Source organism: Eleutherodactylus coqui, chromosome 8 (assembly GCF_035609145.1).
Source record: "Eleutherodactylus coqui strain aEleCoq1 chromosome 8, aEleCoq1.hap1, whole genome shotgun sequence".
NCBI classification, from domain to species: Eukaryota; Metazoa; Chordata; class Amphibia; order Anura; family Eleutherodactylidae; genus Eleutherodactylus; species Eleutherodactylus coqui.
The window spans coordinates 133304895-133416552 of record NC_089844.1 but is presented as its reverse complement, the minus strand read 5'-3'; the positions used below and the strand labels follow the sequence as shown (position 1 = coordinate 133416552).

At 42.8% G+C, this 111658-nt stretch overlaps 1 protein-coding gene across 2 annotated transcripts; it reads right to left on the bottom strand.

Annotated features, from left to right (window-relative positions):
* Nucleotides 1-13179: 13179 nt before the first annotated feature.
* SCNN1B (sodium channel epithelial 1 subunit beta) lies at nt 13180-61780 on the bottom strand. Of its 2 annotated transcripts, none has more exons than XM_066576416.1 (13): nt 61541-61780; nt 44610-44929; nt 44223-44523; nt 39171-39361; nt 36394-36500; nt 25420-25583; nt 23929-24036; nt 19367-19484; nt 18735-18810; nt 18503-18560; nt 17921-17982; nt 16344-16419; nt 13180-15758 (listed from the first exon to the last, which is right to left on the bottom strand). In XM_066576416.1, exons 1-13 carry the CDS (start codon nt 61553-61555, stop codon nt 15408-15410), a joined length of 1947 nt encoding a protein of 648 aa, XP_066432513.1. In that variant the 5' UTR covers nt 61556-61780; the 3' UTR covers nt 13180-15407. The 2 variants fall into 2 exon arrangements, with proteins under 2 accessions (XP_066432513.1, XP_066432512.1); XM_066576415.1 differs by lacking the exon at nt 61541-61780 and adding an exon at nt 47336-47463.
* Between the last annotated feature and the right edge of the window lie 49878 nt (nt 61781-111658).

The following is a 111658-nucleotide window of genomic DNA, read 5'->3' as shown; positions in this document are numbered from 1 at the left end:
GTCGTTATCCAATGGATAACGGCGATCGCGGAAAAGTGAAAAAAAGTGTAAAAAAAAAAAGAAACGTTTCACCTCCCCTCATGGATCGGATCCATGAGGGGAGGTGAAAATACTCACCTCAGGTCCGCCGATGTCCTCCGGCCGGTGTCGGGACCCCCGCTGGCTTCTGCGATGTGCCGATGTGGCGCGCATGCGCAGAGGGCCGGCGAGCCCGGCAAATTCAAAATCTCCCTGCACCCGGCTGTCACAGATGGCCGAGTGCAGGGAGATATGACTGGGGACCGCTGTATGCGGTTTCCAGTCATATGATCACCGTTATCCATCGGAAAACGGTGATCATATAAAGTTAAAAAGTAAAAAAAAAAATTAAAAAAAGTTAAAAAAAAGTTTAAAAAGTTAAAGTTTCATCTCCCCTTACGGATCGTATCCGTAAGGGGGAATGAAATTACGTACCCAAGGTCCCGGATTTGTTCCCTGATGGGATGTTGATCCGCGGACCTTACCCCAGCTTCGGAGCATGCGCCCGTCAGCATGATGGCGGACGCATGCGCAAAAGTGAAAGATTCCCCAAGAGATGTAAAATCTCCCTGCTGCTGGCTACCAAAGGTAGCCAAGAGCCTGGAGATGTCACGGGGAGCCGCGGTATGCGGTTACTGGTCACGTGATCGCCGTTACCCAATGCATAATGGCGATCACGTAAAAGTTCTTTAAAAAGTGGCAGTTTCATCTCTCCTCACCGATGCGATCGGTGGGGGGAGATGAAACATCTTCTCGGAGGCTTTCGCATTTGAATCCAGATGCGATTATCCTCCATGGACCCTTCCGGCTTCTGCGCATGCGCCCGCCGGCAAAATGCCAGACACATTCGCAGGAGCCAGGGAGCAGTGACCGGCAGTGACCGGCGGTCTCGCTGAGCGGTCCCTGGTCACATGATAAAGTAGCGATATAACATTAGGCCGGTCACACATGACCAGAGAGGAATTACGGGTTCTGCATGCGCTTGATCAGCGGTAATCCACGGATCAATCACATGCATTGGATCACACAATTCCCCCCAATTAGCGGGTCGGAATTACGGAATCCACTCGCAGAAACAGAACACAGCATGTTATATTTTACCGCGGATATCCGCGACCTAGAGCCCATTGTGCTCTAAGACGGCGGATATACCCGCAGCCCATGTGCAAATACATTGTGTATGAGCTGCGGGTACCCAGGTCATCGCTAAGCGACGGCGCGGGAAATGCAAACAAAAAAAAAAGTACTGCGCATGACCGCCTGTGTGAATAGGCAGTTATGCGCAGTACATTACGCGGCCGTACGCAGGGTCACAGCTGGGCTCACAGCTGGAATCCCCAGCGGGCCTCCACAAGCGGATTCCACCTACGGCTACGTGAGCCCGGTGTTATTCAGACCGCTACCTGTAATCCGTAATTTACAAGAAGCCCCGGGACCGCTCGCCTTTATGCAGTTCCAGGAGCAGCTTGTTGAGCGCCTTCTCTGTGAGACCGCCGCACCGCAGCAAGATTACAAAGCCTCACAGAGGGCCACTTTTTACACCCCATCCCCACCGCTGAGGTCACGAAATACCCCCAAAAATACATGAGAGGAGGGGGGGGAAACCCGGTTTTCTTGCCCCATGTGCCCAACCCAACCAGCCTCTGTAATTACCCCTGTCTTCGGACATAAAACGCAGTTTATATTATTACCTTTATCTAATATTTAGGGAATGCCAAAAAATGGGGATGGCGGGGGGGGGGGGGGGATTATTTTTAGGAAGTCAATTTTTTTTCCGTATAAGTGGGCAATGGGACCTGGAATTTATTCAGTTCTGCCCTGAAATCCAGCGGGCATTCCCTCCATTATGGGCCTAGCCATGTGTCCTGTAAGTAGATTAGGGCCACAATGGGTATGTTTCTGAACACAGGTCAAACGGGGGTATCCATTTTGGGGTGAACGTCTTCATTCCTATGTACACTGTACAAAAAAAACAGTTTTTAAATTGACAAAATTGCCAAAAAAATGAAAATCGTAATTTTTTCCTTTTGCTTTGCTTAGATTCATTCAAATACTGTGGGGTCAAAATACGCAGTACACCCCTAGATGAATTTGTTAAGGGGTCTAGTTTTCAAAATGGGGTCATTTGTGGGGGTTCTCTATCGTTTTGGCCGCTCAATGGCTCTACAAGTGGGCAATGGGGACTGGAATTTATTCCGTTGTACCCTGAAATCCAACGGGTGCTCCTTCCATTATGGGCCTAGCCATGTTTCCTTTAAGTAGATTAGGGCCACAAGGGGTATGTTTCTGAACACAGGACAAATGGGGGTATCCATTTTGGGGTGAACGTCTTCATTCCTATGTACACTGTACAAAAAAAAACTGTTTTTAAATTGACACAATTGCCAAAAAAATGAAAATCATAATTTTTTCCTTCTGCTTGGCTTAGATTCATTCAAAAACTGTGAAGTCAAAAAAGTCATCGTACCCCTAGATAAATTCGTTAAGGGGTCTACTTTTCAAAATGGGTCACTTGTGGGGGTTCTCCATCGTTTTGGTCACTCAATGGCTCTACAAGTGGGCAATGGGGACTAAATCTCCTTCAAGCAAAATTTCTGTTCTGAAAGCCACTGGTTGCTCCTTTCATTTTGGGCCCCATTGTGCATACAGACGTAATACTAGGGCCACAATGGGTATGTTTCTGAGCACGGGACAAACAGGGGTATCCATTTTGGGGTGCAAGTCTTCATTCAGATATGTGCGGTACAAAAAAAACTGCTTTTGAAATGACAGAATTACCCAAAAAATGAAAATCGTAATTTTTTTCCTTCGGCTTGGCTTAGATTCATTCAAAAACTGTGAAGTCAAAAAAGTAATCGTACCCCTAGATAAATTCGTTAAGGGGTCTACTTTTCCAAATGGGGTCACTTGTGGGGGTTCTCCATCGTTTTGGTCACTCAAGGGCTCTATAAGTGTTCAATAGGGCCTAAATCTCCTTCAAGCAAAATTTCTGTTCCGAAAGCCACCGGTTGCTCCTTTCATTTTGGGCCCCATTGTGCATCCAGACGTAAGATTAGGGCCACAATGGCTATGTTTCTGTGCACGGGACAAACAGGGGTATCCATTCTGGGGTGCAAATCCTCATTTTCATGTGTACTATAGAAAAAAGTCCTGTCTTTATAATGACATATTTGCAAAAATATGAAATTTTAGTTTTTCTCTTCTAAATTGCATTGACTCCTAAAAAAAACTGTGGGGTTAAAATACTAATGACACCCCTCAGTGAATACCTTAAAGGGTGTAGTTTTTAAAATGGGGTCACTTGTGGGGGTATCTATCATTTTGACTTCTATGAGCATTTCCAATCTTGGTTTGGTGTAGGAAAACAAAGTGTTCCTCAAAATGCTGAAAAGTAATGTTAAATTTGTACGTCTCCTAAATGGTTAAAAAAAATGAACGTTTTTCCAATGTGCGCCAAAAATAAAGTAAACGGATGGAAATATATATCTTAACAAAAATTTCTATATTATGTTTGCACATATTTCAGATATTGCAGTTGGAAATGTGAAAAAATGACGATTTTTTTCAAAATTTTCCCAATTTTGGCGCTTTTAATAAATAAACACAAATTCGATCGGTCTTTTTTTCCGCCTAGATGAAGTACAACATGTGGCGAAAAAACAATGTCAGAATCGCTTGGATATGCAAAACCTTTCTGGTGTTTTTCCATGCTAAAGTGACACGTGTCAGATTTGCAAAATTTGGCCTGGACATTAAGGCGCAAACCGGCTTGGTCACTAAGGGGTTAAAGAGCAACTGCACTCTTTACGAACAAAAAAGTTTTGATCAGTGGGGGTCCTACTGCTGAGACCCCCAATGATCGCTACAATTAGGGGTCTGCAGTGCTCAGTCGAGCACCGTTTCATTGTCTTCATTGTTTGCCAGCTCCTTTTGGTCACTCCTACAGATCTATAGACCTCTATGCATCCTCCTTCAGCTGCTGAGAGGGGCTGGCAAGCAATGAAGACAGCCCAAGGGAAACTGCACTCGGTTGTGCACTAAACCCCCTCATTCTAGCAATTAGCAGGGGTATTGGCAGCAGGACCCGCACTGATCAAAACTTTTGACATTTCTCTCCATATGTCCATATGCCCCATTATGCTAGGTTCTCATGATCGATTTCCCCAAACCTAAAGGTACCTCTACATGGGACAATTGTCAGATGCATAAGCGCCTGACTATCGCTCCTGTACTTTACATAGGAGCGATAGTTGTTCAAGTGAGTGGAGGCATAGCGGGATGTGATCTTTCGGGTGGTCGCCTCTCTTCACAGTAAACAGGAGTTGCTCAAACATTACAGCGGCTCCCATTAACACAGACAGATAGTCGCTGGGTTTTTAGTTCTGCTCAAAACCAAGTGGCTCTTACAGTGACTATTTGTCACTCGGTGCCCTGTCGGTGGCTACATGTACACTGGATGATTATCGCCCAAATTAGCGGTTTCCAGCAATAACTTGGGTGATTAATCACAGTGTGTAAAAGGTACCTTAGTAGAGAATAGCCTTAGGGTGTATGAGTGTTGTAGTGGGGTTTCTCTCCATTGGGACCCGCTTCCAGTAGCAAGAGTGGAGCATCACTGCAAAGAGCAGCTCTGGAGGACTTGATGCAAGGACTCAGTCGCTGCAGGGTAAATGTAGGCATACAGGAGTAACAATGTATCAAGAAGTGGTCATTAAGTCTGCTGTACAACAGACTGCCTTTTCTTGTTTCACAGTCTTGTTGTAGGTCACTTCAACAAGGACAACGGGAAAAGTGGTAAAGTGTTTTATGTTACCTGTTTCCATAGGGAGAGGGACTTGGAGGAGACATTATGCAGCAGAGGAAGGATGAAAGATGTCCATTAAATGTAGCAAATAACCAGTCCTGACGAAGGGTTTATGAAGTGTACAGTAAGGTAATGGAGGTTTCTGTATTATTTATGGTAACTTGCTCTTCCAGTGCTTTTAACTAAATAGGAGCAACTTTTTAGCAAGGGTTAAACTTTAACCACTGTATGTAAGTCCTAGCTCCAGATCATGCTAAGCAAAAACGGAGGCATGAGATTTTGTTATAAAGACACTGTTAGATATTTTTCTTTACCTTTTACAAGCGGGTTAGAATATACCAATGAATCAGACAGCCGTACTAATGAATAAACTGAGAGAGAAGTGCGGGTGTCCCAGAGAAGGTCCACAGAATTTCTTAAAGGGGTTTTCTTACAATTTAATATTAATTACCTCTCTGCAGAATTGGTTATAAACATCTGGGGCCCCACGGCTGGTCACTAGAATGGGGGTTCTTAGCTCCCATTTCTTAAATGAGTTTTTCAGGCACTTTTTACTGTTGACCTATCCTCAGAATAGGTCATCAATAAGTGATTGGCTGTTTGGGCACCCGCTGTCATCCGTAAACACACAGTGGTACGTAGCGGAAACTGATGGCTCCAACCCCTGTGTACTGGCTGGTGCTGGTAATTACAGGCTCAGCTCTTATTGATTTTAATAGTTTAACCCTTTCCAATCCACTGTCTGACGTCTTAAGACATTATGATTTAAGGCTGTACAGCTCCGATGTTGGAAAATGTCCGTCTGCATTCTCTTACTGTATATTGCCAGCCTCTCTGCTGTCGGAGCCTATCCAACGTGTCACTTCATGCAGTACTGGCTTTAGCCAGCATATAGCGCCATTGTATAACAGCAGAAAAAGCGTAAGCACCCTAGGAAAATATGGATACAATTTGGATTGGAAAGGGTTAAGACCCTACACGTTGTTCTTACTGGTCAGCACAGCACACGTGGGCATCACTGGCCAATCAAAGCAGGCGTAGTGTCTTAGACTAATGATGCATACGAATACGTAGTATGCACTAGGTTGTCAGAGAAGTGGTATGGCCCTCTTTTTTCATCACATAATTTGTATTAATGCTTTTTTTTTTAACATACAAGAAAAAGAGAAACAAGCAACCCCCCCCCTCCTCCTCAAGACTTCTCTTTAACATAAGTTGCACCACAGTAACCAACATCTAGCCATATGAACAAAGTATCCTTGAATTTCTGTATTGTTTCTTAACATCTATCGGTTTCTGCATTGATATAAGCCAGTTAATTTAACCAATTTATTCTTTAACAGTGGGATGATCTTGTAACCACTGTGGCAAGTTGGGAGCACTTGGCTACTGGATCGCTCTCTTTGCCTTTCAGCAGGAATGGACACCACGTGCATATAGGCTCCAGAGAGGAATTTCTTTAAAGCTGGCGCCTGCCAACATTTATTTCAGATTATAGAAACACTTGTACAACATACAATGCTCAGGGTTCACAACCCACAGGGACTCCCTCACTATTTCCCACACTGGGCATCTAGAGAGCATCCTCCTCTATCAGACTGGGGTGACGGACCCATAATAGTCCACATGAACCTCAGGCTCCAAATGCCTGATGGCTGCTCCTACCGCCTCTCACTCTGGCTTTCAGCCAGCTTCTACCTGAGTGTGGCAGGAACTGATAATTTTATCACACTTCCTGCTACACCCACAGGTGTTCTCTCTAATTCCTCACCCCAGAATACCTGTCCACAGCCCCCTACAAGCCATTCTGTGTACTACCCTTCTACACCACTTAGAGGGCGATGAGTATTAGAGCCATATATATTTATATGATCACAACCATATTCACAGAATGCGAGACAGGTAAATCATCCACATACCCAAGGAAACATAGGTGTTGGTGCAATATTAACATAAAATACATAGTTGAGAACATCTATCATTTCCAACCAAAAGTGTCCTAGCCGGCGCAGGACCACAACATGTAAGGTAGATGTGGCTGATCTACTTCACACCTATTACAGAGGGAAGATTCACACAGCCCAATATCATGCAAACCTTTTGGCATCCTATTGCTCCTGTGTAGCAAGTATAACTGTGACAATCTATGGGCTTCACTAAATGACAATTTTGGGACATTTGCTAAAATGTCTTGCCATTGTCCCTCTTCAATGGGCCCCAGATATCTTTCCCTTTTTGTGTCAGACATTTTTCCTGTTTGTGAGATAGCAAGTAGCAATAATGCTTTGAAATAAGACCCCTAGAACTTCCGGCTACATCCAGCATACCATTAATTGGGCTATTAGTTATCTGTAGGACTGTTTCTTCTCTTCACGACAGCTCTGCATTCAAAGCATGCTGTAATTACAAATACTTATAAAACTGACTATTTGGCTAGGTATATTCAGTACTGGGTACAGAGAAACCTGTTCCCCTGCACCACTAAGGTGGGATAAGCAGCGAATACCTTTCAGTTTCCAACCAGTAAATCCCTCCAGGCTGGCTCGCTCAGGAAACCGGACAGTGTCCTAGATTGGCGTAGACTATGTGCACCCAAGACAACCTTGTTACCTCTCACCTTCCTCCTCACTCTATGTATCATATATAGTGTAGGTGTTTGTTTTTAAGGCCTCAAATAAGTTATCAACATGCAGATAAAAGCGCACCAGATCCTTATTGCGCTTTGGATTGGGCAGATGTTAGATGGTGCTCCTTCAAGCCTGTCCGTATCCAAGACTTCCAGGAGAGCTGCTAGGAGATATACCCCCACTATGATTGTGAGCATAAGCAGCAATCCAAGTACTAAAAGTTCCTGGCATAAAGAGCGTTGAGACTTTTTTTTCTTTTTGGAAAGCGATAAAGGGAGAGCCAAAATGTATTTTGACCAACGCCACCCATAGGAACTCTCATTCTATACTGTCAAAGGCTGGATGCAGCCAAATACTATGCTCTGGCCTTCATTATCCACTGGTAATTGTAGATTAGGTTATAGTAGTCTGAAATTAATCCCCGGGGATTTATAGCCCTGTTAGGGCTTTTACCCACTAGCGTTTTTTTTAATGCTGCGATATTGCTGTGTTTTTTTTCAATGGGACTTTCTAATGTTAAAATCGCATCGCACAAAAATCGCAAAAGCACAAACTTGAGATTTTTGTGAGATGCGATTTTAACATTAGAAAGTCCCATTGAAAAAAAACGCAGCGATATGGCAGCATTAAAAAAAACGCTGGGGGGTTGAAACCCTTACATGGGACAACAGTCGGGAAAAGGACTGCATGAGCGCTGACGTCATGCTAAGGTCATTAGGGCTCGTGCAGACCGTTTACACAGACCACCGCTGCGTTGCGGGCTTCTCGCTCAGCGCTTCACCTTCTATGTGAAGTGGGAAGCATTTACTATAGACGAGAAGCCCACCATCCAGCAATGGTTTTTATGCTGACTGAAAATTAAAGGAGATGTCCCGCGCCGAAACGGTTTTTTTTTTTTTTAAACCCCCCCCCCGTTCGGCGCGAGACAACCCCGATGCAGGGGTTAAAAAAACCACCCGCACAGCGCTTACCTGAATCCCGGCGGTCCGGCGTCTTCATACTCACCTGCTGAAGATGGCCGCCGGGATCCTCTGTCTTCATGGACCGCAGGGCTTCTGTGCAGTCCATTGCCGATTCCAGCCTCCTGATTGGCTGGAATCGGCACGTGACGGGGCGGAGCTACACGGAGCTACACGGAGCCCCATAGAGAAGAGGAGAAGACCCGGACTGCGCAAGCGCGGCTAATTTGGCCATCGGAGGGCGAAAATTAGTCGGCACCATGGAGACGAGGACGCCAGCAACGGAGCAGGTAAGTATAAAACTTTTTATAACTTCTGTATGGCTCATAATTAATGCACAATGTACATTACAAAGTGCATTATTATGGCCATGCAGAAGTGTATAGACCCACTTGCTGCCTCGGGACAACCCCTTTAATTAATTTTTTTTTTGCACTGCACGATTATCGCTCAAATTAGCTCTCGGCCATCATTACAGTTGGGCACTCCATGATTATTGCTTAAATTAGTTCGTTTGAGCGATCGTCCCGTGTAAATGGCCCATTAGCCGGCATAAATTCGGACTGATCAGAATTACTAATTGACTTAATAACCATAGATAGGTGAGCAAAGCCATGGATAGAATCTTAGTATCAAATGGAAGCAATTAACAGGTCCTGTCTTGGTTTTGGTATAAACTCAGATCTCTCCTCTCCAGGGCCACTTGAAAAACTTGCAGGAGTTCAGATAACAAAAGATCTCAATACTTTTTATATATTTCACCTGGCAGACCACCCAATCCCCAAGCCTTATTATTGGGAGGCTCTGCTACAGCCTCTGACCGCTCATCTAATGTTAACAGAGAATCAAGGAATTCTCTCTCTTTTTGTGACAAAGTTGGCAAATCATTGTTTCTAAATAGGCCATTATATGATCCGCAGGGAACAACACTCTGGAGCGGTAGAGGTCTTTATAAAAATTCTTAAAAGAATCTAGAATCTTCACAGTATCCGTTATTAACTCTCCTGTAAAGGATCGCAATGATGTAACATAGGAGGAGTCCATCTGCGAATTGGCAATCACAGCAAGCATATGCCCCGCTCATTCCCTCTCATAGTAAAACTGTCTCCGAAAGAATCTATTTTCAGCCATTGTACGGCGATGCTCCTGCAGTGCTTTTGGTCTATACCATTTCGCTTTACATACGTCTACCCACAGGATGAATGTTTCCCAGGTTGGCTGCACCCGGTACCCTATGCATATACCTTTCTTGCTAATTCACCATCCAGATACCCCCAGAGAGTTACTTTAAGTTTGATATGAACAGCGGTCAAATTAAGTGGCATGGGCTGGCACAGATTGTTCTTGGCTGTCTGCATCAGTCCCATAGACTTTGAATGGAGCGGCACCGTGCATGCTCAGCTACTGCACTATTTAAACTCTTCAATGTGTTGTGCAGTGAGGAGGAAGGGGGCTCAGGCTTCTGTTCCAGTGATCCACATGGGTCCCAACAGTGATACCTTCAGCGATCAGACATTAAACACCTATTCCGTAGACAGGTGATAAATATCAATAGTGGAAAACCACTTTAATACTTTCTACAAAGATGGAAACAACGATGGGGACAAAAATCCCACAGTCAGCATACTTAAAGGGGCTGTCTGGGATTTAAAAAAAAAAAAAAAGTCGATTCATTTTTTGATTTTTTTTCTCCAGAGACTGTGTCACTCTTGCCCATAGGCTGTCTGGTATTGGTTCTGCCCTGTTTACTTGAGTTAAGTTGTGCTGCTATACAAGACACAGCCTATGGACCAGCGTGGCGCTAATTTTTTTGGGAAAAAAAAAAGGTAGATTCCCACTGATCCTACGTATTTAATGCTCACGTATTCATTGCTGAGGGTTGAATCACTGGAACCTCCATGATTACTAAAATGAAGGCAGCGATGGTAATAATGCATAGTTACCCTTATGGATACTGTTGCACTATGGCCTGCTAGACCTGGTACTGCAGCTCGGCTTCATTAGGGTATTGTGGCAGCTCTGTGCACCATGTCTGGTGAGGAGCAGCAGAGAGGGTCAGGGTGCATTGTGTGTGGGGGCCCCAGCTTTGGACCCCCAAGTGATCTATAAGTTAAGTGAAATCCTAGAACAACATATATTTCCATAGCAGAGGAAGGGATGCGGGTGAACAGTAGAAAGGCTACAAAATATGAACAGACCCAGCACCACAGTATTAAATGCAGGGATTTTCTGTTGCATAGCTTTAGGTGAAGGCTGAGTGAAACACTAGTAAAATTCAGCATGTGGTGTAACATTAGCGGAATGTGGAAATCACCGTGTAATTTATGATTCACACCTTTTACTGCCCATAAAAGTGAATTTGGTGGTTGTTACAATTTTAAGTGCTTTCATTTTTTATTCACGCCTCCATCATTTTCAATAATGGCTGCTGCTGGAAGTTCTACTAGCAAGTATTACAACTTCATTGCACAAACTAGGCTCATCTACCTAACGACCCCCAAGATCTGGCCCAGACAGCGGTGGTCAATATGACACATAATGTAGGCTGCATATGTCACTTCTGACTACATCAAAGGGCCACAGATCACAAAAAGCCTAGACTTCCACCGGATTGTTAAAGCAGTTCTCCTCTTAAGACCCCCCTCCCTCAACGATTAACTGTTATATGTTGGAAAAACTATCTGTAGGTGTTAAATTTTCCCCCAGCACCCCCAGAGGGGAAATTATCTATTACGCAGGGGCGATTCACGGTGATAGGTTGTCTCTGTAATGCAGGACAGGTCCTCCAGAGTGAAAGACGCTTTTTGTAACTGCTCTTCCCCCGAGACAAGGATCTTGAACAAAGACCCCCTTCCATTAACTGATTTACTAATATATGAAAATTGGTTCTGTAAACTAGAAGTTGCATTTAACCTGAGAAGAGCACTGCAGAGATGGGATGTACATCGGGTACATGGGAGCTGGCTGCCATCGTTAGAGTTGGGCACCACCGACCTGGGAAGAGCTACCATAAGGGTCTCAGAATCACCATTTTATTCGTGTCTTTATTACACAGAACTTTCTCTCCTAAAGACATTTCTCAGTAGGTCATGTGTACGCCTTACACCAATAGTCCCAGGGCAGGTGACTCATTTTATTATATACCATTCAGTAGAATAGCTATGTCATTTCCTGTATGACAAATGCTTTGAAATTACAAGAGGTATTCAGTTGCTAGTCGGTACAAACAAGTGTAAATTGAGTCTTCTACCAGGTATCGGATGGTCTGTGCTCTCCACCCATCTATCTCATAAGGCTTCGGGACAGAACTTGTTTTTTCTTTCTAGTTGGTATATCCTAAGAGGCCTTCTCTGCATGCTGTCCTCCACATCTTCGGCTAGGTGGTGAGGGTTTGTTTTGTGAAGTTCTCCGACAGGAACCCTTTTGTTCTTGTTTGCATCTGGGTCTTAGATGTCTTCCTTGTCCTGGAACAATGCTCTATGGATAGAGGAATCACACTACTCTATCTTGACATCAGATGGACATCCAGTACCTGGGTGTGGAGGAGCCTTTTGTCTGAGTGTGTTGTGCCAACAGGTAAGTACGGCGGAGGTTCTGTTATGGTCTGGGGATGTATTACGTGGCATGGTCTCGGTCCGTTGGTTGTAGTGACAAGAACCATGAACACAGACAATAGACAATAATGTGCTGCCAACAATATGGTAATACTCTGGGAATGGTCAGCCAGACTTCCAACAGGACAGCGTGCCTCATCACAAATCCAACGCTGTTTTACATTGGTTTAACAACATGGATGTTCTACGATTGGACTGGCCTGCACAGAGTGCCGACCTAAATCCTACTGAACATCTTTGGGATGAACTAGAACTTTGGGTCAGGAAATATGAACAGCCTCTGTCTTCCTTGAGAGAACAAGCCGGATGTTTGCAGGGTGAATGGAGGGAAATACCAGCTGAGATGTATCAGACATTAGTAGAAAGTATGCCACAGAAAATATTCAATGTCATTAGGGCCAAATGTTGCACCTTTTTACAACAGGGTGTGCACCTACACATTTGCACTGATTGTCCAATGTCAGGCTATGTAGGGATACCCCTCAATTACGGTAGTAATATTCAGTTGTCAATTTATTCATACATTTCCAGGAGGGATAACAGAGCGAATGGAAAACACAGAATTTTAAAGGGGGTTACCATGTAAAATACTATTGCTAACCTATCCTCAGGATAGGTCATCAATAGTTGATCAGCCTGGGACCGTTGCTCGGAACCGAGACCGATCAGCTGACGATGCTGCAAATACACTGAGGTAGAAGCAGAAGCCGCTGCTCCGACCCCTATATAGTGGACAATGCTTGTAACTACAGGTACCGCTCCTACTGATTGGCTGTGCCTACATTAACAAGTGCCAGCCACTACACAGCGGTCAAAGTAGCAGCGTCTTCTCCGGCCCAGTTTATTTGCAACGCTGTCAGCTGATTGATCAGGGTCCTGGGTGGTGTGAGGATAGGTCATCAATAGTATTTTCCCCTTTAAGAAAAAAGTCTCTAGAATTATTATTTCATGGGGAAAACAAGTATTTAGTAAAATAGACATATCAGGAGAACTGATGGGTTGTATCTGATTAGAAAGCCTTTACTGCTTTCTTACAGACACAGCCCCACTCTTGGCCATGGGTTGTGTCTGGTATTACAGATGAGCCTCATTCAATTCAATACTGTAGTTTTACAATTAAGCAAGTTTTGCCCTCTCAAAAAATTCTGTTGAGTCAGTTATGAGGATGCATTGGATGATTGCTTTAATCTTCTGCAGCATACATACTTATACAGTTAGAATCCTTTAAAAGGATTCCGTCACCAGGTTCATGAAGTTTGACTCAGAGTTGAGCTCAGAGTCACAGAGGCGGGCCAGTCCTGGCTCTGCCCACCCACAGCATGCAGAGTGACAGCTCTCTCCCCATGCACAAAAGGGAGAGGTGGCACCACCCACCTTTGTGTCTCAGAGCTCAGCTCTGAGTTAAATGTCATGAACCAGGTGACAGAATCCCTTTAACCCGGCTTTAATAGAATTTCAGTTCTTTTAATTAAGGACTTTTGAATATAAAAAAAGAATACATTTACACAAGCTGTCCAAAAACTAGACATCAAACTGACACCCCTTATAAATGTACCCCAATGTATCTACTTTTTCAAGAAAACTAAGTGAAGCCTTTGGTATTTTGGAATTGCCAAATCTGAGTCCTGACCTTAACCCTATGGAGATGCCATTGCGTGACCTGAAGAGGATTGTGCACAAGACATCTCAGAAATACTGATGAACTGAAACATTTGCTGTTAGGAATGGTTCAAAATTCCTTCTCAGCATTTTGCAAATCTCACTTTCGGCTACAGGAAATATTTGGTAAAGGTGATTGCTGCTAAAGGGGGAATCTGCGGATTACTAAATTTAAGGGTCTACTTACTGTTCCTCTCTGCACTGTGATTGTTTGCTCAGTGTGCTCAATGAAAACCGTGAACGATTCAACTGTTTGCTTGTTATTAGTTAGATTATGTTTGTCTATGATTGTGCCTTAGATAACAATCAGATCACATTTTATTAGTAATCAACGCAGAATTTCAAAGAATTTTTTTACTTTTTCTTGGAAATGTACCCTCAAGCAAGGGGTGAGCTTTAGTAAATGCTGGATTATCACATATTCTGGATTATCAAATGGGTCATATAAAAAGTCTATAAAATGTACTTGTAAAAGTCGAAACGCTCCAGAAAGACAGCTTAAAATAAAATAGGAATATAATATATGCGGCTATCATTGTTCATGTCCTCGGAGGAGTCTTATAATTGCCTATTTCTTCTCAGTCTTCTGCTTCGGCTATTTTTGACCTTTCGGATTGTGGTGAAGCTCTGACCCAGAAATAAGAGCCAAATCATTAGAATTTCTGGACTGTCAGATGCATTTGCTTTCCCTGTCAATGCTGTGCTTTATAAACTGTATGTTGAAGACTGTACGCATTTCTCTATTATACAGCAAGGGTGGACCTACGACTAAAGGGTTTGAATAGAATTTAAAAAACATTAGTGTTTTTTGAGTGTGGTATTGCCATTCAGCTCCATTCACTTCAATCTCGCTGAGCTGCAACACTAATCACAATTTGTGGACAGGTGTGAAGCTCGTTTGGGTAGAATACAGCAATATATTTCTAATGCTACGGAATCCCTTTAAACTTATCTAGCACACAATTTGGCTGCTGCTGCTATGAGTAAGAACCTGGCGAAAAAATCCTTAAAGGGCATGGGCCAAGTTATAAAGTTATTCCCTATCCACAGGATAGAGGATAACTTTATGACAGGTGGGGGTCCAACTGCTGGGACCCTCACTGATTCCGAGAATGGGGGCCTGGTCGGTCTCCTAATGAATGGATTGAAAGCACTGGAGCTTACCGAGTTCAAGTGCTTCGGCAATCTCCGGCGCTCTCACTTAAGTGAATGTAGTGGCGGAGCACCTGAGAAACCTCTGCTCCATTCCCTCGGGGACCAACCGGACCCCTGTTCTCGGGATCAGTGAGGGTCCCTGACGGTCATGGCTTGGTCTTTTATTTAAATAGGCATAATATAATACCGGGAAGGATGCTGCTGGATAAATATATCTATGGACTAAACAGCTGAGGCTTGTTGGGGGGTTTCAGGAGTTGAACCAGCATTGATGAGCTGCTTGCTAGGCTGTGCGATTTTAGAAAAGGAGTTGTCTTGATGAAACAACTCCTTTAAAGGGATTGTGCGAAGTTATAAAGTTATCTTCTATCCAAGCCGAGAGCATCAGGAAGAGAAAACAACCAAAAAGTTAGGCGACAGCAGGAAGTTTCTAGGAATCTTAATAATCTGCTCCTTCATACTACATAATAACCTCTGTCACTAGTAGACTTCGTGAAGGTGATGATTAGAGGAGCAGCAGATTGATTAGTAGTGTGTAGGTATTAGGCGTAATCAAAGATCAAAAAAGTCCTTATTCCTCATCACTAGATATGACTTCAATTGCATCATCCATCTGTCGCACCCGTAGAGAGTCATATTTCGGAGGTGGGGTGCCTGGTATGGGCATATCCAATCGGTCTATATGTTCATGATGGAAGGCAGGGTTGCTGTATGCTTCCACAAGTTCAGACACAGTGGGTGGTGGGCTGGAAAATTCGGGCTGTCGTTTCTTCTCTTTTCTCAATTTGTTCCAGGCAAGAAGCTTGAGTATCGTAATCCAAATGCAGTCTATAATGATTTCTCCAAACTCAATGATGCATAAGACTGAGCCTCCCATCCAGAATCCAAACTGACCACCCAAGTTTGACAGCAGCCATACCACCTACAGAACAAAAAGTAACATGAATAGCTTATTTCTTCCATTTTTTATTTGCTTGAGATTGTCTGTATCTTAAAGGAGTTGTCTCAGGATGACGATCCCTGTCCCTATGCCCATATGGAGATCTAAGAGGACGGACCCGATGCCCCTCCATGCTACGTTACATTTGCAAGGAAATGATTTAATTGAGAGTAAGGGCCACCAGGTCTATGAAGAACATCACCCATCCCATCAGCACAGGGAGTTTTTTTGCAGTAGCTACTGTATGTAGGTGTTACAGGGAGTCAACTGGCAAAAGAACTAATGAGACCGATTTTGCATAGCATCAGGCAATACATTTTTATAGACTGTGATGTTTGCAGAGTGATTATCAAGTAATAAAGTAATAAAATGGTGTTGAGCATCTAAGACCTGTCTCCACTGTAGAGCAAAATCAATGCTGCCTTAATGCCAAGTGATAGTCTGGCAACCTTGACACAAAATGCTCATTTCATAGGAATATCATCCTCCCTGCCTTTTTATACCCACTAGTCTATAATTATACCCTCATGGCCAAGACCCAGCCCTTCCCCAGTATTCAGCACTCACATTAGTGGTTGCAGACTCTGAAATGCTGCGGTAATTGAATTCCTGGAAGTAGATGCTCAGTCTTATGATTCCATTTCTGAAGAAGAAGATAAAAGAATTAACATTTACAATGTCTTCTTGAGGGTAGCATTGACTGTGCCCGATCCGAGCAAACTGGTAGTAATAAGAACTGAAGCTCCCAAGTGAATACGATGGAAGCTTTTCCCCATGTTCCCAGTGGTGGAGCCAAAAAATGGGAACTATGATCTTACTAATTACTGGGGATGATGAGTCATCTCACTGAACACACTGGAATATGAATAATGGGTTTAGCCACATATCTGTCATTAGAAGAACATTGGTGGGAGTCAATGAACTGAGGCCTCCTGAGATGTAAACCTATGGCCACCAAACAATGGATGAGCTGGAGGACAATGAACTAATATGGGAAAATGCCTTAAAGAGGAGAACATTGACAACAAGATGGGGTGCCATTCTTTCTCAGAGTCATCTCTGTTGACATATGAATTTATGGAAATATTGGCAAGGTTTTCAGTACTCGAAATGGGTCTTAGAGGAGGATGCTTCAATGTTTCTGAGGCCCAGGAAATTAAACATGCAACATTTCAGAGAAGTATAAATGGGGCATAATAACTATTTGTCCAGTATAATTAGGCTGTCCATCCAAAGCACAAGGGCATTTGGTTCAGCAATAGGCACAGAGATATGTCATGCTCATTTAGAACTTAAGCTATTCTGGACTAAGGGCAAGTCAGAAGAAGGTTTAGGCCAAAAGACGCAGTGTGAGGATAGGGATGAGGGTGACTTCAGATGCCGTCAACCTGGACCTCAACGTCCTCACATCGATGCACGCTCACTGACATTTCGACGCTGGACATTGACAGTGACACATTCCCGCTGTGTGTGGGCAGATTATTTCATTTACAGCTAGGGAAAGCCAGGATCACTCTAGGTTCCTGACATGGAGCTTCTCTCATCAGGGTGATCACTCTGCTTATGGCCGCCTGCACACGGGCGGAAATCCCGCGGCGGGATTTCCCGCGGGATTTCCGCCACTGAAAGTTTGCATAGGAGTGCATTACAATAAACACTCCTATGCAGACGGCCGCGGTTTGGCCGCGCGAAATCTCGCGCGGCAAACAAACCGCGACATGTCCTATTTTTGTGCGGGGCATGCACTCACCCGGCCGCCGGCTCCGGTCTGCACATGCGCCGGCTGCGCCGCAGCCGGCACATGAAAGAGCTGGGGCCGCCAGGCGCGGGAGAGTACGCGCTCGTCCCTGCAGGCTCTCGGGTCGGGTCCCGCGGCGAGAATTCTCACTGCCGGATCCGACCCGCTCGTCTGCAGGCGGCCTATAGGCAGGGTTTCCTCAAATTAGTATGTTATTGTCATTTTGTCTTAATTTACTGTTGTCTTCTTAATAAACAGTTTGTGCTATTCATGTTTGTACTTTGTGTGTATATTAGTCCTTTAAGGACATTACATTTATGCCTGTGTAGGCCACATAGGATAAGCCCTGCACGGACATAACACTAAGAGCATGAACTCGGCTATATAATGGCAGACATTAACCAACCTGTTCACAATTATCTTCTCACTGCCTTCTTTTTCATAGGAAAGAACATGATAAATCCAATCCTGAAATAAGAATATTAAAAAAAAATCAACTATTGTAAGTGTATTGAATCCTGGAAGTCCCACATAATGGCTTCTTTGAGGGCTGGAGGTATAAAACTCAGGATAGGTCATCATTATTAGATAGATGGGGATCTGACTCCTCTCCATTGATCATTTGATTGAAGGGGCCACAGTGTACAGGTGAGAAATGTGGCCTCTTCATTGTTTACCACGCACAGCTCCATACATTTTGTAGTGGCTGTGTCTGGTACTGCAGCTCAGTTCTATTCACTGTGCCTGGTAAACTGCAGATTAGTAGGGGTGCCAGGAGCCATATCCCCATCTATCTGATATTAATAATCTATCTCAATATTAAAGTCCTGGAAAACCCCATTAATAGGTGATCAGGAAGAGTAATTACTAGCAGAACACATCTCTTTTACTATTCATACAAGGGCAGAAACATGGTCAAGTGCATTCATAACTAGGGGTATCCATGAACTTGGAACCAGAAGTCAGCATTTCATCTGGGTGTACTTACCTCTGCAGCAGCAGATGGCCAGTCAGCCATGGAGATCATCATTTTATAGTTGCTGTCACTGTAATAATAGCACAATAGCATTAGACGCTAGTATATATATATATATATATATATATATATATATATATATATATATATATATATATATATAGTCTATTCACTGAAGATTAATATAAAGATCTCACCACTTGTGTATAAGGATGAAAGTACGGGGAAAACTATCATTACTTACTTGCATGGCTGCTGACAAAGGTTAATACACTTTTCTCTCTCAGTCACAGAGTCTTTCATCTGATAGTAGCAGGATACTACAAACAGAGAGCTGAATTAATTAGTGTGCCTTTATGTTCTGCTCAGCAGTATCGTTATCCAGGGTGCAGGGATAGCAGTAGCACCCAGACCCTGGTGCCTGGGGGGGCCCAAAGGTCACTTTACCAAAGGGAAGATACCAGTATTATAAATGGCACATGGTAGTTCAGGGCTTGATACAGATTCCACATTGGGGCCCAAGAGCTACAAGTTACATTTTTGGCCCTGCCCACATCTCAGCCAATCAGCAGACACCAGCCGGACCAAATTTTATGCCCTTCACGTATGGATGGCAAAGAGGCAGAACTAGAGCAAGGATTCAGCTGTGAACCTCTGCTGCAGATGAAACTGTCTCTCAGCAGTGCCAGCTTACACAATCCAGCACCTGGGGCACATACCCAACACCTCCCTTTAGTTATACCTCCAGGGTGATGCACAGTGCTGGCCACAGGTGCGTGGAGTATAAATATCCCACAGTGCCATCTAAATAGCAATAACCCCAATGACTGAGGTGGCAAGAATGGCACAGCATTCCCTTTTGTGGGTTTTACTTACCCCAGTCTGAATTGTCCTTGTTGTTGCAGTAATGGGCCCCATCCGGTAGTGGATACAAGTAGTGGGCACACTTACATTGTGCCACCATCCCCTCCTGGAAACACGAGCGCAGGCAAGACTGGCGAGGACAAGATAAGTGCATATACATAAACACATGTAATACAAGTGTATAAACCCTTCTTGCTTATGTGACTACCAGTTAATTGACCCCAAATAGGAGAGAGGAGGACTCAAATGTAAGTGGCAGACAATTATGTATGGAAAAAGTTACTGTATAATTTTCATACACTTATATATTGGGGCACAATATGGACATATATACAAGTGAGAATGGGAAGTTGCATATTTTTCAGGCTCCATTGCCTTCTATGGGGAATAATTTGAGACGGACTGGTTGCTGTGGATAGACTGTCAAACACTGTAGCCTACTACATGTTCTAATCAGCATTTGATGAAACATTATACAACTTTCTATTATGCTTTGTGACTCAGTAACTGGAAGGGTTCTTCCAAGGAAATACTATTGATGACATATCTCGGGTCACCAATGGTTGATCAGCTGGGGTCACCGTTCGGGAACCCGGCTAATCAGCTGATCAGGCACCTACTGTCAGTGCCGCAATACACTGGGGTTGGAATGAAAGCTGTTGGTCTGACCTCCATGTAGAAGTCCACTCTTGTAAGTACAGGCACAGCTCCCATTGATTTTAATAAGAGCTGCACATGCAATTACAAGCGACGACCACTACACCAGGTCGGCGGAGCAGCTTCCCCTTCGACTCCTGTGTCCCAAGCAGTGGACCCTAGCCGATCAACTATTGATGATATATCTTTAGGACAGGTCATCAATAGTATTTCCCTGGACAACTCCTTTAAACATTTTTCATATCTCTGCTTGCAGTCAGTAAATAGGAACATTCTGTTTTGCATTCAAAGACTTATAACATCTCCTATCCTAGCCCAGCCTATAGGGCTAAAGGCTTGTTTCAGTATTTTCACATAGGGTGTAAATGCTGCAGAAAATGGTGTGGTTTTGGTTTTGGCATTTCACCTTTTGCTATGCAAGCAATAGACATGCTGTGGATTTAAAATCCACATCAGAAGTTCCATGCCAAATATGTGCAAATTGTTTCTGCAGCGTGTGGATTAGATTTGTTTAAATCTCATCCACTATACTGATACTGTAAATGCTGCAGAATTTCCACATGGAAGCTTTTAGGCCCAATGTCCATTGGCGGATTTGAATCCTCAGTTCAAGCCGCCCATGGGGAAACATGGGCGTCCGCAACTGAATTAAAACATGCAGATTTGATTTGTGGACCTTTGGGTGCGGAAATCAAATCGTAGCATGCTCCATTTCAGTGTGGTTCCCACATGGACGGCTTCCATTGAAGTCAATGGAAGCCATCCGATCCGCAGCCCATCCGCAATTGACATTGCAGACGGGCTGCGGATTCCGCGGGCAAGCAGGAGTTTGAAAAAAACCCCAAAACTTTACTGCACACAAGCGTCGAAGCGTTTGCACACATTCGCAGTAGAGAAAAAAGAAGAACCGGATGGGTAAGTAGAGTCCTCGGCCACGGGCAGGGTCAGATTCTGCTGCGGGCTCCCACATGCGAAATCCGACCCACCCATGGACATGAGCCCTTAAGCTCCATGGGAACATACACTGTAATACCAGCAGCTATGTGAGCAGAGCTAGGCCAGGAGCTGTTTTCAACCTTTGAATATAAATAAGAATGTTTCTATTCCCTGCCAGCAATCAGAAATCTTGAAAATAGTGAAGAACTAAAACACAAAAGTTATAGAACATTCATGATGAAAAATATAAGCATTATGTACAAATGATTGGCCAATCTTCTTAAAGCATAACATATGGTAGAGCGAATATTTGGTGCCTTCCCTAGCACCGAGCACTGGAGTCAGATGCCCACCTCCTACTCCTCCTCTACATATCAGGACATTATTAACCTTCCCATGTTAAACTGTTGAGCCCCCGTTCTGTGCATCCCACTGCGCCTCCTCTTAGTATCACTACAGTACAATACTTTGACTAGAATAATTGACTGATCACAGTGTTAAGAGCCAATTGCATGGGACAATTATTGCGCAAAATTCATTCAAACGCACTAAAATCATTATGTCTTAATGCAAAAACATCATTCACTATTTGTTTACTTTCCATTATGGCTCACTTTCAACAAGCATAAAAATCATTGCTGGATCGCTGACTTCTCACTGCGTGTAAACGCTCCCTGCTCAGTGCTTCACATAGGCAGCGATAGTCCGCAGTGACCTGCCTGTCTAAATGCTCTGCACAAGTGCTAACAACTAGCGGTGACGTCACTCGCTCATGCTGACAGTCATCCCGTGTAAACCCACCAGAACACGGTCGTGCTCAAACATTTGACGCTGCCCATTGCCCGGCTGGAACTATTTTTTTTGCTGGAGAAGTGCAGTGGAGTTTCTATGACAAGGACTTCTGTGTTTTACTACTTTTAATTAAGCTGTTGCGGCTATGAAGAGTTTGCCAAAACACTAGTTCTTTATGATTATCTACTCCCAGCATTGTCATCAGACTTCATTGGTATTTGGCGAGCTTGATATAGTAAATTACTTGCATGCCAAAGAGACAACACATGCATGGGGAAAAGAAAAACCTGTTGATGTAAAGTAGATTTTCTTCTAAAACTTAATTGATGCTGAATGATCTTATTCAGTGTGAGAAATACACGGTATATAAAGAACTGTTTTATTCATATCTCGGAGACCAACCTCCGTCTGGCTGTAAGGCAACTGGCTGCAGCAGGAGCCCTTCCCCACTGCTCTGACCCTATTAGAAGACTAAGCTCCACCCCTCATTTCCTACCATAGCCTTTTATGGCATATCAGATCTCTCTCTCCGCCCCGCTACACCCCGCCTCCCCCCGAGCCTGATCGGACATGAATGCAGTTACTCGAGAAGAGCGATGCTCACTTGAGTAACTGCCTTATCCGAGCGTGCTCGCTCATCTCTAGTAGTCACCATACTAGCATTTTTTCTTGAAAAATACCCCTTTAAGCCACACACTATGTATCTACTATCCACCTTACCCAGACTATAATTTGGTGGCAGGGCGTCCCTTCTTCGACTGCATCAGTCACCTGCTGTACATGATTTCGAACTTCCCTCCTAACATTTTGATAAACTGAGGAATTAGTGGGGACTCTCAATATTCACTGCCCGGTTGATGGGTAAATGGCAACCACATGGACTGCATTTTAGGGGCTCAGATAGTGGTTACTTATATGTTTTTAACCCTGTAAGGACTTTTTCAGATACCAATTGTTAGAACACACATGCACTGACAGGGATCGTCCGGTTTAGAAAATAATTTCAAATAATCTAATAGGGGATTCGTAATAGAATACAGTCCTCCTTTCCGGACCCTTGTCTATTAGTCAGAGGCGACAGCTACAGAGGACGTATCTCGTATGGAAGGCATATTCAGCCACTGATTTCAATAGGAAAAGTGTAATTCTTTATTTTCTCTTCGGGGGCACTGCAGGGAAATTGAACACTTACTGCTGGGTTAATATACAGATCACATCGGATCGCAAAGAATCACTGCAGCAGCATGTAACTCTGTGATTAGCTTATTGTTTCAGCTCGACCCTTTGAGCATAAAGAGACTATCCAAAGTGCAGAGCCACTTATAACTTCTGCATCTTTGTGAAATCACAGCCGTTTCTTGAAATGTGGACTGATTCTCTTTGGCATCAATGCTATGGAAGGTATGTAAACTCCATTGTAACTCCGGAGATTAATTGCTATTTGCTTGTAAGGTACATTTAATATTCCGCAGAAAAGACTTTCAAGTATTTTATACAGTACACTGCAAAATTTTTGGGCTGCCCAAAACTGCTGTGTGCCAGTCCTATTTCATGCTAATGATTTCTGCTGAACACCAATCAGGCATGAATGCCAGTTGTCCTGAACACTGAACCATTTGTGTGTTTCTCAAGTAACATTATACTATGACTCTTAAGGACATCTGATTACATAACAGGATACGTCTATCTAACTCTATCTATGTGGAATTTAGTATGACTAGGTAGCTATTAAAATCTAAAAACTTTCAAAGGCGGTGTAAGAGTTTAGAAAAAGGTATCTACATTATTTTTCTATATACAGCACCACTCTTATCTATAGGCTGTGTCTGGTATTACAACTCAGCCACTTGAGTGCTGCTTGGCTGCAATACCTGTCACAGCCTATGAATAGGAGTAGCAATGTTTCTGGGGGGAAAAACTGAAGGAAAATAAAGGCGGTTTGATCCCAACTAATGAATTCTGGTGTTTGATTGATGTACATTAGAAATATGACAGACGGAATCTGATTAGTTGCTATACACATCTTCTCCATAGTTTTTGCAATGGACTTTAGACCAAGGACCATTTTCTTAAAGAAGCTGTCCAAGGTCCCTTACAACTCTACCATTCTATAAGAACACTAGAAGGAGCAATTTAGGATCCAAAATATCCAACTGTATACTTATTTACATTACAACTTCTGTCTTTACCTGGATTGAGTATGAACTGTTATATTTTTTATAGAGATTTGCCACCGGAATATCAGAGCCATCCATTGTACATGTGGAGTACGGAGCCTCTAGGTGCTGTGTCTGGTCCTGAAAGAAGAATATAGGTGGAGAACATATGGGAGTTATACAACATGTCCAGGGTAATATGCAATAACAGTGTCACTTTATACACCCATGAATCACCACTAAGCCACCAGGGACTATATGAGCCAATAGATTATCAGGGATCATAAAAACCACTGGGCCATCGGGATATTTACAAAACTCCACAATAAAAGTGATTTTATAAATGACTTGAGCATTGAATGTTGTACAGTAAGACACTAGACTACCAGGTAATGTAATAAACCACTATGTCACTAACGACTATATGAGCCACTGGATTACCAGGGATTTATGAAAAAAAATATTAGACCATCAGGAAGCTTTCTGAACCTTTAGAACACCAGGAATATGAGCATTACACATTTTATAAGACACTAGACCATTTGGGAAGTTTACAAACCACTAGGTTCCCTTTTTGAGTTCCTAGAATTTTAAGAACTACCAAGAATGTTACAAATACACTAGAATTTTAGGGCTTTTATAAGCCACTAGAAAATTAAAAGTTTTTCTAAGACACTAGCCCACCAGGAAACGTAGTCTATCAGGGAAAGTTACAACTCCCATATAAGGATTTTGCAGATTCCTCATTGGAAGGTTGAAGAAAACAAGGAATGACTGTCGTTTGTCAAGGCAAATAGTCAATATAATTCACTTCTCTGCCTCCACCACAGAACATTAAAGGATGTGAAAACTGCTCTAAGGGCATGTAACATGAGCCTTTTGATTACATAAATCTTAAAACCAAAAAAAACCCCAAAAACTAGAATTTTGGGGCTTTTATAAACCACTAGAAAATGTGACGTTTTTCTAAGACACTAGACCACCAGGGATTTTATACATTCCTAGTTTACCAGGGAACGATGCAACTCGCGGATAAAGATTTTGCTGATGCCTCATTGGAAGGCTGAAGACATCAAGGAATGCCTGTCCCTGTCAAGGCACAAGGAAACACACTTTTGTGCCTCAAGGCCAGATCCTTAAAGGATGTGACCACCCCTCTAAAGCCATGTGAGGTGTGAAGGATTCGAACATTCCGAATAAACTTTACTGTATTACAGTATTGTATAAATCTGAGTAGCTGATTATTCCGATCCTTCAGTGGCTGTAAATAAAAATTCATTGCTGAATCTTAGCACACCACCGCCCCTCTCCACCTCCCTGGGAGGTTGAGAACTTAAAAGTCAACAAATAAGATAACATCCACTTTAAGTAAAGAACATTGTTATAACAACAGCCATAAACATGTTAGAAAAAAAACTATTATGAGACTGCCATGGATTGGATTAACCCAGTTTTAACCAAACCAGAAGTTGGTTGGCGTCCAATCAGATAACATTGTTCTGTGTAATTTTCCCATCCACATACCACAGCAACAGCTACGGAGGTCTCTGTCCCAGGCATGGCATAAATCCCCAGGTCCTTAATAAATGGGAAGCTCCTCTGCTGGTGGAGAATAAATCTGGCAGCGGCTGTGGTTTGGAGAAACGGAATGTATTCCTCCTGTTCAATATCAAGAACCATCTTCAGACCTGTAAGGGAAATAAGAGGATCACACACTAATACCGTTAGGTCATGTCTTACTGGTGCAAGTTCGAGAACATTATCTAAAGCTGGTGTCAAGGAAGGGATTACGAGAGATAGATGGGTCTGGTCTGAGCCTCCAATGGGTATTTCTATCCCAACCATTTATAGTCTATCCACCTTATGGACTGTTACCTATTGTAGAAATGGGGGCCCTATGACCCTTGTTTTCTGACTCAAGCCTTGGCCCTTTTTGTGACTCACAAAGGCTTCAATGGGAAGTGAGGTGCTCTGAACATCGACTACTGATATGATTTGGCAGGTGTGGGTCACAGAACTCTGATTTTCCCCAAAAGGTGAGGGTCCCAGAGTTGAGACCCTACCTAACAGATATTTCTATCATATCTGGTTAATATGCCACAAATGTCTTTGGAGGGGTATTCCCATCTTGGAGTTTCATAGCCGAGAGGGGAAGCTGCTGCTATGTAATTACTGGCCTCTCTGCCGGTAACTACAATAAAAGCCGAGCGTTTCCGTAGCTCCCATTGAAGTGAATTGCAGCTCCGGAGACAGCGTAGCACACTGTGCTATGCCACTATGCCATTTCCTTAGTTCTCATTCACAGCTGCGCAAATAGCGCTGCGCTGAAGTGCTTTGCTGTTTCTGACAGATTGTCTAAAACATAGGGCCAGGTTTTCCTATCTGGGCCATAAAAAAAAAAAAAAAAAAAAAAAAAAAAAAAAAAAATCGAGGAGGAAATACCTCTTTGAGGCACAAAATGGGGCAGCTGCACCCAACTTTAGTAGTTACTTGCTTGGCACCAGCAATATCTTATGTTATGGGTTATAGGTCTTGTGCACATGGCCACACAATACGACTACCAAAATAATTCTATGTGCCTCTGGTTTAATACAGGATACAGAGAGAGAAAGGATAGAGGTAGACAGGGGTAAATAATATATTTAGGATCTCCATTTACATCACATTTATATGCCACTTTCTGATTTCTGCTGGTGCTCTGTTAAGCTCTCAGGCTGACCAGTAGACATACATACATGCCTAACTTCTGCTGATTGCACCAAACTACAATGCTCTGCAGGATCTCAGATAAGCTATTAGGAATATACAGTATTGATGAACTCCAGCCAGCAGCAATCAGCAGAAGTTTGAGCGCAGCTCTAGATGTGCCTGAGAAAGTTGTCAAGATGTAACTGCTGTAAAATCAGTAGAAGCTAAGTAAATCATTTGCAATGTTACTCAATATAGATTTAACTTGTAACATTATGTTCAACAATAAGACACGTGAAATCATTTTAGGCCAAAGAGATTTTTCCACAAGTGGTAAACAAGTTTTTGAAAGGAACACATTTAATTTGAAAACTGAACTCATTAAAGTGAAATAAGTTGATTAAAGTCTTGGCACTGCTGCCATAAGCGTCCTATTCAGGTGGTATGATGATGATCTCAGCATAAGATAAGGTAAACTCAAGTAAACTCAAAGTTGAATAACCTTTCTATTTTCTTCATTCATTCATGTTCACACGGAGCCGTGTTGGCATGAGTTTCTTATTCTAGATGTCAAAACGGGAATTTTATCATGAAAAAGAAGGCAAATTCTTCTGACTTTAAGATTTAGTCATGGTTCGGAAATAAAAGAAAGAGGTTTGGAAAATTGCACTAAAACCACACAATGTCTACACAGCCTTAGGGCTTATTCACAGGAGTGTATATTGGCCGCCATTTTCACGGCCAGCCAATATACGCTACCATCTGAGCTGTCTATCCCCTTCCCTCCCCCTCGCCGGCTCTCTGCCTCTCTCCTCCCCTCCGGCTGTTTGCAATGGGATGGGGGTGGAGCTAAATTCCTGCCCCCTCCCCGCCCCTTGTCAGCAGCCAGCAATGGGAGGGGTGGAGCTTAGCCCAGCCCCCTCCCATTGCAAACAGCCAGCGGGGAGGAGAGAGGCAGAGAGACGGTGAGAGGGAGAGGGATAGACAACTCAGCAGCCGATATATGCTCCTGTAAATAAGCCCTTACGGACACTTTCACACATTCGCTTTTTATCGTCATTGTCGCAGCGTTTCAAATGCCGCGTTAAGCGTGGTACAATGCTCCCAGTGGGGCCTTGCAGACCTGAGCTTGAACACAGCACTTTCGAATGCCGCAATTTTCGAGCGCTGTCTGCTCTATTTAGACGCCTATTTAAAACACACCTCATTACCTATCACAATGGTGGGGTCCTTAAAAAAACGCTATCAAACACAGTAACCTGTATTAGAAAACGCCAGTATAAACAGCGGTAAAACACTGCGATCAAATTCGCAGTGTTTTACCAACGGTGTGTTTGAGAGTGGCCTAACAACACATTTCACATTAGTACCCTATTTGATTGTACGGGGGCAATCACATAACAATAGCATGTTAACCCCTTCATGACCTATTTCCACTTTCAAAAAATCTAAACTTTTTTAATTTTTCAGGTGAGGTATCGACATAAGGGCTTGTGTTTTGAGGGACGATTTGTATTTTTCAATGGCAGCATTTAAAGTATCACATAATGTATTGGGAAGGATACATAAAAAATTTGTAAGACAAGCAAAATGGTGGAAAAACACAACTGCGCCATTTATTAGGGAGGGGGAATTTTTATAGTGTTCATGGTGCAGTAAAAATGACAAGTTGTCTATATTCTGTGGGTCACTAAATTTACCACATTTACATAGCTTTTCTATATAGTAATACTTAAAAAAAAATTAAATACCTTTAGTCTTAAAAAAAGATTTGCTTTCTGCCGCTATATTTTGACCCCAATAACTTTTTATTTTTATGAGAGCTCGATTTTTGCGGGGCAACCTATAGTTTGCATTGGTACTAGAGATGAGCGAGCGTACTCGGAAAAGCACTACTCGCTCGAGTAATTTGCTTTATCCGAGTATCGCTGTGCTCGTCCCTGAAGATTCGGGTGCCGGCACGGAGCGGGGAGCTGCAGGGGAGAGCGGGGAGGAACGGAGGGGAGATCTTTCTCTCCCTCTCTCCCGCCCGCTCTCCCCTGCTCCCCGCTGCGACTCACCTGTCAGCCGCAGCGGCACCCGAATCTTCAGGGACGAGCACAGCGATACTCGGATAAAGCAAGTTACTCGAGCGAGTAGTGCTTTTCCGAGTACGCTCGCTCATCTCTAATTGGTACCAATTTAATGAACAGAAGGCTTTTTGATCATTTTTTTTTCCAATTTTTTCTTGGAGACGGATTGACCAAAAAAGCCTGTTATTGCGTAGGTTTTTTTTCTTTGATGGAGTTAACCATGCAGTATTTAGACCTTTATGGATGTAGCGATACCAATTTTTAGATTTTTTTTTTTAAAGACCGGGAAAGGTTGTTTTTTTATTATAAAAATCTCTTTTTACTTATTTTTTATGAGTCCACATAGGGAACTTGAACTTGTGATTGTCTCATCGCTTATGCAGTATATTGCAGTGCTATGTATTTTTACAGGGTGCTTATTAAAGTAATGCCACAGCCAGACGGCACCCCTACAATCTTATACTGAGGGAGCCATTGGGTATACATATAAATCCCGATCGATCAATATGAAGATGTGGCTAGTTCTTACCCTATCAAGCACAAACATGAAGGTAATTACACATTACTGCAGCAAGAAAAAAAGACATTACATTGTATAAACTGTAAATACAAGCGCTACAGTCTGAAATTATATAAACAACTACTGAAACTAGTTACTGCATACGGCTAGAACATCTTTTATATCCTTCCAAGAATGTATTATTATCATTTCTTTTAAAGCGCCATTAAATCCAGGGCGCTGTACATATGAAAACGGTTTATAAGGAACCTGTCAGGTTTATAATGATGCTCAGGCTGCTTGCACTACAGTATAGTGACAGGCATGCTGATTTCAGCTGTCTGTCACTTACACCAATTGCTTAAAGGGATCATCCCATGTCTAGCTGTTTTGTTGCAGGAGGCAGATAGCTCTGTACATTGTGCAGTAGTGGCCCAGGTTGGTACTGCAGGCTGAGTCCCATTCTCTTCAGTAGGACTCAGCCTACAGAACCCACGCGGGCCACTGCACAATGTACGGAGCTGTCTGCTTCCTGCAACAAAACAGCTAGAAGTAGGACAACCCCTTTAAAGTTCAAAAATTAGTAGAAAACTGTGGAGATAAGCTGGTGCAGTTCATTAATATTCATATATTCACTGCTCATCCCACCTCCCCTGCCGATGTTGGATCTCTGTCTTACTGTGCATATGGAATACATGAATGAATATATGAATAATAAGGAACTGTGCCAGACTTACTTTCGCAGCCTGCTGCAAACTTTGAAATGTAAGTTTTCTAAAACTCCTAAAGCTATGAGTATAAGGGCCAGACAACTGAAATCAGAGTACATGTGTCTATATGGTAGTTCCCACATCCCAGGGACCATTAGGGACATGACAGGTTCCCTTTAGGTACATTATATAAGATAGAACCAAGTACAAAATACATGAACTAAATGAGTGACAGACTGGTATAGAAGGATAAAGGGTGAGAAGACCCTGCCAGTGAGGGCTTACAATCTACAATGGAATGGGGGAGATGACAGTAGTAAAGAAGAAACAAATTACCCAGGATGTCCAGTATTTAGAGAACATCACCATCCTGCCCCACTACCACCACTGCTTATTTAGGCATTGCAAGCCATTATTGGGCATTGTATGACTGGGGACACTATATAGCGGTACTGCTTGGGCAGTGTATTACACTGGGGCATTATTTTGACGACACAAAGCTAGGAGGAATAGCTAACACTAGAGAGAGAGAGAGTATTCAAAAAGATCTAAAAAAGCTTGAACAGTGGACAGCGACTAACAGAATGGTATTTAACAAGGAGAAATGCAAAGTCCTACATCTGGGCAAGAAAAATAAAAAAAACACATACAGAATGGGAGGAATTGGGCTAAGCAGCAGCACATGTGAAAAAGACTTGGGCATACCAATAGATCATAGATTGAACATGAGTCAACAATGTGATGCAGCAGCCAAAAATGCAAACACAATTTTGGGATGTATTAAGAGAAGCATAGAGTCTAGATCACGTGAGGTCATTATCCCCCTCTACTCTTCCTTGGACAGATCTCATCAGGAATACTGTGTCCAGTTCTGGGCACTCCACTTTAAAAAAACATCAACAAACTGGAGCAAGTTCAGAGGAGAGTTACCAAGGCGGTGAGCGGTCTGCAAATCATGTCCTATGAGGAACGGTTAAAGGATCTGGGAATGTTTAGCTTGAGAGGAGATTTAATAGCGGTCTACAAATATCTGAAGGGCTGTCACGGTGCTGAGAGACCAGCCCTATTCTCATTTGCACAAGGAAAGACTGGAAGCAATGGGATGAAACTGAAAGGTAGGAGGCACAGATTAGATATTAGAAAAAACTTTCTGACAGTGAGGGTGATCAATGAGTGCAACAGGTTGCCATGGTAGGTGGCGAGTTCTCCTGCAATTGATGTCTTCAAACAAAAGCTGGACAGACATCTGTCTGGGATGATTTAGTGAATTGTGCATCGAGCAGGGGGTTGGACCAGATGACCCTGGAGGTCCCTTCCAACTCTACTCTTCTATGATTTAGCACTATCATTTGGTGAGTGCATGACACTTTCATTTGAACAGTATATAGTTTTGTGAATTAGGCATTATAGTGCATTATTATATGGGTTCTCTACTTCACTATTATGTGTCCTCTTAATGGTTTTTCTAATTGGCCAATTTATGGTAGTGTTATTTGAGCACCGTATTGAACTGTTACTGTGGCCACTGTATGGCTTATTACTATGGTATTTTATGGCATTATTATTAGAGTACTACTGTATAGCAGTTTTATGAGGTTAATATACAGTACTGTGCAATAATTTTAGGCAGGTGTGATAAAAATGCTGCAAAGTAAGAATGTTTTGAAAAAATAGAAGTGTTAATAGTTTATTTTTGTCAATTAACAAAATGCAATGTGACAGAACAAAAAAGAAATGGAAATCAAATCAACATTTTGTGTGTGTGCCTTCAAAACAGCATCAGTTCTTCTAGGTACATTTGTACACAGTCCCAGATTTTGTAGGATTATAGTCGGGTATACAATTAATCAATTATACCAAACAGATGATACTGATCATTTTCATATGTAGGTTGAAATACAGTCATTAACTGAAACAGAAACAGCTGTGCAGGAGGCTGAAAACTGGGAGAGAAACAGCCAAACTCTGCTAAAAAGGCGAGGTTGTGGAAGACAGTTTCATGTCACAGGCCATACACCATTGCAAGACTGAGCACAGCAACAAGACACAATGTAGTTATACTGCATCAGTAAGGTCCTCTTCAGGGAAAGTTTTCAAAGCAGACTGGGATTTCAAGATGTGCTGTTCAAGCTCTTTTGAAGAAGCATAAAGAAACAGGCAACACTGAGGACTATAGACTTTCCTTTGAATTGGAAGATGTCCAGCAGTGCCATCAGCTCAGAACTGGCAGAAATCGGTGGACCCAGGTATGCCCATCTACTGTTCTAGGATGCCTGGCCTGAAATGGTCTTCATAGAAGCCCTGATCTCACCATTATCCAGTCTGTCTAAAATTACATGAAGATACAAAAGGATTTGAGCAAGAAGCTCTGTGCTTAGTTCTCCAAGATGTCTGGAACAACCTCCCTGCCGAGTTCCTTCAAAAACTATGTGCAAGTGGACCTAGAAGATTCCATGCTGTCTTGCAGGCAAAGGGCGGTCACAGCAAATATTGATTTGATTTACATTTCTCTTTTGTTCATTCACTTTGCATTTTGTTGACAAAAATAAACTGTCAACACTGTTTTTGAAAGCGTTCTTACTTTGCAGCATTTTTTCCACGCCTGCCCAAAACTTTTGCACAAAAAATTACACTCTACTTGCTGAGTAACAGAAGTAGACACAGGAGAGTCTATTTGTGGAGCTGTAAACAGTCAGAACATTGATGTATTCTGGGCAGCAGCACCGAACACAGGAGCCGAGAAGAGATAAAGACTCCTTTACTGGACAACTATTTCTGGATGCCATTCAGATCACATATTTCATTTCCATTTTGTATTTTAACACATTAAAAAGAACTTTTAGTTGTGATTTGTTTCATTTTTAATGCTTGTATAGATTAATACAACTCTGTGTAGAGGCGTTACTTAAAGGGTATTCCAGCGAAGTGAAAGTCATATGCTCCATAAATTGAGAACATGTCATTTTGCAATATATATATAACTTGTTTGGCTTTACCTGTGCTCTCCCCACCCTGCTTAGGTCTTTATTAGTATCCAATGGTTATGACCTGTAGGCCCCGCTGTTTTACTGGTCGGGCATGCTCAGTGCCTTCAAATTCTGTAATGACGACACAGTTTATAGAACTGTGAATAAGCACTCATCAGTGACTGGCAATGGAGCATTAGGGTTGATGTCGTTATTTGCACTCTCTGATGGCCATTTTAAATGACAATGTGGAAATGTGAAGCTGGCTGGAAAGCAGCAATAGCGCAAGTTGGTAAAAAAGGGGGCTGGAGTTCAGTTTGACAATTTAGATGGACGCTTGGAATAAGGGCAGTAAGAGAAATGTGAGGAAAATTTTGAAAATACCCTTTTAAAGCTCTCGAGCCCTAATGCAAATTCAGTAACAGTGCCCGCCTCTACCATATGTCAAGTAGAATACTGTAAAGAGTTATATATATATATATATATATACACACACACACACACACATCATATATATTGCTGGGCTTTATATATGCTCTTGTTAGAACCCTCAGAGTTGTCACATGGCTGTGTTTTCTACTATAACTTTGCTGCTGTGGATTAACAGAGAGTGAGAAGCCCATTGATTGGCTGGTGGGTGCTGGTATAAAAGGCAGGTGCTGTTCCTGGCCTGTGGGATGACGCTGCATTTTTTTGCTGCTCTGCCTCCCCGCTCCGGTACTGTGACAGAGCTCTAAGGGCCCCCGCACACCTGTGAGCGGTACCTTGCAGCCGACATTCATGTAAGCGTTCGTTGGATTGTTTCCAACAAAAACATACATCCCGTGTATAAGACGCGGTGCGATTTTTGAGAAAAATACCTGTCAAAGCAAACGCATCCTATACACGGAAAAAAGGGTACTTTAGAGGAGACTCCTATTTTCAACCAGCATCTGTGGAGCTATTTACCCTTAGCCGGAGTAAACTATTTATTAACCCTTTCCAATCTACTGTCTGACATTTTTCAACATTCTGATTGAGGCCTGTTTAGCTCCGATGTCTGATGACGTCCGGCAGGGTATTCTTACTGCATATTGCCGGCCGCTCTGTTGTCGGGGGCCTCTCTGGCATGTCACATACTGCAGTACTGGCTCTAGCCAGCAGATGGTGCCATTGTAAAAAAGACAGAAAGAGAAAGCCTCCTAGGAAACCCTGAATCCAAAATTGGATTGCAAAAGGTTAACTGTGATACTTCTACATTGCGTGCACAATATTAAGAACATCCTATTTGTAGGGTACAAACGGAGTTACAGCATTTATCGATTGTTAGTTAACTGTTTTAATTCTATACAAATAATACTGTTTTATGTTATTGCCATATTATTCTTTATCATACATTTGGTGAAGCATTTGTTTATTCAACTGAAATGTTGTAAAAAACCTTCCATAAATTGCTTCATATTCCACATCTTTTACAATACTGGTATCTTCTTATGTGACAGAGGATTATTTTAGCTACACTCCTGACTCTGGTGAAAGTGTTGACAGTGTAAATCAATTATGTGTGAAGTGCTTTGTGTAAAACATTTCTACATATACCCTGCTCATTGGTATAGGGTTGACCCCAACGTAAGGCAATTGAGTCCCATGTGTACATACGATTCCCTACATCACACCCCAAAATGAATACAGACCTCCTAAATAAATACAGATCCCAGACCAGATCTTGACCTCTCCTCGTTTCTGCAGCTTGAAGTTGTCTTTACGTCTGGAAGGCAGGACTGAGAACATCCACATGCCAGGGCTGATATCAGAGGACATTGTCTATGAGGGTTCCAGGAGTGAAGAAGACTACAAGAACGAGGAAAGTCAAGTATTTGGTGCCTGGATGCATTACTAATGGCTGCTGTACTGTTCTTATTTCTTCAGGATAGTGATGTTTTGTGAGACTATGAAAGGAACTCAACTCCTTGAAAGCAGGCAAGGTCACATCTAAGCAGGTAAGGTCACATATAAGTAGGACCTGTCCTGGTCTGGTTTTTCATCTTCTAGATTTAAAAAAAAAAAAATGTCCGGCAGTATGGCAACTATAGAGTACAGCAAAGAAGTATTTGCATCTCCAAGACTTGTATCTATCATATGTAAAGCTTTCTTCCTTTTATCTGGACTCACTATTGATAAACAGCATTAAGCTATGAGGAGAAACATACGGAGAGGGAGATGTTTGGTGGTAAGCTGCTTTAACCATCTCTCCCGCCCATTACTGACCTACTACTAACTTATTATGTAAAATTATTCCAGGACAAATTAATTACTTATAATTAAGTCTGCCCATGGCCAATTGTTTGTCCCTGAAATCATTTTTACCAACACCCATGCTCCAAGCTGTTTTGCCTCATCTCGTGTCATCATGGACACTGCCATTAAACCAAAATATAATAACAATCACAGCCTAAAATACACGTGCCTGTCACTAAGAAGGCCGTCATATCTTAGTGAAACATCTTCCATTTTCAAATTAATTCATTATTTTCTGAACGTAGATTTTTTAATTCTATTATCTGTACATGACCACAGGGGCTTCCATTTTCACTGAGCTGCAGTTAAAGGGGTCTACCAGGCAAATCCCATTGATAATCTGCTCTTAGGATAGGTCAATAGTAGTTGATTACAGAAGACCCGCCACTCATGATTCACAGCAATCAGCTGATCGTCTCGTTGCTGTCAGTGCAGCCGGGCAGGCTGTTATCATTGGGATTGGAGACGGAAGTGTCACACCGCACTTCACTCCCACTGAAATCAATGGCATCGCTGCCTCTTGTTCCGTATCGGACTGCAATGTTGGAGGTGGAAGTGCCAGACGTGTAATAACTTACTGTACAGTTGCAATACCAGAACCAAAACCAAGCTTCCTAGATAGATACGGTATCAGAACAAAGCTTTCTGCATAGATACAGTAACAGAACTAAGTTTACCACCTAGTGACAGTAACAGAACGAAGCTTACTACATAATTATTGTTACAGAAATGAGCTTAATACACAGATATAAGGACAGAACAGAGCTTACCACACAGATGCAGTACTAGAACCATGCTCACTATATAGATACGATTCCAGAACCGAATTTACTGCATAGATATGGTACCAGATCTGAAACTAGCACATAGCTATGGTACCTGAGGTTGTTGCATAGATACAGTACCAAATACAAACTGTACTCAATGAATAGATACTTCTGAAGTGTTGGGGGAAAAAAAGGGTGCATTCCTAGGAAATTGCATGCGGTCCTCACTGTTGTGCTGCATTTATCAAAAGGAATATAGTGTGTTGACAAAGACTGTGAAGACTGCATGAGGTTACAGCCATCTGAGGCAGATCTGTTGCGAATTAGGGGAAAATCCACAGCTGGCACTTCTAATGACATGAATGAAGCGGCTGTGCGCATGCTCAACCTCCCCCTTTCTAAGAACTGGTGTTGGCCCAGAGGTCAGACGCCCACCCATCAAAATTATATCCCCATCCCATAGCAGAGAGATAAGTTTCTCTCTTGGCACAACTCCTTTAAGTTACCAGTCACACATACCGAATTCTGGTCCTGGGTTAGTAGAAAACTTTAGCTCCTGACCTTCTTGGCCCCAGTTGAAGATATAGCAGTTTCCATAGTCCTGATGGTAAATATGGGTGAAATTTCTGCAAGAGAAAAGGCTCGTATTACTTCATACCCAACGATTTACAATCTACTATTTTAATTTAATTAAAAACCTACCTGTCATCAAGTAGACTTTGTAGCAAAGTTTACCCCCTGCTAGCAGCAGAGAAATGGTAAACTCATGTTCATGACTCTACTCATTGTAATCATTCTATATGTCTCACCCAGTAGAGGGTGAAATATGTTTAGTGCATAAGCAACCAGGCCTTAATACAAAATCTGTAGCATGGCCCCAACCTACCAAGTGCCATTTATAATACTGGTGTCTTTTCATGTGACCGAGAGGTCTTTGGCCCTTTAGACACCAGGACCAGGGTGTGACTGCCACTTCTGCACCCCCCCTATATCAATGAGCATTGTCTAATCATGGAAAATATGTTAATAGGGTAAAAACATTACAATATGGTGTGTAGGAAGAGGGACTTGTCATCACTCGGGCAAACCTGGCCAAGGAAGGACATTTCAAGATAAAACTACTTCCATCAAATCCTACTAAGCCTACAAAAATTCCTTATTGCCCACTGATTGAGCTAATGCTATAGTGTAGTCAAGGTTTCCTATGAAAGTTATCTTATAGTTCTACCAATATCATTCCATAATGGGAATCATTCCTTTGGACCCTAAGGCTGTTTTCATGGAGATAAAGTTAATAGGATCTGAAAACTTTTCAGTAGATCAGATGGTTTTCAGATCTGAAGACTTTAGCAATTTATACAGCCTGGGAACTCATGAATATGGCAATGCTGTGGACATAAACCACAAACAAAAAGCTTGCCAAGAATCTTCCTGCTATTACAAATGACAGCTTTGAAGGTTGCAGTGGAAAAGGGGTTCCCTGTGAACAGCATTTTGGACATGGGTGACATGTCCTATATGCTACCATATGGTGCACTGCGAGGAACCATACTGTCAATACATATAAAATGCCTCATGGGATGGAGCGCATCATTATTTTTGTTTGCTTAGATATTAATACAGAATTCTAGAGAAAAAAAATTTCCATGGCTATGCAAGTAGTTCACAAAAAAGGTTTTGGGGACTCTATCATGAATTTATAATACCCAAATAATATGATGAAAGATATAATACCTAAGACAACTGAGCGCTGACTTTGAGTAGTCAGTGTCTCCAGAATACATGCTACGAACCTGTTAACCTTTTGCAATCCAATTTTGGATTCAGAGTTTCCTAGGGGGCTTTCTCTTTCTGCCATTATATAATTGCGCCATCTGCTGGCTAGAGCCAGTACTGCTGTATGGGACATGCTGGAGAGACCCCCGACAACAGAACGGCCAGTAATATACAGTAAGAATACCCTGCCGGATGTCGTCCAACATCAGAGCTGTACAGCCTTCAATCAGAATGTCTTTAGACGTCAGACAGTGGATTGGAAAGGGTTAATACACCCCCAACTTTTGGCCACTGAAAACCTCAGTGTCCCAGATGGTTTTCTACTACATTTTTTCTTCATACCGGTTAGGCCTAGACTAGCAACAAACAAGTATTTATATAAGTCCAAGTATGTGACATGAGCCTATGGAGCTCAGCTGAATGGCTGAGATGGTTTCAGATGACTTTTCCCTACTTTACCAGGCAATTAAAATATTAGCTGTATCAATAAAGATGGTACCTTGGCACCTTCTAGGACACTACTTGCCTTGGCACCTCTTATAACACTTGTAGTACGCAGTATACGCTTGTTCTGTGAATGAATAGACTGAGTAATATATTTTGTGATCTGCTTTTGAAGTAATCTGTCTCTCTCCTTCTTTCTATGACATTGTACTTAGTGAACAAAAGCGATTTCTATATATATTTTTTTATGATGCTTCAATGAGCTTGCACCAAACAAAGAGCGCATCGATAGATTTGAGGGAACAATATATGTTGTTAGCAAGAATAATTCATGTAATTTTAGTACATATACTTGTATGTCATTTCCTGCTCTCAAATCTCATATATCTAAAGACCCTTTTACACAAATTGTTTGCCCGACCATCAGCCGAACTGAATATGTATGTGAGGAGCCAAAGAACGAGCAAACGCTGATAGGATCCTTTATGTAGGGATACAAATGCTTGCTCGTTGGCGTCACATGTCCCGATGTAAATGGAGAGATGTGCCCCAATGAATGCAATCTGTATAGAGACAAACAATCGTACTAACAATCATTCATCACCATACTAGTAATCCTCTGCCTCATATGACGAGTGGCAGTGACAAGGGTCAATCGACATGTTAAATTGTTCATCGGCAATAAACGAGCAGAGAATTGGTCGATGTAAAAGGGATTGTCCAGGGAGCCTAAATACTGACATGGACCCACGGTGTTGGAACCTCCACTTCCAGCCCAGTAACTACCCCAGGTCACATGGCATGGCCCCTCTCTCTGTGCCCGTTACATCTGGGGCTGGAGATTCAGCTCATTATAATAATAATGCCTGCCCCTTTTGTCTCTACATTGGAAGGAACAGAGAAGGGGGTTGGCTTAGTTATTAAAATGAGCCAAACATCCAGCCCCCTTGATGATGTATTAGTCACATAGAGAGATGTAGATATTATAAGCTGCTATCACTGCCACCAAGGTCAATACATCCACCAAAACCAACCCTCACTTTGGGTCTTTACTTTTGTGAATGTCATTAATTTACCTGTAACTGCAGGTTTCCCCTCCGAACATGCAGGTGAGGATCATGTCTTCTGCCTGGTAGCCCATTTCAATCTTCTCTTGTAGGCCTATTTGTGAGAAGATATTGGAAGACTGCAGGATATACCATTCCCGTATAGCTTGAATGCCACTGGTAAAGTTCCTGTATTCACATTGCGTCCCACCATTGGAGCACTGTAGAAGAAGTTAATGTATTGTTTGCATAGTAGGAGATATTACATGAAAGGTACTAATTCTCCTTGTGGAGATCCAACTCATCTTTAGAGCAAAGCTCTCTGGGAAAAAATATGCAGAATAGCTCTCCCCCAGTAGCAAGAAAACTCTCTCTAGTACCTCCTGGCTTCTCTGTAAATCAGTGTCTGACCCCTTAAAAGAGTTGTCTAGGAATTGAACACAATGGCCACTGTCTGTGTAGCCTTTAAGAAACCGGTACTAGGACGGATTTAATCTATTTCTAGAGGGGTAGGGTAAAGAGCCTAAAGAAACACTTTCTGTCCCAGTTGGACTGAATGGTAAGCCGAATATGAACGAACCGTCCATTGTTCACTATGGAAGCAAAAATAAAGTGCATTGCACTCGCATATTAATGCAACTGTCATGCAAGTGTGATGCGATTTTCTATTTTTACAATGGGAATGACATGCAATTTTCACACGAGTCCAGCGCAGCAATGTTTCTTGCAAAAACACATTGCAGTTGCATAAAAATCGTGGGTTTACAAGTGTGATATTGGTCCAAGCTTCTCCAATATTACACTCATCTATGTAAATGCACCCTTAAAGGAAAGGACAGTGTGACGTTAAGTTTCTTCCCCAATCTGCAGCTCTGGCCCTATCCACTTCTCTTCTGGTCTAGGGATGAATTCAACCCATTTTAGGATGCGTTTCTTACAGCCTACATGGACAGTGACCATTTTGTGCAATTCCTGGATCACCCCTTTAATAATTTGGGTAATTTAAGTAAATGAGGCTGAGTTGCAATACCCGATGCAACCACTGACCTAGAGTGGCACTGTTCCTAGAAAAAAAGCAAACATTTTTTCTAGTCTTGTTTAATGTTTGTTCAGAAGCAGTAGGTATTATGATAGCAATCTGAGCATCTAACGGGAAATTCCACTTTTGTACACTACATGATGTAGAGTTATGATTAGCTAGAATAAGCTATTCACAGGACCAGGGGAATGAAAATGACTGCTGGTACCTGTTTAAATTGAGTAGTGCAGGTGTTTTTCAGGTTGCTTTCCACTTTAATGGTCAGTGCTGGTGACGAATACTATTTGGGTAGGTTCACACGGCAGAGTTCATCGCAGAAAAATTCTACATGAATTCCGCCTCTAAAATCTTCGTCTTTTTGACAATATTTTTTGGTCGAATCTATGTGCAGAATTCAACCATGGAAATTCATATTTCTATGCTTTTCCGCATCAAGAAGTGACATGTCACTTCTTTTTAGTTTCCACATCAGTTCCGCTTTGAAATTCCGCTGAAAGGGCAAATTCCTCAAATTGTCACATCAAGAAGTCTGTACAGCTCCGATGTTATAAGACGTCCGTCGGGGTTCTCTTACTGTATATTGCCAGCCTCTCTGCTGTCGGAGCCTATCCAATGTGTCACCTCATGCAGTACTGGCTTTAGCCAGCATATAGCGCCGTTGTATAACGGCAAAAAAAGAGTAAGCCCCCTAGGAAAACCAGGATACAAATTGGATTGGAAAGGGTTAAAATGGTACAAAATCTAGAATCAGTAATAGAAATCTCAGACTTCTATACCAACACAAGTCACATATCCAACAATCGTCAGTAGGGGGATCCTAATGGGGATAGGGCCTTACTGTGTGACACAGCAACTCTGTATAAAAGTAACAGGCATAAAATATCTGGCTAGAACCTCCCAGGAACTGATACAGAATGGATACTTTGTATCTTGATGTTCTTATGTTCCAATTATTTGTTTACTGCCTTCTTTTAGCCGTCCGCCAACGGAGTTTTAGGCCTCCTTCCCACGAACGGATTTCCGCCGCGTAATTCGCGGCGAAAAAATCCGCTGCGTTGCCCGCAGCTATTAGGTTCTATTGAACCTAATAGCACAATGCTCACGATGCGTAATTCCACCGCGGAATTACGCACCGCGATTTCTCCCGTCCTCACCCGCAGCATGCTCTATTTTCTGCGGGTGAGGACGGGCTGTACGCACTGACGGCTTCCATTGCAGTCAATGGAAGCCGTCCGTTCACGCTATCTCCCGCTGTAACCAGCGGGAGATAGCGTGAAAAAACGCTTTCCCGCCCACCGCCGCGCGTCATATGACGCCATATGACGCGGCCGGCCGCGTCACGTGACACGGCCGGCCGTGCACGTGACACGGCCGGTGACGCGGCGGCGGTGGGCGGTGACGGGCGGTGACGCGGCGGCGGTGGGCGGGGAAGCGATTTCACGCTATCTCCCGCAGGTAAGTATAGGGGCTCTGGGGGGCGCCGTGACGGGCTTCGCAGCGGAATATTACGCGGCGGAGCCCGTCACGCTCGTGGGAAGGAGGCCTTACAAGGATTAAGCAAATCTGATGACTGACATGCTCGTGTCATGTGTAGTAGCTTGTCTGTCTTCACGGGGACACTTACATGGTGTAGGAGCAAGGGGCATTGGTACATCTACCTTTTACCTCATTTATTTACCAGTACAGATAGATAGATCTATTCTGTATTATGCAAGACAAGTAATGTAATGTCTGTACACAGTGACTCCACCAGCAGAATAGTGAGTACAGCTCTGAAGTATAATACAGGATGTAAGTCAGTATCAGTACAGGAAAAGTAATGTATGTACACAGTGACTCCACCAGCAGAATAGTGAGTGCAGCTCTGGAGTATAATACAGGATGGAACTCAGGATCAGTGCAGGTTATGTAATGTCTGTACACAGTGACTCCACCAGCAGAATAGTGAGTGCAGCTCTGGAGTATAATACAGGATGTAACTCAGGGGCAGTACATGTAATGTATGTACACAGTGACTCCACCAGCAGAATAGTGAGTGCAGCTCTGGAGTATAATACAGGATGTAACTCAGGATCAGTACAGGATAAGTAATGTATGTACACAGTGACTCCACCAGCAGAATAGTGAGTGCAGCTCTGGAGTATAATACAAGATATAACTCAGGATCAGTACAGGATAAGTAATGTATGTATACAGTGACTCCACCAGCAGAATAGTGAGTACAGCTCTGGAGTATAATACAGGATGTAAGTCAGTATCAGTACAGGAAAAGTAATGTATGTACACAGTGACTCCACCAGCAGAATAGTGAGTGCAGCTCTGGAGTATAATACAGGATGGAACTCAGGATCAGTGCAGGTTATGTAATGTCTGTACACAGTGACTCCACCAGCAGAATAGTGAGTGCAGCTCTGGAGTATAATACAGAATGTAACTCAGGGGCAGTACATGTAATGTATGTACACAGTGACTCCACCAGCAGAATAGTGAGTGCAGCTCTGGAGTATAATACAGGATGTAACTCAGGATCAGTACAGGATAAGTAATGTATGTACACAGTGACTCCACCAGCAGAATAGTGAGTGCAGCTCTGGAGTATAATACAAGATATAACTCAGGATCAGTACAGGATAAGTAATGTATGTACACAGTGACTCCACCAGCAGAATAGTGAGTGCAACTCTGGAGTATAATACAGGATGTAACTCAGGATCAGTACAGGATAAGTAATGTATGTACACCGTGACTCCACCAGCAGAATAGTGAGCGCAGCTCTGGAGTATAATGCAGGATGTAACTCAGGATCAGTACAGGATAAGTAATGTATGTACACAGTGACTCCACCAGCAGAATAGTCAGTGCAGCTCTGGAGTATAATGCAGGATGTAACTCAGGATCAGTACAGGATAAGTAATGTATGTACAAAGTGACTCCACCAGCAGAATAGTGAGTGCAGCTCTGAAGTATAATACAGGATGTAACTCAGGATCAGTACAGGATAAGTAATGTATGTACACAGTGACTCCACCAGCAGAATAGTGAGTGCAGCTCTGGAGTATAATACAGGATGTGACTCAGGGGCAGTACATGTAATGTATGTACACAGTGACTCCACCAGCAGAATAGTGAGTGCAGCTCTGGAGTATAATACAGGATGTAACTCAGGATCAGTGCAGGTTATGTAATGTTTGTACACAGTGACTCCACCAGCAGAATAGTAAGTACAGCTCTGGAGTATAATACAGGATGTAACTCAGGATCAGTACAGGATAAGTAATGTATGTACACAGTGACTCCACCAGCAGAAAAGTGAGTACAGCTCTGGAGTATAATACAAGATATAACTCAGGATCAGTACAGGATAAGTAATGTATGTACACAGTGACTCCATCAGCAGAATAGTGAGTGCAGCTCTGGGGTATAATACAGGATGTAACTTGGGATCAGTACAGGATAAGTAATGTATGTACACAGTGACTCCACCAGCAGAATAGTGAGTGCAGCTCTGGAGTATAATACAGGATGTGACTCAGGATAAGTACAGGATAAGTAATGTAATGTATGTACACAGTGACTCCACCAGCAAAAAGTAATGTAATTGCTCACTCAGACCAGGCACAAGTGAAGGTTTACAAGCACAATTATATGAGAAAATGTTTTATAACATCACATCGTGTTTCAGACAAGTGCAACCATTTACCAATTTATGGTGACAACAGTAGCAAAGGCTGAGGTCACCCCATGCTTTTTTTTTTACCTCTCACATTTACAACATTGTGGCTGGGACATCTTGTTGACTATAGTGACCTGTTTATATGACTTTTATAATGTTGCTTTCAAGAATTGAAATGTCTAAAGGACTTTTGTGGATTTGTGCCTATAAAGGGTGTATCTAGCAACAGCAACCCCTCTAAGCAGTGCGCTCTGGAAATGGTTAAAATGACATTCGAGATCAATGAGATCAATGAAGTTATCATGTAGAATTAACAAGCATGGACTGTTACTATGTGGAAACCATACTGTAACCTATATCAAACACTTACCATTTGAATGGCTACTTTGAATCTCTCAGCATAGTTTGTTTCATTGTCATTGCTCATATTACCCCGAGAATAATCTGTGGTGCTATCAAAGATGTTATAAACCAATGGATTTTCAGGGTCATTTTCGTCAATGACAACCAGTGGCATGTTATTCCACAAGCTTGGGTCGATGGTCACGTTTTGGCTTATGTTTGCTGGGTTCAATCCACTAGTGTCTGTTTGGGAGGAAAACTGTATCCGGTCCAAAGCTGTGGCAACCAGCTCATCCAAATCCTGCAGGTACGGCTTAACACGTGAGTATCTAAAATTATGGGGAGTATATCAGGCAAACCTGTTACTATTACAGATCCAATAGATGTGACCAAATATATGATTCATTATACTCACTTGAAAGGATTGGAATTGCAGACGGTCACAGCCGGAAATACCATGGCGTTGAAGCCTATGGAGAGAGACACACTAACCCCATAGGAAAGATACGTTTGTATGACTATGCCCCACTGCCAAAGGACAAGGCAAACAAAGAATAGGGTCAAGATGAACCACATGATCCTCTTTTTAGGTCCCTCAGAGATGATTCGCTTTGGTCCATGAGTATTGGTGTTATCACAGAACCAGACCAGTAGCTCTTTATAGGTGTAACCTGGACCCTTCTGCATCCGATGTAAGGCCTTTGTGCAATACCGCTTAAAATCCTTCATCTTGACCTGCAAGGAGACCAAATATTGATATTTTTAATACATTTTGTTTAAATGACTTTCTTAGAGTAGTATACAAATATATGTTATACACTATAGGGCAGATTTACTAAACCCGTCTAATAACACAAATTTAGGCTAGCGGCACACGGCACAGATTTGATTTGCTGTATCCGCCATCAACACCTGCGTGGACAATCCGCAGCATTCTACATGGATTACAAAAATGAGCGGACATTGATTGCGATTTCCGCTTGCGGAAATTAAATGGCAGCAAGTTCTGTTTTTGTTCGCATTGAAGTCAATGGATGCCGTCCAAACCGTGGAGCATCTGCAATTGACATTGCAAAAAGGTCGCGGGTACCCGCGTCATCGCCGAGTGACGGCACGGGAAAAACACAGATTTGAAAGAATGCGGCTGGGCACAGGGCCAGATTCCGCTACGGACTCCCACAAGCTGAATCCGACCTGTTTCTGTGCCGCCGGCCTTATACTGGATTGTCTTAAAAAGCACCAGATTAATCATAGTAGCTCATGCTGGATGATAAATCAGCTGCATCTTTAGACACCTCTGTCTAACTTTAAACCAACTATTAGTTGGCTTAGTTTACGCCAAAATGTTGGCGGTAATTTTGGAGCACCCTTTCCCACAAAGCTTTTCCCAATAAGGCACAAAACGGAGCTGGAAAAAGAGTGCACTGGGATACCAATTTTTTCTTCACCAGTCTACCCCTATAAGACTAGAAACCATGCCACCCATGTAACAATTACTAATAAAGGTTCAGCCTTGGCCCTCATCTTTACATTTTGATTTTGTTTACTCCCCAGACTTGTCGGACAGGAAACCAGATATTTCCAATTGCTTCATCATTTCACAACTCCACTAACTATGCCTTCATTAAATTATTTCATCAGCTGCCAGCACATTTCTGCATACTCAGCCAATAAACATCTTCTGGATCTTTGAGTAGTAGCACAGTAATCACTGGCAGACCAGAAGGTTGGCCAAAAACGAAGGGCTTTTTTACACTGAACGATTATCGGTCAGTCTATCGCTGGATCGTGCAAATCAGTCGTTCCGTGTAAACACTGTTCTTTGTTTAGTTTATACATGCACAAAAATCAAACGACGATCCATCAGTGTAAACAGGCAGTTGTTCATCTATCAACGACTGCCTGTTTACTGTGAATGGAGGAGGGCAGCTGGAATTGATATCCGGAGCGCTCCTCCTCCATTCACTGAGTGAGCCGAGCCTGTATGAAAGCACAGAAGTGATAACCGTTTTGATGACTGTCATCCAGTCAAAATTAGATAGTGGACGTCTCCCCACAGCCCCAAACAAGGTCTTGGGTGCCACTGCTTAACAAACCGATCACATGTCTCTAAGTTGGGGCAGCAAAATTTTTGGAGTATAACTTCAAAAATATATCCCAAAAAATATTTGTGTCACCTTTGTGTACTGACTCTATGTCACCTCTTCGACATATGATGGATATAGTGTTTACTATCTGCACTATTCAAGCCCTGCATGGTTCAGGCAGCCGGCTCAAGGTTGACTCAGCCTTCCATCCTTCCGACGTCGGTAAAATGAGCACCCAGCTTGGTGGTGAGTAATAAATAAATTACTTGAAAGCGCTGCAGAATAAATTGTCGCTATACAAATAACAAGATTTATTTTAATTTTATTTACTAATATTATAGATATAGAAAGTAACTGTCTGTTTGTTAAAATTTGGCAGGGAGATAGCTTGTATCTTAAGGAAGGACATAGGCTACGTCCCAATAGAGTTCTCTAGGGAGCGCAACAAGACAGATTTATTTGGTGATGCACATATGCACCTCCGCTCCGCTGTCACCAATGCCAGTCCATGGGGCGAGGCAGAAAGGGAAGGGGTTGTACATCATAAGCCAGGCCTCCCCAAACGGGCAGACACACGAGGGCAGACGTCGTTGCCGCACGTATGCGATTATTAAGCCAGCAGGGGTACCGGCGTTGCCTGGGATTAAAACTTGAACAAAAGACACATTGATATGGATTGAGATTTTGAAGAAAATCTGTGTTGGCCATAGCAACCAATCACAGCGCAGCTTTTATTTTACCTCAGCTGTATAACAAATAGCAGCCAATCACAGCGCAGATTTCATTTTACCCCAGCAGTATAACAAATAAGAGCTGGGTTGTAGGACACAAACAGACAGATTTTGCAGTGTACACAACTGTGCTGACATAGCATATTACAATTACGTTCCTTTCACTACTTCAACTTTTTACGTTTCAATATACAGAGAAAAGTAAAAAATTACATTAAAAAATACAAATTCCACGAAGTCGCAGGTAACGAGCTAGTAATCTATAGTTGCCTATAATATGAATCAGCAAAAAATAAAAAGAATCATAAATAATTTGACCTTACTTGCGGTTGGAATGACAAATCCCCACGTTGTTGTGATTCCCAATAGAATGTATAAGTTACACCAACAAGCCAAGACATTCAACTCATGTTCCAGGAATGACATACGTAGCTCCTAAAGAAAGTTATTCTTAGCACAGGAACATTGAGAGAACAAGTGGGCGGTGTTCGTTTTAAAGCGCGTGGGGAAAAATGGCTAGAAAACTAACCAGACTAGTTCAATGAATGGGCATACTGTCAAACATGCCTTATGTACTTCTCGGAACTGCTCCGAATTAAAAACACTGAGTAATTGTGATTTACATACATGCCCAATGCTTTCGCCTTACATAAATCGCCCTTTATGCCCTAAAGTGTTGTATATCATTTGTATAATACCTAAATGCTTCTAAACTAGATGACAAGGTGAAGTAGAAGTCTACGGTGGGACAAAAGCATTTACTATAACATCCATTGTCATATTCTATAAAAAAAAATTAAATAAAGGTTGTGTTTGGTTTGGTAACCCTCTCCAACCCCACCAAATACCCTATTAGAAAATTCTTAGTTAATAGAGGCCTTCATCACGTAGCATATAGCAGAGAGTGGCTACAAAAAGTGTTTCTTGCTCTGTAGCACATGGCATGTCCATGAATTGCACAGACGGCTCATTGATTTTAATGGACATGATGAAATACTTCACTTCTCCTGCGGGAGTGCTATAGAGAAACTGAACACTTGCTGCCAGGCTCCCTGGAAGGCTACATAGATTGTCTCTTGCTGTGGAGGAAATGAAACATCTATGAATTCAACAGACAGCACATTGATTTTAATGGGCACAATGTAATGCTTTATTTTTCCTGTGGGAGTGCTGTAGGGAAATTGAACACCTGCTGCCTAGTTCAAGACTACAGCTGATTGGCAGTGTTCCTTGAACAGGAAAAAACCAAAGTGGAGAACTCAATTATACATAGTTTCCTATACATAGTCCTTCTTGTCTCCTGTACATCTTAGCCATTGCAAAGTCCATGATGTACTGACACGGATAAAACACAGACTAATGCTGTGTTTCCACTCTACCGTAGGAAACCTTTTTGTTTACTGTCCATGCTGAACAAGGTTGGAGTATAGAGTGAAGAAGAAGAAAGGAAATCCGAATCTCTGAAGTCAAACTATCAGTTTCCTGCATAGTTGACCATTTTTGTTCAGCATCCAATCAGCAGGACTTTTGGGTCCCGGATTAAAGAAATTGTAAAGTATTAAAGAATTGCATAAAAATTCTAAGATGTCATAAAGTCATGGCAAAAGTTTTGGTCAGTCGGGGTCTGGACGTTTAGACCTCCATTGACTGCCAGATTGCTCCCATCAGCATTTATCTGCTGACAGTAGAATGTAGAAAGTATAGAAAAAAGTTCTTATACCCTTTGTTGCAGCGACTGGTTGGGTTCTCATCATTCAAACCCCCGCCAATCAAAAAAATCTTTCTAATGCTGCTCTCACACAGCCGTGGCATAACGCTCCTATATATTTCAATGGGAGCCTCACAGATATTGCACTAGAAAACGGCGCTTTCCGGCACCGAGACTTTCAAGCGCTGTCTGTTCTATTTTTTTGCGTTTAGCGCACCTCATCAATGATTTCAGCATTAGAAAGTCCCATTGAAAAAACCACAGCGATATCGCAGCGTTAAAGAAAACGCAAGTGGGTAAAAGCCCTAATGCCCCCTGTCCACGGCAGTGTATTCGCCGGCGGTAACCCGCGGGTGAATCACGCCGGCCGATGCTTCCCATTGCTATGGAAAGTGCTGGCACCTGTCCACAAGCGGAGAATCATTGCAATTCTTCGCTCGCGGCGGGCATTTCGCAGCATGCTGCGAATTGCCCTGATTCTCCACGGTCAGCCTATTAGATAGCGCTGACCGGCGGAGATTCGGTGGCGGCTCCTGCTCCCGGGCGGCGGCTCCCGTGACGGAGCTTCGCCGCGAGATACCGCATTGCCCGTGGACAGCCGGCCTTAGACTGGCAAACTAGCTGCACATTTAAAAGCTACTTTTGTCTTATTATATTGTTACTATCACTGATGGAATCATAGGAAAGAACTGATCTTCTGCAGCTCATAATAGGCCAACAGCCATGATAGTTGATAGAGACAAAATATGTGAGATCCACCAAAGATACAAAAACTTGTTTCTTCAATGCTGAGTTCATCTCATAGCCTGCATGCTCTGCCACATAGTCAGCATACGTACTATACTGTGATATCTGAGCATTTTATGACTGACACTTGATAACTGATCTCAGATGTACTGATGACCTTGGAAAAAGCTACCATATTTTTTGGACTATAGGACGCACACCAGGTTTAGACAACAGAAAACAGGAAAAAATATTTCATACTAATTTAAACATCTCTGGGAGTCTAACAAAGTAGAGAGGATACCGTCATTAACTTTGGTGTTCTGCTATAGAAAGGGGGGCTAACAGTGAACAGTGAGCTCCTGTCAAACCTTGTGTGTCCATTCAAACAATGGCGCAAGCACATAAGTTCACATTATACACAAACACAGCACTGCTGCGCGAATATTGTACATGCGCACAACATATAGCTCTGCAGCATACACAACTCTGCAACATACACACAGAGCTCTGTAGCATACACATACAGCTCTGCTGCATGCACACACACAGAGTGTGTGTGTGTGGTGGGGATACTTGAGTGATTTCTAGGGGGAGGGAGGATTGTGCAGCCATGGTATGTATGGCTGTAAAGTTCTCCTGATGATCGATCAGCATAATGCCGGATCATTAAGGTGGCTGTTAGGGGTTTCTGGATCTGTCAGACCCCCCTGCCTCTGGGTGATAAGGCACAGAGGCAGGAGGGTCAGATAGGGCGTCTTATAGTCAGGAAAATGTGGTATTCGTAGTTGTATTATCAACAGTAAAAATCTCAATATAACTGACAATGAGTCTTGTGTAGTCTACAAGAGTACGATCTATTGGTGTTGACTACAACTGAGCATAGACATGTCTGTAGATTATGTACTGATATCTAGAGAAATAGAGATCTCGACACGTTAGGTGCACTTAGATATTAGCTAAACCTACCGGTTTCGACAGCACTGGCTGACCACCTAATACTGTATGTATGAGGGTGTTTCGACTCTCCCCTGATGGCAGGTGTTAGAGCAAAGAAGGATCAGGCATGCTGGATTTCAATATGCTCGACCCTTTGTTCCCACAGGAGATTCTCTTCTTCCACAAAGGAAAACGCAACTGTGCTCGGCATTAATATGTTGGGGATCAATAGGAATGGTTGGCTGAATAGGCCAACTTAGACATCTTAACAGGTCCATCAACAACACCATGGATGGATACAATCCTAGGAATCATAGAAACATCATTACCCAGGATACAGAAATTATTAGGACCACTCCAGTAGCCAGCTGCTATAGGCATCAGTAGAAAACAACTTAACAAGTTGGGTACCAGAAATAAACAAAACTTGTTTCTGGAGAAATACTACTCATATGGAGTTTTCCAATAGTATGCTGGTTGAAAGATTCTCATTGGGTTGTTCCAGCAGCTGGAATTTCTACTCATGTCAGGAATTAATGTGTTGGTTGAACCTCTGTAAATTGCATTTAATCCAATTGAGAGGTAGCTGCCCATACATAGTCTTCTTCATGAAATCAATATACAGAACAGTTCATTCTCAACATGGATACAATTCTCATTCGTTAATGCCTCACCTTCCCATTATTGACTTTGGAATTCAAGTTTTCTTTTTCTCAGATACAGTGGCTATAAAAAGTCTACACACCCAGATTTATTTCCACCGTCAATGTGACCCGTTATAGTATTCACCATTAGCCAATTACATTTAAACTCATGATAACTAGTAGTCAATACGCCACTGCCATTATTTACAGGGATTCTGATTTACCCCATAAAAAGTTCAGTTCTTCTTGTAGCATTTTCCGGACATTTTCTAAGTTGCATTTTTCAGCAAATGCCATAAAGAGCTTATAACACATCAAAGGGGTCTGATTGTCGAAAGATATCAGCCAGGAGAAGGGACCAAATCATTTCCAAGGCATTACATATAGCATAGAACTCAGTGAAGATATCAAGAAGTGGATTAAATTTAGCATAACAATGACATTATCAAGAAAATTGATCCAAGAGGTGCTAAGAGGTCTACAGCAACATTAAAGGAGCTGCAGGAATTTCTGGCAAATACAGGTTGTGTAGGGCATGTGACAACCATCTCAATATTCTTCATATGTCTGTGCTGTGTGGTAAGATGGAAGACTTTTCTAACATCCAAGCCTGGCTATGTTCTGCCAAAAGCAACATCCAGTCTGCCAAAATATGTGGGAGAACGTGTTATGGTCTGATGAGACCAAGATGGAACGATTGTCCATAATTCCAAAACGTATGTTTGGCGCAAAGGCAATACTGTGCATCACCAAATGATTACCATACCCACATACCAATTCCAAATATCAGTCCATTTTGGCACAAAACCTTTAGGCCTTGCCTAAAAACCTGAAGATTTTGAGAAATTTCACCTTACAGTACGACAACAACCCAAAGCATACCTCGCAATCACCAAAAGGATGGCACACCACAAGAAGGTCAATGTTTTGGAATAGCCTAGCCAGAGCCCAGACCTGAATCCTATTGAAGATCTGTGGGTTGACCTGAAGAGGGCGCTTCATACGAGATGCCCTTGTAATCTGACAAATTTGGAGCGCTTTTGCAAGGAAGAGCGGGCAAAGATGGCCAAGTCAAGATATGCCATGCTGGTAGACACCGACCCAAAAAGACTGAATGCTGTCATAAAGGCAACAGGTACATCAACAAAGTATCACTTTTAGGGTGTGCATATTTATGCAACTACATTATTTTAGTTTTCTTATTTTTCCACATTGAAGGTAGAAATAATTCTGAAATGATTCATCTTTGTTGGATTTTTTTAACAACACAAAAACATGGCATTTTAGCAGGGGTGTGCCGACTTTTTATATCGACTGTATGCTATTGTTACAAAGCCCATGTAAGTGAAATTTAATGATTATTATAGTTCAAGTATATCTAAATAAATGCAGTGATCATGGTCCTAATTGCTTGGAGACACAGTTGTTGAGACGTGTACCTTACTGTGTGAGTGCATGCATAGGAATTAGTGAAGTACTGTTGTGCAAACATTTTTCCGTAACTTTTTTCCAATTGCGCTGGGAGGTATGTGGTCGTAAAATAATGCAAATAAAAAAACATAAGTCAATTAAACACATGTAGAAAAGCAAATGTACCCGAGCATCCGGAACTGATAAAACTTTGCTAGCTGCAAGGGTCCTGGTTCCATTCTCAATTTGTTTAAAATGTTAAAACTTCACCCCTGCTTCATTATGGGTACAAAATTAGGCCTGTTTTTACATTTGTGACACTAAAGTTTGGAATTAAACCCCTGGAGATATTAAACTAGACAACTCAAGGGTTGTCATCAGGCAAACATTTTTAGCTTAGTTTTCACACAGTATCAAAGATTCTGGTTTGACAAAGTATCTCATTCCATACTTATTAAAAACATGACTAAATATGGGATTGACAAGGTAACTGTTAGGTGGATTCACAACTGGCCGAGTGATCGTACTCAAAGAGTGATCATACATGGCTGCACATCCAAGTGGAAGAATGTATCAAGTGGGGTACCACAAGGCTCTTTCCTAGGCCCAGTGTTGTTCAACATTTTTATAAATGATCTGGAAGACGGAATTTATGGGAAACTGATCAAATTTGCTGATGACACAAAGCTAGGAGGGATAGCTAACACTAGGGAAGAGAGAGAGTATTCAAAAAGATCTAGAAAAGCTTGAACAGTGGGGGGCAACTAACAGAATGTTAGTATTTAACAAGGAGAAATGCAAAGTCCTACATCTGGGCACGAAAAATGAAAAAAGCACATACAGAATGGGAGGAATTGGGCTAAGCAGCAGCACATGTGAAAAAGACTTGGGTATACTAAAAGATCATAGACTGAACATGAGTCAACAATGTGATGCAGCAGCCAAAAAGGCAAACACAATTCTGGGATGTATTAAGAGAAGCATAGAGTCTAGATCACATGCGGTAATTATCCCCCTCTACTCTTCCTTAGTCAGACCTCATCTGGAATACTGTGTCCAGTTCTAGGCACCCCACTTTAAAAAAGACATAGACAAACTAGAGCAAGTTCAGAGAAGAGTTACCAAGATGGTGAGCGGTCTGCAAATCATGTCCTATAAGGAATGGTTAAAGGATCTGGGAATGTTTAGCTTGAAAAAAAGGAGGCTGAGAGGAGAATTAATATCTGTCTACAAATATCTGTAGGGCTGTCACAGTGTAGAGGGATCAGCCCTATTCTCATTTGCACAAAGAAAGACTAGAAGCAATGGGATGAAACTGAAAGGGAGGAAACACTAATTAGATATTGGAGAGTGAGGGTGATCAATGAGTGGAACAGGTTACCACGGAAGGTGGTGAGTTCTCCTTCAATGGAAGTCTTCAAACAAAGGCTGGACAAATATCTGTCTGGGATGATTTAGTTAATCCTGCACTGAGCAGAGGGCTGGACCCGATGACCCTGGAGGTCCCTTCCAACTCTACCATTCTATGATTCACAAATGGTTGGTTTGGTTCTGGACTCAGTCTATCTTCTGCCATTGCATCTATTTATGACCTCCAAAAGTGCCCAGAAAGAGTTGTGCAATGACCCTGACTGGAAACAAGATGGCAGAATGTGATTTCACCTAAAGAAGTCGCCTGTCCTGGGTACTAATGGTGTCTCCCATTAGCCAAATACCACTAGACTACTAAGAATTACAGTAAAACCGAATTGTGTAACAACTGGACAATTACAAGAAAAGATATATGGAACACAAATGCAAGACTAAGAACTCATAAATATATGAGAGGAACAGAAAGGAGATGCTCATTGGATAATAATGACAGTCAGATAATGGAGCAGATGGTTGATGGAAACATAAATAACCTGGAAATACCTAACGCTGACGCTAGCTTGCCCTTCGTCTTTCCCTAAGCTATCCCTGACACTGACCCCAACACTAGACACCACTGTCCCTGTGTAACCCTCAGATTTCCACTAATGGCAATCCTATTTGAAACACTGTCAATGACAAAAACGAGAGGGCAATAAGACACTGAGACAAGAAAGCGAAGCAAAGCAAAGCTGAACAATGAAGAACAACATGGCAAATGCCAACAGGGAATGAGCAGACAAAAACCTCAAGGCTAAGAAGCAAGGACTAGACTAGTCATAAGCATAGGAACAAACTATAATGCCAAGGACAAGATACCAAAAATAAACAAGAAATACTAGATTTGAAAGCACATATTATCCTATATAATTAGTGACACACTGCAATAGCTAGGAATATATAAAAAGCTAGCTAATGAGGTACTCCTCCCCAAAGGAGCTACAATAGTCTGGTCAGCTGACCCACTTTAATGAATCAGCTGTGGACAGTTGGATAACAAGTGCTCCAACAATAAGCTAGAAGACAGGAAATGACAAATCAGCAGAATTCCTGCTGGTCATAGCAAGTTGGTGGCCCAAAGGCTAAACAACAGTTGATTATGTGCAGAGGCGATAGGTCCAATACTTATCAAAGCTTCATAAATACTTATGGAGACTCTGTCACCTACTTTTAGACCTATAAGCTAAGTTTATGGAGTGTAAGTAGGTGACCCGCTGAGTTTGGGGATGTACACATTATACTTACCTCCCCTGTCGTTCTCCTGCTGTCAGCACTGCATCAACTTAACTTTTTGGGCTAAAAGTAGATGACATGTTCCCTTTAATTTAATGGTCCAAACTTTTCATTGAGAATATTGTCAATATTGGAAGTGGAGTTGTCATTATAAACCCACTCCACTCAATGTCATTGACATATGCAATAATACTATGGTCTATAAAATCCAGTTGAGTGGTACTGAAGAAGTGGGCGTCTACAATGAAGAGGCATTCTCCGCCTCAGTGGTTTTTACACATCTGATTTCCCATACTATACAGCCCTGGTTAGTCTTCATACTCGGTCTTAACCCACATGTAAGAACTTCAGTTTATAGCTTATTACAGAATGTATAAGCCTACTGTTCAATTTAATGAGGTTGCCTATTTTGGACAACCCTGTAGCGTATGGCATGTCCCTATAAGGGCAGCTACCAATGTAAATGACAATTCCTTTAATCCAATGAGCATCCAATGGTCCTACATTGTAGGGGACCTCTCCCTTTAATTAATAAGTCTAATAGAGGTTGTCTACTGTCTATTGTTCCGCCCTGGAGGTGGTCCAGAGACTTGGTCTTTCCAGAAATGGCTGTTATGATGGTGTTGACTTTTGTTTTAGTACGCCTTTACCATAATGCCAGTTTATCGGCTTCAGTAATTTCACAATGGATTTTACATCATCCCTGAGGTACAAATCTAGCAAAGTTTAACATGAGGCTTAGAGCATTTGGATAACTTTCCGTGCCCCAGTTTGTTTAGTCTTTTAATAGCTTAAGTGGCTTTTGTTATGTTAAAGGGGCATTCCGGCATTTATTATTGATGACTTATCCTCAGGACTAGTCATTAGCAGGGGTCTGCAGCTCCCTGACGATCACAAAAAATGGGAATGTGAATAAATCCATTGAAGTCAATGGGTTCTATTCTCTGCGCACACACACCCGTGTGAAGGAGCCCTACACCTCGGCTGCAATAAACTGTAAAAACACAAGTCTTGAAATCTGTTGACAAAACTAGCAGATAAGAGAATATGACCATTTACTGAATGTTTCCTATAAGTTGCAGTAGCCTACGATATGTTGCCATAACATTTACACAATGTGCCAGAGTTTTAAAGGCAATAACGTCCTACAGATAAGAAACAATCAGAGTCCAGCTTTTTCCAGTCTCCTGTATTAACGAGTTGTTGTTCTCCTCTGTGGTGTTAGAACTCTATCACCATAACCAAGGATATGGAATCACAATGAGTTGTAGTCAATGAGCAACACAGAGATACATCTAACAAGCTCTGCTAGAGCTTATTATATATATACCTTACATATACACTGAATGGCCACTTTATTAAAGATACCCATCTAGTGGCACATTGGACCTCCTTTGGCAAATTAGCATCCATCCTCAGGCTCAGAAGAACCAGGATGTGCCAAGAAAACATCCTAGCTCCATTACTCCACCTCCACCAGCCTGGACTGTTGACACCTCACAGGAAGGGGTCATTGATTCATGCTGCCTTTACCACATTCTGACCTCCCATCAGCACGGTGCAACAGAAACCTGGATTTATCTGACCAGGTGATGTATTTCCACTGCTCAGTAATACAATTTTTGCACCCTTTTGAGTCTCACATTTATGTTTTTCTTGGACAGCAATGGCGCTGGAACTGGTCATCTACTGATTTTCCCATCTAATGCGGATTTAGTCTGAAACTTATCCATGGAAATCTTAGCACTTCATTTAATGCCGTAATCCGGGGTCTTGTGTCTAATTCCATACAGGGAAGCTCAGACCATAAAAAGTCCAGTGTCTCTAATAAAGTGGCCATTCTTTAAAGTTTCCTTTTAAGTACAAGAAGGTTGCTATTCAGACTGGATAACCCCTTTAAGTCAGCAATGTATACTGTATATATATATATATATATGTATTGTGCACTTCACAATCTAATAGGAGGTGCTGCTTCTAATGCGCAGAATAGACCAATTATACCCAACATGTGGCACAAGCCGGCAAAGGGCAGCTTAAGGGTGCCTACCCACTTGCGATTTTTTTTCCTGTGATGTTTTGCGTTTTTTCTCAAGAGCAATTAGTATAAAATGTGTTCTTGTCTATCTGTTTTTTTTTCCCGTTTCGTGGGATTTTTTCACATAGGAACTGCCAGTTGCATATGTCTCCTTATTTTTCTCTTAATGCACCCATGATTGTCAATGGAGGGCTGCAAAAAACGCCGCAAAAAACGCCGTGAAAAACGCGCAGAAAACACGTGAAAACGCCGCATTTTTCACGCGCGAAAATCGGCAACGCAAGTGGGTAAGCGCCCTAAAAAAGGACTCAGGTCTCTGACAGTAAACTAAGCCCCTGTTCCCCGGCTTTTTGGTCCAAAGATCTCTTTTTCAAGCTATGGCTAGATAATTCTGATTGTTTTATCCATTGTGATGCAACTGAAATGGTGCAAGGATAGCAAATTGTTCCCACAATGGTGCCCTTCACAGTGCTGCCAACAACGGATTAGTAAAACCTGACCAGTTCCTTCAAAAGATAGTATTGCACCTGTCTATCGTATTGCAGCTCAGCATTATTGAAGCAAATGGATCTGAGTTGTAGTACCACCAACAACCTGTCGACAAGTGTGGTGCTGTTTTTGAAAAAAAAGCAGCCATGTTTTTCTCGCCATGTAAAACCTCTTTAAAGAGTGTTCCCATGTAGTAGCTATGCAGATATGTCCCTCTGGACAGCAGAACAGCCAATTTTATGGTAGTCTACAGCCAGTGCTTCTTAAATAGACTCCACACTACAGCATTAATGGAACTAGATGAAACAAGCTGGCATGTGACTGGCATTGGTGAGGGTTTGGTCTTTAGCGTCTGCTAGCTATTTTCTTTTGCTTGTGTATCTTGGGGCTCCATAGTGATTTTCAATATAATACTTGCATCAGCACCAGCGGGATATTTATATATTGCATTTTGATTTATTTATGATTTGTGTGTGTAGGTGCAGGACTCATGTACCAACGAGACTGATGTGACTCACTGGCATGGGTTCATGAACTATTTATGGAAGAGCAAACTGTGAGCAACGGTTTATGGTCACCAGGTTCCCCGGACTTGACCACATACGATTTTTATCTGTGGGGATATTTAAAGCAGAACGTGTAGCCAATAATCCAAATATTGGGGTTGACCTCAAGGAAGACATCAAAAACCCTATCCACAGAATCACTGTTGAAGAGCTGCAGGCAGTATCAGCCAACATTTTGTGACGTACCCATAGATGCATAGAAGTGAATAGGGACCACTTCCAGCATCTGTTCTACACAAGTGAGTAAATCAATAAAGCTTTAAAACAAACAATCCACTTGCGCATTCTTCCTGTTGTAATATTGTTGGAGGCAGGCTACTTTTCTGCGGCCCACCCTATATTTATACCGGGCAGACAATCTAGTTGGATATTAATCGTCTATTGCACTGCTGATACTACTCTCTATCATGTTGGGGACACGTGTTACTGTGATTTTTAAATGTTTTATATTTTTTTTTTACATTCTAGCTTTTTGTGCCCGTTTTTTGTGTTTGATAGTTGTTTTTACTGTTTTTGTACTTGGGAGTGCACCGCTGTTCTTGATGGGTCCGTTCTTCTTTTCATTGCATGTATGTGTCGTCATCTAACCAGTCCATTCTGTCTTAGTAACTAGCTGCTATTGAAGGCAATTAACTCTTTGATAAGAAATTACCAGAAATGGAGTTGCGCCCTAAAGTTGTGCCCCTGGCAAAAGAACAACCCCTTCTATGACTTCAGATCTCTCACTGACATATTTGGAGCATTAGATGTCACCTTCCAGCATTTGCACATATTCGAAAACTCGATTCTAACCTGTTTTTCACCTTCAGTACTTTTTCTACAGACTGTGCGTAACTAAGCTGCAATGACGAAACCATTGTTCTCTTCGGAAGTACAGAACAGATGTGGCGGGGACTTTCTAGTATTTGGGAAAGGACAGAACACATAACTTTGGACACTTTAGCTGTGTTGTCACAGTTAGTGATGGATAGTGGGTAACATATCGTACTGAGAGTTTAAATGACCTTCCACTATAAGGATAAAATTCTGTCCTAGGATCGGAGGAGGAGGTGGGGGGAGTGGTATATCATCTGGAGTTGATTTTTTTCTGTTGTTCCTCCGATCCACCAGTTCAAGGTCCTGTTTCTCGCCGTCCAAGATGGCTGACACAGGTATTAGTGTATCTTGATGCCACCGGAAGTTAGGAGTTTGACAGGGCTTCCATGCAGAACCGCCCCTCTCACACCCCTAGCTTCCCATTGGTTGCATTGTGCAAGGTCTTGGAAGGTGCGCGTCAAAATACAAGAATAGGCATAGAGGCGGCTGCCTTCACAACACTGTCTTGGGCCATCCAGCGGCTGTGAGCGGTGTGCGCGGCCCACCAGCAGCGCTGACATGTGGGGACGGGTGGGTATCTGCCACACAGCTTCAGTAGGCGCACGGAGTGTATTAGCACACACATGTGGCGAGCGCCGGCTGTCATTCCTGCCTTTGCATGAAAAGGCAGAACGGCGACAGCGCCCCACTTAGAAGGACAGTAAGTCGCACAGTACAGCCGGCAGGGAAGACAAAGATGCAGCGAGGAGCCTGTGGAGCATGACAGAGGGATATGCAGCCAGAACAGAGCATCTACAGTGTCCTGGGGAAGAATGAGCATTAGCGGGGAGCCCGAGGAGCCAGTGACAGGGGCCAGGAGCCATTAATGGAGCAGTACTGTGCCGTGGGGAAGAAGCTGCATCAGCGCTGGAGACGGAGGAGGCTGGGAGAGGGGCCAACAGTGCATACCTACAGTTGCATGGCAGTGTGGATGAGGGCCATTCGGTTTCCATCCTTCCGTACGGCATTTATTTTAAAGGGGTAGTCCCCCTCTTCTACACTGCTGGGATGCTTCTCATACTGAGCGCAGCAATGTCCATTCATTTCAGTGGGACTAATGGAAATAGCTGAGGGCTTGTACTCGGCTATGTCCGGCAGTCCCATCGAAAGTGGATGAAGCGACCGTTGATCCATTCAATTTCCCCCTCACTGTGGGAGGAGCAGCAAGCCCACAGTGAGAAGAAGGGGGGAAATGGGATATCTGTTTTTGGGATCCATGTGAATCTCACAGGTGAAACCCCTACCAATGACCCATGGATAGGTGATAAAAGTCTGCACAACTACGTCCATGTGATGCCAGCCTAATACATACATAGAATACATATATATATATACACACACACATACAGACACAATACATACATATACCGTATCTGCACAGAGACACAATATACAGATATATACATTCAATCATAAGCCTCATGCACACAGCAGGTCTGGATTCCACCTGCGGAATCCTGCACGGAATCCGGCCCTGACCACGGCGGGTGACCCTGCGTACCTGTGTGTGCAAGCAGCTCCGCACGGACCTTCCTTCTTCAGGCTTCTCTGTACTGCGGATAGTCCGCACGGCTCATCGTTAGACATGTGCAGTACAGATTTTTTAAAAACTCTTGCTTTTCCCACGAAATTTGCAATGTCAATTGCGGACGGGTCGCGGATCAGACGGCTTCCCTTGACTTCAATGGAAGCCGTCCTTGCGGGAACTACAGAAAAATGGAGCATGTTGAGATTCATCCGTGAGCGGAAATCACAATTGGTTTCCGCTCGTGTGCATGAAGAATCTTTTTTGCATTGCATGTTATGGAGGGTTATCGCTGCGGAATCTGGAGGTGGACGCCCGCTACGGAATCTGCAACAAAAATCTGCCCGTGCGTGGACATGAGGCCATGAACACACACCCACTCTTCTTCACATGAGCGTGCTAAACACAGAATACACTCCAAGCGTGTTTTGCGCACACACAAATTTAGGACCCGCTCTATATTCCTCTGTTTTGTGCAGCAAAACTGCTATAGAAGTCTATGGCAGGTTCGAAAATACGCAAGGGAAAGGGTGTGAGACTGCGCAAAACATAGGAAAAAGAAGACAGCTGGATCTCATTAGGCATTAATAGCCATTCAGTTCCACGGAAAGAGTGTGTTATGCGTGCCTATGAGCTGGCCCTGCGTGGCAAGAGTATTTGCGCATATGCTCGTATGAAGCCGCCCTTAGAGTGACTTCATATAAGCCTAATTCCCTGTGTGCCACCCGCGTGAGTACTTGCTGCGTGACGCCGAACGCCATGCACTATCTCGGTGTGAATGCGCACATAACACGCAGCAAGATAGCACATGCACAATGGGCTGAGATCAATGGGTTTTATTCACTGCGTATTGCGCGCGCAAAATTTGCCGGCGTAATAAGCAGCTGGAATGTGTTAGTGTGAATAAGCCCCTAATACCGCATACTAATTACTACGCTCACACAGAAAGTGATGGAAGACAGAAACGTGGTAGAATCCCGGGACCTACCTGAGTGATCCTCATCACTGCAGCCGGGGAGCAGGGGGACCGGAGGCTCCGTGCAGAACAGCGCCCGCTCAGGTGGGCACAGGTAGTACAGGCGGGATATCACCAGGGTCGGTGGCAGCAGGTGGTACAGGTTGGCAACGGGATGCGGAGGGCTGGCACTCCGGCACCGGTCGCGATGAGTGTCCGGGAGCTTCCTGGCTGTAGTGATGCCGGAGCTGGGAGCCGCCTACTAGTACAGAGCCCGCGGCGTGCCCGACTGCTGCCTGCTCATACACTGACAGTACCGCTGCCCCGACCACCAGACTGCTGCCCCCTACTTGCTGCCCAGCACATTACCGGAGCCCCGATCTCCAGACAGCTGCCCCCCTACTCGCTGCTCATCACATAATCGGTGCCCTGACCCCCAGACAGCTGCCCACCACCTTACGGAGCCCAGACCACCAAACAGCTGCCCCCTACCTGCTGCCCAGCACATTAGCGGAGTCCTGACCCCCGACCCCCAGACAGCTGCTTCTTACCTGCTGCCCACCACATTACCGGAGCTGCGACCTCCAAACAGGCAGCTGCCCCTTACCTGTTGCCCACCAGATTACCGGTGCCCCGACCCCCAGGCAGCTGCCCCCTACATTCTGCCCACTATGTTACCATTGCCCCGACCTCCAGACAGCTGCCCCTACCTGCTGCCCATCACATTACCGGAGCCCCGGACCCCAGACAGCTGACCCCTACCTGCTGCCCATTACATTGCTGATGCCCCGACCCCCAGATAACTGCCCCTTACCTGATGCCCATCACATTACCAATGCCCCGATCCCCAAACAGCTGCCCCCTACCTGCTGCCCACCACATTACTGGTGCCCCGACCCCCAAACAGCTGCCCCCTACCTGCTGCCCACCACATTACTGGTGCCCCGACCCCCAAACAGCTGCCTCCCTACCTGCTGCCCACCACATTACCGGTGCCCCGACACCCTGACAGCTGCCCCCTACCTGCTGCCCACCACATTACTGGTGCCCCGACCCCCAAACAGCTGCCTTCCTACCTGCTGCCCACCACATTACCGGTGCCCCGACACCCTGACAACTGCCCCCTACCTGCTGCCCACCACATTACCGGAGCCCCGATCACCAGACAGCTGCCCCTTACCTGCTGTCCAGCACATTACCAGTGCTCCCACCACCAGATAGCTGCACCCCACCCGCTGCCCTGGCATTTATTGAGGGTCTGTCAAAGTGAAGTGAGACCTCAGAAGAAAACATCACAGGAGGTGTGGGACCTCCACTCTTCCATACCCTCTCTAGAGACCCTAGATGCCAAGTGTGCCAGTGAGGATGAACGGAAGAAAACGAAAATCTCTGCGCTTGTAAGGATTCTGTTTGTGGTTGTATATGGCAGAGAAGCTCCGGCAGAAGACGGGGCCAAGGAAGAGAGAGAATGCTAATTATTGTAGTAATTACAACAAATATGTATAAAATCAAATAAAAAGTCTGACCAATAAGTCTGATGACACACACAACATACAACACAGGCAACATACAGCACAGACAACATGCAACACAGACAACATACACAACATACAACACAGGCAACATACAACACAGACAACATACAACACAGACAACATACAACACAGACAACATACAACACAGACAACATACAACACACACAACATACAACACAGGCAACATACAACACAGACAACATACACAACATACAACACAGGCAACATACAACACAGACAACATACAACACAGACAACATACACAACATACAACACAGGCAACATACAACACAGACAACATACAACACAGACAACATACAACACAGGCAACATACAACACAGACAACATACACAACATACAACACAGACAACATACAACACAGACAACATACACAACATACAACACAGGCAACATACAACACAGAAAACATACAACACAGTCAACATACAACACAGACAACATACAACACAGGCAACATACAACACATGCAACATACAACACAGACAACATACACAACATACAACACAGGCAACATACAACACAGACAACATACAACACAAACAACATACACAACATACAACACAGGCAACATACAACACACACAACATACAACACAGACAACATACACAACATACAACACAGGCAACACAACATACAACACACACAACACAGGCAACATACACAACATACAACACAGGCAACATACAACACAGACAACATACAACACAGACAACATACACAACATACAACACAGGCAACATACAACACACACAACATACAACACAGACAACATACACAACATACAACACAGGCAACACAACATACAACACACACAACATACAACACAGGCAACACAACATACAACACACAACATACAACACAGGCAACACAACACACACAACATACAACACAGACAACATACACAACATACAACACAGGCAACACAACACACACAACATACAACACAGACAACATACACAACATACAACACAGGCAACATACAACACAGACAACATACACAACATACAACATACAACACAGGCAACATACAACACACACAACATACAACACAGACAACATACACAACATACAACACTGGCAACACAACATACAACACACAACATACAACACAGGCAACACAACATACAACACAGGCAACACAACACACACAACATACAACACAGACAACATACACAACATACAACATACAACACAGGCAACACAACACACACAACATACAACACAGACAACATACAGCACACAACATACAACACACACAACATACAACACAGACAACATATAGCACACAACATACAACACAGGCAACACAACACACACAACATACAACACAGACAACATACAGCACACAACATACAACACAGGCAACACAACACACACAACATACAACACAGACAACATATAGCACACAACATACAACACAGGCAACACAACACACACAACATACAACACAGACAACATACAGCACACAACATACAACACAGGCAATACAACACACACAGCATACAACACAGGCCACACAACACACACAACATACAACACAGGCAATACAACACACACAACATACAACATACAACACACATAACACACAACATACAACACAACACACAACATACAACACAGGCAACATACAGCATTAACCTGCCATAGACTCCTACAGAAGCTTGCTGTGTAACACACAGAAAGATAGGGCCAGTTCTATCCTTTGTGGCACACAGGAATTGCACGAGCGAAAGAAGCTTCTGTGGATGAACCCATTGAAATCAGTAAGTTCTATTCACCGCGTTCTGAGGGCGTGATTTTCACGTGCGCAAACACATTTGTCTGTTTAACCCTTGAAGAAAATCACACGCGCAGAGGTTACATGGGTGGACTGCAATTTTTTTTTACAATACCGAAGCAACACGCACCTGCATACATAGTGACCGAAATTACAGACCTCTCACCAAATGAGTCCTAAGGGCTTTTTCAGAAAACCGTATGCGAAAAAGCACTTGTCGCAGCTCAACATATTTGCGCATGAATGAGGTTTTTGAGGTTGATTTCTATTACTGTACTTTTTGCGCACGCAGGGCCAGTTCACATGTGCACGCGACACACCCTTTCCGTAGATTAAAAGGCTAATTAGCCTAATCAGGTCCTGATGTGTTCTTTTCCCCCGTGTTTTGCGCAGTGTTCCATGCTTCTCCTTGCGTATTTTCGCATCTCCTTTAGACTTCTATGGGACTTTTGCTGCACAAAACGCAGAAAAATAGAGCAGGTTCTACTTTTTTCTGGGCACGCAAAATGCTCCCATGAGAACGAACCGATTGAAATCAATGGGTTGTATTCTATGTGTTTAGAACACACAGATTTTGCGCACATAAATACCTGCATTCTATTATCTCATATCTTTGATCTTCTCTATCCTCGAGATAAATCATCTATAGTGGATTGTTGCAGTCTGCCATTTATGCAGTCTGACCCCTGACAATCAGTTTTTTGTTGGGCCAACAGTTTATGCAGATGGAAGCAGACAGCTCCATACACTTTACGGTGGCCATGGTTGGTATTACAGATACTGTTCCCATTGAATTCAGTACCTCATTCAGTACACCACATGAGCTCAAAAACTGACAGGATATTATCATTGAACATGCAGACAAAGTGGAAGCCAAAGTGGTGATGGGTCACAAGGGCTTGTACTATTTGTTTGCCAATACTTGTGTGACCTCTACTCAATTCATACAAGGACCATCAGGATCACTGTTCTCGAGATCAGTGGGGATTCAGACTCCCACCAATCATAATGTTATCCCTTATCGTGTAGATATGGGATAACTTTATATATTAGCATAACCCCTTTAAACTTAACTTTGACCCTTCATGTCAAATATGATCCAAGATCCAGGGTCAACTCAACTGGTCAGATGTTTAAAAATAGGATCCATGGAATGAGCTGTTCCTGTCTTTCACCTCAAGGTGGCCACGCATATGAGATGTCTGCTGAAGCCACCAATTTTGGTGGGACTGGCCAATGCCCTAATGTGTATCGCAGTGTCCTGATCACAGAGGTTAAGGAAAAGAAGGGTTGGGCATCATGATTTTCAACATGCCTGATTCTTTTGCTCTCCAGGGAGATAAGCCACAATTTAAGTAGTCTGGCATTGGTTTAAGCCCCTCTCCCTATTGAACAGGCTGTACCAAGATATACTTTGGAAAGGTGATAGAAGTCTGATCATTGGGGTCTCACCGCTGAAACCCCCACCCATCCTGAGAATGGGGGTCCCTTCCCTCCTAACTGGGAGCTTGCTTAACCTGCCGCAGTGAGGAGGAGATTAAATAGAGCGGTGGCTGTGCATGTGTGGTGCTGCTCTATTAATTTTCAATGGGTCTACCGAAAACAGCCAAGTACAAGTGTTCGGCAACTAGCGTCAGCTGCATTGAAATGAATGGTGCAGTGGGCCCTCATACACAACCACAGCTCCATTCATTTTGATGTTTATGTGGGTGGGAGAAGCCATCCCGTTGTGATGAGAAAAGGGGGACATGAGACCTCTTCTCTCAGGAGCAGTGGGGGTCTCATTGGTGAGACTCCCACCGATCAGACTTTTATCACTTATCCTATGGATAAGTGATAAAAATGTATCTTAGTATTTGGTGTATGGCCACTTTGTGTCTACAGATCCATTGTGAGTCTATCCGTTGGGGTTTTGTGGACTAAGGTGTCAAGGAAACTGAACGTGTGGAGACCATTCAGTATAAATTTATATTCCAGTCCTACCATCTGAAGCTGGGAAATAAATGCTAACAGAGTATCTCGAGAATCACCCTAGATAGAAAATATATCATCTATATACTCATACCAACATTAGAAGCATGTTTTTTTAGCTTTTAGCATATGGCGCACTATGTCAGAAGAACACATGCCTGTCCCACACATCTGTATATATAAATCATCACCATGCTGAAAGAAACTTTCCTGTAGAATGAGGCTCAATAGATCAAGAGAATATTCTATGGTGTCGGGTGTATGGTTAGAATTGGACAATAGCCTGCTAGTGCCACCTATACCTTTAACATACAGGTTGTTAAAATCTAGAATAACTAGATTGCTATCAGGATTTACCAGTGGAATTTCTCGTTCACTCCTAAGAAATTGGTTGTTATTAAGCAGGAATGATCTGGACATCTAACAGGTTTGACTGGTGGAGTTAGTATTTTTTTCAAGGAAGAAGACAGTAGTAAATGGAAGGAGTCACTATGTAGCGATTTCAGGCACTGGGTTGGAGCCTCAGGTGTAATAGCCGCAGGTCTTAGAGAATAATCAAGGATTAGCCAGGAGTCAGCAACGGGAAGTCTCAGTTTGCAGTACAGATGGATTAGGTGGGTAACGTAGTCAGATGGAAAGCTAGAAGTCAGCAATGGGAGGTCTCGGTTTGCAGTACAGAAGGATGAGGCAGGTAATGTAGTCAGATGGAAAGCCAGAAGTCAGTATCAGGAGGTCTCGCCACAATAGCAGAGGAGCAGGCAGAAGTGGAGCTGATCAATGTTGGGGAGCAGAATCATCCCTTAAAGAGGGAGTGGCAGGGCTAGGCTTTAAGGGTGAAGTCACACGAACGTATATCGGCTCGGTTTTCACGCCGAGCCGATATACGTTGTCCTCGTGTGCAGGGGGGGGGGAGGATGGAAGAGCCAAGTGCACTATTTGCAATGGGGAGAGGTGGGACGGGGGCGGGGCTAAGTTCCAAGAATTAGCCACGCCCCGGCCTGCCTCTCCCCATTGCAAATAGTGCAGAGGGGCGGAGAGGAGGCAGAGAGGGGTCGGGAGCTCAGTTCCTGCTCCTGGCTCTTCCATCCTCCCCCCTCTGCAGATGAGGACGACGTATATCAGCTCGGCGTAAAAACCGAGCCGATATACGTTCGTGGGAATGCACCCTTATAGTGAGTTTTAATCAGGAACAGGCAGAGCTAGAATGGGGCTGGATAGCAGGATCTGAAAAACAAGGTCAACGTATACATGAGAACTTGTCCAGAAGCCTGGATGGCTCTGCAGAGAGAGCTGCCGGATGGAGTGCAATCCAATGCATCAGATCACTTATATCGGCCGACCGTAAGGACGGCGAGCAAACATGTGCTTGTGTGAAAGAGGCCTAAAAGTTCAGTTTATTAAAATATCACATTTTTCATTTCATACAGTGAACACCATCAGAAAAAAATAATGACAATGCCAGGATTCTGTTTTCCAGTCCTGGGTTCCAGTCCTGAAATAGTAGATGCTTTAATCCGAGGAGCTTTATTTAATGATTTATGTATTTTGGGTAGAACATAAATCACAGGTGTCACTTGGTGGTGGTTGATGAGAAATGTAAGTGCTTTCATATCTACGGTTCCTGTTTCCAATCTGTACAGTAGAACCCAGATCATGGACAGTATTTGAGGAGTAAGGTTGGAAACAGGTCTGAGTTGAGATGGGAGAAGAAAAGTGAAGTCAATGTCAGCTATTTTGAGCAGGCCATCAATCAAATCAGAATGGGTGTGCTAACAGTCAGGCCACTATTGACTCTTCATCACTTTGGCTCCGCCCAGGTGACTGTTGATTAGCAATGTGCACTTCTTTTTCTCCCTCATATTAAATTTGACAATTTAAACAGGAACAAAGTTAGAGCTTCATGGCTTCAGTTTAATCAGCAAAACTTTAGTGACTGATTCTCTTTAGCCCCTTCTCAACAGCAGATGTTTGGTGTTGCTGTATAGATTGGTCTCAGAAGTCAAGCCTGCTCTATACATGGTGGTTGTTGGCTGTCTTTGACAGCCGACACCCAGCCATAACTGCCAGGATCAGAGATAACTCTGATCACAGTAGTAAACCTTTTAGATTCCACTGCTGGCAAAAAGATCATGGGCAGTCGTTCAAGTGTCATGGCAGCCTAGGGCTGCCATGTATTAAGCCATGCCTGTGACAGGGTTTAATATATTGCCTGCCAAAATACAATATACTGCAATACTGAAGTATTGCAGTATATTGCATATATGATCACATGTTCGTTCAAGCTCCCTATGTGGCCTAAAAAAATATAAAAATAAGATTATAATATTGTTATTTTAGTTATTAAGAATTATTAATAAATGTAAAAAATTACATTTTTTTAACACCATTTCTAAAATTGTAGTGTAAAAAAAGAAATTAGTATAACTATGTCCGTTAGGCTTTGTTCCCATGAGCGTATACTGGCTGCCGTTTTCACGGCCGGCCGATATACGCTACTTTCTGAGCTGTTAAAACTAGTAAACGGGTGCACAAATCTACCGTTTTTGTGCCCGTTCAGACGGCATGGGCCCCAGCGCATATACTCTGAAGCTACCATGCCGTCGCCCCTTCCCCTTTTCTCCCCCTTGCCGGCTCACCTCCTCTCTCCTCCCCTCCAGCTGATTGCAATGGGAGGGGGCAGGGCGGTGGCGGAGCTAAGCACCAACCCGTTCCGCCTCCTCCCATTGCTGGCTGTGGACAAGGGTCAGGGAGTGGGCGGGAGCTTAGCCCCTCCCATTGAAATCAGCCGGAGGGGAGGAGAGAAGAGGGAGAGAGTTTAGCAGTCATGCTGCTAAACTCCTTCCCACCTCCCTTCTCCGGCTACTGTCATTGGCTCCCATAGGAGCCCATGCAGCGTCCGATGTATTCTGGCCCAAAAGATAGTTCCAGGGCTATCTTTTCGGCCCGACATAAAAACGCCCGGCGCTATATTGGCCGGCCAGGCGCTTTTACGTTGCGGGAATACAGCCACGTGATCTGATGCATTGGAATCCAATGCATCAGATCACTTATATCGGCCGACCGTAAGGACAGCGAGCCAACATGTGCTTGTGTGAAAGAGGCCTAAAAGTTCAGTTTATTAAAATATCACATTTTTCATTTCATACAGTGAACACCATCAGAAAAAAAGAATGACAATGCCAGGATTGTGTTTTTTTGGTCATTCCATCTACAAGAAAACTGAATAAGAGATCAAAATGTCATATGTAACCCAAAAACCCAATAGAAATTACAGGTTGCGCTGCAAAAACCGAGCCCTCACGCAGCTGCATGAATGGAAAAATAAAAAAATGATGAGAAGGGGGGATAGGAGGGGGGGGGGGGGGCGGGGGTCAAAAGAATATGACAGAAAACAATTTACAAAAAAAACAGGTATTTTATTTTTTTTTAGACAAACATAACAAAACTATGTACATTTTGTATTAGCGTAATCATACTGACCTACAGTATGACGATAATATGTCATTTTACTTCATTCTTGCGTCGTACTCTTTCCTTTCAACAATGTATATTTTCGATGGGTTATTTTCACGTTTGCCTTTCTCTGTCACTTCCATATTTCTTCTTCTCCTTTCTGCCACACTCCCGTTTTACACCTTAGTCACCTAGAGTCATAGCATCATATAATTGTCCCTTTTTCCCCTCCCATGCTGTGTCCCATAATAGTACATTTTCTTCATTAACTTAACTGCTCCCCAACCATAACACTACTCCACCTATTTTAATCGTGTCTTCTGGGCCAGCGCTGACATGTTGTAATTCTTCATATTGCTTAAAAAGGATGTCTGCTTCTGAAATGCAATTTTCAAATACTGTAGTAGCACATTCAGGGTTAATGAATGGGAATCGCTTACTAATAATTGCAATCAATTAACCTGAGTGGGGAGCAATCTCTAACATCTATGCATATTAAGAACAACCCTTTGATTTAATTGAACACCTTGCAATGCTTAATTACCCCTGTGGTGATGCAGCAGGGGACTGAACACCTGAGGCCTCTTTCACACTGGCATTGCAATCTTCTGCTGCCCGCATCACAGGCCGGGTGCAGCGTATATGCACCACAGCCCGGAATTTCATCAGTCGGGGAGAGAGAGTTTAGCATCACTAATCGCCCCTCATCTCCCACACACCCTCCCTTTAGCAGCTAATCGCGGCAATACAGGCTCCCATAGAAGCCTATGGGAGCTTCCGGCAAGGGGAGGGGTCGGGACTTTGGAGGGAGTTTAGCGGCGTGAGACGCTGCTAAAGTCCCTCCCCCTCCACTTGCCGGCAGCTCCCATAGACCTCTCAAAGTAATCTTGTAGGTGTGATACCTTTTAATTGCTAACAAAAATATATGATGTTACAGCAAGCTTTCGGAGATATCTCACTCCCTTCATCAGGCTAATGAATGAAACTAGTTTGGATGGCACATGATTATAACATGCAGATGCATCTGTATGTTATAATTATGTGCCATTCAAACTAGTTTCATTTATTAGCCTGATGAAGGGGACCAGAGATCCCTGAAAGCTTTCTGTAACATCATGTATTTTTGTTAGCAATTAAACGGTATCATATCTACAAGATTACTTGGTTTCTCTCACTGATAACAATCATGATAAAACATGGCATTCTCACTTCTTTAAGAGGTTCCCTGCCTAGCACAAGAGCTCCTATCCTGGAAGACTTTGCGGCAGACACGTGCCTTTCATTGTGCACATGACACCTTAGCCAATCACAAGATTCAGTGGTGATTCTTAGAATCATAGAATGGTAGAATTGGAAGGGACCTCCAGGGTTATCGGGTCCAACCCCCTGCTCAATGCAGGATTCACTAAATCATCCCAGACAGATATTTGTCCAGCCTTTGTTTGAAAACTTCCATTGAAGGAGAACTCACCACCTCCCGTGGCAACCTGTTCCACTCATTGATCACCCTCACCGTCAGAAAGTTTTTTCTAATAACTAATTTGTGTCTCCTCCCTTTCAGTTTCATCCTATTGCTGCTAGTCCTTCCTTGTGCAAATGAGAATAGGGCTGATCCCTCTGCACTGTGACAGCCCTTCAGATATTTGTAGACAGCTATTAAGTCTCCTCTCAGCCTTTATTTTTTGCAAGCTAAACATTCCTAGATTCTTTAACCGTTCCTCATCGGACATGATTTGTAGACCGCTCACAATCTTGGTAACCCTTCTTTGAACTTGCTCCAGTTTGTTTATGTATTTTAAAGGCTGCATTCAGACGAACATACATCGCCCCCCCCCCGTCCCGCCTCCTTTCATTGCAAATAGTGCAGAGGGGCGGAGAGGAGGCAGAGAGGGGGCGGGAGCTCAGTTCCTGCTCCTTGCTCTTTCATCCTCCCCCCCCCCGCACATGAGGACGAAGTATATTGGCTCGGCGTGAAAACCGAGCCGATATACGTTCGTGGGAATGCAGCCTAAAAGTGGGGTGCCCACAACTGCACACAGTATTCCAGATGAGGTCTGTCTAAGGCTGCATTCACACGAACGTATATCGGCTCGGTTTTCACGCCGAGCCGATATACGTCGTCCTCATCTGCAGGGGTGGGGGGGGGGGGAGGATGGAAGAGCCAGGAGCAGGAACTGAGCTCTCACCACCTCGCTGCCTCCTCTCCACCCCTCTGCACTATTTGCAATGGGGAGAGGTGGGGCGGGGCTAATTCTCGGCACTTAGCCCCGCCCCATCCCGCCTCCTTTCATTGCAAATAGTGCAGAGGGGTGGAGAGGAGGCAAAGAGGGGGCGGGAGCTCAGTTTCTGCTCCTGGCTCTCCCATCCTCCCCCCCTGCAGATGAGGACAACGTATATCGGCTCGGCGTGAAAACCGAGCCGATATACGTTCGTGTGAATGCAGCCTAAGGAAGGGTAGAGGGGGATAATTACCTCACGTGATCTAGATGTTAATACATCCCAGGATTGTGTTTGCCTTTTTGGCTGCTGCATCACACCGTTGACTCATGTTCAGTCTGTGATTTATTAGTATACCCAAGTCTTTTTCACACGTGCTGCTTAGCCCGATTCCTCACATTCTGTATGTGTTTTTTTTTTCTCTATTTTTCTTGCCAGATGTAAGACTTTGCATTTCTCCTTCAAGCTTTTCTAGATCTTTTTGAATACTCTCTCTTCCCTAGTGTTAGCTATCCTTCCTAGCTTTGTGCCATTCTTCCAATGAATGACACTTAACCGCCAAAGGCTGTGATTGGCTAAATGGTCACGTACAGAATGAATGACATGTGACCAATGAACTTATTTCAATATCAGAGCCGCATGGACTTAGGCTCCTGCGCTGGACAGTGGGCCACTTAAGGAGGTAAGTATGCTTTATTATTATTTTACACTATTCCCTGACCCATTTTTTAGTCCCAGAAAGCCCCTTTAATACAGAGATTTATGGCATAGTGTTATCTTGCAGATAGCATATAGCTGGAATATGCCATAATTGCCTCATTACTGGACGTTCGACTGTCAGAACCCTCATTAAAACTCTGAATACATGAGCAGCAAGTCTAGTCAGGGGGATAAGCTAAAGGACAGTGGCTTTTGCATTGTCATGATTGGCGGGTGTCCCAGAGGCTGGAGCCCTATGGAGCATACTCTTATGCTATATCCTAATAATATAACATAACACTATAAAATGGAAATACCTCTTTAACATTATCAATTTATACATTATTTGTTATCAGGAACAATACCAAAAGCAGATTTCTACATAGCAATGTTACGTTTAAGCAGCAGGGTTGACAAGTCGTCCTTGCAGCAAAGCTCATTGTTCTCCTGTTCACTGTTTCATTCACTAGAGGGAGCAGCTCCTGCAAAATCACCTTACACATTCACACTCTACAGATAACAGATTACCAAGTACAGTATATTAAAGTTTTTTTTTCACCTTTTAACTACTGATGACCTATCCTTAGGATAGGTCACAGGTCATCAATACTTGATCAGTGGGGTTTGGGACCCCTGGTGATTAGCTGTTCACCAGTATGCCAAGTGGTGGACCTCTGCCAGTCAACTACTAATGATCTATTCTGAGTATAGGTCATTAATGGTTAAAAGGTGGAAACCCTTATAATATAAAAAAAATAATAATTGAGTGATCTGTCACACAAGTATGCAGCCACATATATGCCGAGTATTGCAGACTAATAATAATAAAACAACATTTCTTTATTTTAAAGTTTCATTGTGGATTAGAGAAACAGGGCTGCTTTCCTCTAAAATCAGCACCAAAACTGCCCTCAGGTTGTGTATTGTATTGATTTTAGCAAATACTTTGAAGGAAACCACTCAAACCTGTTCTACTGCCTTCTTTGTTGGCAACATAAAGTAGTAACAAATACAATGATTTCAGCAATCTGTCACTCATGTGTTAATGTGCAGTAGGTTTTGGAGAACTGACATCTTTCCACATGTGGCCAATGACAAGTACGATGTATTCATGATATGCGGTTCCCTCTGCCCTTCTGCTGCTGATTGACAGCTTTCTCCCTATGCACCAAAAGGCCTCTTTCACACGGCCGTAGGCGTTTTTATGTGCCGTAAAATAGCGTGAAGCGGCGCAGAAACCTCACATTTGTGCGCCCGTTCAGACGGCATGGGTCCCGGCGCATATGCGCTGAGGCCGCAATGCCGTTGCCTTCCCTTCCCTCCCCCTCACGGGCTCACCTGTCTCCTTCCCTCCGGCTGTTTGCAATGGGAGTGGGCGGAATGGGGTGTAGCTAAGCACCCACTCTCTCCTTGCCCTTTGTCCACAGCCAGCAATAGGAGGGGACGGAGCTTAGCTCCACCAACGCCCCTTCCCCTCCCATTGCAAAGAGCTAGAGGGGAGGAGAGAGGAGGAGAGAAGAGGGAGGGAGTTTAGCAATCATGCTGCTAAACTCCCTCCCACCTCCCTTCTCTGGCTGCTGTCATTGGCTCCCATAGGAGTCCATGCAGTGGCCGACGTATTCTGGACGGAAAGATCCAGTACTATCTTTTCGGCCTGACATGAAAGCGCTTGATGCTATATTGGCCTGGCTGGGCGCTTTAATGCCGCGGGGATATGGACATGTGATCTGATGCATTGGAATCCAATGCATCAGATCGTAGCATATATCTGCCGCCGTTTTCACGCTCGTGTAAAAGAGCCCTAAATGAGAGAAAGCTGGAAATCAGCTGAAGACGTCTCACTGGTCTCACACTGCAAGGGATACATTTAAGGGATCTGAGGTTCCCTTTAATAGGGATATTTTAGATTTGAAGGAGACCTGTTTCCTTAGGTCAATGAGGCCAGCTGTACAGCTTTGCTGCTGCGGCACCGCTGACTCAAACAATGTCTTTCTTTTGTTCATAATCACCCCCATTCCTCTGTATGGGCTCCTTTTAGATTTAGATTAAATTTGGCTCCTGGTGCTGTGAATGTGTCAAGTGGGCGGTCCTTATAGCTTGCTGCCAATCAAGTGTAACGTTACCCATTGATAGTGAGTGGTGGAAACAGCCCACTTGGCATAATCACAGAAGCCAAATTTAAGAAGAGCCTGTACTGGGGAAGGGAGGTGAATGTGAATACAAGAAAGGCTGCGATAGGGTCAGCAAGTTACAGGCTACAAAGCTGTCCTACAGAGATTTCCAGGGGAAGATAGAAGGGAGCCCATGGATCATGCTGACGTAATCATACGAGCCTGGGATCTCAAAAAGAGAAACCAGGAGACTAAAACCCCATAAGATATCAAGTATGAACACATCTTCCTGTTTTGAATGGACAAATAATGATAGGACTGAAGTAAATTTGCCGAACCTTGGAGAAAAAAATTTCACTCACCTCAAAATATGTGGTCATAAAGCTATATTCCCACGAGCACATATAAGCCGTGTTTTCACGCCCGGGCATATATACGCTACCCATGTGAAGCATTGCTTCGCAATGCATTTGTTCACATGGCCGATTATATGGCGCGTACATACGTCAGCACCGTGAAAGATGGAGCATAGGCAGATGAAATACGTCCGGTGTATATACAGTAGCCGAAAAGATAGCTTTGGATCTATCCTTTGGCTAATATACGCCGGTGGGTCCCATAGACCCATAGCGGGGAAAAAGAAGGGAGGGGGAGACATTTTTGCAGTGTCCAACGCTGCAAAAAGCTTACAGGTGGCTCTATATAGGCAATGGAAGGCATACCAAGGATTTTGGCAGAGCGAGGGTTTTCCAGGGGGCGGCGTATTTTTTCGCTAAAAATGACGCTCGTGGTCGCGTGAATTGTCGAGAAAATGCTGTCTGTGATTGCGGAAAAAATGCCCATTCAGGCGCTAATACGGAGCGGGCTTGAAAACGTAAAAACGCCATCGCTGTATATCTGGTTGTGGGAAAGAGCCCTAACACCATCTAAAATGTGACAGGATTGGAACAATCACATCACGGCTCTTTAATTGGATTATTATTCAATCAGTTGTATTTATTATGCATGGTACTAATTTAAATAGTATGTACCATGTAATAATAATAGTGCATTGAATAATGCAATTATTATAAACAGTTTGATATGTGAGGTTAACAACTGTAGTTAAGTTTCTGAGACACTGTATTGAGAAATAGTTGGTTAATTTCCATATTATATGACGTAAGCTGGATGCTAGATTATGGTAGAACTGTTCCTAGTTCTACTCTGAATGGAGATTGTATTAGTGTTAAATAGCCTAAAATAAAGCTTAATAATAAAAACTAATCTGCAAAATTCAGAATGGAAGAGCAGGGATATAAAATTAAAGGAGAGATAAATAGAAAATATAGAAAATGAAAGGAAGGGAAAAGGAAATGGGAAAATGAACCAGAAGGAAAAGGAAAATAACTGAAATAAGAAGATACATTAAAATAGAAGGTAGAAGGAAGTTAAATGGAGGTGGTGGGTTCTTCTTCAATGGAAGTGTTCAAACAGAGGCTGCACAGACATCTGTTTGGCATGATTTAGTGGATCCTGCATTGAGCAGCAGGTTGGACCAGATGACACTGGATATGCAGCATCCTAGGTATCGGCCTTTGGACTGGGAAGACAGCGAGGATAACAAGATGGCGGGGTCACGGTTGGCTCTACCATCTCCTCCCTGTGAAGTCCGAATGCGGCCAAGCCCAGCTACGCACTGGGGTAAAGTTAGCAACCTTGCTGGTAGAAAGGTTTTACTTATCAGTTCACGTGACGCCAGTGCCCCTTCTAAGTAATAGATCTTCAAAACCAAATAAAAGAGTCCATAATCAATTGATAGTTTTACACCGGAGGCACACGGTTTTTACTCAATGTTCTCAACTTCGATTTTCCAAGTACAATGATGCAAGAACTTTTAAATACAATGCTTTTCTTTTGCACACTTTTCTTTATCACTACTGTAAGACAGAACATCATTAGCCGCAGTTATCTGATGGACACTTCTATCATGGAGTACAAATTACATACAGTCTCTTGTTATCATGAATGCTTGGTTGCTTTCTGGACTGGCGACACATGTGACAATCACTCACGCCCAACTTGCAGTAACGGAGCTCACACGGTTCCTTCCTGTTGTAGATGCGTAGAGGAGCATGTGCTCTCTGAACCAAACCCTTGGCCAGGGACTGGTTCTGTCCTCTCTTTCCCTGAAGGGAACACATCCCAAAGGTATCTGGGTAAGTTTCAACTCGGCCCAGATGGATGCACCAGAGTTTCAGGCTCCTGCAAAATGTCCTCCTCCACTGACTACATCTTTCCAACCACACAAACTTCTTATTCCTCCACCCTTCGTCACTACTAGCGCCACCCCTCCAACTTCAAACTCAACCAATCACACCACATCCATCAGGGTAGGGAGACAAACATCCAGACATATCATCCTTGTCAACAACAACACAGAACAATGACGTGGCCATTCAAGCAGACAAATACACAAAGACAATTCACAGTAGAAAAACAGATACAATTTAAAGGGACCCCAACTCTGGGTCACTACAGTTGCCCCTTCTAACTCTACCATTCTATGATTCTATGAAATAAGATGCAATGGGAAAGTTGATTGAACAGGAATACAGAGAACAGGTGGAGCAAAAGGATAAAGTTAAAAAAGGGAGAAGAAAATATAATGGATATGCCCAGAAAGAAGAGTGGGAACAGGAAAGAGAATAAAAAATGGAAACGAAAGAGGAAGTAAAATGTAGCAGGATAGAGAAAGGAGGAAAAGGAGAGGCAATGAGAAAGGAACAAAATAAAATAAGAAATACAGTATAAATAGGGCATCAAAAGAAAAGCAAAAGAGAAGGGAAAGAAAAAGAATTAGAATGAGAAAAGGGATGGAAATTAAAGGAAGAATCTAATTAAAGTGAAAATAAAAAAGAAAAGGAAAACGAGCTGAAACAGGGAAAGTAAAGTGAGTGAGATAGGACAGTGCAAGGAAGCAAGAGAGGAAATTAAATAATGTAATGGGAATGTGTGGAGAAAAGAGAAAGAAAGGAAAGAGGAATGAGAGAACAGAAAGGAACAAGAATGGAATAGAAAAGGGAATAAGAAAGAAATAGAATGACAGAGGAAATATAGAAGGGAGAGAGAAAGGAAAGGGGACAAAAAGGTATAAGGAAAAAGAGAGAAAAAGAGGAAAGGATCAAGGAAGGAATAAAGAAAAATAGGGAGGAACGGAAGAAAGAAAAGAGGAAAGGAAGGAAGAGAAGAAAGAAGGAAAGAGAGGAAGAAAGGAAGAGAAAAGGGGAAGAAAGGAATCAAGAAAGAAAGAAATAGAGAAAGAATGAAAGAGAAAAAGAATGAAGGAGGGAGGAAAGTGAAAGGAAGAAAGTAAACAAACAACAAAATGAAATAGAAAAGATAAAGGAATGAGTAAGAAAACAACATGGTGATACAGAGAAAAAGGAGCAGGAAGAAGAGGAAATGAGAACAGCTAAAGAAAGAGGAATTAAAAGGGACAGGGAAGGGAGGGAACAGGAAGGAGGAGGAAAGAAAAAATGAGAAAGGGAATAGAAATGAAAATGAAATGAAAAAGGAAGGAACGCAAATAAAAAGGGCAGGTAAGACTGATTTCAGATTGGAAGACTAGATAACTGCCTATAGTATTTAAGGCTGATTTAGACACAACGATTATCACTCGAAATTCGCTCAAAAGCCATCCTTTAAGCGATAATCGTTGTGTCCATCTTGCGCCCGTCGTGCAGTTTTCGTTACAGATTCGCTCATCGTTGTCTTTCAGTCAGCTTAAAAACCATTGTTTGGCCGTTTGCTTTTCGTTTGGTCAAAATGACATCGTTCAGTCATTCAGCCATTTGAGGGGAGTTTTCAATGCAGACACCCCCAACGATAATACAATGACTGAAAAGACCAACATTTTATAACGATTTTCGTAAGGTTAAAAACGTCCGTCTTTAAAAGCAAAACCATCGCTCACTTTTATCGTTATAGCGAATTTCGAGCGATAATCTATGTGTCTAAATGGGGCTTTAGTTTCCAGTGTATAAGTCCATTGTTAGAGTGGCCCAACATAGGACCAAATATATTTACTATACAGTAAGAAACTGGCTGGGATTATGTCTGGATGTGCAGTGGCACTGGTGTACCGCTAGGGGTATAAAGTTTTTTATGTGTTATGAACATAGCCTAAGGGTCTACAAAACACATTTTCACATAGTACAGGAAATGAGTCACGTTTGGAGACCTTATGTCAAGGGGCTAGATCATGTATGTAAACTTCTTTTGCAGCTGTGTGCAGCACAGTTTAGATATGGGTACGGATACAGGTGGGGACAGGGGAGCCCAGCTGAACTTTTGCACCCAGGCCGCTGAGCCTTTAGCTATGCCCTTGTGCAGGGGTATATCTACACATTGCTATTTCCATATATTATTTGGTCTGCTCTTAAGTTTTGTTGATGAATGATGCACACATTGAATCATGACAAAGCAATTAGAATTAAATAATCTAAAGTACCTGTTAGCATTTTCTATTAATTCCCAGTCTCTTAAAACCTGCTGCCTAGGACATTCAGTTCATTATATGCAGATGTTAATATAGGTCCTTATGTTACACTCATTTTATCCAGGTCATTGGTATGCTGCTGTGTGACATGCCAATGATCATCACCACATAGGTGTCCATTACAATGCCACCTTCACTGCCCACTCCACAGGTCTTTACCCATTCCAACACAGAAAAACTCAGAAGGCCTATAATATGTCATTACAAATTTTCAACCATGTCCATTATATACATAATAACATAGTATGTACGGCTGAAAGAAGACAATGTCCATCTAGTTTAGCCTGTTTCCATCAATCCTTGTTGATCCAGAGGAAGGCAAAAAAACCCCACCAATGAGGCAGAAGCCAATTTAGCCCATTCGGGGGAAAAATTCCTTCTCGACTCCATAATGGCAAGATATACATTAGATAGGAAAAAGGATTCCTACAGTATTCAATCTCTATGGATTGGTAGCCATTTTCATGCACCAATTGAAATTTGTAAGGGTAACTACAGAAAATGCTAAGGTTCCTGCTCAGCAACCTAAGAAATAACACCTTAGAAAGTATAACTTTGCTTGCTACAAAACTATAGCAAGCTTTGAATGTAAACCAACAGGGTGGAGTTGTTGTAAGGCTTGGCATTTAACTGCTCATTTTCCAGGCTCCAGAGCATTAGCAATAAATTGAAATTTAGAGATTCCTTACCACAGCTCATCTTGCAAATAGGGACTTGAGAAAATTGGGACAGTCTTCCATGCAACTTGCAATGCCACTGATGGATTTCTTTGGTGCAGCTCAATCTAAAGCAAATTTAAACAAACTTGAACTGCATTAGGAAGGGGCATTGCACCCCCTCATTTTTGGATCAGTAGAGGTCTCATGAGTCAGAAACCCATAGATAGGACTGCATTAGTTACCTAGAAGACATCTTAGGATAAGTGAGGAATAAAGTAAGGGCAGAGAAACCTTTTTAGTCCCATAGGTGTTATATTGCATGATTTGTATGCAGGAGTGCGTATTTGGCTAGGAAAAGCACAGTAGGAGACTAGTTGCTGCCAGCATAGATATGCTGACCAACCGGAGATCATGTCAGCATCAAAATAGATACTGTATTTTTTGACTATAAGATGCACTTTTTAACACAAAATAATCTTACTAAAGAGTGTATGCACCCTATGGTCCAAAGTCAGGATGGTCTGGGATTGCCTGAGATCCCTGACCACGTTCTTTCTGATCAAGAAGATTGCAGATAAAGTGCTCTGCCGGATCACTAAAAGAACTCTATGGCTGCACAATTTTGTCTCACTACTGAGTTTCATCGCTCAGCAGGAGACGATCATATTCAGCTTCTAGAGGCACCCGTGGGAAAAAAACACTGACTTTTGAACAGACAGGTGGAAAAAGTAAGAGTTTGGATATAACCAAATTTGTTACTAAGTCATAGGCATTCTCCTTACTTGGGTCACCATGTAGAGTTCTAATTTTGACAAATTTTTGGGATTGTACTTGTTGATGCTCCACATTAGTTTCCACACAAAGATCAATGAGCTGTCTGATGAAGAGGCATAATGCCTCGAAACGTGTTACCTTCTCCTGAATCACTACTAGCTAGTGTTTCCAACACTTATTTATGCCAATAAAGTTGCGCTGGATGGTAGTTTATTTGTCTATTCTCATGAGACCTAAAAAAACGTCATAAAGTTCTTACATGTAAAAAGATTCCTAAGATGGGAATCAGTTTTTGAAAACTTCCTTTGGAAGTTCCTCCAGCCTATCTCCTCCATCAGTAGTGTGTTAGAGAGAAGAACAGATTCCCCCCGATTCTCTGTAAGACCCTGGGTACAGATTTTAGGATGATATCAACAAGCGTCCTGAGGCAACAATATCTGGATGTAGTCAGTAGTCTTGTTGGGAGCAGGGCACATCAAAGTCATTGGATACTTTTGTTTAATAGATGCAATTAGTTGTTAACTTGGACATTAAAAAATTCTTGTCAGTTTAGTAACAAAGCCGTCACCTAGTAAAATGACAGGTTATTATCCTACCGGCACATAGCGTGTCCAAAATGAAGTAGGTTAGTTAAGAGGACAAGGTGTGCTTCCTAGTTCTTTTTAACTGTCATATCAATTGTTACCATCTTTAGAACTCTATGAGTTAAACTATGTTTAAATTATGTTTTAAATGGGAGTTGTGACTAAATGCATGTGGACGGCTTTGCCTCAATATCCACCTCAAACCGGCTTGAGTTGGATCAGCTATGAATTTTATGCACACACTTGGCATGAGTAATGCGTTGGTTAACTGATTGTCTAGAACAGCAAAGTTCAAGCCTGTCTTCAGTTTTCAAGGATAAGAAAAAACTGGAAGTGTCCGTATTATCATTTCAACTGTAGAAGTAGATTGCAAATGTTTACTCTGCTGCGGCTGTTGACATGGCATCTCGGCTTTAGTCAACAATTAGGCAACCTGGGCAGGTGCCTATGGCTGGATTTGACAGGCATAATACAGACGCATTTTATGGTTGCAGTACTGATAACCACCATAATGGTTGCCAGCATTGCGGTAATAGGCAAGGGACAGGGTGTAAATGTACCTTGGACTGCTATGGTCACTAAAAGCAGCGATAGAGGTGCATTTACACCTCTCTCCCCTGTCTCTAACCAGTACTGTCAGCAGTTTCGCATTGGTAAAACTGCTAATAGATTGCCTTTAAGTAAACCAAACTTAAACCACCATAACAGGGCTCAAAACAGTTGCCTATGGAACTAAGAATTTGCAAAGGCCCACCCATTGTGTCTAAACAAACTTCCTCTACTCTTGATACACATCTCCAGAGCTGGTCACAGGAGACGTCTTGAGTTTCAACTATCTGGCACCTACGATGCACAGCGGCACGTGCATGCGACATGCTTTGCCGGATGTGGCAAACAAATCCATGGCAGCATACGATGTATAAAAAACGCAATCTTTATTCCTCCATACTTCAATAAAATGGCGACGTTTCGACCAAATGTTGGTCTTTATCAAGCTCGATTTGCAGTTGTGTGCAGTAAAGTTGGATTGCTTGCACTTATTCTAGTCTGTGATTGTCTTCTTTAAAGGGGGAACACGTGTGTAACACCACCCTACATAGCTATGCAATACAGTACAGATAATTAATGACCAACTACCAGCAAGGAAGATCAACACTTCAACAGCTAGATGACAATTGTTGGTTTGTGTGAAGAAAAAAAAAAATAAACAAAAAATAATATATATATATATATATATATATATATATATATATATATATATATATATATATTTTATCTCATATCTCACGACCTTCTTAAATTGCTCAACCTAATCTCCACTGCCATCATATTTTAGGATTTTAGTTAGTTGATTGACATCCTTCCCAGATTTCTTAGCTAGAGGTGATTGATGATGGCTTTAGTCCTTGTGTGGTGTTAGGGCAGCAGATATGCAGTCCTAAGCTCTTTCTCATAACCTGAAGGTTGTGGGCTCAATCCCTGTGTGGTTCAGGTAGCCAGTTCAAGGTTGACTTCCATCCCTCCAAATGAATATGCAGCTTACTGGGGTGTAAAAGATGACTGGGGAAGACAATGGCAAACCACCCCGCAAAACCAGTCTGCCAAGAAAACGTCACGATGTGACGTCACCCTACGAGTCAGTCAAGGTAAAGTCATGATCTGGTGCTTGCACCAGGGGACTTCACCTTACCTTAGTGCTGTTAGCTAGATGTCGTGAAGGACGTTTGATGGGTAGCTTCATCTAATTCTGATAACTTCTAGAAAGAATGACACTTCAGCTCTACTCCACAGCTGTATTTTTTATGATGACACCTTGTACATTGTTTTTGCAGACTGGAATCTGGTGTATGGGACACTATAATACTGATGATCAAGAAAACACGCCACGCATAAGCAACCTTCTGTAGAATAACAACTTTCACCTGTATTGATATGCAGCAAAGTGTTAAGGTTATTCATATGTAATGTCTGACTCATTGCTTCTGATAACTGTTATAAGAACCAGTTCAGCAGGCCCACACAAGGCATCTTATATTCCATTGGTATTTCGTAGGATGGGACAATACACTGTATGTCCAGGATGGGAGAAAATAGGACCATTGTCTCTCTGTACTCTGTATCTACCCCCTGTTGTTCCCTCATATTTGTAGAGGGGACTCACCTTTAAAATGATCGCAGATGATGTAGTGCTAATAAAAGAGAGGAACTTTATTTTTGTCTTTAATGCCAGTGGCACTAAATGCCACATAGTTACAGTTCACACTTGGTGGCACAATATGCTTGACAGTTCTAGTTCACGCTTTAGTGGCAAAGTATTTTACAGCAATATTATACTTGTAACTTCCATGCAGTTTATATCCTACAGCTCTAACCCCTTAATACCAGAGGATGTACAGTTACGTTCTGGGTGTGCAGAGTTTATATAGAGCTGGACCTCGCTTTATACAAGGCGGCTGTCTGTGTTAGCAGCCATGTACCTGCCATGTACCTGATCAACACTGATGCTCATTGTGGCTCTTAACCCCCTAAATGTCACAGTCAATTCTAACAGCAGCATTTAATTGTCCTGATTGTTTTTTCGGAGGCCCGAAGGAAAGCTCTGTGATGAGATTGCAGGGTGTTGTTCAGTTGCCTTGGCAGATGAAGGCTTTCTGAAGGACACCGGTCTGCCATGAATAAATGCCTACCAAGGTGTGCCTGTGGCACGCTTTTAAAGACGGTCTAGCAAAATGCAGTATAATGTAATAGTGTGGTAATACATTAGACCGTATGAGTAATCAAACCATCGAAAGTCAAGCTTCCTAGAGGGACTGAAAAAAGATGTAAAAATTAGTTTTAAAAAATTGCATTAACTATTGCAAAAAATAAAAGGAGAAAAAGTTAAAAAAAAAAAAATTTTTTCATATCAATAGTAAAAAAATAAATAAAAGCATTTTTGGTATGACCTCATCGATAAAAGTAACACATTATCTAGGCTACATTCACACACGCAAGGGCAATATTGGGCTGCGAAACTCGGCCTGCTATTGCGCTTGTCAACATGCATTTTACCTGTGAATGCGAGGCGTTTTTCATTAAAAAAACGCCTGACACGGCTTCTGTGAAATTCCGATTCTCACTTGTGTGTTTAATGTGCGATAGAGGATAGCAAGTATTTCCCATTGATTTCAATGGGAAGCATTGCACTTGCATGCACGTCGCACGGCATGTGAGTGCCATGCAATTTCTGTAAGGTCGCATCAAAAACAATGGGTGATGCATTCCCAGGAATGTGAAAAAAATAGAACATGCAGAGATTTTTTACCTCGCAGCATTGCTATGAGGGAAATCATCACTCATATGTATGACTCCATTCAAAAGGATGGAGTTCATATTCGTGCACGTTTTGTGCGTTCCGTAACGCACAAAATTTGGACGTGTTTCGCACTCGTGTGCATGTAGCCTTATCCCGCATGATGAATGTTGTCAGAAAAAAATGTGCTTTTTTTTGGTCACACTGTCGCCAGTGGCCCAATGAAGTGCTGGAGCCTGAGAGAGAGCAAGAGTGCACTACCTGGGGTGCTGGAGACGAGTGGGTGTAAGAGCGATTCCCTGCATTATGAATCTTTGCAGTTGGAGAGAGGAGTCTCCCTGTTCAGTGAATCTCACACAAACTGGGGTCAGTGGATGGAGGACAGAAGATCCCAGTAAGGGTGCCTACCCACTTGGGATTTTTTTTCCTGTGATGTTTTGCGTTTTTTCTCAAGAGCAATTAGTATAGAATGTGTTCTTGTCCATCTGGGGTTTTTTTTTCCGTTTCGTGGGTTTTTTTCACATAGGAACTGTCAGTTGCATATGTCTCCTTATTTTTCTCTTAATGCACCCATGATTGTCAATGGAGGGCTGCAAAAAACGCCGCGAAAAACACGCAAAAAACGTGTGAAAACGCCGCGTTTTTCACGCGCGAAAATCGGCAACGCAAGTGGGTAGGCGCCCTAAGAGATAAGGAAAGAGAGGTCCTTATGTTTATATTGAAGCCTTTGTCTGAGGACTAATAATGTGATTTAGCGATCAGACAAAAAGGGGAAATCTTTTCTTCTCCTATTGCTCTGCATCTTTGGCTTTTGCTTCCTAATCTGACATATCAATTAAAAGGAATCTTGGCATTGAGGTCAGAGCACAAGTTTAAAAGAACAAAAGCTTCTAATGAGAATTGCATACAAGTAATTTGCTTTTATTGGTATCCTAGAACCTGCTTGACCAGATGAAAACTACAACTTCTTAAAAAAGGATGCTCCATTAATTTTCTTCTGTGCAGTTAACTCTGACAAGGTACAATAAAATCATGCAAGAAAACAGTGGAAAGCATGAGAGAGGTCATAGGCTCACACACCAATCAGTTTCTAAAATTTTTAAGCCCCATTTACATGGGACAATTATCGCTCAAACAATGTCTTTTGAGCGAAAATCATTGCGTGTAAATGCTACCATCGTTTGTTTTTTGGCCAAACGACTTTTAGTTGAGATTAAAATCCATTGTTCGGCTGGGCAGCTGATAGCAGGGACTGCAGGGGATTTGCCTGTGAATTTCAATGGTAGTGCTGATAACATTGCTTTCAGCTGCTGTCCAGCAGCAGAACAAAGGGGCTGTATGCAGATAACAGACCACCTGCTGTTATCTGCATGGAGCAAAGAGAGCCTCATTTACATGCAAATGAAGCTAATAAGCTACTAATGGGCATTAGTGCCCATTAGTAGCTTATGCAAAATGATCACGCGAACTGTCATTCTCCCTATCTTTTAAACGAAGTTTGAGCGATCATCTTTGCGTGTAAATGGGATTTTATGCTTTGTCTTTGCCTTCGGGGCATTGACATAAAAGGATTACCACAAAAATATCAACCTTCACAAAGAAAGAGCATGAAGCTACAGAGCATTTACAATATCCTGCCAAAAGTAATTGGACACCTGAGCAAGAACCAAAAGTAGTATTTATTTACATATGATAATACTTAGTGGTCTCCTTTGGCCTTAATAACATCAAAAACTCCCCATGGCATACTTTCTACTAACGTCTGATACACTTTATTTAGTATTTCCCTCCATTCGTCCTACAAATATCTGGTCAGTTAAGTGCTGTGGAATAAGTTGGCTCTATGCAAATAAAGATTATGATTATTCTCTCAAAGAAAATGCTTCAGCTCATCTACAAGGGTGCAAGAAGCTTTGATATTGGAAAGCTGAGCAATGGAAGAATGTTTTATGGAGTGACGAATAATGCTACTCCAGCTTCATATCAAATGAATGTACCTAGGTGGGAAGGACACCTGGGGAACACCCTTTAAATGTGTTGTGCCAACAGTGAAGTATGATGGATGTTCTCTTATGGTCTAGGGATGTGTTACGGGGCATGGTCTTGGTCCGTTGGTTGTAGTGGCAAGCACCATGAACACAGAGGTGTACCCTGACCTTCTAGACAATAATGTGCTGCTGACAATGTGGTAATACTCTGGGAATGGTCGGCCATACTTCCAACAAGACAACACGCCTTGTCACATCCAATGCTGTTTTGCGGTGTTTTGAGGATTTGGATGCTTCACAATTGTACCGGCTGCACAGAGTCCTGACTTGAACCCTACTGAACATCTTTGGATGAATTGGAGGGTTGGGTCAGGATATACAAATAGCATCCTTCTTCTTTGAGAGAACTTGCCAGACGAAGTCTATGGACAAGCAGGGCGCTGTTTCTGGAAAGCAATAAAACAGACCTTTCTTTTTATATCAAGAGGGTTGTTTTAAATCTGTACTGCACAATCCATACATTTTATACTCATCATCAACTTCTGAATAACCCATATACTCATGCAGTATGTGCAGTGTGGTTATTATCAGATCAGGGGTGTAACTAAAGGCTCAGGGGCCCTGGTGCAAAACGTGAGCTGGGGCCCCCCTCTATCTGTTTTTGTACCCGTACCCATACCTAATCCATGCTGCACAGAGACATAACTTGAAGCTCCTGGGCCCCAATGCAAAACCTATAACAGGGCCCCCAACTATAATGCTTTATTCATAGTACTGGGCTCCCTATATGGAGAAGAGAGGCCTTATGGGCCCCCTAAGGCTCCTGGGCATGGGCGCAACCGCATCCCCTGCACCCTCTATAGTTACGCCCCTGGTTATTAAGCTGATTACTAATGTTTTACTCCGGTACATTGTGATTCTGCAGTAGCTTGTAATAGAAACACTGTGGTGTAATTCATCTGTACAGGATGGTGGTGAATTACAAGTTTATGTATCAATTTCATAATAGTGGCAACAGTTATAGTTTACTGTGACCTATTTTCTCTCAAAATCTGTGTTTATTACAAAAGTAATTATAGGTTATCGGTGTCCAGAAACTTGAAGACATGACTGGAACCGAGGCTCCACCTGCCAATTATCAGACTTACTTTCATTGTATTTATAGTCAAATCTAATCTTCTATCAATTGTATCAAACATTTATTTTTTATTATCTAAAACTCTCATAGAGCTCAGTTGTTATCATAAGATCCAACCACACCCGAGCACCACATTCAGCTTGGCTGGGAGTAGTGAGGGACAGAACTAGAAATAGGTGTGGGTCCCAGACATGGACATGTTATTTAGACCAGTGTTCCTCAAGTCTTGCCCTGTGGTCCCCTCAACAGGTCATGTTTTCAGTATTTTCATAGTATTGTACAAGTGATATAGTTATTGTCAGTGCATAAGAAATTTTCACAGGTGTTCTCTCCTTGGAATATTCTCAAATCAGAGCTGTGACAAGGTGATTTGGTGCCATAGGTAGATTAGAAACCCCAGACCAAGCCCTTAAATTAAAATAGATCTGCCCTACAGTTAAAACAGTCCCCAGATCCGACCATAATTACTATAGACCCTCAGATCAAACGCTATAATTATTACAGACTACCAAAAGCCGACCTTATAATTAAAACAGACCCCCCCCCCCCCCAGATCTGACCTCACACTTAATAACAGATTTCAGTTATATTTCCGGTTCTAGATTTTTGTAACAATCTGGTTCAGGTTTGGAGTCTCATGTTGTAGCTGGTGCGGATCGGTAGCATCTGCAGAAAGCCAGATGTCGGTACACAGGTAGGTATCAGTTTGCGGTACAGAGAAGCAGATCGGTAGCATAGTCCAGGAACCCAGATGTTGGGACATCCCTTCGTAGTACAGAGGAGCAGGCAGGTAGCACAGTCAGGGAAGCCAGATATTGGTACACAGGTAGGTATCAGTTCACACTACAGAGAAACAGGCAGGCAGCATAGTCAGGGAACCCAGAGGTCGGTACAAAGGTATGTATATCATGTAGCAGTATGGATGAGCAGCAGGTGGAAGAGCTTGACTACTGGCTGGGAGCACAATAATCTTGCAAGGATGGGAGGTGCTACTCCAGGTTTATATAGTGTAGCTAATCAAGGTACAGGGAGGGGCCAATCAGGAAAACAGGAGCACGTCTTTAGGACTAGGTCATGCAGGGGAGCTATTTAAAGGGCTGGATAGCTCAGCCAGTAGAGCTGCCGCCTGGAGTACAGGAGTTCCTGCGTTCAAGCCCCGACAATTTTATAATTTGTTTGGCCCGGTCTTGAACTTTATGGTTATTTAAAATGAAGAAATGAAAAGTAGAGTAAAAAATCAAGTACAGAGGTTCAAGAAAGATTTGACTGAGGAAAGACTGAATAAGTTAGCATTACTGGCAATAGAAAATGAATTGGCAAAAATTGTTGATTTTTCAGATATCATAAATCAATTTGCTCCAATGAAAGCTTGCAAAAAGCTTTGTAAATGGTTGGACTACTTTTGGAACACTCACTTTGTAGTAAGTATTCTATGAACACTTATCTAATAAAATAACTTTATCTATTGTTTTTTTTCCATCTTGACTAAAACACACAGAATACCGTAACAAATTTTTAGGGGGGTAGAGGGTGGGTAGGCTAAGGCGGTAGGGTGTGACAAGGTATTTTGGTATGGGGGCCCCTGAAAAAATGTGGAGGCCATGGGCACTGCACCACATTCTGATGCTGAAGCACACTACTTCCTGACGTGGATAGCGTTGGAACTAAATGGAACACATTTATAAATCTTTCCAAGTATTTTACACAGAACTTTGTATTCCCTTTGGATGAAGTTTTCCTTTCGATGGTAACTTCCATGTACTTTTGTATAATGAATTGCAGGTAGGAAGGCTGTAATTTTACCCACAGCCTAGTGCACTATGGGAATGCAATAACTTTCCACAGTTGTACTAAGCTGCAATTCCTTTCTCAGACCCCATAATTACTACATCCCCCGTAATAAGAATAGCTTTCAAGTTTATTACTATTGCCTAGCTCTAATTATAATCACTGCTCTACTCCGGTATCTCAGGTAATCAATCGCAATACATTTATTGATGAACTTGCTTTGATGTAAAATTGAGTCAAAGTTTATAGGAGCAGTTTGTACTTTATGGATATCTGAATTAGTTGGCTTGTTTTTCTTGACTTTGTTTGTACTGGACTTGGAAATCAAGAGCACAAGTACCAAAGTGGCTCTGGCCACCATGGCCACTATGGAGTCTGTGGAGAGGGGTTGCCAGATCATACTAGGCATATCCTCTCTACCACCACCACCAAGGCTGCTGTGGAGCCTGTGAAGTGGAGGCTGCCAGATAATGTTGATCATGATGTCTCTATCACCACTACCATGACCTGTGGAGAGAGAGCTACCAAGTCGCATTAGCAACATTGTCTCTAATACCACAATGGCTGCTATGGAGCCTGTGGAGAGAAGGCTACCAGGTAATGTTATTCACATGCTCTTTTCGCCGGGTCACTGCACTCATGCACTGATCTGATTTCTGCAGGAAGCAGACAGCTCTGTCCCCACTGCAGTGGTCTGGCTTGATATTACATGCAAAGCTCCAATTCACTTTAATGTCTATAATATTATCCACTTTAATGATTAAGCGGTACTGTCCCTTTTTAGGAAGTTTCTTCTTTGTTTAAAGTCTAGTGGAAATAGGAGGGCAACTAGACTAAATGTGTCTTTGGCCTGGCACAACCTGCTCCCAGGGTACTACTTCCAGACTACTCTTGACTGAGTGGTCCACAAATCTGGATCTCTTTCTTTGAAGGATGTCATTGAGTCTGAGATTTCCACTTGAGCGCCTCCAAGCATCAGCAGTAGTAGTACTACGTCATCTGAAGTAAGGTCTTGTAAAAACAGAACATACATATCTGTACAGAACTTGCATGTCTCTGAACACGATCCATAAGACAATTGACCTTCTCGGTATATAGTATGTAATATAGTAACATCTGAAAATAGACATATGTCCATCTAGTTCAGCCTGTTACCACCCCTCCCTTCCCCCCTGATGTTGTTCCAGTGGAGGGCAAAAAAATGCAATGAGGCAATGAGGTAGTAGACAGGTTTCCTCATTTAATGGGAAAATATTCTTTCTCAACTCTAAGTCTGGCAATTGGAATTATCCCTGGATCAACAATCCTTCTAAAGTAATTGAATTTAACATGTAATATTGTAACGCTCAAGAAAGGTGTCCAGGCACCTTTTAAGCTCTTTCATTTAATTCGCCATCACCACGTCCTCAGGCAGAGAGTTCCATAGTCTCACTGCTCTTACAGTAAAGAACCCCCTTCTATGTTCGTATAGGAACCTTCTTTGCTCTAGACTTAGAGGGCGCCCCCGTGTTACAGTCACAGTCCTGGGTATACATAGATAGTGGGAGAGATCTCTGTATTGTCCCCTGATATATTTATACATAGTTATTAGGTCGCCACTCAGACATCTTTTTTCTAAACTAAATAATCACAATTTTGATAAACTATCTGGGTATTGTAGTCCGCCCATACCATTTATTACTTTAGTTGCCCATCTTTAAACCCGCTCAAGTTCTGACATGTCCTTCTTGAGTACCAGTGCCCAAAATTCTACATAATATTTCATATGTGGTCTAAGCAGTTATTTGTAAACAGGAATAACAATGTTCTCGTCATGTGCCCCTAGTCCTCTTTTGATGCACCCCATGATCCTGTTTGCCTTGGCAGCAGCTGCTGGACACTGATGGCTCCAGTTAAGTTTACAGTTAACTAAAAAACCCCAAATCCTTTTACATGTCAGTGTTTCCCAGTAGTTTCCCATTTAGTGTGTAATGGTGACATGTATTTCCTCTACCCATGTGCATAACCTTATTTACCAGTGCTAAACCTCATTTGCCACTTTTTTGCCTAAACCCCCAACTTATCCATATCCATATAACTGTATACTGGTCTCTCTTGTGTTAATTACTTTACTCAGTTTTGTATTATCTGCAAATATTGATATTTTACTGTACAATCCTTCTACCAGGTTATTAATAAATATTTTTAAAAGAATAGGGTCCAATACTGCCCCCTGTGGTACCCCACTAGTAACAGTGACCCCTCTAATACTGCCCCCTATGGTACCCCACTAGTAACAGTGACCCAATCAGACTATGTACCATTAATAACCATCCTATCAGCTTTCTATCACTGACCAGTCACTTACCCACTCACACACATTCTAACTCAGACCAAGCATTCTCATTTTATATGCCAACCTTTTATGTGGCACAGAATCAAACACTTTTAAAAAGTCCAGATAAACAAGATCCAGTGACTCTCCCTGATCCAATCTAGAACTTACCTCCTCGTAGAGGAGGATCAGATTGGTTTGACAGGAGTGATCTTTCATAAACCCATACTGATACGGAGTTATACAGCTATTTTCATTGATGTACTCCAGGATGGCATCTATTAAAAACCTCTCAAACAGTTTACCCACAATAGAAGTAAGACTTACAGGCCTGTAGTTTCCAGGTTTGTTTTTTGACCCCTTTTTGAATATTGACACCATATTGGCTATGCACGAATCCAGGGGATCAGAGTCCGTTACTATAGAGTCCTTAAATATAAGAAACCACCGCTTGTCTATCACATTACTTAATTCCCTTAGAACACGGGGTGTATGCCATCAGGACTCAGAAAGTGATTAATTAATTTTAATCTTTTCAAGGCAGGCCTGCACTTCTTCCTGGGTTAAATTGGGGACATTTAGTGGAGAGTTTACTTTATCACTCTGTATCTCTTCTGACATTCCATTTTTCTCTGTGAATACACTGCAGAAAACTAAAATAATAGATTTGCTTTCTCCTCCTCATCCTCTACAATTTTCTGCTACATTATTTATTAAAGGGCCAACACTTTCAGTATTAATCTTTTTACTATTTACATGATGAAAGAATAGTTTAGGGTTAGTCTCTGGCAATAGGTCTCTCTGCCTCCATCTTTGCAGTTTTTATCTGATTTTTACATAATTATTTTTTTTCCTTGTAGGATTTTAGCGCTTTTTTGCTGCCTTCGGAGACATAGAAGGTATCACACAGAGGAGAGACCCTGTCTTCGCACACAGAGGAGAGACCCTATCAGCTAGCAGTGTTTTCTGCGAAACGGGCCCGATCAAAGGAGCGCTGTCCGCTGTTCGCCCATTGAATTCAATGGTGCCGTCAATACAGCTGGCTTCATTGAATGCAATGGGCTGCCGGCGAGCGCTGGATGAATTTTCGGGAAGGGCTTAAAAATATAAGCCCTTCCCTGAAAATCATCCTAAAATGTGTAAAAAAAAAAAAAAAAGGTATACTCACCTTCTCCCTGCAGTCGGAGTTCAATCACGTCCGGCCAGCAGTTCTCCGGAACTGCTCTGTGTAGTATTCAGCTGTCATTCAATAGCTGAGAGCTGCCTCTGATTGGTCCCTGCGCTCAGCCAATCAGAGGCAGCACTCACTCACCCATTCATGAATTCATGAATGGGTGAGTGAGAGCTGCCTCTGATTGATGAGGGCTGGGACCAATCAGAGGCAGCCCATTCAGCAGGTGGGGATTTAAAATCCCCACCTGCTGAATACTACACAGAGCAGTTCAGGAGAACTGCCGGCCGGCCGCGGCTGAACTCCGGCTGCAAGGAGAAGGTGAGTATACATTTTTTTTTAATTTTTACACATTTCAGGATGATTTTCAGGGTGGGGCTTATATTTTTAAGCCCTTCCCGAAAATTCATCCCGTGCTCACCGGCAGCCCATTGCTTTCAATGGAGCCGGCTGTATTACCGGCTCTATTGAATTCAATGGGCGACATCGTTCTTCTCTGCCACAGCTGTTACAGCTGTGGCAGAGGAGAATGATCTTTAGTATATGTTCTCAATGGGGTCGGCGCTGCTGCCGCCGGCCCCATTGAGCGCATATATAGAACACAGTGATGCGTAGAACGCACATCGGCGCGTTCTGCGAATCGTTGTGTCCTATAATTGATCGCACACCCGCATAAAAAGCGGACATGTGACCGATCTCATTGGGATGCATTTGGTCTATTGATCTGCAGATCGCAAGCGTGTCTGCAGATCGGATCAAAAAACGGTTGTGTGACCGAGGCCTAAGGGTGCGAGAAGCCAGAAGAAGTGAAGGAGTGGAGAAGGCTGTCGTCAGGAGGTGGACGAAAGAGGAGGTGTGCAGCAGTGCTGCTGAAATGAATGTTGCTGAAGTGGAGAGTAGGAGTACCAAAAGCTACAGAATCAAGTGCAGTGTGTAGGAAAAGACCTGGAAACTGTCTACACAACAGTGAGTTGTACGAGCCTCTGCAAATGCAAAGCCAGGGAAAGTGCAAGTGGCCCTATCATAGCTACCCCTTTATCTGCTAAGCAAATCTTTTGGAAAACAACCCTCAGATAACTAAGACTGGTGAGATTCTTTTGTGAGTAACTTTAAACAGAGAGAGAGCGTTGAAGAGGAGCTGTATGTGTTATTCAGGTGTTTGGAGCAACGCTTATTTAAATGCAAGGCAAGACTGCAACAATGTGAACTGCAACTATTATATGTGCCTTTACAAAAAGATTAGTAAACTGTATACCTTTGGTTTGCAACAAAGCTATGTGGACTTGTCTCAATTATTTCATCACCCTCAACTGGAGTTCACCCCACAAAGGTACTGGCGTCACGTGACAATACTGCTCGAACCACTTGTTATAGTCGTTGTACCTGTTCCACTGCGTGCGACCGAGCTAGGCTCGTTTGCCGCCATTGTTGGGAGAGATTGCAGAGCCACCTGTGACATCCATCTTGTTTTCCCCGTGGTCTCCCCCACAACGGCTTGCCTTCGGCTCAGCCGCTGCACCCTCAGAGGTCCTGTTGGTCAGAACACCTCTAACCCACTGTGCCACAGAGCTAGCACCACCCATCCTTCCACTTCTGGGTCCTCCACAACCTCATAATCAAAGCTAACTCAGGAAACTGTTTAATGGCAGGGAATAAAAACAAAACAGGGAATCCTGTTACACCCACTTTTTTTCTCCTCTCAGACTTGCCAGGACATACTGCTTCAGAACTCACAGGCGCCAAACTCAGACGTGCATGCGTTCTGCCTGTCTTTATATATGCAGCTGCTCTCATGAAACTGTCTCTCAATATGCCAACATAAATCCCATATTTAAAGTACTCTGCACTGCATTTAACAACACAATGCACAATCATAACTGGAACACATTAACTGTATAATGAAAAGAACATGTTATCACCTTTCTACACATGGAGAGAGAAAGTATGTATTTTCATCTGCAAGCTTGTAATAGGTTAGACTGATCATTTCTGTCTGTATTTTATTCTTTACGTGAAGGTTTTTGAAATGGTGCACCCTAATTACCGAAATTAAAAAGCTGATCAATAATGTGCTTTAGTTCAGCCAACTTGACATTGATCTTACAAATAAAGTATATCCAGTACTACAGCTGAACAGGGTTTCCCTGACAGAAGTAGAACATGAACTCAGCTTTTACCAACACTGGTGGTGTTGCCTTCAAGGGAAACACTGCTACATCTGTTTTTGTTCATGTGATGCACAATTTTGATGTGCATTACATCAGTTGGAATGGTGCCGCTTGTTGTGTTTGACATCACACTGTTGGCAGTATATTGTGCCCTTATAATCAGTCTCGGGTGGATAGACTGGCTTTTCCAGCCATGTACAGTAGCAGTACTGTAAATACGAGCATGTTGGAACTTTTCTCTGAGAAGGATTTACATGTTCCATTCAGCTTTTATCATCACTTATTTTAGTCAAAGCTCTAACCTTTCTAAATGTTATTTGTACCGTACCTGTTAGGGCTCTTACTCGTGGCTATAAGTGAGAGCTATAATAAGCTTAGAATGCATCAAAGGTATGCTGCCAACTTTCTTCTTTTAACAGTATGAAATAAAGCTTCAAGATTACATACACACTCATTGTCAAAAAAAAATTAAGCCCCTAGAAGGAGTTATTGGAATAGAATTCAACTTTCTCTGTGTGATTGTAACATTGATATAAGTAAGTAGTTACAACATCAGAGCAATAGGAGAATTTATTGCAGAAAAATTGAACACTTGAAAGGAGCCACTAGTACCCTGTTGTACCGCCTATAGCTTGGATACCAGATGTGAAACGGCTGGGCATGGAGGCTCTAGTACCCTGTTGTACTGCCTCTACCTTGGATACAAGATGTGATACATGAGGGCATGGAGGCTTTAGTACCCTGTTGTACCGCCTCTAGGTTGGATACAATATGTGATATGGTGCGGCATGTAGGCCCTAGTACCCTGTTGTACTGCCTATAGCTTGGATACTAGATGTGATACGGTGCAGCATATAGGCTCTAGTACCCTGTTGTACCGCCTATAGCTTGGTTACTAAATGGGGAACAAGCAAAAAAATCTTGGTGCTCCAGCATATGGGTGCGGGGAAAAAACAAGAGGAAAATGACTTACTTCGTAGGGGTGTCAGTGCAAATGACACCCCTAAAATCCTGGTGGACGTGTAGTAATAGATGCATATCCGTGCATTTGCACTGACACCCCTACGAAGTAAGTAATTTCCCTCTTGTTTTTCCCCACACCCATATACTGGAGCACAAAGGGTTTTTTTGCTTGTTCCCCATTGCTGTCTGCTGTCTCTGGTAATTTTTTACCTAGAGTCACCCTGCGATGCTCTCCCTCCCTGGGATGTCTCCCTGACCAATATTGGGACCAGCCGGTTTACACCACCTGCCATCTAGGACCATTAGACGAACTGCGGTTACGTCTGGGGTGAGTTTCATCCTATTTCATTCCTTTTGCATATTGCCATTCTAACCCCTATTGGAGCGCTAATCTTATAATTTTCATTGGTTACTAAATGTGATACAGTGGGCATGGAGGCTCTAGTACTCTGTTGTACCGCCTCTAGCTTGGATACAAGATGCAATACATGCAGGCATGATGACAGAATCACTGACTAGTTTGATCAGGAAAATGCGGTGGATATAGTAAATCTTGACTTTAGTAAAGCATTTGACAACGTATTTAACAAGGAGAAATGCAAAGTCCTACATCTCGGCAAGAAAAATGAAAAAGCACATATAAAATGGGAGGAATTGGGCTAAGCAGCAGCACATGTGAAAAAGACTTGGGCATACTAATAGATTATAGACTGAACATGAGTCAACAATGTGATGCAGCAGCCCAAAAGGCAAACACAATTCTGAGACATATTAAGAGAAGCATAGAGTCTAGATCACGTGAGGTAATTATCCCCCTCTACTCTTTCTTAGTCAGACCTCATCTGGAATACTGTGTCCAGTTTTAGGCACCCCAATTTAAAAAGGACATTGACAAAATGGAGCAGGTTCAGAGAAGAGTTACCAAGATGGTGAGCGGTCTGCAAATCATGTCCTATGAGGAACGATTAAAGGATCTGGGAGTGTTTAGCTTGCAAAAAAGGAGGCTGAGAGGAGACCTAATAGCTGTTATAGTGATGCAGTATCAGAATTACCTGCAGAGGGTGCTGGTTGGGCAGTCTGATACCTGGAAAGTAAAAGATAGGGTTAACACCTGATGAGTGTAGCAGGAATTGGTTGCATAAAAGCCAGTTCCTGCCAGAAGCAGGGGGGAAGTTACAGCTTGGCAGTGCAGGACAGGCTGCAAGCTGGGGTCCAGTGAGGACCAGCAAAGGCCCTGAGGTGGGCAGGGACGACAACCCTAACCTCACACCCTGGTGGGGTGTTTATGGCCTTTGCATTGGACCAGTTCGGTCTATCACCCTGTCTAAAAGAGGAGGACGCCCTCCAGACCCCCCAAGAGGGGTTAGTGACAGGACCCTGTGGGTTGTGAACCCTAAAAACAATATGGACTGTGTATGATGTTTGATGTGCTGTGAATAAAGGCTGGCAGGAGCCAGATTTAATGAAACCTTCTGACTGCTGGAGTATTTGCGTGCAACTTGCGTCACTTCCTGACTATTCTCATTTGGACAAGGAAAGACTAGAAGCAATGGGATGAAACTGAAAGGGAGAAGACACAAATTAGCTATTAGAAAAAACTTTCTGACAGTGAGGGGGATCAATGAGTGGAACAGGTTACCATGGGAGGTGGAGTTCTCCTTCAATGGAAGTGTTCAAACAGAGGCTGGACAAATATCTGTCTGGAATGATTTAGTGAATCCTGCACTGAGCAGGGGGTTGGAACAGATGACCTTGGAGGTCCCTTCCAACTCTACCATTCTATGAGGTGGTGGACAATTCGCTGATACAACCATCAAGCTTCTTAAATTCCAATACTGCATCCCCTCTCAGTCTAGTGGTCAACGATCTCTACATAAGTGGAAAAAGAGCTCCACTACATACTAGTAGCCTCTGAAAGACTTTTTATAGGCGAAGGGTGGCAAGACCGTTTATCTAATCACCCCACAACTCTAATCATTTGCAGATCTGCGTAAGATGTAACTGCATGCCGAGTTTTGCAGCAAAACAACAGTGGGTGAGCTGTTCCATTTTTTTGTATATAGTGTAGGTCAACACTGATCCCAAGATCCCAAGATCCCAGCATTGCAAACCAATATTACCAGATCTGCATCTGTCTGCAGTCATAATAGGCACATACCTATAGGCACCCCTAGAAGAATGGTACCTGCTCCAGAGAACATTTACATCTTGGAATCCTGAAAATTGCCTGGGATACTGTTGGGGAAATTCTCATCTCTTGTGTCTATTGAAAGCTGGATTACAGGCATGCGAGCACACTAGGTATACAAGTTCTAATATTGGACACATTCACTCATGGTTAGCATGGTGGCTCAGTGCTTAGCGCTAGGGTCCTGGGTTCAAATCCAGCCAAGGCCAAGATCTGTATGGAGTTCATATGTTCTCCCTGTCTTTGTGTGGGTTTTCTCTGGGTACTCCAGTCTCCTTTCCCACTTCAAAAATACTATACTAATAGGCAAATATAGATGGTGAGCCTCCCCTGAGGGCACTGTCAAATGTAGGTGATCACGCATAACCGAAGGCACACAGATGATCGCAGGTGCATGCGCACATCGCATGAAGAGTGTTGCACGCACAGGCATGGAAATGTGCAGATGACCAATTATGTGATCCTGGAGGTGTGCCTAAGGCAAAATAGAGATATATAAAAGTGAAACTGTAATTTTTTAGAACTATTGTAAATTTCACCGTAATGCTATAAAATAGGGGAGTAAAGACATACAAATAAGATGATGCTATTGATCCATTTCAGTATAGAATACAATACATAAAAGCATCCTAGAAAGATGAACAGTCTACATAAAGAAGGTATATGTATCTATAGGTAAAATATACAAAAACATAATAATAATCCAATTCGATTTATAATCTCGATTTAAGATAATGGAGGATATAAATGAATGTACAAAAAACCTAAATATTTATTTCATGTTGTTCATTCAGTAAAATGCTAAAAAGTACTAAAATCACAATTGAGCAGTGATAAAGCATGTCTAGATACATTATGATTAGTATAGCCATGCACTACATTCCAGCTGTGTTTATTAACCCAATCTCTTAGAGTGCGAGTGGTCTTCCCAACCTACTGGAGGCCACATTGGCCCTCCAGCAGATCCTTTGGATCCTATGCTTCTTGGATATTCAAAGCATCTTACAGGTGTTTTCCTGCCCAACTGGTAGGGAGCTGGCTGCGTACCCAGGGAATTTTTCCACCACAGCAGTTCCTAAGAGTCTAAATTTGATTGATATCAATGATATGTCTATAGTGTAATTCCACCAGGTGAGGATCTATGATTTGGATTATAATCTGATATTGGGATGTACTAAGCGGTGCTATCTTTGCCTCTCTTTATGAGCCATTTGGATTGCAGTGTAAGTCTCCATCAGACGGGCATATTCTGTGTGTTTTTGCATGCAAAAAAAAATATGCAAGGGGATGTGCAGCATCTGAGTGGGGAGCGCCAAAATAGGGGAGAAGGGAAGAGAAGCAAGATGGATGTCACTGGTGTCTCTGTGATCTCTCCCAGAATGGGTGGCAAAGATGCCTTACTCGGTCCCCGCACAGTGGCAAAAGGGTTTTACAGTCTCTGGATATTAAACAGTGGTTTGTCACGTGACACTAGGACTTCATCCAGGACTCCAAGAGTCAATGGCAAAATAACTGACACGAGTCCTGGCAGCTTTGCTTTAGTAAACTGGAAGTGCACAGTTTTATTTAAGCTCGAATTTGTAAAATAACACAACACAAATGGCAGTCTTGCAATAATTGGCAGTAGATAATAACGTTGCTCCACACTTTACTTTCTCTTAGAAGTTACTCAGAGGGATTCCCACAGTCCTAGTTATCTGTAAGGAGGCTCTGGCACTTGTTATGCAGCTAGTGAAAATAGGTTTAGTAATGGGCCACTTTACACTTCCCTGGCTTCAATGTTAACAGGGGCTTGTGCAACTAATTGTTGTGTTGTTAGATCCCACAGTTTATCCTCCTTGCTGCAGCTTGTTATAGAGTCCTTGCTTTCTCTGCTGAAGCTCGCCAAATCCACTCTACGCTACTGCACCTCCTCTCATGTCCTCCTTCACGGACTGCTCTCACGCACCCCTCCCTCCAACTGCCTTCCCTTCTTGCCTGTTTCCCACACTTTCCCCAACCACTCCCACATCCTGTCTCGCTCTGCAGCTTTTTTTCCCGCTCTTGGTTCTCACCTTCCATCTCTACCAATCAGAGTTTGCATGACAAGCAGCCAATAAGGAGCCAGCTGATGCCAAGCAGTTTAGCTGTAGCTTGAGAAGAAAGGGAAAAACAGGTTTTCCAACGTACGGCACCTTATATGCCTCCTAGGATCACATAGCTAGGTGTTACAGGACTGGTGACTGGATGACTACCCTGTGGGACCCCCGGGCCACTACAGATGCATGAAACACTGCACCAAATTGCAGGAAAAATAACCTTGCTAGGCTAAATAGCTTCATTGCGCAAATACGTTGCACTGGGGTGAGCGTATTCATACATACGCTTGTCTGAAGCCGCCTTTTGTGATGATAATTTGTGTATGGCACTGTGGAATATGCACTACATAAATTAGCAAAATCAATAAAGCGGTTATACAAGGGTATAGCTATAACAGGTGCAGAGATAGCAGTCTCGCCCGGGTCTTAGACTTCACATGGTACATGGTAGGTGGGGTGCGCTGTAGTGGATTTCGCACTGGTGCCCAGCATATTTACGCTTCGTCTCTGGGGCTATGTACTGTATGATTTGTAAACAGAACTATGGGAAAAGCATAAAAAGCCCTACAATGAATAAATAGTAATACAAGCACTCTGTTGTAATCTGAAGTGAGACTAGACCACTAGTCTAATGCATAAAGTCTGCACAACTTCCCGTCAATTAGACGTTTACTGTACATTAGGGCTGAAACTTCTTCTATACAATCACTTGAGTCAAGGGCTCAGTTGGCAGGTGCAGCTGGGAAATACAAAGGAGTCTGAGGATTCCAGCTGATCACCTGAAGTTTATACCTTTATGTCTGCAAACCTTCTTGTGTGTGTAACCCCAAGCTGCAGTATGTGTACACCAAGCGGTACACAACATGGCTCAAGGGGTACTCACACTGTGTGCTCATGCTCTTCCGTATTTTAGGGTGCACGGTGTATAGTCATAGCTGTGGGATACTTTGATATAATTCGTTTTTCACTCCAGTGGGCAAAAGAGCACAAAAAGTGGAACAATAAACGGTGGAAAAATATCACTTGGTCAGATGAATCAGTTGCACCATGATGATGGGAGATTAGAATCTGGCGCAAGCCTCATAAATCAATGTTAGCAGCTCAGGTTGGTGAAGGTGGAGTAATGGTGTAGGGAATGTTTTCTTGGCACACCCTGGATTCTCTAATACCCATGGATGGATGCCACAATGAATTGTGGCGGTTCTGAAGGCTAGAAGAGGTCCATGGAACTACTGGATGTGGGACTCTAATGAAGTGGCCATTCAGTGTCTACAGCATAAGGCTGGCTTCCCCCAGGCGTTTGTGCGCATGCAAAATTTGTGCGTGAAAGGGGCGTATTTTTTTGCACATTTTTGTCACGCAAAAAAACCTGCAGCATGCTCTATTTTCCTGGGCATTTGCACACCAAAAGTCACCATAACAGTTGATCGGGATGCGCAAATGCACACACAACACACAAGGAGATGCGTGAAACACCTTGTAATTGCTCAGGAAAAAGAACATATCTTGAATTCATTAGACTAATTAGCCATTTCAATGCCTAGGAGCATCAGTGCTTTTTTCTTGGCACGTCCAAGTGAACATGTCTGGCACGTTAAAAGTACAGTAAAATACTCCAATGTGCGCACAAAAAGGCAATGTTTGTCCAAATATACGTGGCGCTCATTCACGTGCAAATGCGCATATGCTTATGTCAATCTGGCATAGCATTTTATTCTAGCTCCTTGCTTTATTGATCCTCTACCAACTTCAAGATCTCTTCTTCCTGTTACATTCTAATTTCATTGTAGGTTTACGCCAATTGTATCTAGTCTAGGAAACCCATTGTAGCCTAAACAAAGATGTGCAGCATCAAAGCACGTCAAAGTGGGGGAGACCACGGGGAAAACAAGATGGATGCTATGGGTGGCTCAGCGATCTCCTCCGGCAAGGGTGGCAAAGGTGCCTTACTCAATCGCCACACATTGCGAAAGGGTTTTATAGTCTCTGAATAATAAACGATGGTTTGTCACGTGATGCCAGCACTTCATCCAGTACTTGAAGAGTTAATGGCGAAATTACTGACACAAGTCCTGGTAGCTTTGATTTAGTAAACTGGAAGTGCACAGTTTTACTTAAGCTTGAATTTGTAAAATAACACAACACAAATGGCAGTCTTGCAGTAATTGGCAGTAGATTCATTTTACAGTAGATGATAATGTTACTCCACACTTTCATTTATGATGCAAAGACAATTGAAAACTTCAAAGCTCTCCCTCTCTTAGAGGTTACTCAAAGAAATTCCCACAGTCCTAGTTATCTGTAAGGAGGCTCTGGCACTTGTTATGCAGCTAGTGAAGATAGGTTTAGCTATGAGCCACTTTACACTTTCCTGGTTTCACTATTAACAGGGACTCGTGCAACTCACTGTTGTGTTGTTTGATCCTACAGTTTATCCTCCTCACTGCAGCTGGTTGTAGAGTCCTTGCTTTCTCCACTGGAGCACGCTAAATCTATTCCACACTACTGCACCTCCTTTCACGTCCTCCTCCTCCTCCGACTGCTCACATGAATGCCTCACTACAACCTCCAACTCCTCCTTCACTTCCTGTCTCTTTCCTGCACTATGTCCAACCACTCCCACATCCTGTCTCATTCTGACAAGCAGCCAATGAGGAGCCAGCTGATGCCAAGCAGTTTAGCTATAGCTTGAGAAGAAAGGGGAAAACAGGGGTTTTCCAATGTACAGCACCTTCTATGCCTCCTAGGATCACATAGCTAGGTGTTACAGGACTGGTGACTGGGTTACTACCCTGTAGGACTCCCGGGCTACTACAGAAGCAACACATCTACTGCTCTTGTAATAAGCAGACTTCAGGGTGACATTACTTGCCTCCACTGATACAATGTAACAAACCCTCCGCTATGTATCTAGTTCAATGGATGGAAAATGTATCATAAAAGTATTCTAGGTTGCCAGCTGTTGCTACTACATTATTTTTTGTAGCACGAACCATATCCTTGCTACCCCTACAGATTTGGATCTTGCCATGGATGACATAGGAAACATCACCACACCATGAATGTGGAGGCCACAGAGATGGTCCGGGTTCACCCGCTAGACTCTTTCGGCAGTATTAGCATTGAGCATGGGAAATTTTAAAAGACAGCGCTCAGACAACACATAGATGAGGTGTCCATGTGCTGCCTGAGCGCAACTCATACTCAGCCATCTCAATGTTGCTTAAGCTTTGGAATAAGCTTTGCTGTTCTTTGGCTGCAAGTGATTTATCTTTGAAACCCACGATCATGGCACCTTGTTTGGCCTTATAGCCATTTAAATCAGGGCGGTGTGATTCCCTCCCCCATGTGAACTAGCGTTGCAGCCATGCGCACAACATGCACTTGTTCACTGCACAAAAAAGTTGCGTAGGAGCCAGCGAATTTTAGAATATGCTCATCTGTCTCTGCCCTTAACCTGTATTTTATAGTGGATAGACAATCATTGCAGTGACTGGCACAGGCTGGAGGCATTGGTGTAATGACTGGCACAGGTTGGAGGCATAGGTGTAATGACTGGCACAGGATGGAGGTATTCGTGTAATGACTGGCATAGGGTAGAGGCATTAGTGCAGGCTGCATTCAGGCTGGATTGGAGAGGGGAGAGATTGGTGAGAAGACCAATCACTAGTTAGTTTCAATGGTCAAGTTGAGAATTGATCAGAGCAACAATGAAAGTACTTGATATATCCACTATAGGAAAACGGCAGATTCTGGAGATGTTTTTGAGCTGCAGGTGACATGGGCAAACAAGTGACAAAATGGGCAGCGAAGGAAAGATCAGAGTCAAATATGACCCCAAGACAGCGGGTGTACTGCCAAGCACGTATGGTGGTACCACAAATTGAAATAGAAATATCAGCCTTAGGTCGGTCACTAGATAATGGAAACACAAGAAGTTCCGTTTTTTACTTAGGCCAAAGGCCCATGAATGTATCAAAGCTCATCCACGTTGCATATGCAAAAAGCAGACATTTTCTCATTCATGTGTAATTCGTATTCTATCTGCATGTTGTCTGTGTGTCCTTTTTTTTTCATTAGATACTAAACAATTTACTCCAGTTTATCGGTTTCTCCGTTCCGGGTTTACAAAGTAGTGAGATTCAGAGTGAGGCACAATGCACAGTAAAGCTTCAGATATCTAGTTCTACTTAATAGTGGTTCCAAAATAATGTTTTAAGACAAAATGTTTCTGAAAAAGTTTATTACAAGGAGACATTTTGCTATAAAGTTTTTTTAAATATATATATAGAAAACAAAATACATTAAATGTTTTTTACCATTGAAAACCTCCCATGAAAAGTTTTTTAATGTGATGTTTATGGCTGTATGAATAAAAAAAGGTTATTTGGGAACCGCAGTGGGTACCTACAGAACGCATGCACCTGGGTTAACCTTGCTTTGTGTCCAAATGTACAAACTCCTCCCAAATTCAGCCAATTCATAGGTAGAGTGATCATATTGCAAGCCAGTGTTCTTGATTTTAGGGTAGTAATGAGGTTAACAATAGCCCTCATTCTGCATGCTAGCAAGATCCTTCTCAATATTATACAGGAAAGACTGAGATCAGTAGTTGAAGCGGCACTCCCTGATCCACAGGCAGGATTCTGGCGAGGACGCGGCACCCGCGACCATGTTGCAAACATGTGATGGTCCATGGAAAAAGCTCGAGAATACCAAAAAATATCTACATGTGCTTCATGGACTACATCAAGGCCTTTGACTGCGTCGACCGTAACAAGTTATGGCACACCCTACAAGAGCTGGGCGTATCGGCACATCTAGCCAAGCTAATAAAATCACTTTATACCAATCAAGAAGCCACTGTGAGAACACAGTATGGGGACACAGATTGGTTTGGGATCGGCAAAGGTGTCCGACAGGGCTGCATCCTATCACCCATCTTGTTAAACCTATATGCTGAAGTGATCATGGGCCTAGATGAATTGGAAATCTGGGTGAAAATAGGTGAAAGAAACATCAACAATCTCTGTTATGTGGATGACACAACTCTGCTTGCAGAAACAGCAGCCGGTCTGAAGCAGCTGAAATGGAAGATTAAAACTGAAAAAGAAAAATGGGCCTCTACCTGAATTTAAAGATGATAAAATCATGACAACTGCAAAAAATGGCCAAATTCAAATCAAAATCAACAATGAGGTCATAGAACGCATGCAAGACTTAATCTTCCTTGGCTCAAAAATTGACCCGGCTGGAGAATCTATGCCAGAGATAAAACGTAGGATAGCAATGGGGCGAAGCACGATGCTAAACATGGACAAAATCTGGAAAAGTAGGGTTATCAGCATAGCAACTAAACACAGGTAGAGTGAAAACCACCATTTTCCCATAGCTATGTATGGATGTGAAAGCTGGACTGTGGAAAAAGCTGATAGGAGGAGAATTGATGCGTTTAGGCTGTGGTGCTGGCGAAAGCTGCTGCATTACCCTGGACGGCGAGAGTAACAAAGAGAGAAGTGCTGAATTGTATAAGACCCGATATATCACTGGAGGGGTTGATGACCGGGCTCAGGTTCATGGATTTTGGCCATGTAATGCGAGCAGAGTCGCCAGAAAAATCCATAATGCTTGGATAGATCAGCAGCAAAAGAAGACCCAACCGGCAAAGGATACGACAGCTGATACTGTCAGAGCTGATACTGGTGTGAATATCTCACAACTGAAGGAAGCAGTTCAAAAACGAAAAACACAGAGGGAGCCTTTAGGGTCGCCGAGGGTCGTGAACGACTAAACAGCTAACAATATTAATAAGGTTAACAGTTTTCTGTGTGTCTTTTTTTTATACTTCAGTATATCATCCCTTTTTCATGTAAAAAATACCTAAAACAGGCCCAATTCTTTTTACTGCATTTCGTAGCAATGTATTAATGAAATAGGAACAGCGCACAAATGGCATCCAAGTGCTGTCCTTTTTTAGTTTCCCCATTGACTTGAATAAACAAGTTTCATGTTTTTTTATACAATCAATGGGAAAAACCTGATGTGTGTTTTAGCACACTGACTACCATGAGTTCATGCGCTGTCTAAGGGCTTCTTCACATAGGCGTGATTTAGTCCCGTTATGTGGCCGTGATATTCACGGCCGTATAACCGGACGAAACGAAACTGCTATCTTGTTTGCACTCGTGCAGCTTGTTCAGACAGGCGGATCATCGTTGAGAATTGTTCACTTCTCGTTAAGTGTTTCATAAACGACGTCTGAGGCTGCTGACACGCACTGCGTGTATTTGTTGTTTCTCTGTTTGGTTTTATTTTGTTTTATATTAACACAAAACACCACTGCCAACTAAATAAGCTGCAATCCCTGGGCGGCCCGTTGTGTGAGAACAGAAGGCCACGCAGTGCAGGTTGTATATTTGTGAGCTGTCCCTGTTTGTCGCAGCATAATTGAATTCCCCAGACCCCATTGCTAGCTGTGCAAGGTCTGCAGATAATTCATAGTGGATGGACTAATGATTTTGAATGACATCTGAAGCCAAAATAGAGAACTGTAATATTCCCCATGCCATGTGTTATATAAACATATAAACGTGATGTAACTTCTTTCTCTACTCCCTGTAATAGATTCCTGTTTAACTTCTCTTCTGGTATATAAGCTTTCACACCCAGCAGCAATATATCCTCTGTAGAATATGTCTCTAACAACAGACCACCTGTCATATAGACATGTAAACTTGATGTAGTTTCTTTGTCCAGTGCTCAAGTGTAAAATGGCCGCTGGTTACTCTGTGCCTAGGTTATATATGGCTTGGTCATATGATGCAAGGGTCCAATGAAACTGCTGCCCATATGCAAGATAGTAACAAATTTGGTGACATCAGCTGCTGATTTGCTGCATGCTGACCACTGTAGCAGGAATGATGGGAAATTCGATTTTCACCAAAAATCGGGTTTGTTTTACCCAATTCAATTTGGAGAAAATCAGTTTGATTTTATCGCTTGGCCGATTTAGATGAGCAACACTAACTAGAGGGTTGAGACAACTCTCTAAATTCAAGGATGTCCAGCATTGCCATTTCTATTCACATAGGCTTGCACAGTCATCCATATAAATCAAACTACTAACAACTACTTGTCTGTGAGTATGTATGTGTGTGCGTGATTCTTATGCTCCACCCTTGGTGGTGTTATCGCTCCGCCCCCTGGTGACGTCATTGAAGATCTTACAACACAGAGCCTGACCGACAGAAGAACAACACAGTTAGGGCTCTTGAAAAGGGGATGACAAAAATAACAAAATGAGAATACAACTAAACTGCTATTATGTCAGACACAACTCAGCAGTCCTGGCAGAACACACTGACCTACCTCCACCACAGAGATCCGGTGGGCTAAAGGACCGGTGGTGATGTCACTGCTGTGGGAGAAGCCAAGCTGTGTTTGTCTTGTGTGGTAATCAAGCTATCAAGCTACTGTGTGTGTATGATGTGCCACCAGAAACACTGGTACTATAATTTCCTAATAATTACTAGTCTAAATATGTAAACTGCCCTTAATGTAGATTGATTCATTTGTATTTATGACTGGGCTTAAACAACTAATTTGGTAAACCAATGGGTAATGCCATGCAGACTATTAAATATGTATAGTCAGCCAAGTTCCTTATTACTGCGAAATAAGCAAATGCCTTGGATATGTGATCTATTACCTAAGTAGCATGGTAGAGTGCTTAGGAGGAACTCATTTGCATATAAATCCTTCTGATTGCATTCTTTGTGCTATAGATACCTGCTCTTAATCCTCAAGGCATCAACTCCACATTTCACTCCCCTAGAGCCTGAGTTCTTAGTTCATGGTACTTGTACATGTCATGACTCTAAGGGGTACTGGCACTATGCTCAGTTTACAATGTATCAGAAAGACAACATGGAGCCTCATCTGTCGCTGAAAGGAGTAGCTTATTGAGGCACAAGTAAAGCGCAGTACAGGACATACAGTATTGGGAATTTAGAGACATATTGAGGTGTTGGGCCACATGTATGTGTTGTGTCCCAGAGTAGACTAGGGACCCCACAGCACCTGCTTGGCTCTCTTTTGTGCATTGTCTATGTGTCTGCGTATGTCTCTTTAGATTAGGTCAGTGTTTGGTGTTGGTGCCCCCAATCTGTAATGTGTCTGTGCTCCTGTCACCCTAGCATGCTCAATATTGTGCGAATGGAGAGTGGGCAAGTTAGGGTGTGGGGCAAAGTGAGGAGGAAAAGGAAAGAGAAGTGAGATGTAGTCGGGGAAGGAGGACATGTGGAAGAGACTTCAGCTTCGATGCTGCCCTAGGCAAAAGCTCTAAACCCATCTCACCTGGAAAACTGGATGTGACCCCTCCGGTGGGTAAAGGGCCAGAGGAGCTTCGGGGAAGGAGTCAGCAGAGAATGTTCCCCACTTCCCCACGTAACTACAGAAGTGCAAGACAAAACCCACTCCATGTCTGCCAGTTGGAGTACAAGTCTGGCGTGAGTGAGTGCGCAGAATGACCATTGGGTCCACTATGAGAGGGTCTCAGAAATAGAGAAAGACTGTCCATATTTCCTCTGCTATGCCAAGAGCTCTCCATTGTACGAACCCCCATCAGATAACTGAGACTGATGGGTACTGTGCTTTTGGAAAGGAGCGTTAGCAAACAGAAGTTTATCAGTGACTGTGAGGGAAAGATGGACCAAATTTGTTGTTACCTTAAACTGTTACAGCATGTACTAAGAAAAGCAATGTTACAGATGTTAAGTAAACTGTATGTCTCCTTTACAAACAACACTTGGACTATGGACTCTTTATTTGGTCCCAATGTTTCATTACCTTTAAGAGGACCTGGCGGCACAAGGACATTCAAATTATAATGGTTACTACCATTTCTATTATCTTGCCTCTGTGCGCAGGTGGGCTGGACCACATTTGGACATTGCTGCTGGCAACCATCTTAATTCCCCGCTGTCTCCTCATGAAGGTCTGCACTTGGCTACCACATATGGACCCCAATGTTTGTCAAATACATGGGTAAACATACTAAAATCCTATGGTTGCTGTAAACAGGCCTTCAGTTTAGGTTAGCCCAATCCCCCATCCTTACACCTGCATTGTTTTTTTTTAAGGAACATAGACATGGGTCGGTGATAGGGAAAGAATGTTTGTAGAAATGTTTGTTTGTCCAATCATTGGGCCATGTGAAACTGCACTGGATCAGCTGATGAAAAAGCAAATACTTGTTCGTTGGCTGATCACATCCTTGGTGCAGCTGAAAAAAATTATCCTTAATGGCAATACATCTCCTCCTGTGAAAGAGGGGTGTGCCGCCAACAAAGATAATGCTGTATTGGCATGAACAACTCTACAGTCCAAGTTCTATTGTGTCACAGTAGGGGGTATCATGTCAAATAACATTAGCAGAAGGAGGCTGAAAGAGAACCCAAGTAACTTCACCCAAAACGTAACCCTATAGCTGTGACTAGAGTTAAGACCAGTATTCTACTAGCCATGCATGGCCATCTCATAAAGGTGTGGTAAGATGGTATCGCAGGATTGTTCTCACACTGGTGACTGGTGGTCACTGCTGATCTTCATCCTTCATAGAAAACAATAGTCCCTGGAGGATTAAAATGACTTTCTGGTCTTGGGACAAAATTCTGTTCCAGGACTGGGAAGGGAGGAAATTGCATATTACCTGCACTTGTTCTTCTCTGCTGTCCCTCCAATCAGCCCAATGCAGGTCCTGTTATCAGCCAACGTAATCTTCACATTTCCTAATCCTCACAATGTGTTGATTCATTTGATCAATACTGGCCAATCAGAGAGCAGTATACAGTGTGCATTAGATAGTTAGAAAATTGCTGTGGCCATTTTAGATGGCCGAATTAGAGCTTCAAACTGGTGAACTAAAGAGACATCAGAGAAGGACAACTATAGGTAATATACCGTCTCCTGTTCTTGGAGTCAGAATTAAGATACGTTTATGTGATACTATTGTCGGGTGCAAGAGCACCTGACAGTCCTCCCAAAGACTATCGCTCCTATGCTTTCACACAGGAGCAATAGTCATTCAGTGAATGGAGGTGGAGCTCGCCAGAGATCTCTACCAGTCCCGCCTCCATTCATTCACATTGAACATGCAGTCGTTCAATGACTGAACGACTCCTGTTTGCACTGAGTGAAAGGTTGCTCACTAGTAGCTTTGTTTCATTCAGCTGAAATGCAGCAGCTAGTGACTAATGAGTGATTTCTCATTCTGCTCCCTGTCAGTTCCTGTGTGCACAGGGTATCTTTATGTCCTATAGCTAACTTTAATGAATTCAAGTCTCAAGGTCCAGGTGAATTATATTCTAGGATACTAAAGGAAGCAGTGGAAGTAATTGCTGAACCACTCGCAGTAATCTTTGAAAATTCCTGGAGAACAGGAGAAGTCCCAGAAGATAGCAGAAGGGCAAATGGTGTCCCTTTCTTCAAAAAAGGGAAGAAGGTGAATCCAGGAAACTACAGGCCTGTGAGCCTGACTTCAATAATGGGAAAGATCTTTCAATAAATTATTAAACAGCATGTATGCAAGTACTTGGATAAAAATGGAATAATTAACCAGAGCCAGCATGGGTTTGTAACAAACAAATCATGCCAGACAAATCTAATTTCCTTCTATGACAAAATCACCAACTGGGTTGATTAGGGAAATGCAGTGGATATAG

Coding starts and splice junctions, on each gene's coding strand:
- SCNN1B (XM_066576415.1), bottom strand. CDS start 47,413: ATGTCTTGGCTTGTTGGTGTAACTTATACATTCTATTGGGAATCACAA. Junction 25,584..36,393: donor TAACCCAGGACCAGAATTCG/GTATGTGTGACT, acceptor TTTCCCTTACAG/GTCTGAAGATGGTTCTTGAT. Junction 18,561..18,734: donor CTTTGTCAGCAGCCATGCAA/GTAAGTAATGAT, acceptor CTATTATTACAG/TGACAGCAACTATAAAATGA.